Here is a 144,179-nt window from a genome sequence, read left to right as displayed (position 1 = left end):
AAAAACACAATTTTAGACAAACGTTGAAGATTTTACGAGAAGGAGGTTCTGAAGCTCTTCCCTGGTAAAATTTTTAAAATTATGGTACTAAAAGCTAAAGCGATTTTATATTCTGGGGCTATCATTTAAAATTTTTGTAAGTGTAGTTTAAAAAACTTAGTTACCTCTGATATTGGAGAAAGACGGTATAGGGACCCTTGTCCGAATATTTTCTTAACTTCAAGTCTTAAAACGCAGTTGTAAGACCATATTTTGTAATATTAGGGCCAGTAATTTTTCGAAATTAAAACTCCAAAAACGTAATTTTAAGCGATTTTCGATGTTGTTTGGTAATTGGGGGCTTTCCCCTGGAAAATTTGCGAAATTGAAAGCTGAAAATGAAATGTCAAATGCGCCATAATGCTTCCGGTGTATATGTGTGTGGGGGGGGGGGGGGGCTCTTCGGAGGAGCAGCATTTTGATAACTTTCTTATTTTTAGACGAACTAGGAAAAAAAAAGAGAAAAAATAGGACGGAGTGGTGGGGGCGGGAGTGATTGCTGATCAATAAGCTGTTATTTTTGAATATTTTTTATTCAAAGATTTATTTTTAAAAGAAATTAAGATTTTCCCGTAATATTACTATTAATTTCTAAAAATTACTTTGTTTTCGAAAGACGTCTTCTTATCAATAATAAAGAATAGTTTTAAAAAACATTCAACTCAAACATTCTATGGGGGTCGGGCTTTAAGCTTCTTTTCGGGTTGTACCACTGTTCTATTTTGACCCGTAAATTACATGGTTGGTTCTTCATTCATGTGAGCTCCAATTAAAGGATTAAAAGTAAATTTCGCTTTAAGAAAAACTTCAGAATTTTGCAGCAACATTTCCGCTTTTTCCCGAAAACACTCATTTTTTTTGGTCATGTAATCCTAGTTTACTACCTGAATTTAGTAAACTTAGAATTACATGCCTATGTGTATTGTGAGGGGGGGGGGGAGATGTTCATCATCACTTCGGGATTAGGCGATCAGGTACACGGGCCTCTTCTGGGCTTCAGTTACACCGCCTTGGTGCAGTTTAAAAACAGATTAAATATATGTTGAAATTGCTAATTGGTGGTTGAAGACAAGGATAAATCTTTTGCATATAATTCATGACAATTGCATTGATAATATGCGAATTACATTTTATTATCATTTGAAAATAATATATAGATCATTTGACAAAAAATTAAAAAAAAATCCTTTGCTTAAGAACTAGGGGGGCAAAATAATACTTTGCCCATAGCTCAAAAAAAGTAGGGGGGCACTTGCCCCCCCCTAGTTTACGCCAATGTTTGTACCCATGGTTACTTATATGAATCCTGTTCCTTTAAGACAACTTTGATTCAACTAAGCAAAATTGTGTGTGCACGTTTTCTTTTTTTAAACGTGGAATTCACCATACAATTTCAGAGAAGTTCATTAAATTTTTGGTCAAACATGATATCATAAGAAGTATACCGCCTGTTTGGTACTTCCTCCAGAAAATGTTACCTCGTGAAAAGTTTAATTTTTTAATTGTTTTCTATGGCAACAGTTTTGATAATTGTTGTGTTTTTTCTTCTTTCTTATTGCAAAAGTGTTGTTGCATCTAATGAAGTAGTGACTTCATGCGTTGTTTATTTTGAAGTAGTGGCTTCATATGTATAATTAGAAGTTAATTAGGAGTAGTGGCTCCGACTAATAAAGTGTGTTGGTTTAACTTTATACAGTCCACATTGTGTTTTGTAAGTTTGTTCATTTCGAACCAGAACGTAACATAGAAATGGTCCGTCGAGCCGGAGCTTTGAGTAATTAGCCGGTGAGTCATTTAGAATTATTGTTCACTTTATTTCGTCAAACTATGAATGAATTGAAAATAAAATTATTTGTCGCCAAGGCGGCATTAAATCGCCATAATGAAAAAGTAGAGAATTCTGTTGAAAAAGCCGATTTGGTGGAACTCAAGTTATTTGAAACCAAGACAAATCAATTATCGGTAGAGATTAATTCCATTTTTGATGCAATTTATGGAATGTGTAAGGAAACTGAAATCGAGGAATTTATGAATGAAAATTATTTACTGCAAGATATAATTGACGACCTTGCTTTAAAAATTAATCGCGCAAAAGATAGTGTGAGTGTGAAAACCGAAAAACTTGTTCTACAAGAAAATGGCGACAATTTCGCACAAGTTAAATTACCTGTTCTTTCTCTTCCCATTTTTTCGGGGAAAATTGAAGAGTGGCTAACTTTTAAGGATTTATTCACGACTAGTGTTCATGAAAATAAAAGCATTTCAGATGCAATGAAATTGCAATATTTGAAGGCTAGTTGTAAAGATGAAGCGTTAAGAATTATAAATTCTATGCCGATTTCAAATGCAAACTATTCGGTTGCTTGGCAACTACTTGAAGATAGGTTTTCTGATAAGCGAGAACTAGTAAATGCACTTATTAGAAAATTGTTTAATTTACAAAGAATTAATGAATCGCCTCAGGCAATTCTTAATTTAATTGATTCAGCTAATGAATTTGTGAGCTCTTTGGCTGTTATAGGTCATAAAATTGAAGAATTTGCTGAAGTTATGGTTGTTTACGCATTAGTTGAAAAATTGGACAAAAATACGAGAAGTTGGTGGGAACGGGAATTAAAAAAAGATGAATTAGGTACCTTGGAGCAATTATTCTCATTTCTTCGTGTACAAGCTCGTACTTTACAGAACAGTAAAAATTCTTTTAACGAAAAGAAAAATTCTAATTGCAAGGTCACATCTTTGTTGACTGAAGCAAAAGTAGATTGTACATTTTGTAAAGGTAATCATGCATTGGTGAAATGTTTTAAATTTAAAAATGTGCCTGTTCAGAAAAGAATTAATTTTGTCAAGTTTAATAATCTGTGTTTTTGTTGTCTTTCTTCCTCTCACCTGTTAAAATTCTGTAAATGTCCTCAAAAATGCAAAGAGTGCGGCAAACCGCATAATTCTATACTGCATATTGATAGGGGTGATAAAGGTATGAGTGCAGTGAATTCGGACAATAAACAAATCTCTAGTACACTCTCTATTGAAGCTGAACCTTTTACTCCAGGAAAAATGTGCAATTCTGATGAAAGTAAAAATAACGCTAGGCTTTCCGGTGACCTTCCTAGCATCTACACAGGTACTACTTCTCTTCAAGTGGAAGAAAGAGTATCTAGAGGTGAAAATAAAGAAGTATTGCTATGTACAGTTCTTATCAAGGCTTTAGATTCTTCTGGGAGGTTTCAGTTATGTCGTGCCTTATTAGACCCTGGTAGTCAAGCTAATTTTATTACTGAAGATTGTGTTAATCGACTTGGATTAGGTAGAAAAAAGGCAAACATAGCGGTGTCATGCCTTGGCGCTACTGCCGCTCGTACTAATGGTCTTGTAGACTTGGAGTTTTCTCCGCATTTCGATTCTAAGCCAAAGCTTAAAAGTTCAGCATTTGTAATGAATAAAATTGTGGGAAATCTACCGCACACATCAATTGATGTTAGAATTCAAGAAGCCTTCAAGGATCTAGTACTCGCAGACCCCTCTTTTCATAAGTCAGCTCGAATTGACATTTTGCTTGGTATAGATATTTTCCTTCAAGTGTTAAAAGGTGAAATTAGCAACGGAGGTGATGGTTATCCCTCAGCAGTTCGTTCTTCTTTTGGCTGGATCATTTCAGGATCTGTCAATTTATTTAGGGATAATGTTCCACTTGTGTTAAATAATATAGATATTGATACTAATGAACTTATTTCTAAGTTTTGGGAGTTGGACTCGGTGCCATCTGTTAGTTTTCTATCAAGTGCTGAGAAGGCTTGTGAGGAACATTTCAAAAATACTCATTCTAGGGCTGAAGATGGAAAATACATAGTAAAATTGCCTTTCCACACCTCTCCAACAGAATTAGGTGAATCTAGACAGCATGCTTTACGCAGGTTGAGTGCAGTTGAACGTTCCTTAAGCTCAAACCCGGCAAAATATAAACAGTACCAGGATTTTATGAAGGAATATCTTGAACTGAAACACATGGAACCAGTTCCCGAAACTGATTATGCAAAGAGTGAAGCATATTACATTCCTCATTTTCCAGTTTTGAGAGAGTCTAGTACAACAACGAAATTGAGGGTGGTGTTTGATGCATCGTCCAAATCATCATCAGGATACTCCCTAAATGATCTATTGATGGTGGGCCCACGCTTGCAGTTGGAATTGTATCCCATTCTACTTCGATTCAGAACATTTCCAGTTGCAGTCTGTGCCGATGTGGAGAAAATGTTTCGACAAATAAGGGTACATCCTGAAGACGTAGATTGGCAGAGAATTTTGTGGAGAAGTAATTTAGAAGAACCGGTAAAAGAATACAGATTGCTCACGGTAACGTATGGAACTGCAAGTGCGCCATTTCTCTCCACGAGAACAATACATCAGCTTGCCTTAGACGAGAAGGATAGCTATCCCCTTGCTTCAAACGCTACATTGAATCATTTTTACGTTGATGACCTTTTAAGTGGTGCGTCATCGGAAGAAGAAGCATCTGAGCTTGTGAAGCAGTTAAAGACTATGATGGCAAAGGGAGGATTTAATCTTCGTAAGTGGAAATCTAATAACACCAACGTGATTAAAGAATTCCTAGATGAAGAAGAGGCTGCAAACTTAGAAACTGAAGTTAAGGTTCTTGGTATCCAGTGGTGTCCAAAAGCTGATTATTTTAGTTTTAGCATTGAGTCTGTGAAACAAAAGCTAGAATACTCCAAGAGGGAAATACTGTCTGAGATTTCCCGTGTATTTGATCCTTTGGGATTGCTTTCCCCTTGTGTAGTGTTTATGAAAGTGTTACTTCAAGAATTGTGGAAGTATAAGCTTTCTTGGGATCAAATCATTCCCGAAGAATTAAATAGGAACTGGATATCATTTTGTGAAGAACTGCATCTCCTTGAACAAATGAAAATTCCAAGATTAGTTCTAACTTCTTCGCATGCAGATATAGAGTTGCACGCATTTTGTGATGCTTCAGAAAAAGCGTACTGTGCAGCAATTTATGTGAGATGTTTATTACCGAACTCGGATTTTCGTGTGTCTTTGCTTACTGCGAAAACAAGGGTAGCACCGTTGAAAACTCAGTCTCTGCCTCGTTTGGAACTGTGCTCAGCATTGTTGCTAGCTGATTTGTTAGCTGCTGTTTTGAAAAATATTCAAGTTCCAGTTCAGAATACTGTAGCATGGACTGATTCCAAAATAACTCTCGCATGGCTTGCAACTGAACCATATAAATGGCAAGCATTTGTTGCAAACAGAGTGTCTAAAATTCAGACAACCATCCCATCAGTCAAGTGGTTTCACGTCCGTGGAACTGAAAATCCATCGGATCTAGGAACCAGAGGTTTACTTCCGTCTCAATTAATCAGCAATGACATGTGGTTACGAGGTCCAAACTGGTTAAGTCAACCTATGAGTAGTTTCATACCATTAGACGTTACAGAGACATATTCTCTTCCTGAATGTGCTGTAGAAGAGAAGCAAAAAATCATTACGTGCGCATCTAAATTAAAATTTGTTCCTGAATTCGTGGCAAAAATATCTTCGTTTACAAAACTGATACGTGTTTGTGCATGGGTTTTGAGATATTTGAACAATAGCTGTTCCAGTCGTACCAAAATCTCTGGTTGTTTGACATCCAAAGAACTTCATAACTCAGTGCTTTATGTGGTGCGAACAATTCAAGAAAATGAGTTCACGTCCGAGAGAAAATTGCTAACTAAAGGAATGCCATTACCGCGTAATAGTAAATTGCTTCCTCTAAATGTGTTTCTTGACTCTGACGGCATTCTTCGTGTAGGAGGCAGACTTTCCAAACATCAATCCTTATCGTACGATCAAAAGCATCCCATGCTGTTACCGAAAAATCACAGCTTTACAGAGAAGGTCATAGATTACTATCACACAACTTATATCCATGCTGGACCGCAGCAAACGTTGTCTTTAATAAGACAAAAATTCTGGTTTGTTGATGGTAGATCAGTTGTTAGAAAACAACTTAAGAAATGCTTGAAGTGCTTCAAGTTGAGTTTGAAATCGGCTCCTCAAGTGATGGGAGATCTTCCGGCGTCAAGGATTGAGCAAACTCGTCCTTTTGAAATTGTTGGAATTGATTTTGCTGGACCCTTTTACACAAAATGTGCTCATAAAAGATCAGTTACCAAGTTTAAGTCTTACATTTGTCTTTTCATTTGTTCAGCAACCAAGGCAGTACACCTAGAACTTGTCTCAGAATTATCGACTGCTGCATTTCTAGCAACATTGCGCAGATTTATATCCAGAAGAGGATGTCCAAGTAAAATATTATCAGATAATGGATCAAATTTCAAGGGAACTTCAAGAGTTCTTAAAAGGTTATACCAATTGTGCCGTGAAGCAGAAGTGCAAGATTTCAGTTCAATGAAAGGAATAGAATGGTCCTTCATTCCTCCATATGCACCTCATTTCGGAGGACTGTGGGAAGCTGCTATTAAAAGTACTAAACAATTGCTAGTGAAAGTGTCCGGTTCTGCACTTCTCAACTTTGAGGAGTTTTACACGCTCCTTCTTCAAATAGAGGCCTGCCTCAACTCCAGACCTCTTACCGCATTATCATCCGACCCATCTGACCTCAGTGCCCTGACTCCAGCTCATTTTCTTGTTGGGGGTCCCATTCACCAATTTCCTGAACCAAGTACTTCATCTAGAGCTTCTTCTCTCTCTGAGAGATGGAAGCTCATTCAGAGACTTCGCCTGGATTTCTGGAACCGCTGGTCAAGAGATTATCTTCATACTCTTCAACCTCGCTCCAAGTGGTGGAAGGAGCAGCCAAATTTGAAGGTTGGGGACATTGTGCTAGTTCACAGAGAAAATGCCGCGCCACTAGAGTGGACTCTTGGTCGGATTGTTGAACTTTTTCCCGGAACTGATGGAAGCGTCCGAGTAGTGACTGTGTATACTAAATACGGACATTTTAAAAGAGGCATAAATAAGGTTTATTTACTTCCAATTTCAACTTAACTATTTATTTAATTAAATTCTTTGTTGTAGTTTGTAATTTAGTTGTTGCCATTTATTATTTCTAAAAAAAAATTATTCCATAAAAAAATATATGTTGAAACCTAATGAGATTTCAAGGGGAGCGGTATGTTTGGTACTTCCTCCAGAAAATGTTACCTCGTGAAAAGTTTAATTTTTTAATTGTTTTCTATGGCAACAGTTTTGATAATTGTTGTGTTTTTTCTTCTTTCTTATTGCAAAAGTGTTGTTGCATCTAATGAAGTAGTGACTTCATGCGCTGTTTATTTTGAAGTAGTGGCTTCATATGTATAATTAGAAGTTAATTAGGAGTAGTGGCTCCGACTAATAAAGTGTGTTGGTTTAACTTTATACAGTCCACATTGTGTTTTGTAAGTTTGTTCATTTCGAACCAGAACGTAACACCGCCAAATTATTCATTCTCTGATTATTTAAAGAATTTTTTCCCAAAACAGCATGAAAAAGCAATTATAAAATCCAGATTTTAGTTTACGTACTTCAGAAAATACATCTCTTATTGATTGCTAAAACTAGGTAATAATTAATTTGGACATTCTTTTTTCAATGTCTTAAATCTACCCATAGTTTTCAATATTGGTACGTCATTGCTTCATTGCTAACACTAACGATGAAAAGTCCATTCAACTCCATGTTTCTCTCGTCTTACTGGTTTTGTTGGACATATCAAGAGAAAATCGTTACAAAAAGTGTGCAACACTCTGCCTCCCCATCGTTTCACTATTTACAGAAAAAGAAACTAATTTTTTTAAACGAAGGCAAAGAAAAAAAAGACTGCGCTAATGCATCACATTTTTGGGAAATGGTCAGCCTCATAGGCTTGATTCATTTAAGCGGCAAGTTTCATTCAAATATTCTACAATTTTTTAATGTTAAAACTGGATTTCATTTCACTTTTGAGGAATTGATTCATTTAAGTGACTGATTCAATTACCTGGCGCTCACTGTAGCAGCATTATCTATAACTTACAGTTAATATGTGTATTTATATGCACACACATGAATAAAGGGTGAATTTTACCTAGTCTGCCAAACGAAAGGGGGTGTTAGAGAGCCTAAGTGAAGCATAGATCCATCTATTATCCTTTCCAATTTGTAACTGTAACGTAGTAGATAGAAAAAAATGAGTCAAAAAAAAAATTCTGTAAAGAACGAATTTTGAAATCTTCAGAAAATCTACATAGAAAATAAGTACAAATTTGAATAAAGCAGACAAAATCCTATAAAATGACTTTTTTCACTGAGATAGTAAGAAAAGGACTTAATTGAAAACAAGTTTAAAGTTGAAAGTAAATCTAACTTCCTTGGTAAAACCATCTATTTTGCATATTTCATAAAAATAATCAAACAGAAGTTTCGTACAAATGCCAACATTAAAGATGTAAGAATGCACAGTGCAGGGGAGAAAGGAAAATTGATCAAAAGTTTTTTTCATTTTTGGGTAGAATTTAACATTTAATGAAGAAAATATAGGAAATATAGGAGAATATCTGACAAATTTGAAAATATAGGAGATATAGGAGGACTATGACCCCTGTATATCTAATTTCAAAACTTTTCCCCTAAATTTAGAGGGAAATTTTTTTTAAGTTGCAAATATTGCACATTTAAGAGGGGCGTGGAAGCGTCCTACTTGATATTGGTTTAAAATCGTAAATGAGACAAATTTTCCAAGTATATTACTTTCTTTTGTCCCATGATTCCAAAAATCCCCCCCCCCCCGCTATATTTACAAGGAAAATTCATTAGTTGCGGATACTGCGCCCCTAAGGAGGGACGTGCCCCACTCCCCACACATTGAGAAGTGGTGAATGAACCAAATACATTTTCCAAATGTCTTTCTTTTGTATCCAATTCCAAAATTTTCCTACCAAATTCAGAAAGAAAGCTCAAAACTTGCGAATATTGCGCCCCCTGGAGGGGCACGTAAGCGCCCCACTTCACACAGGTTGAGAACTGGTGAATGAGACAAATAAATTTTTCATCTTTCGTTCTTTCTTTTTGGTACTTAAATATTCGTCCAGGGACGCTTTCGGCTACCCCTTAATACTGGCGCCCCTGATTTTCCCAGGGAGGGGCAATTTGCCCCCATTGCCCCCCCTTTAGATCCGCGCCTGGTGTTTGTTTTTTACTTGCTCCCAAGCACATACAGGTACCAACTTGCTAGATCTACAGAGACTGGATCAAGTGAATGGAAGGAAAATTTATTTTTTAAATAATTTGTGCTTATCAAATTATTTAGCCTACAACAATATTTATTGTAAATTAACCAACTTTTCCTGACAGCATAAATTGATATAATTTTATTTAAAATTTTGGTGCTTTATTTGTCTTAATTTTTACTAATTTTATTTATAGGAAGAATTTAAAGTACAATGTATTCATATTTTTCATGAAAGCATTTACTACAATACATTTTACTACCAGGGCCGATCCTAGCAGGCGTGCAGAGTGTACGCTGCACAAGGGCGGCCAAAGCAAGGGGTGGCCGCAGGCCGCATCATATAGTTCTTATAGTCAAGCAAAATTCCTCAAGAATTTCTCAGAATATAACTTATAATAAGTAGAATATATACGCTGATTTTTAAAAGTTCAACTGTCAAAGTATGTGTCGATTTCCCGACAGCATAGCATAGTTTAAGAAAATTAGAATGTTAGGGAACACTGTTGGTTCATTGTCCATTAATATCTTCTCTTAACACACATGCTTCATTTGGTTTCACCGGTAATCAGGCATGGATACAGGGGAGGGGAAAGACCCGTTCTGAAGCATGATATGGTGCCGTCTAAAAGGAGCACCGAGGGCGGCCACTAATGTTTATCCCCCAAGCTTTTATAGACCTAAACAATGAAGACATATTTTATTTATTAAAAAAAAAAAGCTATACTGATTAGATACTCTCGCAAGCATTTGAAACAACAAACTATGTAAAACTCTGTGTTTAACAATCGTGGATGCGTGGAGAGAAAGTGGAAAATTGCGACTCCCTTGAGAGTAACATATATGAATGACAAACTAAAATGCTGTACTTTACCCCCTTTACGACAATTTTTCTGATTAAAATCATGAATGAACTGCCCGGTTTCAGATCAGGTAGGAGGACAGGGTTCTTGCCCCAGGAAGCAAATTTAAATGTTGCTCCAAAACGAAAATCCAAAAGAAAGCCATGACCTCCTTGACGAAACTAAAGAAGGCTTAAAATTGCGTTTCTAGAACTTTACTTTAGGAAAACTTCGCTGGTTGAACCATCGATCTTAAGGACCCAATTAAGTCTCTTTATCACCTCTTCCACCTTTACTTAATCAAACATAGCCTAAAAATGTTGGCTCCAAAATCCAAAACATGTTTTCAGACGACAGCCCTTCCTATCATCAAACGACATATAAAATTGCTTTTGCATTTTTCGAAATTTTTGCAGTGGAGGACCCCGAAATCCATTCGCAAACATTACTACCAAAGACAGTCTCAATTAGCGTCTTTAGAGAAGCCCTAATTCCACCCCCTCTCACTTAATGTATTGAAAAACAAACTAAAATTGCGTTTTTCAAACATCAGTTTCAAGAACTTTTGGAAAAAGATCCCGGATTTTCCTTCTCTCCAACGCAATCACTATGCCTGAAAATTTCATTTTTAGACGGTTCCGTGAAGTCACAGCTTCCTGCCTAAACTAGCCTGAAATCTACTTTCAAAACACAGTTCGTGAGGGCACACTGAACCCCCACCCGCTCTTATTCCCATTGTTATCAAACAATGCTTAAAATATGATTTTGGGACTTATATTTCTAAAGAATTCCGGAAGAAAACTGCCACGCTTATGTAACTTTTCACGCGCTAGGGCATATCCTTCAGTCGTCGATGTGAGGTGGACAAAAGTCTATAGTTATATTTTCAGATATTAATGTTGAAAAATATCCGAAAGATCCGTAGAAGCTTCCCAGTTTGTTAACGTCACCAAAGATAATATAAAATTGAGATTTTAGAAATATCCGCTTAAGAGCGCCAAATTCCTTCCTTCCCAAAAATAGCCTATAATGGATTTCAGTTCCGAAAAATATTTTGGTTCAGGATAGTTTCACAGTTTCCCTATTCTTTTCAAATCTTCATAAAAACGGGTTTTTGAAAAAATAGTGCCAAGAAATTACTGGGGGATAGCCGCCAGATCCCCTAGCGTCACCAAAGACGACTTAAATTTGCGTTTTAAACTTCAATTTTGAAAACTTTAGATGGGAGATGATTGAATGTTCCTCCCTCTAGTAACGTCAACAAAGGTAACCCAAAATTGGGAGCTTAAACCTTCAGTTTCGGAAAATTTTCGGGAAGAGCGCCGATCCTTCCTAAGCTACGCTGACCAAAAATTGCTTCAAATTGATTTCAATTTAGCAAGAATTTTAGGAAAGAATTCTAACATTACTTTCCCTCGAAGTCTCGAAAAACTTCCTAAAATTGCAATGTTTGACGTCAATTTTGAAAATTTCTCCATACACCTTGAACATACCCGATTATTTTGTGCTTGCAACCGAACACAACCAAAGATGAACTAAAACTATTTTTCATACTCCAATTTCAATAATCTTCTCGGAGCAATCTCGGTTGAGTCAGTTGCCCCTTCCTGCCCACTCTTGCTACAATCACTTAGAATTGGTTTCTGACGATTTCTTTTAAAATGTTTAAAAAGAAATATATTATCAAATTTAAGAAAAAGAATGTTTTCAGTTTGTAAGCTTCCCGCGGACTGTAAAATACCTGCTTGTGAGCCAGGTTTGGCCTCATGCCGTAGGTTGAAGAGCCATGACTTGGAGTATACCTTAAGCTTCAAATCAATTCCTTTCCATTTTAGTAGCAGTTACAAATACCAGATTTTCAACATATAATCTTAAGGGAGGGGAGAGCAAGATGATTGCTTTGTATTAGATTTTATAAATATAAAATTGAAGCAAGTTAAAACAAAACAATTAGAAAAGAACTTGCAATACAAGAAATATTAGACAAAACACTACTTTTTTCAACTTTTAACAAACTATGTATCATGCAATACAACATAAAGTACTTATTTACTTGTTGAACACTTAAAATAAAACTTGACACAATTTATACACATTAACAGATAAGGAAAATTTTAGAAAAATAAGCAGTCAAGTTAGATACAAAAAGAATCAATTCAGTTTCTTTGGAAATTCAAGTAGTAAGTTTAAAACTGAACATAGTTCAATCAATATATTAACACTTGATGACAAGGTATGAACACTTCATCAATATTAATTATCAACACAAGCATAAAAAATACCTAAAAAATCAGAAAATGAAAGTAGCAATTTATTTTTTATTTAATTTAGATTCATTAAAATCGAATATATGCTTTCAATATAGAAACTATCAGCTGTTGCTTCGTTGACAGAAACGTCAAAGAACATAAGATGAAAAAAAGCTTTTTAAACTAGATTAATTAGCAGATTGCTTGCAAAAAAAATATATAAAGATTACTTCTTTTATTTTTCGAAACTTCATAGGTGCTAAAACGAAGCTTGTAAAGTCCGATCTTGTGCCCCAATGCTAACAAACTCTCAAGTTCCAGATATTTTGCAGCCTTGTGCAAAAAATACGTCTGTCTACCCACAGGAATCACCAGGAAAATGGACAGGGAGAAAGCAAAATTATGACGTATTTCCCAAACATTATAATGAACATCCTTTTAAAATAATTTAAAGTTTGTATGCCAAGGTTCAGTTTGTTCAAGGAAAAGAGAAACTTTACGAGATGACATGACGGAAACTTATCGAAAAATATCAGATGATTATGAAATTAATAGTTGCGCAAGGAATTTACCCCACACAATCTCTCGTGCAAATTTATTAAATTAACTCATGAAAATAAACTCACATAATAAAGGTTTATTGAATTAGTTCTGTGAATTTCACATTATAATTAAATATTGCGGCTGGGTGCGGTGCAACCAGCCAAACACATACTACGTATCCATTCTCAATCATCCTCAATCCTCAAATATTGGTGCATCACGCAGTTGCCAGACCGGCACAAATGCGGAAAACTATTTTATTATAATGGAGCTGTGGCGTTCGTAGACTCAAATCGTGATGATGACACAGATGACGCTGCTTTCGAATGCGACTTGCAGCCATGCTTGCAGCACATTCACGATTCTTTTTTTTTTTTGTTTAATCATATATGATACACTTTTCCTTTCCTTACTGTCTTGTGAATCAACGATAAAAAGAAAAAAAAAAAAAACAATGGAAGGAGATGGCGTTTATTACAGGTAGAATCCCTATATGAAAACGTAGTTTTCATTCCAGGGACTCAGTTGCATGCCCAGTTGTGTGTACTTTAAAAACTTAAGGGTGCATTTAGTATTATTTATAATGAAAGATACTATTTCAACTAAGCTCTTTCCGGTCCTATCTGAATTATAAACAAAATTACTGAAAAGTTTACGCGAAAAACTTTCAAAGCTTGCGTTCGACGGTAACCGGTTTCTAACCGCAGGGTTCTTGACAGCTACCGGTTAACTGGTTGCTTCCTATGTCGTTAGTTTTATGAGAGCCTTACCGGTTGATATACCGGTAAACCGCAACTCTAGCTGTTTGATTGGTTGATGGAAACACGTGACATGTTGACCACTTATATGTATTTTTCACCTGCGTGTTATTCGTCTGCGTCATGTCAGCGCAAGTAACCGGTGATCAACCGAAAGCGTTCGATGAAGCATTGGTTCGTGAACTACCGGTTAGTAACCGCTGACATCATTGTTGTCACGTGATTAACCAACCGGTCACTACCGGTGTTTCTCGTCGAACGTAAGCAAATCTGTTTCCAATCTTCTAGCAACTAATCTGGCAATCTAAATTGTGATTAAGATTTCTCTCGCTGTTGGCAATGCAGTTACTTATTTTTGTTTTTAGTTTATCGTCATAAGGAGTATTCCTTAATATTGAAATTCAATGTTAGTTCATTTATCTTTGTTAAATTTCCTTGTGTAATTATTTTACACTCTCTTTAAACGTCTAAATTCTACGTCACTGGTATAATTTTGGTACATTCTTTAAAGTGCCGTGTACATCTTAATTTTTATGAGCTGTGTGTGTTGGCATTTAACACATCACTCTCACACATTTTTGTATCTTTCTATATTTTTATACGTATTATGATTATTTTCCATGTCTCAATGAAATTTGTATCTTTGTGTTGGGGTTTGGTTTTATGTTTGGCATTTGAGTTACCTACCATGTTGTATGTATAACTTTTCATTTTGCAATAAGTTACCGAAGCATTGTATTCCTACAATACATTTTATGTTTTTCAATGTACTGGCTGAAGTTAAAGTGTTTGGTGAACTTCGAAGAGGATTATTAATTTCTCGAGGAAAAGTATAATTACAAGGGACGTAATATTTTATTTTCATTTACTTAGTCGGCATAAAGAAAATAGCAGGTAGCTGCCATATTTGGCCACGACTTTTTGAGTTGCTGAAATAAGGATAAAGATCTCAGGGGTCTGTCCAGGATTTTTCACAGGGTCCGTTTTTTGTGAAAAATAAAATAATTTTGTGAAAAGTGAATTATTTTTGTGAAAAATAAAATAATTTCGCAAAAAAAAAAAAAAAAAAAATTTGTTAAATCGAAATTTTAGAATTTAGAGCAGGCACAAACTACATCATTTAAACTTAAAGTAGAGAGTTTTCCTCTTCTATGTTGAGAATATCATTCTGGGGTGTTTTTCTAGTATTTAGCGGGGGGGGGGGGGCATCGCTAACTCAAGTAGCAATATATATCTACCATTCTACATTATGTTAAATTATACTAGAAATATTTCTGTACAGCATTTAAAATAATTGTAACAAAAAAAAATAATAATAAATAAAATTCAGACGAGGGGGTTCAGCATTTAACTTTTTGACCCAGGACACTCTTAAAATTGCACAGAATTTCGTTTAAAACTTATAAATTCCGTAATTTTAACAAAAATAAAAATAGATTTTATTTGTTTACTTCTTAACAAAGCGTACTAAACATCAAAAATTCAAAATATCGGAATCCCATAGCGGATGCAAAGAGATCGCAATTCTCAAAGTGAAGGCATCAAAGGTATAAAAACGGCTTGTAAAAGAAATATTTTTGATAAAATTATTTTTAAATTGCATTTTAGAGTCCTATGATAAACAAAACATATCATTAATATCCGTGGACACAGCTAAAGCAAAAATAAAATTAAACCATTGATTCAGCATTTTAATTTTTGAGTCATAAAAGAAAATGGAATTTTGCTTTAAAAACTTGAAGTGCGTGTTCTAACAAAAATAGACTTTTCATTTATTTGCATCCTAATAAAACGAAGTTAGCTTGAAAAATGAACAAAATATGATTCTTATATCGGATGTTAAAAGATTGTATTTTTAAAAATGTAGACATCTAAAGAAAAAAAAAGGCAAGTAAAACAGTTTATTTAAAGTTAATCATCCTTGTTAGCATCGAAAAATCAAACCCATATAATTTTCTCCCAAAATAACAGTTGAACATCGCACCGCACCATAGAAACGCAAATGTTGACAAGCTGGTAAAATGATGAGAATATTTTCTAATCAAGTCATTATAAAGGTTTAACGCCAGACGCTAAATGGCGATAATTTTAAAGTTAGTAACCCTATCTGAAGCGATTTTTTTCCCCACCCTTACTATCCCTTTGCAGTTCTAAGTTCATTTCGCTGATATATATTATTATTGTTTATTAAATCATCAGTGGGGGAGAAAAGTGCTTACCAAACGCCTTTTCAGAAAAGTTTACAACAACACCGCTGCTAATTAGCTGTGATAAAACAAAATTATTTGAAACCAAACTTATTTCCAGCTGTTAATTTCTTTCCAAGAAGCGAAAAACAAGCATTATATTTATTTGGCAGTAGCACTTTATCGCTTGCAGGAGCATCACAAGAGTGCCGATTTTTTTTTCTTTGCAAAATTAGCAGATTTTGTATAAGCTGATCCCTCTAATTTGACTTTAAGAAAGGTTCCAAAAATTATCGGTTTAATATGCGTTACTTTGCTTTCAGATTTGCTCCTTCAAAAAACAATTTGTGAAAGATCCGATCTTGTTTATCAGAATTTTGTGAAGGGTCCGTTTTGGTTGATCGGGATTTTGTGAAAGGTCCGTTTTGTTTGATAGGGATTTTGTGAAAGGTCCGTTTTGGTTGATCGGATTTTTGTGAAGGGTCCGTTAACGGACCCAAATATCCTCTGGCCAGACCCCTGGATCTACTCCCGTTTTTCCCACTCTCCAGTTCAGAAGTGCAAACTTGTGTTTAACAGTCATTAAAATAGAAGTTAAAGTTTATGTAACATGGAATAGTTTCGTACTTTTGCAGAAATTGACTACTTAAAACCTTAGTTGTTCAGTCTTTTAGATGTTTCAGTATAATTCGTTAATCGTCGTTATAACGTTTTTTACACTTACTGGAGAATTTAACTAAAGCCCTTTCAGGGTGGAATATTTTTTATTTGGAGTAACATGAATTATTATATTTCCATTTAAATCAGCTTAAAATAATTGAGGGTGCAACTTTCCCTTATAAATCTTCATATTTATATTCTAACAGTTGACACCAGCAAGACACAAGCTTGAGTACAGCTTGAGGACTTTGTATTTTCCAGGGATGAAGTTTTACTTCGTTTGAAAAATATTAAAAGACTAAGGCTCCGGGACCAGATAATATTTATCCAAAAATTTTAGTTGAACGTGCAGAGGAACTAGCAGATGTAATTGTAAATATTTTCAATGCTTCTTATAACTCAGGGACAGTGCCAGAGGATTGGAAGCTGGCTAACATTTCACTGCTCTTAACATTACTCCAGCTCATCTGATTCCTATTCCGGGCTGATGAGTGCTAAAAAGCATGAAACTGCAGTCCTCAGATGGAATAACTGAGCTGGCAGTGTATTTTAAGTATTTCTGCCTCAGCCCTGGCTTTAGGGCGGTAACTTACTGCAAAATAATAATCTATTGTCTAGTTTTCAGTACGGTTTCGGAAAAGGTATAAATCTTGTGCAAATGTAGTAATTTATTACATTTCTGTGACAAAGTTACCATGGCTTTAGACAATAAGTATCCTGTAGATTTTGATTACATTGATTTTCAAAAAGCTTTCAGTAAGGTACTGCATGTTGCTCTACTTAGCAAATTAGCTGATATAGGAATATGAGGGAAAACTTTCATTTGAGTAAAAAACTGGCTGACCGGAACAAAACAAAGGGTAGTTGTAAGGGGAAATTATTCTAAATGGAGTGAGGTTTTAAGCGGGGGTCCCTCAGGGATCAGTGTTAGGGCCTGTTTTATTCATTGTTTTTATGAACGATGTTCATAAAAATATTTCTGGGAACATGAATTATTTTGCTGATGATGTCAAAGTTATGAGGATTGAAGAAAAAGCAAATCAGCTGCAAGAAGATCTAGATCATTTTACGGAGTGGGCTGATAAATGGGGCATGTTGGAAAATGGGAAGTGCTACATTTAGGGCATGGAAATGTGTACAAGTTATTATTTGCAAGGTTCAGTCATTAATCAGGCAGAAAAAGGTACTAATCTGGGCATCTTAATAAGTCAGGATTTAAAGTGTAGCCAACAGTGCAGCATAACTAGTTACAAAGCCAATAAGATGCTTGGGTTTATCAATAGATCTATTTCAAACAAATCTAAAGAAGTTCTTCTGTCCTTATATAGAAGTTTGGTAAGACCTCATTTGGAGTATGCTGTTCATTTTTGGTCTCCTTATCTAAAGAAGGAGACCAAAAGAAAGATATTAATGTATTGGAAAGGGTTCAAAGGTGAGCTACAAGGCTAATAAATGGACTTTCTCATTTAGACTACGATTCCAGGCTTAGAATGCTAAAAATATACAGTCTGGAGCAAAGAAGAGACCGAGGGGACATGATTTAGTTGTTTAAGTTTATTAAATTGAAATATGTTACGGGGCTAAAGTTTAGCTCTGAAAACAGCACAAGGGGCCATTGTTTTAAGCTATTTAAATCTCAGGCTAACATGGATATTAGGAAACCTTGGAACAGCTTACTAGAAGAGGTGGTAATGAGCAAGGGAGTAGATAATTTTAAGAGGGCCATTGATCTTCACTGGGGATTGTAAATTGACAAGGAACCAGCCTAGCCGGGCCCAGAGCCTGTTGCTGGTCTTCACTTTTGTATTTGTATATTGGCAATTTTTTACAATAGATCATCAGATGATTGAAAATATTGTGCAGAGTTTATGCTTGTTCGCGAAACATAGTGTAAAGCACATACAGTGAAACCTGCGTAAGTTGACCACTTACGGTGCATTACTTTAGTGGTAAACTCATAGAGGTTGATTTATATGATATAAGACTAATTATGAAACTGAAAAGATGATCAACTTACAAGGGGGGTCAACTTTACAGGTTGTACTGTACTGAAAATTTCAAAATAGTCTGCTAATAATCTATTACAATTCTTTAAATTTATGAGGTGCTTATAATTAGAGACGTACTGAGAACTCGGTAACTACTCGGTACTCTGACAAATTTTGATCCAATACTCAGCCAATACTGAGCAGTTGTAAAAAATTTAACATTGTTCAAAACTGATTTTACAATTTAAAAAAAAGTGCAAGCATATTATGTACTGCAATCATTTACAAGTCAAATTTAAATTTTAAGAATAATGAAGTTTGTTATGCTTCAACAAAGTAAATTTTTATTTTTTAATTCCCCCAAAGTTAATAAAACATTTATTAAAAATGGGGCAAAACAAGTAAGTATAGCAAGTATGAAATTTTTATATTATTAATTGGATTTTTGTTACAAACAGAAATTATTTATAAGAAATATAAAAATACCTTTGCTTAAAAAATAAGAGCAAATAAAACTACGTTAAAAGCATAGATGTGCAGAAACCCTGCAGACACTTGTTTTGACGACGTTACAAGGGATGCCTTTTTCAATGCACAAAATGTGAGCTTATAGATTTAAAAACATCGGAAAAAAGTTGGATTTTTTTGTTGGATGCCTTTAGATTCATAAGCTAACATTTTATGCACTGGAAAAGAAGTTCCTTGTAATGCAGAAACACGTGTCTGCAGTGTTCCTGCACATTTGTGCTTTTTATGTTTTATTTGCTTTTAAAAATTATTTATGTTTGGCAGCCCAGAACTATAATGGATTGATGTAATTTCTTTTAATTCCAACTTGATTAATCGTACCTTTTATTTGTTTATTTTTAATTTTAAAAATATACCTTTTATTTATTTGTTAATTTTTAATTTTAAAAATAATGTTTTTTTTTTTTAAATTTTTGATGCATAAAATTTCTTTAGTATTTCCTAATTGAATTTCAGCTGAAATTTTGTTTTAATTGATACTTGGTATTCGGCCGAGTACTCGGCTACTTGGCCAAAGTGCTACTCGGTACGTCTCTACTTATTATGCAGGTTATCTAGTAGACTTTTTAGAGGTGAAGTTACTGAAAACATAGATTAATCAAGATTATTGGTTGAAGCTGGCCTATCCTTTAGGGAATCAGCACTTTAATTAAAAGTCAATGTCTCACATTTCTTTGATGGCTCATTTCATTGGTATTTTTCTGTGATCATGAAGCAAGCAATGTTTTAGCATCCACTTTTGGTTTATGATACTTTTTTTTCATTTTCTTATTAGTATACAATATGCAGCATATTGAACAAAAATACTTTGCTGTTTTCAATGCAGTGACAGTCCCTTATGTGAATCACGTTTGTTCTAAACAGTTTTGATTTCATAAAATGCTGGATTTTGTCCTGTTTTTTGAGTTTGATTAATTAAAGTGGTTGTTTCAATCAATCTGCATTCGCTGTAGTATAAATATTTATGTATAGTATTGACTACCAAGTTGCAAAAAGAAAAAAAAAAAAAGCAACATCCATTGATCAAACATTGTGCTGACTGCAAACATTGCAACACAATCATTTTGGCTTTTAAAGCCGAGATATAAAATCTGTAAAATTTTGAAATCTGGAAACATTTCGGTTCTGATCTTTCCAGATTTCAGGGACCTATGAACACACGGTGCGGCAACAATATGGGTCATATTGTATTTGTTTTTATGAAAAAAAGATGAATTCTCGAATTTAGGAGATACGTTTATCTAAAAACAAATTGTTTAGGATGGTGATAGATTTCTGAAATCAAGGAACTTTTATCTCTAGTTTTTTATAGAAAAGGATTGTCAAAGGAAGACTGGGGTGGGGTCTGGGTCCAGGAGACCCCATATCACCTACAGCCTTGGAAATTTTATACAAAATTACTTTGAGCCCCGAGCGGTGTGGAGTTATTTTTTGAATTTCCAATTAGTTTTTTCCTAATTAATGTTTTAAGCTAAAATTTCATATAAATTAACTATTGAAGGAATGAAAAATTTCCCACACCCCTTAACATTCTATGTCATTCAAAAGATTTTTTTTTTCTGCATCATAATAAGCTTGTTCCAACTGTCTCATTTAATTGAAACAGCAGACATAAATGTTTCTATTTTAGCCAAAGTTCTAGGCAAAACTTAATTCAAGCCCTAAGCTATAGAGAAAAATGTTACTAGAGATTACTAATGTACAACTTTTCAAGAATAAAAAGCAGCCGTTCTGCTATGCTCTGAAATCCCCTTGCACATTTAGCTGTAAAATTTTGTATAAGTTAGTTTGTATACCTCGGAGGAAATTTGCTATTTCAAGTGATTCTCCCCCCTCCCCCTGCATTCTTTTACAGCTGTGCTCTCATCTAGATCAGGGTTGTCCAACTAGCGGCAGCCAACTTCTGATTCAGTATATATCTTTTTTCAACATTTTATAGTATCAAGAAGCGTCCGAGACTACCATTCTTGGTCAAGTCAGAGTCCCCGAAATTTCCTCTTGTTCGCAAATGTAGCTCTGTGATCTCCAGACTTACCCGTTCTTTCAAACAAGAAAGAACAAAGAGGGGGCCTGAGTTCTTTAAGTTAATCCCAACAGAAGGGTTTCCAAATCTGTGTGACTTTTAGTGTTCACTCTAGGAAAAAAAAGGGCAGGGTGCTGGCCTTTGAAAGGGCACTATTTCAACACAGTGTCCCCCTCCCACCCAAGACCAATGATGCACCACTCAAAAAGTACTGAGCGCCCCCTCCCCCAAAAAAAATTAAGAGGAGAAATAACACTTAAAACACCTTGCAAATATTCAAACAGTCTAGTCTGCACCATGATCACCCCCCCCCCCCCTCGATCGCCGTCACCACTGACTTTAGTATTAAATATGATTTCATCCAAAAAACGTACTTGTCTTCAGAATAGGGTAGCTCACCCCCCCCCCCCCACACACACAAATGCCAACTAAGCTAAGCACATTTTCCATACTCCTAGGAACATTTGGCAAAAACTGAAACTTGGCTTTGGGTGTTTTTCAACATTTTTTCAGGCCATAATTTTAACTACCTATAAGAGTAAAAAAAAAAATTCTAGGCATTTCAAAACCCTTTGAATTTCAATTTAAGAAGAACAGTGTTTAATTACTGATCTCCCCTTTCTACCAAAGAAACTGCCTAGTAATGTGCATTGTGCCATTGAGTATTTTAGTGGACATCAAAATCGTGATGAGTGTAAATTCTCCTTTTTTAAATATACTACACTTCAAATGGAATAATTAACTTAAAATACTGTGTGCAGTGCTTCAAAATGCAGTGGTAGCAAGTTGCAAAACTAAAAAGACTTTATTTGAGCTCTATTTCCTTGTAATGGAGTTGTTCAAATTCATAACACAAATGTGTTGGCAGATGTATGCGCTCCTAAATGCAATACATAAGCAGCTTGGGCCAAGCTAAGATTTTTATCTCAGACAATTTGTGAAAATTTAATATATCGGCATTTTAATTTTGTGATTTTTTTTTAAAAATCAGTTGCATAATATTTTAATTTATAAAGGAAAAAAAAAACAGTGCAAGATCATTTTAGTTAGAAAAAAGCACAAGTATGTCAAAAGTATGGTTTTTATTGTGTCAATAAGTGTTTTAAATAATTGTTATATGAATCATATAAAAAGATAATAAAAATTCTTAGCAAAAAGGAAAGAATTGAACGCCCAGTCAATGCGATGTTTTTCCATTCCAAACGGTTTTTAGGGGGGGGGGGGGCTGAGGATGGGGGGTTAAAAATATACCCTTGCATTTTAGCATAAGATATTAAAAAAATACCCTTGCATTTTAGCCCAGTAAGCTTTGTACTATGTTCTTCTTAGGAAACAATCAGAAAGTTAACTTTCCAGAAACAGATGTGAAAAGATTGCTACAAAATCACTAGCAATGCACTAAAATTAGCTAGGCCTAATTTCCACGTGCAAACAAAAAACGGACACAAAGGGCTGAAATTGTTTGGAAAATGTCCTATTCCCTCTCATTGTTGATTCTCAGACGATCAAGGATGGGAAGGAATGAAACAAAGATCTCTCCCTTCCAGAGGAACCTACTCCTTCCCACAACCTTTCAAATACCCACCCTCAGTAGAAAGAAGAACATGCCTTTGTTTCCTACTGATAAACCTGTTTGAATTCTGAGAATCTCATCCCCTCTTTGCCTATTTATTTGCTTCCCCTTTTGTTTATGGGGCCGTTTTTCAGGGTGAAATTCTGGGAACAAGGATAAGACATGAGCGTTTTTGCAGATGATCGCTGGACAAATAAAATTGCCCCGATATCGCGGCAGATCGAAACGACGGTTGAGGCTTCTTTTTCAAAACACAGGGTGAAATTTCTTTTTTTTTTTTTTTTTGAAAAGGGCGGGGCGCATTTCGCGATCTAAAAGAAGGGCAGGGTGCATTCTGCTGATATGGAAAAGGGCAGGGCGCTGCGCCCTTCAAAAACGGCCTAGCGTGAACACTAGTGAATTTGGTCCTGAAAATAACCTCCATGTTTGGGAGCACATATTTATACAAAAGTACTTTTTCGGCGATTGAACTTTATCAAGAAGCTCTCACAGGAGCTCTCTCTCCGACAGTTCATTGTTAGACCTTTGGCTGGCAACAACAAACATCGATGTTGACATTTCTGTCCTTGTAAAAAGGGCGATTGGCCCCAATTTTCCCATTAAAATGCAAGCAAATTGTTTTATAATCCTTCTATTTCATTGTTTTATAATTCCTAATTTAACCATTAATTTTTACTGTATAAAAGGTAAGAGGTTATTGTTCAATTTTTAAAGATAAGAGGTTATTTTCCAACTGCGGCCCGCCAGGTTATCAGTGACCGGAATTCTGGCTCGTTGCAGTTAAGACAGTCCTGATCTAGATCAAGGCTAAAATAGATCACCACTTATACTGACCTTTTGCTACATTCAAATGATATAGCTTTGTTTATTTGGCAGATTTTTTTTTTTTCATAAATATGTTACTTTTAGTCTTATTTGCTTTGTTCAAAAATTAAACATTAAGATTTAAACTTGATCAATATTGCTTTTGGTAACGGTTGACAACCAAATGAGCACTATATTTTGACAAATGTGCTGAATATTTTTGAAAAGGATCCAATTTTTCTGATTATTCCCCTAAATATAAGGCATACTCTGATTTAGACTGGAATCACAGGACACCATAAAAAGGACAATATGAATAGAAAAAATGACACGTTTAAGATTTATGCCAAGATAACTTGTTTGGGCCCATGTTGTGGTTTATCAGAATTTTCACCCTAATATGTACTTTTGCAGGCATTTCATGTTCATAAAAGGGTATAAATTATCTTTAACTAAAATTTATCCTTTCACTTCAATACAATTAAGTTTGTAAAACCAAAACTGCGACAAGATTTATGTGATACGATTTGGGTTTTAAGTTTTTTAAATAACTTATTAGTAATTTTGTTTTTATGTGTTTTCATCAAGTTCCTTTTTGTTCAGGTGGGAACGGAATGTTTACATTTTTCTAACTATAATAAGCCCATAAGCTTAAGTTCTATTTTTAATGGGAGGGAGAAAAAGGTTTTCTTTTCATTCAAATCGTAATACATATTTTAATCTGACTCTTCTAAATGACGATATAAACACCCGCAAACCAAATGAAATTGAGCAGCAATCTCTGGTGGTTGGTGTGTGTCAGCAAGCAGGGCGAAAAGTCACATAGTTCTGGAGAAAAAAAATGAATTAAAAGGTGGGGAGAATTTGTCAGTTTACCCAAATACAAAGGAGTATTTTCAGCCTTTTTCAAAGTTTTGATGATCATGGCGGTTCATGCAACTCGCCCGTGTTGGATGGATGTACACCTCCTTTTGTGGTGTACTTCAGGGTGTCGGCCCCCTTCATGCAGCCTGCAGCAGTACATTAATTAGTAACCAGTTTATTAATTTTTAACCAGACGGATCACTGGAGTCATTTTATACCGATTCCTACTTTGCTGTTAAATTGAATTAGTTAATTAATAGTAAATTAATCTTCAGCGTGGCACACCTCTAAAACCATTACATTACCAGTCCGCTGCGTCTCTTAACCATAGACATGAGAAACTCGGTTCCCATGTTTATGCTCTCAATCAGAAGATCGAAACACTTCCGCGTAAAGCATAAAAAATAATCACAGGAAAAAGTGTCTATAATTTGCCGAGGCAAAAGGTGGCATTGGGAAAGAAGGATTGAGTAGGAAAAAACGGGTAGGCTGCCAAAAAAGCACTTTCGCTTTGATTGGTAAAAGCGGAATTGTCCATAGGAGAAGCTATCTAAAAGTGATTCTGAAAGAAGAAACAAGGAGAATAGTTTTGTTTTTAATTAATGTATTTGTAAATTAAAGTTGCGCAATAATAACAACTAGCTAAACTGTAGCCAGGAGGCAAATTACAAAAATTTTGATACCTGGTTCGATGCTCAGTCGCCTGGCGTTCACCAGGAGTTGCGATGACATAGATACATACAAACTTACATTACAGTAAGCCCTCAGTATATTGCGCCTCGTTATATTGCCCATGCGAATATATCGTGCTTTTCATCTGTCTCCCAAAAAAATAAATGAAATAAAACTTAGCTTAAATAGAGATCACTTAAGTTATAAAATCATTGTATTTCCTAGGAATATTAGTTTCTTCTCTTTTCAGCCAATAATGAAACAAGAGTGCTTTTCCTTTTGAGCTCGCTACATTTCAAGAAATGTTAATTCAAATTCTTATTTTACCAGAAAAAAAAAACGATTAAAGAATGTTAATATTTTAATTTTGTTTTCTAGATATTTGGTAAGACAACTACCTTTTACTTCTTTTGCTCAAAAATTCAGCTTAATATAAGAATAGGCTAGATAAATTTAGATGCACGTCATTTACTTGAAGGTTAAAAGGATTGCTGTTTTTAATGACTTCGGTTATATGGCGCTTTTGGCTATATAGTGCTTTTTTATTGTCTCCCGACAAGAGTGATATAACCAGGGGCTACTGTATTAATTTTATATGAAATGTTGTTTTGTTTATAATAGTTTTAAAAATATTTTCTAAAGAAAATCTTTTTGGGACGATGTTTCTTTTGGTAGTTGTAAAAAATAGCTATGATATAAAATAAATAAAGCTACGAAAAGAGTTTTTTTCTGAAAATTTAACTTTCAAGTATGTTACATGCAACATGCCATTAGTAGAATTATAAGACTTAAATTTGATATTTATTATCTATACAGCATGCTTATTTAACACATTGAGATTATCCTAAGTTGGCAACTGCACCATTGCTCAGTGCTGCAATCTTGTGCTCTTCCTTTTTATTCATAATTAGTGATACCTGAATGGCTTTGCCAGTAGTAGAAAATTAAAAGGTCTTTTGGTTCGCCAGTATATTTACAAATAATGTATGATGAATTTCTCGCGAATTGACTTGCCCATGTTATGGTTCCACGTTGTGATAACTTTGTAATTTACTTGTCCATTTTATAATTTTGCTCGGGAAAATGTTATTAAAATTGGAATAGATAAAGAACAAAATCGAATTTTCGAAAGATCGCTTCGAGGTGCACACACCCATGCTACAAACCAACTTTGTGCCAAATTTCATAAAAATCGGCCAAACGGTCTAGGCACTGTGCATGTCACAGAGATCCAGACAGAAAAACATTCAGACTTCTATTATTAGTAAAGATGAATATGGTCTGCAAAGTGATATTCTACTTCTTTTTTAACTTGATTTTTTGTCATTCATAAAAAAAAATATTAGTCAATTTAATGTTATTTTTCTTTTTTAGTGCTTTGTCAAAATTCTAAAATATTAAAAGAGAACCGGCATCATGGGAAACGTATTTGCCAATCTGTTTAAAGGCCTTTTCGGTAAGAAGGAGATGAGAATTTTGATGGTCGGCCTCGACGCTGCCGGGAAAACTACCATACTCTATAAATTAAAGCTAGGAGAAATTGTTACTACTATTCCAACTATAGGTAAGAATTTAAAAATTGCTATCTTTATTGGGGGTTTGTTACTGCTATTCCGATAATGATATGGCTTCATTTTAAAAAATAAGAAACAGAGTTTGCTAGTGCAAAAAAATACTTTGGTAACAAATCAAGGTTCATAAAGTAAGCATTTTTAAGGCATTGTCATATTACATTCTGCAATGCAGAAAATGTGACAAGATCATCAATGGGATTATAAAATAACTAAAAGAACTCTGAAAAATACAAGTCCCATAATTTAAAAAACCTAAAAAATTATTTTCTTGGAAATTAAAAATGGAAAAACATAGTCGGCTGCTGTGGAAGTTTTTTGCATCACAACTGTTTCAAATTAGATCACCATGTCGTGGCACAATTAGTTTTGACTACTATAAACAACCTGCTATAGTTGTTCATATTTTTATCTTGGGAAAGCATAATATTTAAAATATGCTTGAATGGTGAAACCTGATAACTAAGTGCTCAGTCTTATAAATTACCCGTACAACATTGATCTTTGGAATGGTTTCAACATTGATCTTGAGTGTCTGATGGGTCAGTTGTTTCTACATAGGCGGATTTAGACTGAATTCTGGGGGTGCAACACTATGGAAGGGGGGGGGGGGGGTACAGTGTTGCCAATGGCAATTAGAGCTTCTATTTTGATGGTAAAGGCTATTAGGGCGACTATTCTAGTTAAAATATGGGCATAAACGGCTATTTTGCAATCAATTGTAAAAAACGACGATGATTTTAGTAAATATAACTTTCTTTTTCTTTTTCCTCCAAGGAGAAGAAAAATTATTGGAAAAAAAAAGAAAAGCTGCTTATAAGTTTACCCCCTAGTTACCAGGGGGAAGGGGAAAGGATAAGTTTTACAGCGTTTAATTTTTGAAAACAATCGGTTTCAAAAGAGGGAAAATGAAATGTAATAAACATTTACGACCGGAAATGTCATGTTCATATTTCTGTACAAAAATGGTCCCTTTTGCGATCGCAATTAAAAAAAAGTATCGTATTTACGAGTGCAATTTTTGTAAAAGGTTAGTTTTTGCAAGCGCAATTTCTGAAAAAATCGCGTTTGCTGAAGTTTTCTTCTTTCCGTACAAGCAAAACAATATTGTCACCATACAACAATAGTATAACACACAAATTATAAATATAAATACAATTACATTCTTCAAATTTTTGAAAGCCAATTTTCAATAAAACATTATTTATCTCAAAAAAAAAACATACAGCCACTCTGGTGCAAACCATAAATTGCTCTATTAAGCTTACAAACTAGATTTTCTTTCCCGTCTATTGCAAAACCCGGTGGTTGCTTCATATAGATGCATTCCTCTAGAGGTGCACATAATTAATAATTTTTTTAAGCAAAAGGTACAATCGTGAAATTTTGCATTTCAGAAGAGTGAAATCTGATATGCAGATAATCCAAGTTTGGTGTCAATGCGCATGACCGTTTACCATACAGTATCGGGGAAATCAGGAAAAAGGTGCTAATATACCAGTGCATAATTTAAGATTTATAAATGTTACGATTACATCCGGATTGTTGGAGAACCTTAATGAGTGAAGGATTTCAGGTAGCCAAGTTAGAAAGCGTTTGTCACAGCTGAGCAAGTTTGAGAGACGTTTGATCATCGGCATGAAAAGTGTGAACTGGTCAACGAGCCGTGTTGTTGCCCAGGTGTATCATTCACAGTGTTTCGTTAGAGACTGTTGGAGGCAATGGACACGAGATGATACCCACGTGCAAAAAAACGGGTCTGGAGTGACCAGGTAGACCAGGAGGAGAGAGGTTGGAAGGATCGTGCGGCAAGCGCTTGCGGATCCCACAGTTATTCATTTCACCATACAAGCAGACGTAGGGGTAGCAGTTGTTCCTCGAATCGTTTCTAAACGTCTTGCGGAAGTAAATCTGCAGTCCATGCGCCCTTTTCGTGTACTCCCTTTTACACCAAAACATGGCTTCTCCGTTTTGCAATGGTGCGAAGCCACAGTGACGTGGGAGGTCATTGATTGGCAAAAAGTGATGCTCAGTGATGTATCCCGATTCAATTTGGGGTCAGATTGTATCCTCGCACGGATGTGGAGGCACCCTGGAGAAAGGTACCATTCCACCCATTCTATCGCTCTACACACTGACTGCACAGCGGGCATAGTAATCTGGGAGGATATAACCTATGATAGCCGGTCCACTCTAATTATGGTACGTGGAACCTTAACGGGTCAGGACCGTTTCCACATCTAGGACCGTTTCTAAATGGCCTCCCAGGAGCAATTTTCTAGCAAGATAATGCTCGTCCCCACACAGCTAGAGCTGCTCAAGACTTCTTACGTCTTTTTGAAACTCTTCTATAGCCAGCCCGCTCTGCCGACTTGTCCCCTATAGAGCATATATGGGATCAGCTGAATGCCAGATGTCACCATGCTACTCTGTGCAAGATTTAGAAGTGGTTATTCAAAATTTGCGTGTTTATCTGCCTCAGGACAACATCAGACGCTTAATTAGTTACAGTCGGACAATACAGTCAATACAGTCAGTACAATACAGTACAATACAGTCAGACTGTATTGCGGCATGTATTGTAGCAAAAGGGGGTCCAACGCGCTATTGAAGTACTAGTGTATTTATCTCATTTCTTAGCCTGTATTTGTTCAATTGTCTAGATTTTGGGATCAAGTGTATCTCTCATCTGTATTATTCTGTGCATTAAATTTCACTTCAATCCAATGCTTCCTTCTTGGGGGGCTATATTCATTGTTCCTGAGTGTAATTTTTATATTGAAAACACTGGTTGAAAAAATAAATATTGGAAATATCAAAATATCATTATATTTTCAAAATAAATATGGGATATTTATTGCGATATGTATAATGATATATATCGGCGAACCCTGGTAAGAACTAGACATGAAACGGTTTGTATCGTTTATGAGGAAGTGTATTACAATAGTCGTATTTTTTGAATTTATTAGCCATGATTTCAAAAAAAAAAGAAAAAGAAATGAATGATTTACCAATAAATACCCAATTAGAGTGTATACATACAACAATTCCATAATACAGCACTGAATAGCAAATTATTTAAGAAATGTGCTAATTTGATGTATGTAATTATTTATTTTCTTTCTTTTCTGAATGGATAAAAATACTTCTTAATATGTAGCACGATTTCTCTCACACTGGCTTTGTGTAGTGACTGGGTCACATAATGAATTGAATATTATTGTATTTTTGGATTTGCTTTCAAGTGAATTTTCTTGCATTGTAGCTGTAGATAAAGGTCAAGATTCAGAATATTTCTAAGTGGCCAGTGGCCACTAGACCCAAAAAACTTTGTGGCCACCACTGTCACCAAGTTTTCAAGTACAAAATGGGAGAGGTGTTTTCACTATTGCATGAAAAAAAAATAAATAGAACTTTACAGAATTACATTTTAAAAGCTAAACATTTTAACATGCATTTTGTGTTCTTTTTTTTTCTCCAAAACAAATAAATCCAGGCCTGGATCTGCATACTCGCAGACCCAGCAATGCAAGAGGGCCCAACGGCTGAAAAAATTGAAGAAAAGTGGAAACAAACTAGAACTAAGATTTATTAACGTTACAAATATAGACTGCTGGCCTCTGTGGAGGGGCCCTACAGATTTTGTTTCAAGGGTGTTCAAAGTTTATAGATTCGGGCCTGAATAAATAAATGAAAAGTCGGCAGGAAACTGCATTTTAGATGAAATTTACAAAAAGTACAATTTTGCTGATAAAATTTCACTTTTCCAGAAAATAACACATTTAAAAAAAAAAATCTGGCTTTTTTGTGTTATTTTCAGTATTTTTCACTGAGATAGGCATCCAATTCTGTTTTTGGAAATTTGGCCAATTAATTAGTCTTGTCTGCTTCCATCTTGCGAATGACCAAACATGGTGACACACAAAAGATTTAACAAATGAAAGTAATTTTGATAATGAAAAGCCCTCAAAAAACAATAATTTAGATGAAAGAGTCAGTTTTCAGCACAATAGCATCTAAGCAATAAGGATAAAATAATAATCTGAAGATAAAATTTGAAGAAAAAAATTTTGCATTTTTCAAGAAAATTAATAATTATCCAGGGGAAAAAATACAGCACATTTTGCGGAGTCTTTCATAGTTTGCATTGTTTTGCAATAGACATCCAGTTCTATTTTCGGAAACTTAGGCATTTAAAGAACATTGTCTACTTCCATCTTGGAAGTGACCAAATATGGCAACTGCCCTAAAAATTAAGATTTAAGTTTTTAAATTTATAGCTTAAAAATAATTATAAAATGTTAAATCCTCATTAAACATCAATTTAATTGAACTGTTATAGCTTTTAGCACATTAGTGTCCAATACAATAAGAATAAGATGAAATTTTAAATACAAAATTTTTCATTTCTTAAGAACGCTTTTAAATAATAAAAAATAAATAAATAGATAAATAAAATGCTTTACAGCACATTGTGCATTATTTTTAATAGTTTGCATTTGAATAAACATCAAATTCTGTTTTGTTTTTGTAAACTTAAGCACTTAAGTTCTTTGCCTACTTCCATCTTGTGAGTGACCAAATATGGCTTCTATGTTTCACACGTAACTGTCTTGCCGTTCTGGTCAAAAAATGATCTTTCTTGATGTGTTTATCCTCAGGCATAAATTCCAAAGCGATTATTTTCTTACACCATCTTGAGTTTGTGCATAATTCCTGTTAATCGCAAGATTTTTTTTTTAGGAACAACAGGGGGGGGGGGGGATGGCGACTGAGGACGGATTTTTAAGTTTGCCACTTTTTCAAACTAGGTCGTCACGTGGCGAGTGGCGCCCGTTAATCTTGACCTTTAGCTGTAGAAAAATATAAATTGTTTTACAAACTTCCTGATGAATATATATATATATATATATATATATATATATATATATATATATATATATATATATATATATATATATATATATATATATATATATTCCTGATAAAATATATTTATTTATTTTGAAAATCCGATCAAAAATGTTGATGTACAGATATCTCACATCTGTACCAGACAAATTTCAAACAGTATTTCTTTTAACTGGTTAACTTAAAGATTTACACTTACTTGAATCATATGTTCTTGGAAAGGACAGCTCGATGCATTCTTAGAAATATTTGCTTATTTCCAGCAGAATTTTTAAAATTTATTTTAAAGGTTGAATTTGTCCCAAATTTTAAAATAAGAACAAAATTTATTATTGGTATCCTCTTGCTGTGAAATTAAAGTAATTTTTGCTGTCTAATTTTAACAAAAATTTTTTAAATAATATTGTACAAGTATTTCAAGTGTACAAGTAATTTTGTGCACTTTGAAAGAAAAAAAAATAACTGGTAGGATTAAAGTTACTTATTTTGTGTACTTGAGTGATTAAAAGAATTACTCGTACGGTTATTGATCTGTTTTCATGTTTCATAGGTTTTAATGTTGAAACTGTAGAGTACAAGAATATCAGCTTCACTGTGTGGGATGTTGGAGGCCAGGACAAAATTAGGCCATTATGGAGACATTATTTTCAGAATACCCAAGGTAAGTGCATCCAAGAGTGCACAGAGTTAGCAAACTCTAATCTGGTACTTTTCTGTTGAAGGTACACACACGTTTTTTTTTTGGCGATTTTTAATCTATTTATTGTTATTTCAAACTAAAAGTTTCGTAGTTGACGACATTAAAAAATTCTAAATTCTAGGGTTGCCATATCTTTTAGATATTGCCAGTCGCTTTAAGCAATCTTTCTATTATCTCTAAGGTTGAAAGTAAACAAGTTGCCAAGCAAAGTGACCTTTAACGGAAAATTATACTTTTATAGTTCTAATTTCTTTTTCTGAATGTGTTTGTTGTTCTAAGCAATCTAAAAAATATGAAATTGATGTATTGAATGCTTTGAATGAAAATGCCTTAAACTTTTTTTTTCATTCATTAGTTTTTTATCATAAAACCTCCTTTTAGCCTAAATGCAGCATAAATCTAACCTGCATTAATTTGTCATTTTACACTCTAGGTCTCATTTTTGTGGTTGATAGCAATGACCGTGAAAGAGTCGGGGAAGCTAGAGAGGAACTTATGCGAATGCTTGCAGAAGATGAACTTAGAGATGCCGTTTTACTTATTTTTGCCAACAAACAGGTAATATTCTTTTCGTATGTTTTTAGTGTAGAAATATTGTAAAGTTCCGAACCTAATTTATGTAGCCTAGGTTGTTGATTTTTCTTTAAATTTAGAATCAGTAAGTTGCTGACAAAAAGAGTATTTATTTTTTGTACATTGAAGATAAGGGTGTATGTGTGTGTGTGGTAAGGAGTAAAATTAGCAGAAACCATGTGGTGACTTAAAAAAAAAAAAAAAAAAAGGGGACTAAAAAATTATTGAATGATTGCCTCCTGAAAAAAATAAATTATGACTTTAAAGTGTACAAAAAGCATTTTGTTATCAATAAATGCAATCTTCTCCACTAAAATCAAAAGGCGTTTTTTATGAAGCAATTTATAAAAATACATTAAATTACTCTGTTTAGAATTATTAATTTCAATAAATAAAAATATATACATTCAGGGGTCTGGCCAGAGGATATTTGGGTCCGTTAACGGACCCTTCACAAAAATCCGGTCAACCAAAACGGACCTTTCACAAAATCCCGATCAAACAAAACGGACCTTTCACAAAATCCCAATCAACCAAAACGGACCCTTCACAAAACTCTGATAAACAAGAATGGATCTTTCACAAATTGTTTTTGAAAGAGCAAATCTGAAAGCAAAATAACGCATATTAAACCCATAGTTTTTAGAACCTTTTTTAAAGTCAAATTAGAGGGATCAGCTTATACGAAATCTGCTAATTTTGCAAAGAAAAAAAAATCGGCACTCTTGTGATAGTCCTGTAAGTGATAAATTGCTACTGCCAAATAAATATAATGCTTGTTGTTTGCTTCTTGGAAAGAAATTAACAGCTGGAAATAAGTTTGGTTTCAAATAATTTTGTTTGTTTTATCACAGCTAATTAGCAGTGGTGTTGTTGTAAACTTTTCTGAAAAGGCGTTTGGTAAGCACTTTTCTCCCCCCCCCCCCCCCCCCCCCCCGCTGATGATTTAATAAACAATAATAATATATATCAGCAAAATGAACTTAGAACTGCAAAGGGATAGTAAGGGTGGGGAAAAATGTGATCGCTTCAGATAGGGTTACCAACTTTAAAATTATCGCCATTTAGCATCTGGCGTTAAACCTTTATAATGACTTGATTAGAAAATATTCTCATCATTTTACCAGCTTGTCAGTATTTGCGTTTTTATGGTGCGGTGCGATGTTCAACTGTTATTTTGGGAGAAAATTATATGGGTTTGATTTTTTAATGCTAAAAGGATGATTAACTTTAAATAAACTGTTTTACTTGCCTTTTGTTTTTTTCTTTAGATGTCTACATTTTGAAAAATACAACCTTTTAACATCCGATATAAGAATCATATTTTGTTCTATTTTCAAACTAACTTCGTTTTATTAGGATGCAAATAAATGAAAAGTCTTTTTTTGTTAGAACACGCACTTCAAGTTTTTAAAGCAAAATTCCATTTTCATTTATGAACCAAAAATCAAAATGCTGAATCAATGGTTTAATTTTATTTTTGCTTTAGCTGTGTCCACAGATATTAATGATATGTTCATCATAGGACTCTAAAATGCAATTTAAAAATGATTTTATCAAAAATATTTCTTTTACAAGCCGTTTTTATACCTTTGATGCCTTCACTTTGAGAATTGCGATCTCTTTGCATCCGCTTCGGGATTCCGATTTTTTGAATTTTTGATGTTTAGTACGCTTTGTACTAAACATCAAATCTCTTTTTATTTTTGTTAAAATCACAGAATTTATAAGTCTTAAACGAAATTCTGTGCTTTTTTAAGAGTGTCTTGGGTCAAAAAGTTAAATGCTGAACCCCCTCGTCTAAATTTTATTTATTTTTTTGTTACAATTATTTTAAATGCTGTACAGAAATATTTCCAGTATAATTTAACATAATGTAGAATGGTAGATAAATATTGCTACTTGAGGGAGCGATGCCGCCCCCCCCCCCCCGCTAAATACTAGAAAAACACCCCAGAATGATATTCTCAACATAGAAGAGGAAAACACTCTACTTTAAGTTTAAATGATTTAGTTTGTGCCTGCTCTAAATTCTAAAATTTCGATTTAATAAAACAATTTTTTTTTTTTTTTTTTGAAATTATTTTCTTTTTCACACAATTAATACACTTTTCACAAAATTATTTTATTTTTCACAAAAAACGGACCCTGTGAAAAATCCTGGACAGACCCCTGACATTGTTTGAGCGAAATAAACGGCCGCTATTTCAAAAAAAAAAAAAGACTAATATAATGAACTGGTCACTGGTGACCAAATAATTACCCCAGTTCTGCCCTAAATATTTGGTAACAACCACATGTCTTCATTTTCCTTAGAGACAAATGTTGCTTCTCTATAAAAGTTATTGAAAATTTAATGGCATTGAAGCTATAAATAAAAATGCCTTTCATTGGTAATCTTTGTTGATTACCATTGTAATGAAATGATTTAGCTTCACAGATAGTGAAAAATGCTCATAGTTATTCAGTCCAAATATTAACTTTTCTTTTCTTTTCTAGGATCTTCCAAATGCAATGAATGCAGCCGAGATCACGGATAAGCTGGGCCTTCACTCTCTTCGAAATCGCAATTGGTACATCCAGGCTACATGTGCCACTTCTGGTGATGGACTTTATGAAGGCCTGGACTGGCTCTCCAATCAGCTGCGAAATCAGAAGTAATTTGGGCAGCCATCAATCATGGTACATCAGGCATGAAGTCTGTTCATTCTGTGGAACTAAAAAATATGCAAAACCCTCATTTTGTGTATTTTTTGGGAGGGTCGGGGGTTTCATTTTCCAACTGTTCCTTTTGATATTTTTTTAAAAATATTTTTGGCAAAGCAATGGAGCCAATAAATTTAAGTAAATAAGTTAGATCTGTATTGGACTCAATAAAATTGCCAGAAGTTGTAAACAGTCTCTATACACAGAAGTAAATTGTATCGGCTTTTTTAGTTTTAATTATCATTTGGGTTATAAATTTCTATTAAAAAAATGGTTATGTATAAAGAATTTTAAGATGGTTTGTATTTGGATATGTATATATTTGGATGTTCTACAAAGAGAAGGATGAAATTGTTCACTTTTACCCCTGAATTTCATAGCACAGAACTTTCTTTATTTAAATTCAGATGTTTTGTTATTTTTTGCTAAATAAATTTAATGCAAATTTTATTTATGATTTTATACCTGCCTCTTGTCTTTATTTAATAACATTATTTATTATTATTGAAAGTTTCATCTTCCGGAATGGTTTCAGAAAGCATGCCAATATGCAGTGGGTTCACATGTGTGTGTTTTTTCTTTTTTTTTTCTTCTTGAATAACTTGTTAAGTGAAAAATATTTTAAAAGTTACTAGCCTTTTTTTAAAACTTTATTAGTGCCTGAAAACGGAAGTTTTCACTTCTTGTGTCATCTATCAGTACAACAGACTCATGACAGGGTTCGTACAGGTCATGGAAATCCTGGAAAGTCATGGAAAAAATTTAACATATTTCAGACCTGGAAAAGTCATGGAAAAAGAATATTTTCGTTAAAAGTCATGGAAATTTATTTAAAGTCATGGAAAAATGTCCTGGCCAAACAAAGTAACAGTAGCTAAAGGAACATTAGAAATCTTCAGTAGTTTAACAGTGTTGAATATTAAAACTGGAAAAATGAACGATCTCAAAATCAAGTCTGAGTTTTAAAATCCTATTGCATCCACTTCTGTAGCAGCTGCCAGCCTACTTTTGCAATGAGATTTTACTGCTTCGACATTGCGAAATTTGATCTTACCATTAATTTCATTTCTTCTTATATTTTATATTCTGTCGTAGCAGACTTGCACGTTCTTGATATTCCCACGCCCACTCAAAAATCGCAATTCAATTGCATCAGACTTAGTTTTAACTAATATCTAAAAATTTGATTATGAAATTTTTAGAGTTTATCTTAATTTGCTGAAGGTTTTAGTAAATGAAGATAATCAGGCGATAGAATACAGAAAAAGGGGAATTCGTGTACTTTAAAACAGTAGTGCCTAACATAGGGCCCAAGAAACTGATCCATGTGGCCTTCTGCTATGTTTAATGTCAAGAATCAAACACTGTTCATGATTTTCCAAAACCTATTCATTTGTACATGCATTTGAAAATAAGTAAACAAGTACATTTGATTCAAAAGATATATTCATTACTGGTTTTTCATTATTATCTGGTTTAGAACAAAGAAACAATTGAAGACTGGCTTTACTTTTAAGAACCAAAATGCAGCCAAGTTAGATGAATGATTAAGTGCACTGTGCACTGTTGACACCACAAAGCAATGTTTTTTTTGAAGGAAATTCATTGGAACTTACTAATGACTCATTCAACTTTTGTCCCCTTCATTATCATTTTATTTTATTTATTAAACATTATTAGAAGTTCCATCTGTGTATTGCATTCCCTGTATTTTTACTTTATTAAAATTGTATGATGAAGAAAAATAATAATAGTTTAATTTTTGCAGGCTACATCACAAGTAAGTGCTTTGATGAGGTAGTAGCATTCGCGTACAAGTTTTGCGAATGCTAATTTCCAAGAATGATTGAGTTTGATACTAAATACATAGTACTCTTCATACTTTCATAGTACTCTCATACATAGTTACTCTTCGTGTAACAGGGTCATAAAATTTTTTATGAAGTCATGAAAAAGTCATGGAAAATTTTCATCTAAATAGAGTATGAACCCTGTCATGATTATCTATGCTAATTTAAGTTTGGAGACAAAGAAAATTGGGAAGCAAATCAAGCAATACTGCCCTGAACCAAAAAGAAGCTTAAATGAACAATAACAGAAATAAATAAATAAATAAAAGTATATGGATCAAATTTTTTCCTTTGCATTACAAGTTTAAAATATTTGATAAAAAATATTGCAATTGCATGAGACTTTTAACTTTTGTGTTTTACATTTAAAAACATCAGTTGTATTAAGTTTATCTCTTAGTTACTTGAAAAGGAGCTGATCACTTTTAAGTGTAATATTTTTGTTTTTGAACTTATTGGAATAGTAGTTTAGACCTCCTGGTCCATATAATAGTTTTTAAAACTAAATTCCTGCTGAAATTTAATTACGCATTACATAAACCATTTAGTTTGTGTCAAAAATTTTACAAAAAAAATTATTTTTAAAATTAAAAATAAATAAATAAAAGGTATGATTAATCAAGTTGGAATTAAAACAAATAACAGTAAAGTCCCTCTAATGCGGACACTAACAGGACAATTTTTTTTGTCCGCAATAGAGAGGTGTCCGCAGGACAGGGGTTTAATAATGTTATTTGCATTTGAACTGGGGAATTAAAAATTGTCCGCATAAGAGGGGTGTCTGCCTTTGAGGGGTGTCTGTTAGGAGGGGTTTCACTGTATACCAATAATAGTTTTAGTCCGCCAAACATAAATAATTTTTAAAAGCAGATAAAACAAATGTGCAGGAACACTGCAGACACGTATTTCTGCCCCCCTCCCCTCCCGCTACAAGGAAAGTTTTTTCAATGCATAACATGTGAGTTAAAGAATGTAAAGACATTTGACAAAAAAATCCGACTTTTGTCGGATGCCTTTAAATCCACGAGCTCCCATTTTGTGCATTGAAAAAGGAATTCCTTGTAATGCCAAAACACGTGTCTGCAGTGTTCCTGCATTGTGCTTTTAACGTTGTTTTGTTTCCTTTTATTTTTTAAGCAAAGGTATTTTTATATTTTTTATAACTAATTTTTGTTTGTAGCAAAAATCCATTTTTAATATAAGAATTCCATATTTTCTATACTTACCTTTTTTGCATAATTTCTAATAATATGTTTTATTTACTTTGGGGACATTAAAATAAAGATTTATTCTATCGAAGCATTACAAACTGCATTAGTCTCTCAAAATTTAAATTTGACTTATAAATTTTAATTGTAAATGAATGCAGAATATAATGCTTGCTCTTTTTTTAGACATTTTAGTATTTGTCTTGGACAATATTGAATTTTTTGCTACTACTCGGTATTGGCCGAGTATCTGATCAGAATTTGGCCGATTACCGAGTACTCGGCAAATTGGCCGAGTATAGAGTAGTTACCGAGTGCTCGGTATGTTTCTAGTGTGTATGTATGTCACATAACTCGAGAACGGTATGTCCTAGAAAGTTGAAATCTGGTACGTAGAAGAAATATAGGAATAGTAAAAGCTATTCGTACAAATTTGTATACCGCCGCATTTTGTGTAAAATTAGCTCCTGATGTATATGTGCCCTATTTTCATTGAAATTTTATTTATGAAATATAATCTTACTAATATTATATATGCAAAAGTTTGTCTGTATGGATGTATGGATGTTTGTTGCTCTTTCACGCAAAAATTACTGAACGGATTTCGATGAAACTTTACAATAATATAGCTTATGCATCAGAATAACACATAGGGTAGTTTTCGTCTCGTTATGGGGGGCAAAACCCCCTTAGGGGGCAATAAAACACAATTTTTGTATAAATTCCCTAATATTGGGATGAAAAAATACTTGCACATATTTACATTATATGTCCATCGAAAGCTCTGATTTTTCTGCTGAAGATGGCACCTGTTCGAAATTTCTAAGTAGAATAAAAAACGAGTTATGAGCTTTTTAGATCCATGTTTGAAGGCTTTCCTCAACTCAATACAGTATTTAGTGTATCATCTCAACTCCCTGTCGATAGCGACAATTGTTGTATTGTTGACTTTCTTTGCTTTTCGTGATTGTTCAAGGCTTTTCTCAAGTCAAATCTTGAAGTAAGATTTTTGCACAAGATTGGCAAATAATACATGATTTGGCTGATGATTTTCCATCTAAACGGAACTTTAATGTAATTAATGGTTTTTATTATTATTTATGCTGATTGAACACTTACTCATTATCCAAACAACCAGCAGATCGCCAAAATTTTTGCAGAAAAATTTCCGTAGCTGATGCATTTGGCAGTTTTTTCAACGTTGCTGTTTTTGAAGCCGAAGACTACGTCATAATGTTTCTCAGCTTTCACCATGTAAACAAAATATCGCCAATCAAAGAATTTTCAAAAAACTTTTTTTATTGTGTTAAATAATCCAGCAACTAAATTAGGCAAATCCATAAACAGCACAAAAACTTCCATTAATTTTCCTTTTTGCACGATTTCAAACAATCACCAAATTTTATTACTTATTTTGGTAACATTTCGGATGAAACTGTTTAGTGCCATTTTATGGTGACCAAAAATATCTCAGCATCTGGCGACGATATGTCTGTAACGAAAATTAATATATCGTTTTACAAAGTAAGGAAAGAATGGGGGAGCATCATTGAAGGTACCCCGAAACAACTTTCGCAAATTCGATAAAATCGCACCAAGAGCCACAATGATTGAAATTTCCCGAAATAAGTAAAGCAAGTATAGGGGATTACGAGCGCAGCTACTTTTTTTTAATCACTTCGTACTTCATTAGCCATACAGAGAAGGTTTTAGATTCCATGTTAAAAAAAAAGTATCAACAGATTAATCTTTTTAAACATGAGAAGATTAATTTCATGTTTTTAAAATTTGTATATGCTTAAATATAGTGCTTTCGTTTCTAAATCAATACTACTTTGTTCTTTATGCTTATTGCTATTTTAGTTTTATGGGTAAGGAAGAAACTCGATTTTTAATCACGTCAAAAAGATGTTTTAAATTCTTTCACTTAAAACAGAAAACAAAAGCAAGTAACAATTTTTTCTAATAATTATTACTGACCCAGGCAACGCCGGGTGTTTTTGCTAGTTTAAAATATATTCGCAAAAATTTTCAGAAGTTAAGTATTTATATTTTTTATAAACTCTGAAATTAACTTTGGGTGTCATCTACCAGATGGGTGTCAATCGGCGTAAACCACCCCCTCTCAAGATCTTGGATTTAGAAAAAGAGCTCTCAAGTTACAGCTTTCAAAAATTGAAAGCACACCATTTGATCAATATCAATTTGTTAAACATTAAAAGGGGGCAAATTACAGATAATCCTTTACAAAATTTTTAAAAAGAGATTTTTAAGACATCTCACTTTTCAACTTGTAACTATTGGAAAATTTGATTTTTAAATTGAATTTCTAACGTTGCATGCGTCTTAGGGTTACAATAAAAAACAAAATGCGAAATTTTCATAAAAAGGAATTAATACTTCAATCTCTAGTTAGAGGTTTCCCCCATTCCCCTGAAGGGAGAGAGGGAGTTGAAAAAATACAATTAAAATTTTTTTTAAAAATCCGGAGTCGGAGTCTCGCGTTTCAAAATTTAGGGGTCGGAGTCGACCATTTCCTTCTGACTCCGCAGCCCTGCTTAAAACAATCTACTCCCTTGCTCATTCCCACCTCTTCCAGTAAGCTGTTCCAAGGTTCCACTACCCTGCTAAAATAGTAATTTTTCCTAATATCCATGTTAGCCTGAGATTTAAATAGCTTAAAACAATGACCCCTTGTCCTATTTTCAGTGCTAAACTTTAGCCCTGTAACATCTCTCATTTTAATAAATTTAAACAATTGAATATGTCCCCTCGGTCTCTTCTTTGCTCAAGACTACATTTTTAGTATTCTAAGCTTGGAATCGTACCAGGAATCGTTGAACATTCCTTTTCAAAAACTTTCAAATGATGCAGTCTTCATTTCAAACAATTTTCGTCACAATTGTTTAAATAATTTATAAAATATTCAAGTTCAAATGCATTCTAGTTAGCTCTTGGGAAGAGAATAAAGCACAATTTTTCTTTTCACAGTGCTACAAAAAGGTTGGAAGCGAAAATAAAACGTTTTGTGATGAACATAACAAGTTGTTTAACACAGAATTCAAATTAGGCTCAATGAGAAAAAAATCAATGTAAGAAATTAAAGATATTGAAAGTTCAAAATGTACTCAACATTTGATTTTTTAAAAATTTACATTAAATGTATGCTTAAAAAAATACATTACGTGTTTTTTGAATGATTCATAGGCTATGTTTTGATGTTGTTCTTGAAAAGGTTATGACCCGACTCAAAAATTCAGAATGTTATTTTTAAAATTATGTATAACACATTAATATTGATTGGGTTTAAAATTTTGGCCTACAAGTTGACATTTTCGTGGAACAACTCTGGTTCTGAAGAACCTGGGTCTATAAAAATTTATATTTGTAATTGAATTATGGTTATGGATTTTATCTTTTGTTTTGGTATTAACTTCAAAAGTTATGTTTAAAAGTAATATCGACACTGTTCAAAGAATGAAAGGATTTTTTACCTTTTTGAGCAATTTTCAACAGCAGTTTTGAAATCAAATAAGAACAATGGTCAAGCAAAGGTGAGGAACCTAAATTAGACCATCATGTATCCATTAAAAAATGAATTGTCAAAAGCAATTCACTAGTTGAGACACTATGAGCTAACAAGCAAACAAAAGTGAAACAAACATACATCATGAACTGATAGCCTCCTCCTTTTAGAAGTCGGATAAAAATGACTATCTAATGAGTTTAAGAAATGCTGTTAAAAAAAAGTACATTTGCATGATTTCAATATTGTTCATTGGTTTCAGAGAAGTAGATGTGTGACTATCTATAGTGTGACAACAAAAATGTGACATCTGTCAACGATCTGACATAGGCAAAAATGAGTGCATTATCAAAACTGGTAAAATAGGAAGATAGGGCATTTTCCATATTAATAAGTTTAGTGGATATTTTGGAGATATAAATGTTTTTTTTTTTTCGACATGTCTTTTTATACGCTGTTAATGCAGGGGTGCCAACCACCTCTAAGAGCATGCCCCCTCCCCAAAGAAAAATATGCCCCTCAAAACAGCCCATTAAAATTTTAATGGCGCAGTCTTTTAATGGCGGCACCATGACCGCCGCCCCCCCCCCCTAAATGGGCATCTCTGGTTAATGATTTGACTTTAATGAGACCAGAAAAGAGGCAACAATGTTGGGCACCATTCAAAATTTACCACCTGCAACATTAATTTTACTGCATTGTTATTTCAATTAAGGTTGCAGTAAATACATTGAGTACGAGAAATTTTAATTCTTTGTTTGCTGATTGATCTTTATTATTACTGTGAAGAATAACAGGAGTAATTTTGATGATTAAAACTGGGGAATTAAAAAAAAAGGTCAATAAAAAAGTATAGATATAGAGTATATTTTATTTACTCTAACAAGCTTTTGTTATTTAATTCCTTACTTTTAAATCTTTAAAGGCCCAGCAGTAACTGCTTTTAGTTGCAGAGTTCATAGTTGACCTGATATTCCTGATAAAAAATATTTTCTCCTGATTTTTAGCTTTTTGCCCTGATATTCCTGGTAAAAAAAATAGATAAATTTGTTTTATTTCTTTCTTAACTAGAACGTATTAGAGTCAATTATGCATCAAAAATAACTTCTTTCCCCAAAATGAAATTAATTCTCTCAGAGAACTTGTTCCATATAAGCATTAATTTTCGATTCTGCCCAAGTACATTCATTTGGTTCAGATGATTAATTAAAATTTTCTGTGTTACAATTAATTGTTTACTTTGTAAAATAACTTGCTGCATTTGACTAGCATTATCACCCCTCCATGCTGGCTATTTTCTCTCCACATTGGGGATGTCAAATACTTATGTGGGAGTGAGTTTAGATTTTCGGGAGCAGAAATCCAAACTGTTCATGTAAGTTTGCAGTTGGGAGCCATCTTTTCATTTCCATTATTTTTTAAATCATTCACTATCGGAATGAAAGTAGAGATGTCCTATATGCAACTCCAGAGCTCGAATACGCTACCTTGCGGTGATTAATAATACGAAAGAAAAAGGTAAAACATTCCATTCCACATGTTTTCTTTGGGGTAAATTTACAGGCTTCAGAGTTTGTGGTGTAATATAATTTCAGAAGAATAGAAAAGAAAGCTTCCCACAAACATGATGAAAAACTACTGTCATTCACTAAGCGTCAAAGCAAGTTATAAGTTACGGCATTTGTTTGTTTTACCTTTTTCATCTACCATTAGACTGGCTGTAGCGCCCCCTATAGTTTATTGGAGTTGCGAATTAATATATTAGAAATCACTTTTCAATCAAATAAATATGTTCTTCACTCAGCGCCGTGTCCAAGGGGAGGGTTTTAGGGGTTAAACCCCTCCCTTGGGGAAAAAATAAGCAAAATGAAGAAAATGTATATTTGACTTAAATTTACTTTAATGAGAAAGTTTGCGTTCAGCGTTTTTATTTTATTTTAATTTTCTCTCTGAAGTTTTTTGCGATTTACAACTGCTAAAGCCTTACAAACTGATGTAATATTTCGGAAAAAGTACGGCGGACGAACCGCTGAATGATCTACCAATGCAAAGAAAGAATATTGCTTATTCTAAGGAGCTTATGGTGAATTTGGCATATGTTACATCTATAAAGATGCATTAGTGATTGTGCTTGGCTATGTAATTTGCATCTGCAAAGAGCTCCTTCTTGTTTAGTTTATTAAGCATTATTTCAGAACATAACAACCTGATATACATTCTACATTATAAAAGAATTTGTGAAGAGTTTTTAATACTCATTGCAATATGCTACATAGTAAACAGATTTAATTAAAAAGAAGCAAGCAAAGTTTGATTAAAGCGAATCTGTGAAACGAAGGAATACTTGGGTAACTTGTACAGCTAGAGGTATCCTTCAAGAATACAGCAGTCCTTACATGTGAATAAACGCCATACTGGGATCGGCAATTTGTCGTAAAACTAAAAGCTGTAAGGGGGTTGAATTCTCCCCCCCCCCCTACTGGTAAGATTAAAACTCCTCCCTTTATGAAAATCTGGACACGGGCCTGTCTTCACTTGTAATTACTTTCTCAATAATGTCATTCTCAGTCATTTTGCCAAATTTTAAATTTATAAATTAGAACAATTTTTAAGGATTTGTAAACTAAATCTCTAATAATTGAACTGAATTTTGATAATGCCTATTTCCTTATATGTAGAAATTCGTTTTTCAGGGAAGGGGGATTCCGAGGGTGAACACATGCTTCGCTTTAAATCAGATGCTATGTTAGAGACTTCAATCCTTTTCATTATTTTAAAAGTTAGATGCTATATTTTAATATATGCTACTTTATATCTATTTTAGTTTTTATTTGAGAAATTAAATAATTTTTGATCCCAAATTTAAACTGATATCAAATTATGGGTAGTTAAAAGTTTTGAACGAAATTAGCTAAACTTCAAAGGAACAAGCTTTTTTTTTTATATTAAATGTTACTACCAAATATTTTCCCTTTTTGTATATTAATTTGATTTTATGAGTTGGTAAAATGTATTACTGCAGTATGCTGAAGGTCATATTGCAGTAATACAGTTTACAAAACTGAATTACTTTTACTTACCTTTATACACTATACATAGAATAGTACTTCATACACTTAAATTCCAAAAGGAATGCTTGGAATGGAAACTTTCATCTCAAATAAATGAATAATTTTGTCACAGTTGCACATCCCAAATTCTTGCAGGGTAATTGTATCAGTAATTTATAAGGTGACTTTGAGTATACGTTCCATTGTGGATGGGACAGTCCCGTTCTTAGGAAGTCTGGCTTGGTGTCCAGCATAATTAAGGGACGCTAAGATGTCCGAAGTGACAGAATGGAACTCCAAGAATGTTTTAACTGAAAATCGTTTTCAAACATTTCATACCAATAATTTGTATAATGCAAATTTTTGCAACACTATTATTGGTGTTTGCTTGGTTCTAATGCACTGTTGCAAAGAGAATTTTTGCTTGCGGATGATTTGTAGACTTGCAAACCATCTCAAATTGCTATTTTTAAGGCAATCTGTTGTGTTGTTACTTATGCCCCTCAGAAACCGAGCCCAAGTAGCAATGCTACTCGATTTTAAGGCAGAGGGGTACAGCTTCGTTTAATCGAGCGCCTATTTGTAGGTGGGCCTAGCAGCTCCAAGAGGTATTGTTTCACTTGGAGGACTTGGTAACTACGAGTATATTTAACGTCCCCTCAGTCACCCTTAATAAAGACAGTGGATCTTTGACCGACTAGGATTGAACCAGGGACTCTCCGGTCACAAGTCCGATGCCTTACCAATCCGGCCCATTAAAGCAATGTTGATTGTAAACGTATTAAAAGTAAGAATGGAATTTTTAGCAGGACTTCATGCAATTTATGTTGATTGTAAAAGTAAATTGCAAGAAGTCCTGCTAAGAATTTCATTCTTATCTTTAAATAAGTAGCACCAAATGTATTCAACCAAATCTATTCATTAAAAAATATAATGCTTATCATTTTTTTAAAAACCCTAAAGTAATCGTAGTCTGCAACCAGCATTAGATTAGTTGTAGAACTTACTATGAATCAGCAAAAGGGAATGCTTAAAAATAAAATAAAATAAAAAACTACGAGTAAAGGGAAGGCTAAAAATATACTATAAGGTAAAAGGCGATATCTGAAAATTTTCATTTATTCCCATCTATTGTACTTTAGCTTTATTGTACAAGCTTGCACGTCAGATTTCAGCTGAAAAAAAAGCTTGAAAAAAATTCCAATGCCAACATTTCCCTACAACTAGAGTATGGAATTCAAAATGCATTTCTTCAAATGTCTCAAAAACTAATTTCTGCAGATACTGCCTTTTACCCTTTGGCATCCCCTATGATACATGGTCAACCCTAATATTGATCTATAAGAACTTGACAGCCCAGTGGTATGTTCATGAGAAGCTTCAGTACCATATGTTGGTCCTCATGGCTGCTCCCAGGACAACAGGATTCTGCTTGGTCACACACAGCAAAGGTGTCACAGGCCTTCCTCCACTACTTTATAATGTTTTCTGTCTCCTTGATCCCCTAATTCACCATAGGTCCAGCATATCTGTGATCACTTGGGATGCTAAATTGGACTGCCTACAAGTTCAAGTAGTGACACTTTTAGAGTAACTGTAAAATGTGATGGCCCCAAAGCTGAATACTATTTGATGTTCTGCAACGTAAAGTCATTTCACCAAACTTGCTCTGCAAGATAAATTCCTACGTTATAAATTTACCTTCAGAACATTATCAAACACACCAATTAATGAATAATGTAATTGTGCTGCACTTTTCATAAAAAATGAGTTTCGATCACCAGGTGGTTCTTTGTCATACATTTCGCCTAAATACAACGTCTTATGGTCAATTGTGAATGGTAAATATGTTTTAAAAATTCTGCAAAAGTTGCATGCAATACATAGAGGCACAAAACTTTAAATGATTATTTCTCATTTTGAACTATGCTGCAGATATGACTTTTGTGCTTAGTACGTTGGTGTACTATGTCTCCACTGCACATTGGAGAGTTTCGAGTGCTTTGGCACACCAATCCAAGTATCTCATTGCATTAGAAGTTTTCCCTCAGAATAATAGCACATGGCCAATAGTGCATGACTACACAAAGATGTTGAACAAAAACATTTTGCCTTATCTAGCCAATTATTTACGAATCGGTCTTAGGGCACTTAACAGGGACAACAAAGTTTTGAGAGGGTAGGCTCAGATATTTTCCCCATGGAAACCGATTTATTGTTAACCGATGCATTGTTACCATGGCCACTTCGCCCCCCTTTGCCTGTTACTGGAGCACCCAGTTTGAGAACACTTGCAATGCAATTGAAATGGTTTATCCAAATCTGTGTATGGGCGCTCACGTACAAAATTTTAAGGGGGAGGGCTGAGATATTTTCCCAATGGACACTGATTTCAGTACAGATTCGAGTTATTAAAATTTGACATTTTAAACTTGTTCATTAATAGCTGGAGAAGAAATGTTTTTCCATTTTTTCAAAGAAAAGAATACTAAAAGCAAGGAAATTCTAATTCCTAAGGGTGAGGGGGGGCTTGAGCATCCCATATGGGCGCCCATGAACGGGGAAAAAGCAGGTGCAGGAAGTCAAGATGATTTTCTGCAGATATATTCTAACTATATGAATACAGAAATTTTTTAAAATCAAAGTATATCTAAATTTCCTGTAATTGATGCATACAACTCAACATTTTACACAAAATTTCTACCAATAAAGCGCAATTTGTACGAATTTCAGATTTACTTTTAATTTGAAGAAATCTGCAAAGATTGTGTAGAATTTTTATAAAATTACATTTTTAGTAGAAGATAATTTCAGAAAATCTGTAGAACTTTTGCGGAAATTTGCCCGAGTTTCCTGCTCACATTTGAACAGAATTGTTCTGCAGTCCTGGACACGTATGAACTTGGCTCATGAACTTAGTTTTCTTTTTCCTATAATAGTCAAAATTCTGACTGATATAGTAATTGCAAATGAATACATGCATAGCAAGATAATCAGGGTTGCCACTCCATTCTGGGAAAAAAAAAATCCTTGCCTTTTCCCTGTGTGAATATGCAGAATTATAAACGAGTGAACATCAATATCCTGATAGGTTCATCACTGGGGGAGGGATTAAAATAACAGGAAATCAAGACACAAATACGAATTGGACGACCAGCAACAGGCTCTTGGCCCAGCTAGGCTGTGCCTAGTCAATTTATTTTAGTCCCCTATGAAGATCAATGGCCCTCTTAAAGCTATCCACGATGTTGTTATAACTAAAATAATAGCATGGCAATTGAATTATTAAACTTTTTGTTAAAAAAAAAGAAAGACTTCTTTTTACCATTCATTATTTGGACCTTATAAGATAATAAATGCAGAATATATAAAATATTGATCACTAATTTCATGCTCGTTAAATTAAATTAGCATAAAATTCAAGATTCATGTCAAATAAACAATTTTTTGCTTTCAAGATAGACAATTTAATATTTACTAAACAAACAAAAAAAAAAGTAGAATTATCATTTTTTTAAATTTATGATTTTTAAAAAAATAGTATTTGATAGTTGATAAAAAAAATATTATAATTTGGGCACTGATGTTTGCAACTTTAATTTAAAAAATGATAAAATACCCTGCATTTTATAGCTTTATGATAAAAATTTCAAAATTCCCTGTTTTTGTTGATTTTTGAATTTCCTGTTTCTTAAGGTGTCCCTGTGGCATGGCAACCCTGATAATATCACCCACTTTGTGCAGATATGCATCGTTCAATAATCGTTGATTAATATTAGAATTAAGAGTTTGACTATCTTTAAATTTTGCAGATAATTTCACAAAAAAAATTTTCTACTAATAGTGTATGTCATTTTTCATACCTGCAGATACTTATTGAGCAATTGCTAATTGCTTATTGTTTCAACTTGACTGTTGAATGACGTCTGCGTCGTTTGACATTTGGACTGGGGCATTGTCCACCAGAATTCGCTCCTCCTGCATGGTTGCATTCATATTGCACACACATACTCATGATTGCCAAAAGCATAATTTGTATTCATTTTTTTTTTCTCAGTTAATATATGTTTTGAAGAAAATAGGACTCCTGCACTTCATTTGTCGGAAATGAAGGTGTGGTCATAGTAAATGCTTTATGTGTGAAAAAAACTACAGTAAAATACATTGCTATGTCCCTTGTTATTGCCAATACAAAAAATGTTTGTAGAGGAATGATACGTGTATGAAAGAAAATGCATTATTTCAAAAGACAAGGTCCCCCCCACCCCAAAACAAAGAAAAAAAAATACCCGTCAAAATACCCACTGTGAGGGAAAAAAGAGTGGAGAAAATAAATCGACAAAATTATAATAAAGTATTTTATAGCTGCTATTTAACAAAGTAAATATATATACTTTGTAATGGTATCGATTATTTGCGGTAAATAAATCGAGTTCTTTAAAATAAACTTAAAATTGCTACCTTTTGAAAAGATAAGAATTTTTGGTTCTTATGCAAGATGAAACATAATGAAAATAATTTTTTTAGAACCCCAGTGGCAGAAAGTGTTGTAGCTGTCTGCGACAAGCTTTTAGAACTTCATAATCTGTCTGCAAAATTTCGTGCGTGATTTCAATAAAAATAATAAGTAAACTATTTCTTTTTTTAAAAAAAATAAATTTGAAACATGGCAGGAGGTGACTCTCCTCCCCTTAAGATGATGAAGCACTCTCCTCTCAAGAACGAGATCCTAACCCCAAACTGAGACCAAAATCTTTCTCAAATTACCCCCCCCCCCTCCACCTAAAGGTTTCAGCGGTGCAATCTGATGACTTTGCGCCCCTTCTGTCCTTGGTGGGCACCTGATATTTGCAAACATGCGCTGACTGCTGAACAGGGGTCTGTCCAGTATTTTTTTGTTAAATCAATTAATGTTATAAAAAATCAAATACATTTGTGTGTTGGGGGGAGGGGGGAGAAATTGTAAAACGAAATTTTAAAGTTTATTTTTGTGGTATTTTTTTTCTTTTTTCTGTTGATGATATCATTCTTGTAGTTTTCAGAGGGGGGGGGGGGGAGGCTCAGTGGCATCACAATCTGGGAGATGGGAAACCCTTAAGTATATTAATACCTATACACCATTCTTCATTTTTTAAATTATGCTACAAATAATACCAATTAGAAATTTTTAAGTAGATATTTAAAATAATTGAAACAAAAAAATAAAATTCAAGCAGTGGTTGACCACATTTCGCTCTTCGAAACTCTTAAAAATCTTGGAAATTCGTTACAAACTTCTAAATTTTATGATTTCAATGAAAATAAAAGGAGAATTTGTTTGTTTACCTCTTAACAAAGCTTACTAAACATTAAAAATTCGAAAAATCTGCTTCTCAAAGCGGATGCAAAGAGATTGCAATTCTCATAGTGACAGCTCCAAAAAGTGTAAAAACGGATCATAAAAGAATTATTTCTTTTAAATTTCAGAATTGCATTTTAGGGGCTGATGATAAACATATCATTTTTATCTATTGACACAGTTGCAGCAGCAAAAACTAAAATTAAACCATCTATTCAGCATCTAAATTTCCAACTTGAACAAAAACGGAATTTTGTTTAAAATCTTAACAAAATGATGGTTTTGATAGACTTTTCATTTATTTGCCTATGTATAAAGCAAAGTTAGCTTGAAAAAAAAAAAAAGTGTAAAAATGTGATTCTCATATCGGATGCAAACATATTGCATTTTTCAAAATGAAGGCATAGAAGCAAAAAAACGGTAAATAAAACTGTTTAATGAAGTAAAATAATTTTAGAATCACCATTTAACAGGTCTGCATGATGAATATTATTAATATCACTGACATATTCGCCGAAAATTTGAAGTCGGGGGAGGGGGGATGGGATGAGTAAAGGTTTAACACCAGACTCTAAATGGCCCCAATTTTAAAGCTTCTAACCCTATTTGAAGCGATCACATTTCAATTTGCTGATAAATGCTTTTTTTTTTAAAGCCGTTAGCAGGAAGAAAACATCCTTACTATGCATTTTCAGAGAACTTAATAACAACACCACTGCTAACGATATGATAAAAACGAACCAGCAAATTTTTTCCCTGTGTTATGTTAGTTATTTATTGCTTGCACCACAGAAGTGTGCTTTTTTTTTATACACAGAAATATGCGTTATTTTGATTTCCAATTTGCTTTTTCACTAAATAATTTTCGTTTTGTTTTGGTTTATACGTCAGGGCCCAATCAAGTTATAAAATCAGCAGCTTCACAAAACTAACTTTAAAAATCAGCACATTCTAGAAACAATATTAAAAAATCGAAAGTTTTACAAAAATCTGTATTTTAAAATAGAAAACTTGTTTTTCTGTTTAAAACACAGTTTATATACTCATAAAAGGAAATTCTAAGATGATTTATATGAACAATCGCTTAGGAAACAACTTTTTCATAGTATCAAACTCATTTTTAGCTGTTTTTCGCCAAATTGCATTTATGCAATCTTTTAGCATCAGTTTTGGGGGAAGATAATTTCCTGAATTCTATGCAGTACAAAGACTATTGAGCCAAGATTAGCCCCCCCCCCCCCCCCCCTAAAAAAGTTAGAAATAATAGTAAATGACATTTGAACCTTTCTAACTACCATTTAAATTGCTCTAATTTTTTTTCACAAAACTTAGAATGTGCCTTTAAAAGATCACAAACTTAATGTTAGTAAAGAAAAAACTTTCACAAAAATAGAATATTGATACAATACTTTCACAAAAATAGGTAGTGAGAAAAAAATCCTGAATTTGCCTCTGTACGTGCAACGGGCGAAGGATCACGTGTGCATCATGGCATAACTTGAATCATTCCCTCCTCGTAGCAGCAGTTCATGCAAATAAATGTCCCTTGAGTTGCGGACAGCTTTTTCTTCTCTGCGGACCTTTTTTTTCGCCGCGATAGGGCTTCGTTGTCCTCGATGATGTCGCAACGTTTCTGTCATTGGGTTTAAAACTTACTATATTTGAAAAAAGAAGAAAAAAAAAAAAAAGCAGCAGAATCCCATTGAATTGTTCTTAATAGAAAGCGTGCAATTAAACTAGTGAAAACCCTCTTAATGGACATCCCTCAAATGCGGACAATTTTTAATTCCCTGATTCCAAGGCAAATAACATTGTTAAACCCGTTCTCCGGACACCCCTCTATTGCAGACAAAAAAAATTTGTGCAGTTAGTGTCCACATTAGAGAGGTTTCACTGTATTTTGAGATAAAGAAAAACCCCTTTATGTATAAATTCTTTATTTATTAACAAGTTTTTTTTTCAAAAGTAATAAAACCCTATTGTATTAAACTTGTCTACACCACTGAAAATTAATTTAACATTCTAATACCTTTAAATTGAAAGAAATTGTAATACAAAAATTTGCAACTCTAAAACAGGTAAAAATATTTATTTTAGGCAACTGACAGCAAATCTCTTTTTAATTCTTCTGTAAACCACTCACATAATGATGCATGAACCTTTGTATTGCTGAAATTTAATTTTCGGGCACTTTCTCCAAAAGGAATAGGCTTTCTTGATTCTTCCAAGTCAAAGAGCCTTCTTAATACATCATAGGCAGCCATTTCTTGAGCAAAGGTTAGAGTCTCTCCAGTTCCTCTGCCTAAAAACACCTGATCACAATACAGGCCCACATGATAAATCGCCTCTAAAGTGTTCCGACCAGCTTCAAAGATCAGCCTCGGTTCACACAGCTTATGACCATGCCTGGTAAGTATGGAGTTCAAGACCATAACTGGGTCCTCTATGTCCCATATTTCAAAAATGTCTTTGCCTACGAGCTGTGGGCATACGAAATCCAAGACAAAATTTTCTGCACGAGGAACAGAATCATCCGTAGCAATAGCACCAATGATAGCTTTCAATGTAGAAACAAGAGTTTTCTTTTCAGGGGGGTACTCCGCGCAGAAAATGAGCTCAGAAGTTCCCAAGTTGTACGACACATGAGAGAGAACTTCTTCTGACATCAAGTATTCATGCAACGCTTCTATTCCCTCCTCTGGAACTTTCTCGAAACAGCGCCTCAAATACCTGAAGATGAAGTTTCTCATCGTGTCGTGCCCGAGAGAAACAAGACCAGAATTAGATTTCAGGTCTAATGAGACATCCTGAAGTCCGAGTTCTGTTCTTTTCTGCTTTTCTGATTCCAGATAGGAATCATGGACAAAAGCCTGCTTTAACGTATCTTCTGACATATTTTCGTGCAAACGTTTATTGAATGCATATATTTCAGCATGGTAATTCCAGTTGTACCACTCGCTTCGTCTCCGGATTCGTTCTGGACCAGCCACTTTACGTCGAGCCTTCATAACTCTTAAGATCCTGCCATATGATTTTCTGAAAGTTCTTTCTTGATTTGCTAATTTAGTTTGAACCAAACTGCATACAATTTTGTTAGTCTTAAAGGTTCGACTCAAAGGAGTTACGGCATGAGAAACAAAACACGACAACCTGCAAAGCGCCATGTCGTTTTTTTCTTTCCGATCTCGATCAAAGAAGTAGTAGTAGTAATTTCTTAATGGTTGCGTTCGACGAAACTCACCGGTCGACCGGTTAGTAACTGGTAACTAACCGAAGCGTTCTATGATCAACCGGTTACCACAGCGGTTACCATTCTAAGCAGTTGATTAGTTGATTGAAGCACGTGATCATTAGCTGTCACGTAATTAACTAACCGGTCGCTCTCGGTCGAGCTCGTCGAACGCAACCAATGATTGCGTTCAACGAACCTCACCGGTCGACCGGTAAGTAACCGGTTACAAACTGCAGCGTTCTATCATCTATCGGTTATGGTAGGCATTAAAGTTCACTAGGCACTTTTCGATGGTTGCCACCATTTCCTTCAGAACGCCAAATGTATTGGCGATAACTAAGTTCGCCAGTTGCCAGGCAAAGCACGCCAGGTCTCCTGCACTGGACATTTTTGCGCGGGAAATGAAAGGCGGTCGGTGGTCCGTTGGCTTGGCGTTGAATACATGAAAAATTTTTCAGGTATGTTAACAAATTTCTTTTTGCATGTCGAAACTATAATAACTATTGATTTTGCTGTAAACAACAGGTTTGTAATTTAATGTTGTCTCATTTTTACCCTAGGCACATTTTCGCTCGAAAGGTACGTTAACAATTATTTCACAGCGGTTCTTTCTCACACTTGTACGATATAGGTTTTATGTTTCGCTACTAAAGTGGTAATAATTTCATAGTCAATTTTACTCAGGATCATTTTTCTTTCTTTTCAGATGGGGTTCTTTCCGTTTCCTGCTGGGAAAACCGTTAGATGCCATCGTGGATTGATGAATACCGTTGTACTTGAATAAACAGGTAAGAATTTCATTGTCAAATGTGCATTAATGTTTCCAAATCAGTTTTTTTTTTTCGAGACCCCTTGAGTCGGTACCATCAATCATAATGTGCCATTTCCAGGTGTTTAACATTTTGTACAATACAAATTTAATTATTAGCCATGAAACAATCATTTTTAGCTTAATCTATAGTAGCGTTCCACTTTTTTTTTCAGAGAAATTCATTTTGCTTTGTGCTGGAACTGTTAATCATAGGAAGCAATATTCAAACTATTGGTCCAATTTGTAAGTTTAGTGCTAAAAATACAGTTAATGGAAAATGTATTAACACTTAAAGATAGAGGTGGACCAGAAACAAATTAATTGAACCTGCGCAAAGTATGGTGAGGAAGTACAGAGGTGTGAAATTATTAGACTCAAGGAGCGAAGAACCGGAAAATCGAAGATTCCAGTTTAAAAATGATTTCTAGATCCTTTCTAAAAGCCTAATTATGTTTTTCCGAATAGAAAGTACTATACATTATTTCCCTGCAAAATTTCAAAGTTTTACTTGCTTTTCCCATCCCTGGAAACACTGATTCTTATCTGATAACACCCACCATTGTTTTCTTGTTGTTTCCAAAAGTGTTTTTGCAGATGTGAGTGGTGTGAAATTTTTTTTTTTTTTTGCATGCTTTTGCACCAAAATAACAAGTTTTAAGCTGTCTGATCTTCCAACATATTAGAAAGCATGGGTTATGTATATGTTAAGACCAAAATACCTTTTCACAAAGAAATGCCAAAAAGACTTAATATTTCCCAAAAAACTGTCAGCAGAATCAATGTTTCTGTCAAAGAAAACATACCAGTTGTCCCAAAGAGGTTGGGAAAATGTGACAGAAAGCACTAAATGTCTCCAAGGACACATATTGTGGAGGTGGACCCATCATAGGTCCGACGACGACTCATCTCCAATGGGATGTTTGCTCGAAGGCCCCGCAGAAAAGCGAAAATTACCCCAGCCATGCCAAGGATAAGGATTCAGTGGTCTCTTGAACACTTTTGAGCCACTGAATCCTTTTCTTTGCCATAGCAGGGGTGATTCTCTCCTTCCAGTGTGGACTTTGAGCAGGTATCATATTAGCGATGAGTCGTTGCCAGACCAATGAGGGGTCTACCTAAAAACAATAATGCCTAAGACTATTAGAAATTTCTTTACTAGTTGCTTATCTATTGGCCTTGACCATACGAATAAGTTTTCTTTCCATCCTTGGAGAAACTTCATTTTCTGTCACATTTTCCTACCCTTTTTGGGACGATTAGTATGTTTTCTTTGACCAAAATATTGATCCCGCTCACAGTTGTTTTGGGAAATATTCATTTTTTTCGACGTTTCTCGTTGTGAAAAAGTATTTTGGCCTAACATATTAACCAGTGTTTTCTTATGTTGTGAGAGTTCGCGCAGCTTACCCTTTTCATAAAATTCACGTGCGAAGGGGAAAAACTACAACCGAACAATAAAACAGTTCCCTGAAACTGAACTGTGACACAAAATCATTTATAAACTTATTATTTTGGTGATCCTAGTGTAAAAACACATGCTGCAGAAAACAGCTTTGGAAACAACAGAACATAATTGCAGGTGTTATATGAGATAAGACTCAGTGTTGCCAGGCAGAGGAAACTCAAGTAAAATGATGAATTTGGCTTGGAAATAATTTAAAGTACTTTTACTATTCTGGTGAAACAGAATTAGGCTGTTAGAAAGAATATGAGGTTATATTTATAACGGAATCTTCGATTTTCCTGTTTTTTGCTCCTTGAGTCTAATAAGTTTCACACCTTTGTATAATATTTCAAAAGAACATTACTATTGTCAATATTGTTACTGTATGTCAATGTATAAAATTTAAACTGTGATGATTCAGAAATCAATATTGATTGTGGTATGGAAAGTAAATGAGCTTAATCTAAATTTTCTAAGCAACAGTTTAAACATTAAATACTATGTCAGATTATCCTGTTTTGTACTCACAACAGGATACCAAACAAAATTTTCCTTATGGCACCTAGAAGTTATTATTTTAAGATCTCATGTTTAATGTGCATAAGCAGGGGCCAATCCAGGATATTTTTCTCGCTACCTATTTTTGTGAAAGTATTGCATCATTCTATTTTTGTGAAAGTTTTTATTTTTATCAGCATTGTTTTTGTAAACTTTTAGAGGCGTCCTAATTTTTGTAAAAGAGAAGTAGAACAAGTGAAATTTTAGTTTGAAAAGTGTAACTGTCATCTAGTATTATTTTTAACAGGTTTTGTTTTTCGGGGAGAGGGGGGGAGCTAAAAACCTAAGAAGTACCAAAAATAAAATCATAATTTCAGCTTAATGGGCTATGTATGTACTGCGTACAATATTGGAAATTATGAGAAAAACGGTTCCCCAAAACATGTTAAAAGATTGCGATAATATTGCATAAATACACTTTGGCGAGAAACAGCTAAAAATTAGTTAAAATACCACAAAAAGGTTGCTATTTAAGCGATTGTTCATATAAACCTGCTTAGAATTTTGTTATAAGTGAATTTTGTTTTAAACAGAGAAACAAATTTTATATTTTAAAATGTGAATTTTTGTGAAATTTTTGTTCTTGTGAAGCTGCCTGATTTCATTACTTGATTTTTGTGACAGTACCTATTTCAAAACAAGATTTTTGTGAAGATACCGAAAGACAGTAGCAAAATCAGCCTATATTGGGCCCTGATAAGTATACTTTATTCATATGTAATTTCCAATTTATACTTAGAATGTTTACCAGTACATATTTCCCATGTGTTGCAAGTTGCAAAACTCTCAATGTTTTACTGATCAAAGTCTTCAGAAAATGTACGCTGCTTTGAATACAATATCTTTTCAAACATTGAATGCAGTAAAACCCTTTTGAGTGGCCACCCTTCTTATCAACCAATTTTTTTGCTACAGTTTTTTTTAGCTCATATGACATTATGTTGAAACGATTCCTTTCAAGCCCCCCCCCCCCTCCCAAACCTTTTGAACGGCTGCTGAGTGGGTGCATCCATCCCATTTTTCAGAAAAATTTATTCATTTCCTGTTTCTAATCTACAGCCTAAACAAGTTACACCAAATATGACAAATCGACACATCAAAAAAACGCAAATGACCTACAATAGTTAAAGAAAAATAATGAATGTAGCTGAAAGTAAAAATTTTTTGAAATGATTATACTGCATCAAGAGAGAAATTAATTAATTGAGAGTTAAAAAATTGTTGATGGTTGTTAATAGTAATTTAAAATAAAAAAGATTTTATCACAAGTGCATCAATACGATTTTCAAAAAAATGGTCATTAATTTTTTAGGAGATCATTCTGACTTTCATTTTTAGGATTCGTTCTTTTCAGGGTTTCCTATGCGGTCACATTTTTTGCACGAACGTACGTAACACATAAATGTGAAAACACTAACTCAATCGCGGAAATACAACTATGTATTTTCGCTCTTTTTCTGAACGAAAATATTACTTAATTTTTTTAAAAAAGAGAAAAAATGTATGACAGCTGCTGTACTTACTTCAAAGATGTCACAGGTAAAATATGTAATTTATTTTCAAAACTGTAGATGAAACACACTGAGGCATATGTAAATATATGAGAATAATATTTCAGCATTTTCACTCAGTTTTAGCTTTTATGCTAAAGTACCCAGCTTAAACCCCGGTTCTTTAAGACCTGTTCGTTCATAAACACATCCCTAATGTTTTAAAATAAAAATTAGTTAATTTAGAATATACTAAATTAGATTTTATAAGATTTCACAAGTTTTAAAATATAATTATTTTCTTCTTCCAGGAACTCTTAACAGAAGCTTCTTTGTCAGCAGCATCAGTTTGGGTGCCCGGTGAAGTAGCTTCAAAGATTGCCCGTTTTTTTAAAAGTTGGCTCTCTTTTGAAGTGCTTTTCCAGGTGAAGCCCAATTTTTAATATCGCCGTTTGCCTGTTGCAGACATACCAGCTCCCTAGCTTTTGATCTCTGCCCTTCTGCGATGAAAGAAATTTCTCCTGATTTTAATGGAATAAAAAAGTCTTGTTTGCTGTCACCTATAGGTAAGCATATAAATGTATAAAATGCTCCAGTTCACTATACTCTCAGGCATTTTTGCACTGGAATGATATGTTGAGAATGTATTTTTGTGCGGGAAAGGGTCATATGGTAAGGTACATATTTGTATATGATTTATTTTCCATATGTTAACCTTAAGATAAGCATTATAATGGTAACTTTGCATTAAGTGGTCCAACTATTCCTGGTGTGCTTGTATATAAACATTGATCGTGATCTCGTAAAAAGGTAGGCATTCAAGTTCACTAGGCACTTTTCGATGGTTGCCGCCAAGTGCCAAGCAAAGCTGGCCAGGTCTCCTCACTGGGAATTTTTACGCAGGAAAGTGAAAGGTGGTTGGTGGTCTGTCAGCTTGGCGTTGAAAACACGAAATATTTTTCAGGTATGTTAACGAATTTTTTTTTTGCATGTTGAATCTTAATCCACTATTGAGATTGCTGTAAGCAACAGGTTTGCATTTTAATGCTGATTTGTGTAATATGATCTAATTCACTCACTTATGCACTAGGCATTTTTACGTTGGAAAGGTACATTAACAATTTCTCAGACTGTGTATGATATAGACTTTATGATTCTTTAAAAAAACAGGTAAAAATTTCATATTCAATTTTACTCAGGATCTTATTCTTTCTTTTCATGGATGGAAATGTGGAGCTATGGCCACGAGCGAAAACAGTATGGCGCCATCGTGGATTGATGAATACCAATATATACTTAATCATCAAGTAAGAATTTCAGTGTTAAATGTGCATTTCTTTTGAGATCAATTCACTTTGAGCTGGAACTGTAAATCATAATGTGCCATGGTCTGGTGTAGTCTAGCTTTTTGTACTATACAAATTTAATTATTAGCTATGAAACAATCATTTTTAGTTCAATCAATATAAGCATTGCGTTTTTTCATTTTTTTTCCATACAAATTCATTTTGCTTTGTCATACATAGCAAATAACAAAGCAGTATTCAACATTTTGCTGAATTTGTAATTTCAATGCTAGTAATTCTGTTAATGAAAAATGTATTAATACATAAAGATAGATGTGGCCAAGAAACAAATTAAATAATCCTTTGCTGAGATTTCGGATATTTAACATAATTGTGCAGAGTATGGTGTGGAAGTAAGATGTTTCAAGCAAACATTGTCATTGTCAATTTTGTTCCTATATAAAATTTAAGCTATGATGATTGAAAAATCAATATTGATTGTGTTATAGAAAGTTGATTGTGGTATGAAAGCTTAATCTGTAAATTTTCTAAGAAACAGACTAAATATAAAATACTATGTACGATATTCTTGTTCCGTACCCATAACAGTATGAATGATTTTTCTTTCATGAGAAGTTAATGTTTTAAGATCTCATGTTTCATGTGTATAAGTACTTTATTCACTTTATTCATATGTAACTTCAATTTGTGTTTACCTGTACACATTTCTATGTGACTCTCAATGTTTTATTGATTAAAGGCTTTAGAAAATTTATGCTGCTTTCAATGCAATATTTTGCCAAATAATGGATACAGTAAAACCTCTTTGAGTGGCCATCCCTCTTAAGAGCCTTTTTTGCTGCAGTTTTTTTAATCCATAGACATGTTAAAACAGTTCCAAGGCCACCCAACCTTTCTGAACGGCTGGCCAAGTGGGTGCATCCACCCCATTGTTCAGAAAAGTCTATACATTTCCTGTTTCTAATCTACAGCCTAAACAAGTTACACCAAATATGATTAATAACACATTGAAAAAAATGCAAATGAATTTCAATGGTTAAAGAAAAATAATGAATAAAGCCAGTGGCGCACATAAGAGAGGGGTCCCGGTGGTCTGAACCCTTCCCATAGGTCTTGCTTTTTCTCTTGATTGATTATGATTCTATGTACCTTGTACGTAGAATAATTTCAAACAAAGGTAACAATAATTTCAGTTCTAGTAAGTGAAGAAATGAAATTCTTATGTTAGATGATTTTTTTTTAATATTTGCACTTTTCCTATAAAGAGTTGCCTATAAGAAGCACAATGACGATTATCACACTTTGTCAACTTTGCCGGGTGACCCTTTCTTACCTTATTTTCGGCCCAATTTTTTTCTTTAAAGCATTTTATCAAGTACTTTACTATAGAATGGAATAAATTAACTAATTTAGATACATTTCAAACCAATTTACAGTTACTGTGAGGAGAAAATTCAAATTTCGAATGGTGTTTTGTTTTTTACGAATACCAGCCATTGTAAAGTAATAAGCACAATATTAAGGAATAAATATTTTTAAAAAATGAAAGCCAAATGACTTTTACGGATCAACACATTGCAAAAATAATTTTAAAAAACCGACATATGCTTATTTTAATCATGAATTTGTTCGAAAATATTTGAGTGTACAATGATTTTTGTGGCTTGTTATTTCTCTGTATCTTCGTTTTTTGCACCATTTTAAAAAGAAGATTTATCAATATTTTGAAAAAAACTACTGGGTGGCATTTAGAATGACGTAGGAATGATGTGAAAAATTTTTGGACTTATATTCGAATACAAATTTGTGTTATTTTGGTTTTACTAAAAAATTTCAAAGTGTATGAACACTTTTGGGAGCCACTGTTGTTAACAAGAGAAAGTGTTCAACATATTATTTTACACTAAAAACGTACATGATGGTGGAAACCTTGCCTTTTAGCAAATCATAAAACCAAGTCACATCTTATCTATGCATTATAACGCACGTATACATTTTTTCTAAATGTATGGGATATTTATTATGGGCAATTCCATGAAACTAGGGACATCACAGTAAAAAAAAAACTTCCTTACATCAGTAATTTTTTTCTTTCATATGAGGTAAAAAAAGACTATTTTCATAAAACTATGCGAAAAAAGTTATCAGCACATTTTTATCAGTTTTATAGGTAAATTTTGACAACACTTCTCAGTGCCCATGTGTCGTTGCATTAACGATTCTAAAAATTTCTCTTTTTTTTTTCACTTGGGAAATTAATTGCTATGTCTACAATCTTATTTTTTCTTGAAATGTGGTTTATCTAGGAAGAGATTAGACCAACAAAGAAACTTATAACTGTTATAATTGTCTTGTAGCAAACGTTTTTAAACTAGGGCTTATACTCTAATGTAACATCAGTCACAAAATTGTATAAAAGTTTGCATTGCTTAAACAGAAACAAAACCAAGTTTTTAAAATGTCATATTCTCTTCATTTATGATGATATCTTTAATATTAAACCCTTAAATATTTAGAAATAGTTGAATTTAATTATTTAAAATTTATTTCAAGTATGTAACATCAGTCACATTTCTGTTTTCGTTAATAAACCTCAACTAAATTGCACAAATAGCATTGACTGCTGCAGAAAAGCAAAAAAAGAGGCGGTATAAATTAAGAAATAAAGGAAAACAAGAAAATCACAAAAAGTAAAACAAAGTAGAAACTAAAAAGAGTGGATGATAAAAAATAAATAAAATAATTTTTTAAAAATCTAGCGTAATTACCATAGTTGGTTTAGAATAAAATTAAAAAGAGAAACTAGGTGAAGAAATAGAACAAGTATAGAACAAATTTAAAGTATTGAAGTCCCAGGTTTAAATTAGCAGCTGCATTGCTCCACTTTAAAATAATGAAACCTTGGTGAAATATGTCATTCAAAGCGCTCTTTGTTATATCTTCACAAAAAACAGCTGGTGTAAAAAAATTTCTGGCATGAAATTTGATAAACAGATACTCCTAGTTCTTCATGCAGTACGTTTGAATAAAAGTGCTATATTATCGATACAAAAATATTTCTAAGTGTCACAGCTTTATGCAAATTTCAGAGCTATCACCATCTGACTTGCAATCATGTTATAAAGAGTTATATTTGAGTGATACTTTTTTTTTTTTAAATTCAAAATCTGTATTATGTGTTTATCAACGACCCTTTTTTTTACAGTAAAGGAGGGAATCACTTCCAGCAGAACATGTTCCAAAATTTTTGACTGCAAATGAAGAACGGATTCTTGAAGAATATGAGAAACAATTGTAACACGAGAAGTCAGATGTATTGAAACTGAAATCTAGGAGTATTTAGTAACTGTCAAGATTCAAGCAGTAAAACATTGGTAATAGACTGTCAATGTGGATGAAATTTGTTATTCAAATGAGAAAGAACTTTATAAATGAACTTTTCTAGTATTTTAAATACAATTTTAAATGCTAATTTTATTTTCAAGGAGAAATAATTTATAATTACAGCAATTTATTGTAAACTAGTGTTCGCCCAGTGGTCGAAATTCGACCATATTCTAAATGAATATTTGAGAAACCTTGTATGAATTTAACAATTCCCAACATTTTTATTTCTACTTTTACTCTTGCTTACTGCATATCTGGAAACATACAATTTTTATACGTACACACAATAACAAAAGGTAATAATTTATTCCAATTTTGCTTTTTGTCTGTTAATCTCAAAATATATGGATGAAATAGATATTTCGGTTATAGAGTCGTTTCCGAAATTTTTAAAGTTTTTTCTGAAAGAGCAAGCTTAAAAACATGGGTTTTAACCATTTTTTAAATAACTTTTAAAATTTTAATATTTTTTAACAACTATTTTAATCGGTGCGCAGATTGAAATTCAGTTTTTACACTTCGGCACATGGCATCAAAAGGGATGAAATGCCATTCACTGATGCCATTAGTGCACAGCGCAAATTATCATAGTGTGGAAAGGCTGTTGACAGCAAGGCGTAAACATTTAGCACGGCAATGGAGTAGCGCGCCAAAACTGGCATTGTTAAAATCTGCAACATTTATACATACAAATTTTTCCTTAAGCCCGCATGCGGGCGGGGGGGGGGGGGGCTGAAAATATTTTCCGTCTTGAACACATCACCAAACTTGCACCCATGATTTATGTGTTACACAGTTTATAATATTTTTTATTGAAAGACTTGATGAAATTATGAAAGAAACATATCGTGAACCGAAGAATCTTTCTTTTCAATGTCATAATTGGAGAAGATGTTTGCTTTTTTTTTTTTTTTTGTGACCAGTTAAGTTTTTTACTTTTTGTAGAATGGCTTTTTATATCTGAAATTTCGATATCCACATTGATTAGGCATATCCAACTCATTTAATGTAAATATCATATTAGATTGATAAGTTGTTTTACACAATAATTCTTTAAATATGTGATCAAATATATATATATGATGATATAATAATAAAGAATATTTTTTCTTGTTGAAATTGAACTCTTTATTAGTATTACTCTTTAAACTACATTCTCACCACAGAATAGATATCAGTCTCAGACAAGTGTTAGATGAATTTGTCGCCCTACACTTCAGAAAAGAAAAAAAGTAATTGTTTGGTATAAATTTTTTTTTTTTCGGTTAAATTCCTGTTTAATGTTATTTCATTGAATAAAAAGTAGATCTTGCTTCTTTGAAAATAATGTGTATTCTTTTTTTCACTTTTTACAAAATGCATTATACACCCTATAACAAAAAAGTTGGAGCTCCAAAACAAAATTAGAAGGATGAAAGGGAATTTTGTATAGGTCAGGACAACATTCATGTGAGAGAGTTATTATAAAAATATAAGCAAAATAATCATTTATTGCTGAAAAATCACATCTGAATGGAGGCTTTACTTCACTGTTGTGCCACCCCTAGCTTGAATATTGAAGCATAACAGTCTCCTATGATGTCCAACGTTATCGCGTACCACAACTGCTGTAAAAGCCCCACCAATTCGATCTTTCTTGCAGGCTGTGTGTGACTGCGCATTGTCCTGTTAAAAAAATGGGAGCAGTGAGCTCCGCCATGAGTATCAACACATGCATTGATGCATTTCACAGATGTACCGATAGGCTGTCATAGTGTTGTGAATGAATATTGGGTTACCATGTTTCTTATGCAACAGCATCACCTCAGTTGCGGGTGCGATGTGTCGCTGAAAAGAAAGGCACTATTAGAGTGAATGAGACTCAAAGCTATCAGTCTAATTTCTTTCCTCTTCAAAACCCTGGAGAAAAAAACGATAAGTACATCAGGGACTCAGGGAGGGTGTTCTAAAAGCCAACCCTCTTTCTAAATGCCTGCATGCTTATCAACCTGGTAAGTGTACAGAGGCTGCACTCTTTGAACTGACAACAGCTCTGGAAAGTCCCCACTGAGACTATATAACTCCTTTGTACGCAGGGGAATTAATCCCATGTACATACCTGGGTTAAGAGTCTGCTAACTACCCGTCTGGTAAAAGCTAGCGTGTTGGATAAAACCTTGGTCTTGGTGGTGGGTAATTGCTGCGGCAGCCCACAGAGGGAGTTCTTTCTCTTCTCATTGGAGCTTGGGTTTGGATAAACTTCTGGAAAGAATTTGTAGCAAATATCTGCACTATATTAGCTATGCTAGGGTGCCCATCGGAGGGGCGGAGGTGTTTTTCTCATTTTGGGGGAGGGGGGGTCCGCCCTGGCTATGCAGATGACGTAACTTTTAAGAGACAAGTTCCGTGACAATGTTACAAATCTCTTGAGGACTGCCCTTAGGGTAAGTGAAAATTGGTGTAAAGAAGTGCGTCTTACAGCCAATCCGAATATGTGACTCGTTTGGTTCTCTTCTCTCTCTCACTCGGAAACGACTCAAAGACTTGCAGAAAATTGAGTTATTTCATTTTCCTCTTGCCTTGAGGTCAAGTTCCTATTTAGGTGTATCTTTTAACAGAACTTATTAGCCATGAATTAGCCCACCTACAAAAGGCCGCTTTTTTGGTCTTGTAGGAGTTCCAAATTTGGTGTTTATCGCCTAAAATCGCACATTAGGTTTACACTAGAGTATTTATTAAGGTAATTGGCTGGGGGCGTAAAACCTGTAATGGAACTGCTAACAGTAATCTCACCAGAATACTAAGGATACATGGCCATTGTAAGGAGCCACTCATTAATTACATAAGGATTTTGCCAATTTTTGACATCCACCCTTCTCCCATGTAAGGGTACGTAAGATTTTTCCCCTCCCCCCCTATTCGTACGAACCTTACATCACTGGAATCGAAATTAAAGTCACTATTACTAAATTAAAACGTTTCGTGCAAAGAAATATTTACTAAAAAGTTAGAATCTTGATCGATGTTTTTTCGAATTTTTTTGTACATGATGCGATACTAATTAAAATTAAACATGCCATACATAGTGCGATTCTTTTATTATATTTTTCATTACTCATTGTTTGTAAGACAAATAAAAAAAAAACACCTCATTCTAATACGTTTTTTACCTTCCAGAGGCAAATGAAAAATCATCCCTGTCAAACCACAAGACCTCGCAATTTTTTCCAACTCCACCTCGGACCCTTACGTAATTAATGAATGGCCCCTAATCACTAGTGTCATGAGAACAACTGAACAACTCCTTCACACACACACACACACACACATATATATATATATATATATATATATATATATATATATATATATATATATATATATATATATACACTGCTCGACATTCAAAATGCAAAACCAAGAAGGAGCGGTCAGAAAGTGAGGAAATTTGGAAAAAAGACAGAGACAGCAAGGAATAATAAATGATCTTATTTTTGAAAGATAGACAAAATACAGAGCGAGAGCGGCATCTGCTCAGTAAGATGTAGGACCACCGCAGAAAGCGATACACGAAGAAACACGTCTAGGCATAGAGTCAATAAGGGTGCGGATGGTATCCAGAGGGATGGCTCTCCATTCCCTTTCAACCATTTGCCACAGTTCGTCTTCTGAACGAGGCAGGGACAGAGTCTGCAAACGGCGTCCAATCACATCCCACACATGCTCGATTGGTGACAGGTCAGGAGAGTATGGTGGACCGGAAAGCATATGTGTGCCTCGGAGAGCATGTTGGCAGATGCGAGCACTGTGCAGTCGGGCGTTATCCTGCTGAGAAAGTGCATTAGGTAGCCCTTGAAGGTAAGGGATTGTCATCGGTCGCAGCACATTGTCCAAGTATCGTTGGGCTGTCATAGTGCCCTGAATACGAACTAGAGGTGATATGGAATTGTACGCAATTGCGCCCCAAACCATTATGACACGTTGTAGTGCGGTGGGACGTTCCACAGTTACTGCCAGATTATGCAACATTCACAATGCGTCCGCACATCCGTCACCGACGTATACTTTTCTCCCTAAAACCAGTTTTCGGCCGGCGTTGCTATGACAGCAAGCCGTATTGTGCGGGACCCGTCAACGTGCCTAGAAGCCAGATATGTGACGGCTCTGACGTCCGTCGAGTTGGGCGTCGCATTTCATTGGTCTCCACGAGATGAGCGCGCTCTCTCTATTGGGTGAGAGACTGACATGTGCCTTTTTCGCTTTCCGCAAAGTATGAATGCTTCTCTCTTTTCGGAAAACGTAAGTGTGTCCGCTTGACGTGGCGAACGTGATGTGCGGACGCTGTTTGAATGTTGCATGAGGGAGAAGCATTCATGCTTTGCGAACGCGAAAAAAGCACATGTCAGTCTCTCACCCAATAGAGAGAGCGTGCTAATCTCGTGGAGACCAATGAAATGTGACGCCCCTCTACGGACGTCAGAGCCGTCAGATATCTGGCTTCTGGTCCCGTCGACGGGTCCCGTACAATACGAATTGCTGTCATGGCAACGCCGCCCGAAAACTGGTTTTAGGGAGAAAAGCATACGTCCGTGACGGATGTGCGGACGCAGTGTGAATGTTGCATATGTTGTGGGGTCAATGGCAGTCTTCTTAGCGGACGCTGTGATTGCAGACCACGTGCGACAAAACGACGGGAAATGGTTCTGGTTGACACGGGAACATTCCTTGTAAACGCACCTGCTGCAGAATCGAGGAACAAGTTACTTGTGGGTCTGCTACAGCTTCTCAGTGGATGCGTCGATCCACGCGTTCTGACGTCACTCTGGCTGCCCCTGCACCCCTTAATCTTGCGACATTTCGTTGTTCCAACCATCTTCGGCACAGCCGATGCACCGTGCTCGCATCCATGTGGGTATCAGCTGCGATTTGACGTACGGACCAACCTTTCCTTCTCAGTCCGATCACCATACCCCTCGTAAAATCGTCTATCTACTGGAACTGCCTTCGTTGACGGTGGCCTTGCATTTTCTCGTGTTGCACGTATCCTCCAAGATAAAAATAAAATTTCTTCGATAATTCTCCAGTCAGAAATAACGACACGAACACGGACATACATACATATATACACACAGAAGTAGCCATTTATGTATAAAGACGTCCTGCTACACACACACACGCACAAAGCCCAAATGCGTTAAAAACCACTTGCAAGAAATTTTACTTCTTGATACTCAAGCAAGAAATGGCAACAAATTATATTGTTCAGTTTTTCCAGTTACATTTACTATAGTCGCTGCTTTTTACAATTGGAAGCATAATAGTCATTTTCTTCCATATTTTGACGAAAATAGTCACCCTAGTCGTCTTTGCCGTCAAAATAGTAGCCTTAGCGCAATTGGCATCTCTGCCCCCCCCCCATCTCTGATATTGCTGCACCCCCAGAATTTACAGCCTAAAACTGCCATTATCTTTTCTTTACCAGTAATAAAGCTGAAAGTCTCTCTGTCCGGATCTCTATCTGTCAAAATCTCTGTGACCGAGACCCACGTGATAACAGGCCAGACAACTCCTCTCCCCCCCGCTTCGTTACGCCACCAGTCGTCGATCTTTGAACTTGGCGCGAAACTTTGAAAGCAGTGCAGTTTGCAGGCACACAGTAGTGCTGCTTTCTCTGGTTGAAATAGATGAAATAGGAAATATGTAACTTCGGAATATATATATATATATATATATAAGTCTTGTAAGTGTCTGAGTGTCTGCTGAGTGAAAGGGAGTCAGCGATTTGCGCTACCGAACAACCTGCATGAGAAGAAAAAAATCGGGCGCCTCATGGAATAAATTTTAAAGTTCGGAGGTAAGTACTTTTCTCAGATAAATAAATTAACATTTTATGCTTCATGCAGTTAAGGTTACTTAACTTTTCCTCCATTACACAAACAATTGTCAGTTTCCTTTCTGATATCTTTGTCTGTAATTTGTAATTTCAGCATACTGCTTTAATATTTGAAACGGTTAACTTGCAACTTTTTATTTCTTTATTTTTTCAACCTTGTACACGCATTTATTCGAAATGGATTTTCCAAGCTGACAATATACATGTGTCAAAATTTTCCGCGAATATACTTGTTGCTATCAGAAGCAACGTAACTTGGTGTTGATATTCAGTTAATATGTAAACAAGTTTATTGAAACAGGCTTTTAACTGAACTAATCTTATATTTTCGGTTTCGATTAAATTGTTTCATACGCTAACATGTGTTATTTTGATCAAAAAACATTCCTTGATGAGCTTCCGTAGTTCTGAGGTAAGAAGATTAGCTTTGAACGCTGGAGGTGGTGGGTTCGATACTCAAACATTTTCCCCCAACTACGTCCCTGCAATGTTATTCAAACAAGCTGGTTCTGTGCGCAAATTTAAAAAAATGTTTTTTTTTTGCACTCCCCAACAACACAATGACATCCTTAGGGACTCCTGCGGATATCATCTTCAGGATAATCTGACATCCGCTGGCAGTCCAATAATGCTCCTACACCTGTCTTAACTTTGTCAAAAAGTACACTCCTGATGTCATCCACAAGACATCCTGCATCTGACACTTGTTGGATAATATTAAGACAATTCTAGGATGCACGGAAACACATCTTGGTCCGAAAACTAGCCTTAGGACGTCTTTCGGACAACTGTCATCCAAAATAGATCCTAAAGGTATCCAATAGTACAGTTTCTGGATGACAATTGATCCGAAAACTCTCCTACCAATACCTTAATACAGCTTCTGGATGATCCGGAAATGATCCTATTAGTATCTTATAATACGTTTTCTGGATGATCGATTTCATCCTTATCCAGAAACGATCTTAATGGTATCCTATAACACACTTTCTAGACGGCTCTTGATCCAGAAACGCTCCTACTGATATCTTTACAATAAAGCTTTCTGGATAGATAATCCAGAAACTTAACCTATACATGTCTTATAAGTCTCTGGATAATAGTTTTCATCCGAAAACTATCCTAGTTATCTTTTGATGGAGCCTCTTCATCTTTCTCATAATTTAAAAAAAAAATGCACAACCGCATACATAACACTTCAATGAATAAAACCAAACCATTTTTTTTTAAAGTTCTTGGCAAAATAGGGTTGAATTTGGATTAACTATATTTTTCATTTTACTAATTTTTATGTGTAGAAACACACTGAATTTTTACTTCCGGTGGAGAATCATCAGCGTAAAACCATGTAGATAACATAATCGATTTTTCTATTCAAATATAGCTTTTTAACATTTCAAAATTACTAGTGCACACGAGTAAAAAAAATAGAACTTGTTCAGTTAAAATCAATCGAAGACGAGTTTTAAACGGACTTCAGATCGAGTAAAGTTAAATAGCCTCCAACTTTCTTTCTCACTCACTATATTTCAACTGCACAATTTTGCCTTAGCAATACAAATAAAGAAAATTTGTACTCAAAACAAAACAGATTATATATATATTGAAAAAAAAATGAGTAGATTAGTATAAAAAAAATATCTTCCACATGTCTGAAATTTTTTTTTATCACTATGCCTGCCCACCATTCTAAAGATTTAAAATTTAAAAAAAAATGATTTTTTTTAAAAATAAATTTGCTGCTATTATAGCGAATGCATTTTTGAAATTTAAGAGTTATTTTCCCTCATTGCAACAAAGTTTCAGAAGATGAAATTCACTTAATGAAAAAGTATTTAAAAGTGCTCACTTTAAGTTGGGTGTAATCTTTAAATAGTGTGTAAACATTTACTTAAAAATGCTGATTCTTTTAATCATGAACCTTGTTTGAAAGAAAAGATAGAACGCAACAAGTACAGAAAATATTTTTTATTAAAACAATAGGTAACCAATCTAAAACAACAAGAGGGAGGGGCATCTTGCATTGGGGGGAGTAAATTAACAAGAGGGAGGGGCATCTTGCATTGGGGGGAGTTTTTTTTTGTACTGTCCGAACTTTCTGTAGTCGGCACGATCCTTTGCATGGCGTAGCCAATTTTTCATAACATTTTCCACATCTGCTCTTGTAGTTTGGCCACTTTCTTTAAGAACAGCTTCTAAAAAAAGAAATTGTACATTTATAATTCTAATAAATATGTTCTAAGTAAATCAGATAATAAACCAGGGGTTGGAGTGGCGATAAAATTTTAGGACAAATAACTTATAAGTCTTTTTTAAACTTAAACGTAACTTACAAGTTTGATTTTTGTATAGGATGATAAAACTTTTCAAATTTATTCTTGAAATCTACAATGAAATGCATTCAATTTTTTATTCTTCAACACAGTGACGCATTATGAAGTAGTAGTATTACAACATATCAATAGGATAAATGTATGTCCAATTGCTTCTTTGCTTGCCTTGTTTCATCAAAGCGAATAACAAAGAACGAAAAAATATCCTTAGTAAGGAGGGATTTAAAGTAAGGTGCAAGAGTCCAAAACTTATTATGCACTTAACTTTTATCAGATAATTTAATACTTTTTGCTGTCTCAGAATCAAAAATATCACTGTAAATTACAGATAAATCATGTAAAGATTAAAATGAATATATATGTATTCAAAAGTAAAACTAAGAAACCCTCCGCTTTTGACATTTTATTTTTGAGTAAATTTGGAATAAAAGCTTTGGATTGCTTCATCATAATAAATTTGTTTCCAGTAGAAGACCAAGAACAAGGAATTAAAAACGCAGCTTGATTTTTCAAGCTACTTGTCAACCTCTTATGTCTCACAACATCAGCATGGGACAATACCTGTGAAAACCCTTAATTATCAATATTAGAAAGATAATGTACAAACAGAACAAAAGGCTTTGAATTTATCTTTTTCTGCACGCCCCATATGCTGATCTTGCATCCATTTCTGACTGCTTCTTCAAACCACAAGGAAGAGAATTTCGTTTTCCCCCATGCCATTTTAATAAAACATTCCTATTTACATTTTTAAAGCTAAACGTTAGTGCCTATGTACAAGAAATATTCCAACTTCACTGAACAGAAACACAAAGCAAACTGACTCTTTGTAGCGTAAGAACAAACTAATGCTCAAACTGCACATAAGATAAGCACTATAAAAAAAAATTCCTTCCCACCTGGGGACAAATAATTTAAATTTGGTGAAAATAAATTTTTTGAACAAGTATCTATATTTGGGTTCTAACTCAACACATTGTATTTCAATTAGCTATGATACCTTTCACCCCCCCCCCCTCCTGCCCCTGGTTCACATATTTTTAAAAGGGGAAAAATCAAAAACATCACAACATAATGCTTAACCTTAAAACTCCTTCTCTGCAAAAGCACAACTTTTTAATTTCTTTATTATTTTATTTGCAAAATTTTGTTGCAGAAGAGAATGAATAAAACAAACAGCTTTTTATTGAGAATGTGTTTTGGTTAACTGCATGCTCCCCCCCCCCCGACCCCCCAGAAAAAAAGCAGCAGCAAACTTATTTCTTTTTTTAGAGAAAATTTCTTATAGTCTACAAAGTTTATTTTATTGTAAAATATAGGCATATTATGAAAAGTTCCATTTTTAGGTTAAATATTATTTTCCTGCGTAAATAGCAAATAAATAATGAAAACTTTAGGAATTTTTAGGACAACTCCTACCCCTCTAAATAAACAATTATACAGGATGCATGTCAGCGTAGGCGTAATAGAAACAGGGAGTTGAATGCCTAGTCTTCTGTGCATTATCACTTATATTTTTAATGCCTTCCAATAAGGAATAATAAATTCAAAATTAAAGGAATTTGAGCTAACTTTGTGTTTGTGTGAAAGAAAATTAGCAAATTCAGGAGTTGAAATATTATTCGCCCCCCCCCCAGCACTATTATTAACATTATTCAACACAAAGAAAAATGCAGCAGTAACGATCCCTCAAAACTATTGAAGTAATAAAGAACACAATACGCAATATAAAGGCACTTGTCACTTAAGACAATCATTCAAATTAAAACTGTACTATATTAAAAAAAAATCTACATTTATGGAGAAAATGCAGGCTAAAATGCTAATTAATTGAAAAAGTAATGCAGAGAGTTTTTATCATGCTTTTTTTTTTACAGGTAATTATAAAAAAAAAAAGAAAAAAGATGTCTCTGGAGTTAGTCTTGTAGTTTAAAACTCTGGAAGACCAGAAACATATCCATAAACTAACTGAAGTACTTGGGCCTGAGTAATTTTACAATACACAACTGAAATTTTGAATGATCCAGAGTTTAAGCCGTCTCAGTCTAACAGTAAGAAGCGCATGGAAAAAACAGACGCTCAAATTTGGAAGAGGGGCAATATTTTTTTATACACTAAATCTGTAAAATAAATTTGAGGAAAGTGATAGGGTAGCTTAATACACTTTAACACCTCACCGAATTGTTTTAATTTCAATCAAAGTGATAATGCTGGATCAGATAACAATTTATAGACAGAATTTATAGCAATGTTATGAAAATAAATCAACTATAAACTGAAAAACTACTAACCAATAACAAGGTCAGCGATTTTCAGACTCATAAATTTTCTTTTTCCTCCTTTGCTGCCAGTCCACGAAAACAGTTCTGCAGTTTCATCTGTGAATAAATGTTTCAGAATCCTCCTGGTATGATCCTGGAAGCAACTGCCCCCAAAATTCTTGCACTTGTTAAGCTGTAAAAAAGAGTACTTATATAAAAATGGCTTGTTTTAAGTAATGTGCAGAAATTAGAATTTCACAAATGCTGAGCAAACAGCTTTTTGTACTTGACACTTTAAACCAGAATTAATTCAACAATTAATAAAATGCTTATTAACAATATATTCTATCGGAAGTTACATTAGGTTACAAAAACTTGTTTTAAAATAACCTATATAAATATACTGCATTAAACATTCTTCAAATATGTCTAGCCTTGAAACATTTTGATTTTGAATTATATTTTATTTAATAGTTATAGGTACAATATTTCAGTTTTTTAAATAGATACATTAATCTGTCAACACATTTAACCTATTTTGTATTCATTGATCAAGATCAACAATAAACCAGACCTGTAAAACAAGCAGGTAATAATTGTCAACACATAAATTGAAGCTATATTTCAATGAATTTTTTTGTGAGTAAATCAAAACATGGGGAAGGCGTCCAGTCCATTAAGAGCACATCCACCCTATATTTACATTATAAATAATTAAAATAAAAAAATTTGTACCAGATTAGTGGATTAAAGTAAAACACTTTCTGGATTAATACTTGAAATGCATGTAGAGAATTACGACATGTTATATGCATTTAATGCTGAAACTCAACATACAGAGCAGATGAAGCTCCGGCTATTAGTTGACTGAAGCTTTTAACCATCTCTGGAAAAAATGACTCATTTTTTGAGCAGAATTCATATCAGAACTTCATATTTTACAAGAGATACTATGGAAATATTAAAAAAAAATATGCTTGATGATTCAAGATTTTACTATGAATATTCAAATTTAGAGGCTCTTAACAATCAATTATCTTCTAAAATTGAATACTAAATTTGAAACACAGTAAAACCAAAAGTGTGGATTTCCCCCCCCCCTCCCCCCGAAAAGCCCAGGCTTCCTTAATTCTGCTGCCCTTGTTCAAGACTATACATGTAAAGCTCAAAATAGCCTCTAACACTGCTCTTGCCTATGTATAACATTAGAAACACTTACTCGCAAAAATCGTTTTGAGTTTTGGATCTTTATGGAAGCCCCAAACAATCAATAATATTCCAAACACTTTCACAAGTAGAGTCAAATACATGTCATAATTGCAAGAAATAAAATAATCATGTTTAGTGGTATACAATAAAGTTTTACTTAATTTTTAGCTCAGATTTTGCTAACAAGTCTCCCAATAGCCAATTCCTTATCATGACCTATTTTTCCATGGTAGTGTATTGACAAATCATTATACTTTTGTCGAAAAATTAAGCTTACCAAGTAGTTTTTGTTGCTCTCTTCTTCTAGCAACCTCTCTAGATTTTGAACACCTTCAAAATCTTCCAGAGGAAGTTTAACATCTATGTTTGTCACAGCTACAGAAGATTGATCTGAAATACAAGATCATATAAAATTTACAAACAACCTAACTCATATGTGTGTGTGTGCATACACAGGGGTAGAAGTGACCGACTTGTCACATATAGGACATTTTCCGCAAAAAATATAGGACAAATATAGGACACATTATATGAATATTTTTGCTATGAAAAAAGAAATAATACATATCCTATATTATTTATTTATTCTTATCAATGATTTTGTTTTAAAAAAAAACCTCAAATAAAATTATTCCTTACATCTGAAATGACTTTCCTGTAGTTGAAAGAATAATTTTTGAAAAAAACAGTGTACTTTATAAACGAAATAATTAAATAAAATTTGAACAAAGAAAATTTTTATTTTTTCTTCCTCACTCATGATTCAAGTACTAATTCCACTGTTATTTGATTTTATATCTAAACTGAACCCTTTAACACTTGTGCTAAGAACAAACAGAGCTTGAGAAGGATCCTCTTGACGTTTTTCAGAGTCTTCTTTATGCTTGAATGTTTTAGCATGCTGCCTCAATTGCGAAAATCCACTATTGCTTATGGGCACTGAACAGTTGCAAAAATGGCAAAAAGCGGTAAAATTATCTTTTCCTTTAATTTACCATGCATCAAAATTTGTAGAATTAATGTGCTCCTGGTTCAACAACAAAAAACGGAAATATAGGAAATATACGACATTTTTCAAAAATATAGGAAATATAGGACGATTTTGATGCTTTTCTTGAAAATATAGGATATATAGGACTACTTCGACCCCTGCATACATTTAACTAGTAAAGCCAGAATTTATAAACACAAATGTGACGATCAGAAGCAAGCTCTGGGCCCAGGTAGGCCTGTTCTCATTAATTTATTAGTCACTAATGAAAATCAATGGCCCTTCTTTAAGCTATCTACCCCCTTGCTCATTACAGCCTCTTCCAATAAGCTGTTCCAATGCTACCCCACTAAAGGAACAATTTTTTTCTAATTTTAAGATGAGCCCAAAATTTTGATGGCTAAAACAATGACCTCGTCTAGCTTTCCGTTCAAAATTTAACCAATTAACATCTTTCATTTTGATAAATTTAAACAACTGAATCATGTCCCCTTTGACCCTCCTTTGTTCCAGGCTATACATGCTGCGCCTTTAAAGTTTAGAATCAATCTATGTTTAAAAGTCTTTTTACTAGCCTAGTAGAGAGCCTTTGAACATTTTCTTGAAAAGAAATTTCTTGAGGTATGGAAATTGAGCAGCATACTCCAAATGAACTCTGATTAAACCTCTATATAAAGACAGAAGAACCCTCATATGTTTGAAATAAATCTATTGATAAACACTAACATTCTATTAGCTTTGTTACTTGCCATATTGCAATCCTGCCCTAAACTTGAAGTAATGATCTACAACACCCAGATCAATAACATTTTCTGCCTGATTAATGACTGATACGCTTATTTTAATGACCTAAATGTAGCTGTTGGCATTTCTCCATTAACTGCCACCACTTATCTGCCCATGGGCGCCCATACACAAAATTTTAAGGGGGGGGGGGGGCTCAAACTTTCCCCATGGTTTAGCAGAACATTTTCCCCATGGAAACTGATTTCAGTACAGATTAGATATTAAAATTTGACATTTTTAATAACTTATTCATTAATAGCTGGAAAATATTTTTTTTTTTACATTTTTGCAAAGAAAAAAAGCACTAAAAGCAAGGAAGTTCATATTTCTAAGGGGGGAGGGCTTGAGCCCCCACTTGCCCCTCTATATGGGTGCCCTTGTATTTGCCTACTTATATGATCTAAATCCTCTTGCAGTTCTATTTGTTCATTTTTAACAAGCCCCATTACTTGACCTCCATTACATCAATAACAAAACATGTTTTCAGAAATATTTTCATGAATATCATTAATAAAAATACCTTCTGTATATATATATATATATATATATATATAACATGCAATTAATTGATCTGGATATCCACAGTTGGAACAAACATAACTAGTCAGGATTGTGAAGGCTACCTATATCTTAATTGCAGCATTATGACACCCCCAATCATAGTTCATTTCAAAAGTAAATGTTTAGCAGTTTTGTATTATATAAATAAATAATAAAGTACTACTTCTCTCAAATTAATTTATAGCATTATGATAGCACAAAATGGTAAAAATCTTAATGAAACTTACTCCTACTGTTGTTTGACTGCTCAACGAGCAAGTCCAATGTCGCTTTAATCTCTTTTACTTCCATCCTTAGCAGATGGAAACTCCTCAGCAGCTTCTGGAAAAGATCTGAAATAAATATTAATTATGAAAATAAATACTTAAATCAACAAAGTTTACTACGCAATCCAAATCAAATTTGAAAGGGATAAGACCATTTTGTATTGTTAAAATAAATTTTTCATACTTTGTTCACTGCTGGAGATCTGCATAGCAGGCGACTGATGAAGCGCATTCTGGCTTGTAGTTGGCGTTGCAGGAGCCATAACAAGTGGCGAACTTTGGCTTGAAGTCCGTGGCAGATGTACCGGTGCACCTGGTTGCACCGGTGCCTCGGGCAACATATTTACAATGTTTGAGGAGGGTCTTTTGGTGAGCAACTCATCATCCGATTCAGAGGACGAGTCGTGAGTTCTGGCCCACCTTTTCCTCTTTCCCCTGCCACACTGCTCTGAATCTGTAGTGGAGAAGTGACCTTCTCCACATCACTAGCGCCCTCAGCCTTTTTTATCTTTTTTCTGGCATGTTCAAAACTTTCTGAAAAAATAAAAATAAAATATGCTTACCCACAATGAGAAGTTTTTGATTCTTTGCACATAATTCAGAAACACTTTTGAGAAACTCAGAACTTTCTATTGGGATATTTTAAAATTTCAAGCTAATTTTCAAGGTTCACAGTGTGCTTTTGATTGATGGAAATGACCCCATTACTAGTTCACCGCTTTCTGATTTTGAAGTTATTTCATTCACTGAAAACTAACCCTATCAAAAATATTTGCATCAATGTGATAGTAGACAGTCAACTATCATTATTTTGATGCTTTGTACATTTAACTGCCCAATATAAAAAGCATTCTCTGTTGACTACTCATTTCATTATGCTTTGTTTTATTTTGAAAAGTTGACATGTAATATTTTCAGTAGTACCAAGACTTAGCTCGATAAACATAGTAGTTAAAATTCAAGGGATCAAAATATATAAAATTTTAGGAGTTTGAATTTTGCAACTAAGCATTAATCTGTCAGGTCGGCGAGAGCTAAGACCCAGCACATTTTCCCTAAAAGATGACACTTTCCCTAATAGATTCCAAGCACGCCCCCCCCCCCCCCCAAGTTTCCGACTAGGCAGTCCAGGGCTCTTGTGGGCCCTGCAGTTACCCAGGGTGGCGACAGGAACTGTGAAGAAAAGTTCCCTGACTTTTCCCTGATTAAGTTCACCAAATTTCCCTGATTTACGTTACCAACGATAATGGTTTTCTTTCTTGGTTCTACTTGAAATCCATTGTATGTTTGCATCAAATGCAGTATTTTAAGCGTTTTAAGTTGTGTAAAGTTGTTGAACTAAAAATATATTTTGAAAAGATGCTACTTTTTTAATAAAATGGTTAAAAAAAACCATACCAAGTCAATTTTTTTGGAAAAAAAAACCCCCTACAAAACAGTATATTAAATTTTTCTACATGGAAAGATAATAGAAAATTTATAAAAAAAATTTTACTTCCAGAAAACACTTAGCATAAGAATTTTAAGAAACCATTAAAATCACTCTTAAAAACATATGTGTATTTACGATAAAACTCAAAAGTAATTGAAATTATTTTGAACAAAATTTTCAAACAGTATAATAATTGTTGCAAGAATAACAAGTAATAGTGAACAAATAGAAGTAATGTAGTTATTCTTATATAACTAATTGACATATTTATGTAAAACAGATGAAACCATTTGACATCCATTCATAGGAAGCTTTTCTCTAATCAAAAACATATGTTTTAATGAATGAATACAGCATTTTAACAATAAAAAAAATAAAGATATTTACTTAAGTACACAAGTTAACTCTATTTCAAATGATTTAAGTATGTAACGAAAAAAAAACTTAGATTATTTTTGTAACAAACAACTTTGAAATGCAAGAAAAGAAACAGAAAAAAAAAATCAATTAGTTAATTTAAAAATATATAAAAGAAGAATACAACTAGATTATGAAACAAAAGAATCATTTAAGCCTGAAGAAAAGAAAACCTTTATAATCTGAGGCGATAACAAATAGTATAACGGCAAAAAACTAAGTTTTTTTATTGAAAGTTCAATTTTAGCAATTGAATTAAAAACGCGAAGAAGTAATAACTTTTAAGCTTTTATAAGTATTAATTCAAAAACCAAAGATTTCTTCTTCAAATTGTGATTACAGTATGCTAATTATTTCGAGATAATGGAATAAAGGAAAAGGAGCTAAGGCATTAATGAAGGCTTCCTCTTTGCCTGTATGGTTATTTATTTTACGTAGCATTGAAAGCGTGGAAGGAAATTTCAAGCTAGGTAAAATAAACACAGAAGCAATCTTAGGAAGTTCATCCTGTGGTTAATACGTAAGATTCAATACTTTGACATTGAGGAAAAAAGATGCACAAATATGCGGCAGTGTATAATCGCATTTCATTAATTTTACTTTTTTTTTCAACAGAATTGGCGGAAAATGCGTAGGGAATTAGAGTACTTAATTTTATAAAGCAAAAAAAAAATTTTTTTTACTTCATAAAATCAATTTTCCCTGATTTTTTGTTATTTTTTCGAAATTCCCTGATATTTCCCTGATTAAAAAAGTTCCCTGACTTTTCCCTGATCTCCCTGATCTGTCGCCACCCTGTTACCAAGAGAGAAAAGTCTCTCAGTTACTGAATCCCAATATCGTCATAAATTGTGACCTGCCCCATCACTACCCTTGCAATAAAGGGAAACTCTATCATCGATAGGCAACCGAAACGAAACACTGATCTACTTTCCAAGTTGCATGAAAACTAAGATCAATCTTGGGGGGGGGGGGGGGGGGGGGGGGGGGTTGACCCTCCCCCACTTTGCACGATGGGTCCTGTTAAATGCCGAAAAAAAAAATGTTATCTTCTTCAAAATTTTAAAAAGTTGCACCAAGTTTTCTCTGTAAATCCATGGTAATTTTTGTGGACCTTTGTCAAGAACAAAAGGCAAAATTCCTCAAAAATTTAAAAAATGTGACCTTTCAGAGACAATCTTTTTTTTTTTTTTAAACTGTCCAAGTCTGATTTAACAAACTTTTCGGGCTTTTCTATTATTATTTAGCGATTTCTATAAATGCAGCATAAAGAAAACAAAGCTTTTAAAGATTAATATTTCAAAAAAAAAAAAAAAAAAAAAAAAAACTGCATTATATTGACAACTTTTGAACGTAGATTCAATAGCCAAAAAGAAGACATTTCTAAATTATGTTGCGATAAATTTACTGAAGTTTCCGCAGTTAAAAAGGTGTACCCTTGTTATAACGAAATCATTTCAGATCAAAACTTGAAATTGAAGCAAAAATGCCCTCATCTCATTTCTCTACAATGGTTTTGTTTGCTTTTCTGATTCCTTTGTGTTGTCAATGCCTGAAGGCACTTGAGGGGTGTATTTCGAACAATGAAAGACATTCCTCACTGACTCCTCTGATGAATACTATCTTCCCCCTTCCACACAAACTTCTGGTTCAGCGGTCCCCTATTCTGGATGTCACATAAATCCTGTCAGTTGTAAATCTAGTTTGTGGCTAAAACGTACAACTGAGCAGGATGCTTTCGTCACAACCAGGGTGCAACATTTTGTGCTATCTATTGGGTAAAGGGAGTTTTTTTCCTACACAGAAACACCCTTAAATATACAGAGATATAGATATGTATGCACATACAATATATCGAAAATTATATAATTAAAAAATTAGCTTACTGAAACAGGGTTGGCAAAAACCCGGGTTTTTTTAAAAAAGCCCATAGACCCAGGGTTTTTTGGATTTTTTTTAAAAAAACCCAAACTAAAGCTGGGTTTTTTAAAAAGAAATGTGGGTTTTTTGTCTTTTTTTAAGGGAAAATGTGGGGTACTTGTAGCATATTGTAGTGTAAGTATATGGACAAAGCAAAAAAATCGTCTTGGAGTAAAAAAAGCTGGGAAATTCAGCGTTTTCTGAAGAAAAGTAAAAAAGACGATAAAACCCAAGAATGGTGAAGTTTCAGATTTTTTAGTTTCCATGATTGCCAACAGTTAAGAAAAAGTTACTTCTCGAGTTATAAAATCTATTGTTCGTTTGTAATTACTACATTTTTTTTTTGCATTTTACTTTATTGTATTTCATTTTGTTACGCAAGACTACTGTAGAACCTCAAATAGTTTAAATCCCTTTTTACTAAATTTCAGCTTAATCAAAACATTTCTTTGAATTTTATGTTACCTGTTTTTCTATTTCTGTGTACAGAGTAAGAAATATTGAACTTTTTCGTAAGATAATGAAAATACTGTACATCCTATTCTGTTTCCTGTCCGACCGTTTGTGAAACCTGTTAATTTCTAAAAAATATACCTTGTTTATTTGAGATTTGTGACTTGTTGGTTGGCAGAAAATTAGTTTGCTTTAATTCACATGAAAGCCTTTTAGCTAGAGTAGTTTCCTCTGTACAATCTACAAATATTGAGAAAATCAGACATGACAGGACTTAGTCAAGATAATTTGAGTTATTTATTGACCAGTTAAAGAAAAAAGTTAAAAATATTTATTTAAAATCTTTGAAGTATTTTTTAATGCTGTTAAGAGTTAAAAAATACTATTAAAGTTCAAAATTCATTTTTTATGTCCATTGGCTGTGGTGAAGAACAAATAAAAAAGAAGTTTAAATTGTTAAAGTATTTAAATTAATTAATTTTTTTAAAAACTTCTCGGAAAATTTTAAAAAACCCAAAAGTGGGCTCAATAATGGTTTTTTTTAAATGGGTTTTTTTCAAAAAAACCCATTGGGTCCAATCCGGCCAACCCTGTACTGAAACATTATTTATGAATGACTAAAACTAAGGGTTTTTTCAAACTTACCTTTGCTGAAAATAAAGCGCAGAGTTTCATTCCTTCTAGTTTTCTCTGTTCTCTGTTAAGCTTAGGAATAAGATAGAAAACAATGAACATCATGGTTATTTTTCTAACTTAATAAAATTCATAAAATTATAAAAATAATAATTCTAATGGCTAACACACAGAATTAATATCTAAATTCTAGAATAAATATAAGAAAGAAAGTGATTTTAGGATGAGATTGTTAAAGATTATTAGTTACCATCGTGATGACCGCGTGGGATTATCAAGTTCCAACAAATTTTTTGTATCAAATCGTTTTGGTACCAAACCATCTAACTGCCGGCATCCACCCCAGTCGAATATTGAGGGTCGGTCAAGCAAACTGAGAGATAGAACACTAGCGCCACCAGTGGCGCTGGAATAATCCGGTCACTTTTTCGCTCCGCTGCCAAAGGAGACGAGGCTCCTTCCTTTTTGCCACCCTGCTCATGGTTTAGTTTAATGACATGAAGCAAAAATCTTCTGGAAGCAAAATAGTTTACAAAAAATAAATTTAACAATAAAAAATAGACTTCATTTAAAAATATTTATATTTTAACTAATTATTATAAGTGAACTTTTTATTTTACTTCATAGCTTTATACAACAAAACAAATGCCAACATGTTTTTTGAAAATATGCAAGATGAGCGGACAGAGGATCCACAGAGGAAGGATGTCAAAATATCCGCTCCAACTAATTACGACAACGCCGTTTGCACGGCTGGAAAAAATGAGTCTATTTCCCAGTCAACGAATCTCCCGCCGAGCGTTCCAATTTTGGGGCCGTGTACGGAGGTGAGTTCTGGTTCCTTTAATGATTCTTGTCTCATTAAAGATTATTTATCTAAGATTAATTTAATTAAGTTTGAATTATATGATAATCCTGAAAATGCTAATTATGAGGAAATAATTAGTTTTACCAATGATTCAATTAATGCATATTTTGACATTACTTCCTTTAATAAACTTAATGATACTGATAAAGAAATTCTATATGATTTACAAACAATCAGATATGATGCATCTCTGATTAGGTACAACAAACTAAATGCTATTATGTTTAAATTACAAAGTAACCTTGACGAACAGCTTTTACTTAACGGTAAACTGCAAAATAAGTTAATTGTCGCTGAAAGAAGACATAAAGATGAATATGATTTCCTCATGGAAAAAATCAATGAAAGTAAATTTGCAGAAGTTGAAAAACTCAAAAATAATATTGATTTGCTCAAAAACAAATAGGAAATCCCCCTGAAGAAAAACGGATAAAATCCATAAATACTAACTGTAAACCGCAGGACAATTCCGAAGCTAAAAATTCTGCCAACAGCAGTAAAAAAAGAAAAATAAAAAACAAAAAGCCCAAAAGGCAAAAGAAACAGTTCTGAATACCGAAATTAACACAATTGAAGAAACTATGACTCCAAATATCAAAAATGAAAGTAAAGCTCAGAACACTACTTTAACTGAGCAAAAAAAACCAAATGATACAAATGACACAAACTCCCAAATTAATGACATCCCTGGGACTCAAAACCTTTTGAAAGGGGAAAATGAAAAATTAAACACTGATTCAGATGATAATGAATCATGCATAACATCTCATGACAAGGATGAACCTGATCCAAACACTTCAGAAAATTTAACTCCTGATAACGAAATAAGCTCATTTCAGGATTCTGAAAAACTAAAAAGAACTCAAATCCCACCCATTTGGGTAGATAACATAAAAAACACAGAAGAAAAACTAAAAATTTTCTCAAACATTGCAAATGAAATCATAACTGGAAAAATTAAGAATGATAAACTATTATGCTATGCACCTAATATTGAAGCATACCATAAACTCAAAGATTTTCTCACAGAAAATAAAATGTCACACCACACTATAAGACTCAAAACTGAAAAAATCATGAAAGTTATCCTATGAGGCCTCCCAATTAGTGCCAACCTAGATTGGATAAAAGGAAAACTTGAAGAAAATAATCTTTCAATCATACACCTATCACAACTACACAAAGGACCAGAAAAAAGAAAACTTCCATTGTTCCTAATTCACTTAAATGAAAATAGCTCAAATAAAAATATTTGAGAAATAAAAAAATTTGGGAGATTTTCCAATCTCCACAGAAAAATTGAAAACATTAAACAATATCAAACAATGCTGGAACTGTCAGCAATACAATCACTTCTCATTGGGATGTAATCGTCCCCCAGTTTGCTTAGTATACGCTGGGGAACACAAAACATCACATTGCAGCAAAAACAATACAAAAATAACCCCCAAATGCATTAACTGTGGTGCTCAACACACTGCAAATTATTCAAACTGTCCAGCTAGACTGGCAATCATTGAAAAAATTAGATTTAAGAAAAATCTAAAAAATAATAAAACAATTTTGAAAAAAAAAATAGAACCGACTTCAAAATTGCTCTAAAAAGTGAAAAATAATTTTATTCTTTAAACACCATCGATAATGCTTTTAAACATAATTTTTGAAGTTGGCGCAAAAACAAAACGTAAAATCCATTGTAACCACGCTTCGTTCATATTTTTTTTCAGAAAAGCATCCAAAGTTACGAACGAAACATTTATATCGCTATTCAAATATGTTGTCATCAATGCATAATGTATGTGATAGTGAAGAAACTGGTCCTGGTTAAATTTATAGTTGTATTTGAGTTATGGCTGTGAATGATTTTATCTATCGTTTTTGCGCCAACTTCAAAAATTATGTTTAAAAGCATTATCGATGGTGTTTAAAGAATAAAATTATTTTTCACTTTTTAGAGCAATTTTGAAGTCGGTTCTATTTTTTTTTTCAAAATTGTTTTATTTCATTCCTTTTAGTGTAAATGTAGGTATTTCAGAAATAATAAGAAGTCACCATCACGAAACTTCACATTTTTTTCTTAAAAATGCTCTATACTAAAAAAAAACTATTGACACGCGTCAAACTTTAAGCGATTGGCACTAAAAACTTATCTTTGTTCCTCTCTGGAAATCATGCATACTTAATTTAATTATAACCATTTAAGTATTACGTTTTTCCTAACTAATTTACATTCCACAGCATCTAAGTTGATCATGATGCAATCCTGTATTTTCTTATTTAGCCCCGATCATCTGTTATCGGCATAGATGATAACGATAAAAATACTACAGAGTAGTTGAGTCAAACCTAATGGTAGCATTGTGAAGGCTAAGCAGATCCTAATCACTGCATCACCTCGCTTCCAGGTTAGGTTTACCCCTACTATGGAGCAATAGCACTGAAGAAAGGAAGATTTTGATAATTCACATAAGGTTACTATAAATCAGCAGGGTTACTAAAATAAAATTATTTACGCCAAAAATGAGACGACAGCGCCAGATTCCCCATTATCGAAATATCCCTTGAAGAAATTTGATGCTTGCTTCAGAGAAGCCTTCATTCAAAATTATCATTACAATTACTATTAATGTTACTGTTATATGGCACCAAACTTTTATAACAATGAGTTTCATATTGTCGCATAGATGAAGATAGCGAAGACAATGTGAAAGCCAAATGAAGCGAATACTCGTTAGTCTCAACTCGAGATCTTTATTCAGAGCCACGAATGAACGTTACATCTCCTTATATACAACTTGAGAAAGTGCTGGAACTTTCCAGACTTGGAAAGATACAGAAATTAATAGAAAATTCGAGAAAATACGGGAAACAGTAGAAACGAAATTTTAGTAAAATTCACTTTGTTCTAATCGGGATTTGAACCCAGGTCGCTCGTGTGGGAGGCGAGAATTCTACCACTGAGCCACCGTTATCCACGGATGAAAAGTGCGAACTTCGCTACAATATCATTTTTATCATTTAATAGGGAAAGTGCATAAAATTTACTGTTTTTTGCCCATAACTTTTTTTCTAAAGAATTAATATGGTCAAACAAAATAATGGGACCTAAGTTGAGCCATCCCCTATCCATTAAAAAAAGAATCATCAAAATCGGTACACTAGGTGAGACGCTATGAGTGGACAAACAAAAAAAAAAAAACATACATACGGTATGAATTGATAACCGCCTCCTTTTTGAAGTCGGTTAAAAATGAAAACACTATTCCCAGGACTTTAAAAATTCCTCAAACTGAAAATACTAATGAAGTCCTAAACATTCCAGAAAATCCCCTTCTACAAACTCTATCAACCACTATCAAAACAATAATACAAGAACTTGGAAAAATGAATATCACTCCAAGTTCTAATATCACAGCAACACCACCATATACTAAATGTTGCTACGGTGACTCGACCTTTCTCTATAATTACCATTAGTAATAAATAACTCATTAATTATCGATTTTTTCAATCTAAAAAAATAAAATTAAAAAGTTAATAATAATTCCCTGAAAAGAGGCCAACCGGCTTTGCAGTCAGTCAATGAGAGCGCTCCCCGGTTTCATTGCATTCTCCCAATCAGAGAACTTGAATTTTGTACTAAATGAGATGCATCATAATTCGAAATTATTTAAATTTTAAATTTAAATACTAAATTATCCTAATAGTTAAACACTTAATAACAAATAAAACTTTTCTGAAGCAGTTCACTAGATGGCGCAAGCTTAACTTGTGACCGTGATGATACAATTTAAAAGTTTCTCAACTTTAAATTGACTTAACTGTAATGTTAAAAATGAGACAAGATAAAGGGACCTGAAATCCCATGATCTATCCCCCATTCGACGAATATATGCAAGATGCTTACAACAGATCTGAAAAATTTGCAAATGGAAGTAGAGTATACAACTTGGATGAAACTGGAACATCAACAGTACAGCAACCAAAGAAAGTTATAGCTTGAAAGGGAGCAAACAAGTTAACCAATGTACTAGTGGTGATAGATGTCAACTAGTTACAACTTGTTGTAAGTAATAAGTGCATTTGGAAACACAATACCACCAGCTACGGTATTTCCTCAAAAGAAATTTAAGGAACACATGATAAACTGGGCTCCTTCAGGAACTCTTGGTTTTGTTATAGGTTTAGGATGGATGACTAGTGATGTTTTTCCTCGTATCATGAAGCATTTCATACACCACAGTGAAACTTCTATTGACAATCCAACACTTTTGAACTTCAACAATCAAAAGAGTCATGTAACCACTCAACATGGCACAAGAAAATGGGGTTAGTACTATAGTTACCATACCGCCTCACCAGGCACGTAGCAAGGATTTTGTTAAGGGGGGGTCCAAGGTTGTATGAACTTTAAAAATGGAAGCATGCTAAATCAGAAGCATTAACTGTTAATTGTATAAATTGATACTATTCCAATCAAAACTACAATTAATAAGTATGATAATTAGATTAATTTAGTAATGATGTAATATAAATATGATAATTAAAGCTTTGCAATATATTTGCTTTCAAAAAAAAAACGCTCATATTTATTTTAACTACATTATCAACTGTCTAACTCAATAAATGCTCCATAATTCTCCACTCCTGACTGTTTCGAATTGGATTTTGGACTGCATTTAATGGTTCTATGGATGAAAATATCGCCAAGGCTCATTTAAGAAAAGCTCGAAATATTTCTTAATTCAATTAAATTTTTAGAATTCATTCAACGATAAGAAATGGAATGATACTTCGAATCTTCATCTTTTTTTATAGTATTTTCATATAAAAGCCTAGGAAAACATTATTAAAGCTGTTCAAACAACTAAAATACATAGAAAGTGTCGTTGCTCGTTAATAAGTATTTTCTTGTGATGTATTGCTAAAATAGATATCTAAGGATCAGTTATGGTATTTACGATGAATTAAGTTAAACAATAAAACTTCTTTGTCAAAATTTTGAAGAAAATTTGAATGATAATTTGTTTATAAATACTATTTTTTAGGCCATCAAAGATATTAAACATTTTTCTTGGACATTTTCTATTTTAGGAGTTTCGCATGCAGAGTCATTTAAGCGTGATAAGAGGAAGTATTGCTTTTAGAACTTAGGAAAATGAATAAATACACTTACGAACACATTGTATATACATAGTATTTTTATGTATTGTCTTTACCCCTCTTCAGGAAAACAAATGAACAGAACTATGGATTTGATTTAGTTTATTAAGCTGATTCAAAACAACTTCTGTGCAAAATGTTCCATTCTAAATTTAAAATTTCAATTTAAACAACAACTGTAAGGAAATGACCGATAGTAACAGTAATGAATCATCACAACAAAATTTGACACTCTCAACCTAGTTATTTTACTAACAATATGGAAATATAAAAATTTTAAATTTCTACATTTGGCGGTAGTCCTCCGATTTCGAACCTTTAGGAGGTAATGTTTGCCCTATTTGTGATAATACGGCAGCACTAAAATTAGATATACTGTAAAAAGCTAATCATATTTCGGTGACAAATATAAAAGGTTTATAGGTAGTTTGAAGACTCAATTAGTAAACATTTTGCTCTAAGTTTTCAAATGTTATAGTCTAAATGTTTAAAAGAAGACAAATCTCTTGTAAAAACTCTATGAAAAGTTGTAAATTAAAAATCTAGATATGATTTAAATTGATATTTTGAAATTATATAACAACTAGAAAATCGCCCGTCAAGATATGATGAATGAAAATTGATTCCACATTTGAACGAAGAAATTGCCTGTTTCGTGACATTTTGGTAGTTGATATTTTAAACCCCAACTCCAGTGGATTAACCCTAAGCTTCAGTAGATAACGTTCATTGTTGACCACTTTTTCGTTTCTTTAGTGCCCTGAAATGACAGTCTCACCAGTAAAACAGCTAAGTTACTGGATCCAGTTCAGCCTTGTTACAATAAAGCCTTTCTCTGCATTTTAGACATTACCAAAACATGTGATCAAATTATCATGGCGTGGAGCGAGTTTCATTGTTGATGAGGTCAAGAGCGTTACTCGATCATTGGCTGTTATATATATGAGGATAAGAACAACAACTATTATTCTTGCATTTGGAGTCTACTGTGCTTTTTAACCATGAATGTAGAGATACTTATTAAATAATTCTTAAATACAAAGAAGTCAGTAAATAACTATCAAAAAATTTGCTAAATGAAGCATATGCACGAATATTATAAAGTATTTTATTCGAAAAATGGAACTAGAAGATAGAAGAAAATATATATTTTCAGTTAAACTAATTAATAACTTTTCCTTTTGACCTCGTGAACACAATTCAGTTAGTATTTTAAAATAATGATTTAAAATTATTTCATTGTGAAATATATATGTATCTTTAAAATTATACATCTTTACACATGTGCTAATCATTCAAAACTTAAAACTAAAAAAATCAAACACATCCAAACCTTTTTTTTAAATCCAATTTCTTTGTTTTTTTAAACTTTGATATCACTGAAATCAATTTTGTTATATTTTAGTATTAACCTTTATTTATTCATCTTTTTTTTTACTACCTCCAAATACATAATTTATTTTTTTCCTTTTTTATAAATCATATATAAAAACGCAAGAGATAAAACATTCGCAAAAATTCTAGTTCTTTTCGGTACATTTGTGCTCAGAAAGAGTGAAAGAAAAAAAAATCTGTTACCTTGTGATGAAAATGAACTAATATTCAGAACGAATTTCCTGACATTAGTTTCATGGTTGTAGAAAGGCAATCTACAACCATGCTGTAGAAAGGCATTTACAACTTTTCTTAGAGTTTTTACAAGAGATTTGTCTTCTTTTAAACCTTTAGATTATAACATCTGATGACTTAGAGCAAAATGTTTGCTAATTGAGGCTTCAAACTACCTCTAAACCTTTTATATTTGTCACCGAAAGATGATTAGCTTTTTACAGTATATCTAATTTGGGATCTAATTTTAGTGCTGCCGTATTATCACAAATAGGGCAAATATTACCTCCAAAGAAAAAGGGTAGAAATTTAAAATTTTTATATTTCCGTATTGTTAGTAAAATAACTAGGTTTAGAGTATTAGATGAATGCTAAAAGTTGCGAGCTTCCGGGACACAATGATATAAGTAATTCATCATTGTTACGAATAAAAATTATTAATGAAATAAATTGAATTGATTGGTTAAAAAATGAAATGATATTCGATGCTATTTTTGTCTGAATAAATTTTTAAATAAATGAGAAACGCATAAATGAGAATGCATAAAATTGCTCCTATTGTTAAAAAAAAGAAAAAAACACATTAAAAAATGCAATACAACTTACTCAGTGGGGGTTGACTAATTTTTTCTTATGTGTTTATTATTTTGCTCCTGATTTTTCTTTTTAACTTCGGAGGAAAACATTTGTGCAACCGACCCATACCAATGGCAGCGATAGAGAAAGTGAATGTGCGACCTAACCGAGTTCTGCACTATCCACGACTCTAGGAGCCTTAGGCACCTTCTTAAAAGACAGTGCTATATTACAAGGGCGTCTGACCCCACTGTCGCTTTCCTCTTTGTATGACCTTCCCGCAGAAACATTCCTACAAATTTCCTGTCTCCGACATTTTCATCATTGATGACTCTCATCAAGCTTTCGTTAACAATAAATGTTTGCTTACGAGCTGCCGGCGATTTCCTTGCGAGGAGGGGCACTACGATAATGTCTCCTTTTTCGGATAGCTGCTGACGATTTTCTTGCGAGACAGGAAGCATTTAAACTAGCAGGGGACTAAGATAAAATGTCTCCTTTGGACAGATCTGCGACGCGTACCACGGGTTGAAGACTTCTGTCGCTCCTCCCCTCCCCCCCACTCCCAGAGGTTCTGTTGTTCTAAACTAAACCGAACGTTAGAAAGTTGTCGCTTAATGAAAATATTTAGGACAAAAGATTTTTTATTTATTTATTTATTTATTTTTGAAAATTCTGTTCATGTTAGTGCAGGGGGACAGTGACCTATCAGGAAGGGGGGGGGTCCGGACCCCCTGGACCCCCCCCCTTGGCTACGTCCCTGGCCTCACACAAGTGACAAATTTCAGTTACTAAAAAAGTGGGCATTTATTCCTCATTCAAATCAAACTACAATGATACTTTCGATTCATGGTTGGTTCATGATCCTGCCATTCCATTGAAGGCGGATACAGACTACCATTCCCCACCCCGGAATAAACTTGCGGTTTTGGCACTAAAAATTTCTAAAACTGCTTGGGGATCAATAAAAAGCACTGAATCGACCAGGAATAAGATACTTAGTAGAGCATAAACGTTACTAATTAATTTCATAAGGATTGGAATGAAACAATATTTCAAATATTTACATTTAAAAAAATTAAAGAATTGATAAGATTACTGAAACCGGTTACACTTTATTTATCAAGCGCTTGAACACAATGTGGACGAATAACATGGTCGACGGTTTGGGGGGGAGGGTCATGACCCCTATAACCCTCCCCTTGTATCTGCCACTGTCCAGGGGTCTGTCCAGGGTTTTTCACAACGTCCATTTTTTGTGAAAAATGAAATAATTTTGTGAAAAATTAATTAATTTTGTAAAAATCATCTAATTTTGCAAAAAAAAAAAATTGTAAAACCAAAACTTTCAGAATTTTGCTGGCGCAAATACTGCATCATTGGAACTTAAAGTTGAGTATTTAACTCTATTCTGTTGAGAATATCATTATTGAATGTTTTTCTAGTATTTGGGGGGGGGGGGATGCGGCATTGCTTTCTTGGAGATGGCCAACCCTCAAGTATCAATATTTATTTACCATTCTACATTTTGTTCAATTGTACTAGAAGTGTTTTTTGTATAGTATTAAAAATAATAAAAGGGATTTCATTTGTTTACTTCTTAACAAAGCGTATTAAACATCAAAAATTCGAGAAATCTGATTTCCATAGTGGATGCAGAGAAATCGCAATCCTCAAAGTGAAGGCATCAAAAGTACAAAAACAGCTTGTAAAAGAAATATTTTTGATAAAATTATTTCAGAATTGTCAAATTTGAATCAAAACACTTCCTAAACTTTAGTTTAGTTACTGGTCTCAACACAAAAAATGCCCTATTTGTGGTTCTACGCTCACTACAAGCTATATCTTATCAAACTTTATAAGATTGAACTTCTCACTTTAAACTTCTATGATAAATATGATAAACCACACATGAAACAATTATATGATTACATAATAAAAGAAAATATTAAAGTTAGGTCAAATTGAACACAGATTTGCATTCTTTTCTACAGCAAGGCAATGTACCATAACAGAAAAATTTCTACAAGATACAGAAATTTAACACTTAATTGTTTATAACAAGAAAAAATATTTTTGCACTTTTTATATGAAACTTTTTTAACTGACACACTGAAATCAGAGCTCGACCAAAGTCAGTGTTTGACACTTAAATTGTTTTGGTTCAATTTGAAGTAGTAAGGTCTCTGAAAAGATGTGATACACTCATGTATCGCAAACGTCACAAGATTTTAAAAATTTCTTTAAAAAAAAAAGTCCTACAGTTTTGCTTCAATTAAATTATTCAAGCAAATCATAGTTAAATATGATTGAAATACTTTGTTAGTATTTGTCAACGATTTAGTGCTCAAAATGTTGGTTAACCAGCAAAAATAGTGTCTGAATGTCACACCCGTCACAATGGAATAGCCGCAAAGCATTTTCTCTATTTCAAACCTCCTGTTAGCAGCGAGTTTTTAAATAATGAATACAATAAGAATTGCAGCTGCAATGAGTTCAAAACTTATTAAAAGATCCTAAAATACTTCACTAAAACTTACGAATTCGGAGCAGGAACACTGATTTCCAGCCTTGTTTATATCTCCTATCCATGGCTACGGCTGGCTCCGTGAACGCCGATCTGTCCGATGCTTAGTGAAGGAATCGTTATTTTTTTTTTACAAGCACTAAGCACTCAAGACAAGTAATTTTTTTTCTGGCGATAAAAGTTCAAACTAAGGAACCCTACACAACGAGAAGACCACGTGATATGACGTCAGAAAACTATCACGTGACATCACGTGATCATGAACTAGCCAATCAGATTTGCGTATTTCCGAGTTCCTAGTGAACTCTAATGACATGTAAAAACGCAAACTTGAGTCTGTCCTCACTTCACTTCGGATCACTCGGTGCATGGAGGAAAGAAAAAGAGGAGAACCTTACGTTAGTTGTAGCTAGAGTCCCTATTTAAATTTCTGTCTGCAAGTAAAGTCAGTATTAAAAAGAATAATAATAATTTGAATTTTGACATTTTGAATTCAAATTATGTTTTTCGCAATCACGAGTGTGTGTATGTAGGCGTGTGTGTTTGTGTGTGGGGGGGGGTATGTGTATGTGTGTGTATGCATGTGTGTTTGTGTCTGTGTGCTGGCATAAGTGTGTGGATAGTTGTGTGTATGAATGTGAGTGTGGGGAGGGGGTATGTGTATGTAGGCGTGTGTGTTTTTGTGTGGGGGGGGGTATGTGTATGTGTGTGTATGCATGTGTGTTTGTGTCTGTGTGCTGGCATAAGTGTGTGGATAGTTGTCTGTATGAATGTGTGTGTGGGGAGGGAGTATGTGTGTGTAGGCATATGTGTTTGTGTCTGTGTGGAGGCATGAATGTGTGGGTAGTTGTGTGTATGTTTTTTTGTGTGTGTAAGGTGTCTATGTATGCGTGTGTGTGTGTTTGTGTGTATGTGTGTGTAGTTGTGTATGTATGCGCGTGTGTGTAAGACATGGATGCAACCTGGGGACGGCTTTCGCTAGAGGAGCAGCATCGTGAGGACCCGGTCGACGGTGATGCTGCAGAGGGTGGCGGTGGGAAAATAAAATCAAAGGACGACAAAAACAGTCAAATGAAAGCAATAAGCAATCGTGATTGCTCAATAAATAAAAACTTAATTTAAATTCTGAAATGAGGGCCGTGGTAGCCCGATCGGTAGAGTGTCGGATTCGGGGCCGGAGGGTCCTGAGTTCGAACCTCGATGGTCGAAGATCCACCGTCGTCATTAAAGGGGACTGGGCGACGTTAAATAGGCTCGTGGTCTCAATGTCCTCCAAGTGGAAAGATACCTCTGGGGGTGCTAGCACCAGGTAGCTATTAGCTCCTGGACTAGTTCTAAATTCTCATTAACTGTACGATCTGGTGATGGGGCTGCAATCTATCGGTATATAAAATAATGGAGGCAAGGCACTTAGTATGCAGTCCTCGACATAAATACAGTTGTAGTCAGTTGTGACTCGGAATCGGAAAAATAAAGTTAGAGTTTTCATATAGGGACTCTAAGTAAAGTCAGTATTCAGTACCAGCAGCGCTAAAAAAACAGTTTTAATTAATACAGTCGAGACGGAAGCTTTTCGAAATTGAAGTTTCACAACGGTAGTTTTAGACAATCTTTGTGATTTTAGGAGGGGGGGGGTTGGAGGTCTTCATCCGGGCATTTTTTTTTTAAATTTAAGTCTTGAAGAGGGGCCTCATCAGTGGCGTGAGGCGGTGGGTTCGACTCTCACACCCAACTCCGGATGTATTTTCCTCTCTTTCTGATGTAAATTCTTTCATGTGTTGTTTATATGTATTCTGTACTGTAATAAAAAAACACATCATGCATAAGGAAGGCAAGACACTCAGATTGCAGTCCTCATCAAAATAAGCATGTGAGATAGGCACCAAAAGAAAGAAAGCCTTGACGCGATTGTAGACTCGGGTAATGTTGAAAAGCAAAAGGTTCAGTGACTTTCCTCCTGCAATTTTTCAAAAATGAAATTTAAAAAAGCGCAATTTTAGACGCCCTTCGATCCAATGGTGCTACAGGTACTTAGTTTTTTGAAACATTCCCTTGAAATTATTTAGAAATTGAATTTTTAAAACGCAATTTTAGAATACTTCTATCAACAAAAAAGGAAACGAATAGGTTCGGGGACCTCCGTGGCTAAATCTCTATATCATAAAAAATTGAAATAAGAATTATAAGCTCCCCCCCCCCCTCCAAGTAGGAGTAAATAATATAAGAGGTTAGGTAAAATAAAAAAAAAAAAGCTACTGCTTCCATTCCCCTCCAACAGTTCCTGGATCCTCCCCTTGGTCCCCAAACGCCTTGCCTCCTGACACACACACAGGAAAGATTTAAAACACAAAAGACGGAAATAGTACCCAGGACACCGGCGGGAATCAAACCCACACCCTCCGGTTTAAAAGACGAAGCTTCTATAACAGTGCCCCCAAAACTGAAGTTTGAAAGATGGATTTTTTGGGGCCTCAGTGGCCGAGTGGTCAAAGCGATTTTTTGACACACTTCAGACGGTGGGTTTGACTCCCACCCTAGCTCCGGATAAACTTTCCCCTCTTTGTAAACTCTTTCATGTGTTGTTTATATGTATACTGTACTGCATAGACTAAAAATATATCTTGCGTTAAGGAGGCAAGACACTCAGACTGTAGTCCCCATTAAAACAAACCTGTGCAATACGCACCCCAAAAAAAAAAAAAAAAAAAAGAAACGATAAATTATTTTCAAATAAAAAAAGAACCGACTTCAAAAAACAAAGATGAACTAAAAAGTAAAAAATAATTGGTCATATTTACATACGATTGCCTACCCAAACCTATAAATCAAATTTATTTCACAGTTACAGTACAAAAATCAACTAAACTAAACACCCAAATTAAATAAACACTGATTTTAATACCTAACTAATTATATACGATCTCTTAATTTTTAATAACCATTTGAAGTCGGGGCCTCCTATAAACTACTACCTAACGTAACTGACAAATCACCAAATCTGGAGTTAAATACTAATTTAACAAAACGCGAAAGTCTTTAAAACTAAACCAACTCAGTTACTCTCTTTCTTTTCTTTCTATTCCTTTTTGACATCTACTATCTAAAACCCTAATTGTAAGAGCATTGTTGATGCAACTAAAAACGCATTCTAAAATTATATTAAAAGACATATTGAGACACGTCACACGCGATGAGTGAGGTTCCACACAAGATGATTTTAAATTGACATCCCATAAACGCCATATATTGGGCTGCATTCGTCAAATGCCAAATTTGGCATGCAGCCCCATTGTGCTGCATTTGCATGTTTTGCGTATAAGTGGCTCCTCTTCGAAAATATTTTGAAACAGAAGTCTTAAAAATGCAATTTCAAGTCTTATATGGACATTTCCGGCCGGGACAGAGTTAGAGTATTGATCTTCATTCCTGCTCCTAAAGTGAAGAAATATTTCAGGGGTTTTATCAGGGGTGGATTTAGAAGGGGGCATGGGAGTCATGCCAACCTCCCTCCAAACCTGTGTTGGGCATTAATCAATTATTTTTTCAATTGCCTTGCTGATTGATTAAAAAAGTAATTGCAATTAAATTAATTGCAATTAAATCAATTGCGATTAAACTATTAATTGTACTTTGCAATTAAATTGGAGTAATGTACGTTAATCGCTTTTCATAATTAAAATAATTGCAATTATTTTTTTAATTGTTTTACGAAACAATTAAAACTAACAATTAACTTACTGTATGTATCAATAGGTACAGCGCAGCGTACAGAGTTCAAAGTAATATTCGAATTCGTATTTTCGTTCAGTGTTGATTGCTCGCTCGCCGCGTGAACTATTCTCGTCTTGGCAAGATTTTTCCACACGTAAATGTTTGTGTTTTAATTAAGTGTTTTAAAATTGTGCAAATCGTTGTTTTATAGTTTAACCTGTAACACAGGGGAAATCAGAAAGAAGGACATAACAGGGGACGTAGGATCTCAAAGACCGCTCTGTTTAATTTTTTTTTTAATCGTGTAATTAAGATGCATTTCTGTAATTTCCCTCAGATGTTCTTCGGACTTTTACTAGTACGGATTTTTTTTTTTTTTTTAAATTGAAATATACCTTTTTTGAGGATACGATTTTTTGAGAAAAGTCATATGCAGCAGTAAATAATTTATTACTCGTAATAAAGTTACTGATACATGAAATACACCGCCAGCTCAGTCATTTCCAGCCGAGGACTGCCGTTTCGTGCTTATTAGCACTCACCAGCCCGGCATAGGAAAGTGACTGAGCTGGAGATGGAAAACCTCTTAAGGAAGCCAAGAGTGCCAAACAAACTGGTAGCTAATATAGAATTAGCGCAGACCAGACGAGTGACCGAAGCAATTGAAATTTCAACTTTCTAAGACATACTGTTCTTCGAGTTATGCGACATACATACGCACATACAGACGTCACGAGAAAACATGTTGTAATTGACTCGGGAATCGTCAAAATGGATATTTCGGGCGTCTATACTTTCTTGGGTATATATGTACGTGTGGTCGAGTTGAAAAAAAAACTCAACATTCATTCGGGGGTGAGTAAAATGGAAATTAAGGTCGATTTTTGAGGGAAATCTTTTCGCGAATACAATACTTCCTTTTTTGTAAAAATAAGTAAAAACGGTCCAAAATTTTACTATATTTGGTGAATGCTAAGGGAGATTTCAGGGGTTCCTCTTGGAGATAACATTGTTCAACTTCCATTGTGGATTACAACATATTTCGCAATTGTCGATTATTATCTTTTTTTTTCTATATTTTTCAAAAACATTCATTTATAAGAAATAGATTTTTTTTTCTGAATATACTAATAGTTAGGTTACAATGTGTGTATTGGTCGTACTATTTTTTAAATATAGGTAAGAATTCTTTCGTTTTTTCACAATATCGCTTGTTCATGGTTGTTACGAATAACGGTTAATACGAAAAAAAAAAAAAATCGTGAACTTTTGATATTTCGTATTAACCGAGTTCAACTGTAGATAGATAGAAAGATATTGTACTTTTAACAGTTCATCGTCAAAAGATTTTTTCTCAATGTCTTCAACAAAAACCTATTTCAAATAAGAGTTATTCAGCTGATATTTTTATATTTGTTAATTCTTGTATCCTCTACAATTTTAGTGATATTGTCTCTATATAGAGCAGAACTTCACAAAGACTTCGCCGTGAGACATTTCAGAACAGGGGTGCCCATCCCCCCCCAAGTTCAATGGCACAACTCCCCCCCTTTTTTGTTTTTTACTCTTTTTTTATTTTGTTTATTTACTTTTTTAAATAATTTTTATTTATTTATGTATTTAATTATTTTTAATTATTATTATTATTTTATTAGACAATTTCTGTTTTACGCCAATGACACACACACACAAACTAAATAAATGAAATAAAGAATAAACAGAAAAAAAAAAAAAATAAATAAATATTAATTTTAAAATATTGTCTACTTTTTTTAAGTAAAAAATTTTTAGAAAAATTTCCTTTTTTTTTAAAATTTCTAAGGCTTTTTTGTTTTTAAACTAATATTAAAAAAAAACTTTTTGCTAAACGATCACAATCATCATTTCTAAAAATCTGTGCATTCATTTGCTTTTGTGTTTATTAGAAAATTTTCGGTGATTAATTATGTAAAAAATCGCAATTAAAAAAAAATGGTTCTTAAAGGTTTAACATGCTTTAAACATTTGAGTCATTTATATAATGCTTATCCAATGCACATTTTTGTCGAATATGTTATCCCAATTGCAAAAAGTATTACTTTAAAGCTGTATCGTTAATAGAAAAAAAGCCTTAGGGATTCTTATGACACGAAAACACGAAAAAACGATCGAGAAAAAGCAATTTAAAGTTTTTCTTTCGCATAAGAATGCATAGCGAGCATGACCTAAAACCACTCATAACTTTTAAAATATTTGAACTAAAGCAATGAAACTTTTTCCCTGTGTTTAGACTGGTTTTTAGTTTTGAAATAAGCAATAAAATTTTTTTTCATCGTTTAGTCATTTTTGAGGTACTGTAACCATTTAAATCCAAAAATTGTTTTGGGGAGGGGAGGGTAACAGAACCCCCTATGACTAAAAAAGCAGGCAATATCTTCTACATTTGAGAAATATTGACCTCTCGTTGTAGCGAACAATTTTGTCTGGATGAGAAAGGTCGTTAAAACAAACGTCGAAAGTAGAGCAAAAGTTCTTGCATGTAATGTAAATTATCTCAATAAAAAACTTAGAATTTAACCGATAAATGTGTTTAGCTTCCGAGTTTTGTGTAGGGGAGAGTGTTGTACCTTGGGACACTTTTCATACTTTAATTTTTAACGTCAACTATTTGAAACAAATTTAAAATCTAAAAGTCACATTAAACTACCACTACCCCAACATACTTCAACGCAGTGGCGGACGGGTTGACTTTTTCCCAGTTGGCAAAAGAGTTATTTTGGCCCACCTCTGTAAATTAAAAAAGTTGAATTAACCAGTACCGGATCTCGATTCTTCCGAGCCGAGCAAAGACATTAAACTACCGCTATAGTTCCTATTTTATTAAAAACATGGAGAATAGCGATTTTCCTTCACTAAACTTCTTATTCCGCATTTATTATTATTACCCGATTATAAAAAAAAAAAAAATTACTATCTCTCTTAGAAGGCGTATCAGAGGGTTTTAATGGGGTAGTTTCCAAAATTTTGAAAGTATTTTTTTTCTGAAAGAGCATGCTTAAAAACATAGGATCTGGCCATTTTTCAAATAATTTGCTTAAGTTTAATATTTTTTAAAAATTATCTAAATCGGTGCGCTTTCATTGTTTAACGCTTCGCCGATGACATCACAAATGATGAAATGCCATTCAGAAGAGCACAATATTTAATTCGCATCTTTACTCGCGTGTACTGGCAACGATAGAGTTGATAGCAAGCGTAGACGCAATTTTTAAGTCGCTGCTTGATGATCATAACGCGGAAACACAGTGAAAAATGCGCCAAGATGCGTCATTTGTGACGTCATGAAGAACACGCCTTGTTTTCAAAATCGGACATTTAAAAAAATGAATTAAAAAATAACTGCTGGGAAAATGAAAGTATTTTCTGGGTCCATGTTATTTTTTTTTACTCATTCTATCCATTTCAGTGACTGAAAGTAGTACTTTTGACTGAAGGAAATGAGCAATGAAAGGAAACACACACACACACATTTGAAACAATTTTATTGGCCGGCAGCCTCCGGCCCCTCCCCTCGGGGCGGGGCCTCACGATAACATGGCTAAACTATATACAATGCTAGCAAATCTCTAGAGATTGCTTGTCAACAGCTATGGATACTTAAATGCACAACTACGCTCGGTGGGGGGGCGGCTAGCCCCCCCCCCCGGGCCCCCCATGCTCCGGTAGCGGACGGCGGAGGCACGGGGCGGCCCCTCCCCCGAGTCGTGTCTACGTTTCTCCAGTTCCTAGGTGCTAGACATCGAGCTACGTCTCTGCCTACGACTCGTCCGTTATTGTTCTAAGCCCCGCCCCCCGCCACGCCCCTTTTGGCACCCCGAGACACGGAAACAGGTCCGTGGACGTCCCCTCACTCACAGGGTTGCCAGGTTCGATTAGTGTCAGCCATTTTGGATCCCGCCCGGTCAGAAAAAAAATGATTTAGAAGTCATCGCCAAACCGATATAAATCTTACTTAGTATTTTATCATATTGACACTTAAGTTTATGATTCAGAAAATTTGAAGAGAATTTTAATGCAGTTATTTAAACAATATTCTTAGAAAAATACTGAAGCATTTAAATATGGAATCAATAAACATTGCACACAAAATGTTTTATAAGTATTTTAGCAATTATGCTTGCAAATAAAGATTTACGATGTAGTTGTAAGGGATAATGGTTTTACTGCAGGTTGGTTATTTTTCGTTCATTTCACGAGGCAGATTGACTAATTTCCTAAAATTTTACCCGGCAACCTTGATTCGGTCACGAATCAAACCTCACTGCAATCGACACTTCTACCAATATTGTGCAATGTCCGGTCGACGTTTGGCACGTTCCCTTCGTAACGACGATGTGGAACGATATTCCTCTGCGCGGCCAAGGTAGAAGTGAACAAGCCCCGAGCACCTTCAACATAGTGCGATTAAATCCGATGTGGTTCAGAAACAGATCCATTACCATTAAACCGAAAGAATATTCGCCATATTAGCGCCTTAAGAAACGTTGGCGGTCGTTTTTAATCATATTTCATAAAGCGGAATTATTAATTTAAAGATCGTCTGCAATATTTGTTATCGTTTGATATTTTATAAACTATAGGGCCTCTGGCTCATGGCAGCTGAAAAGGCCTTTCCAATGTTTTGTGGATGTTTATTATTATGAGATTTTTTTGGTGATGGATATTTAGGATTTTTAGCATTGAGGGTATTCATAAACATTTTCGCCATGTGATTACTTATTATTAAATTGCTATAAAGAGATTTTTTATCCTATTTATTTGTTTGAAGTGGTCTAGCAAGTGCAGTCATTGACAGAGTGTGTCAAACATTAACAGTGAATAACAATTGCGCTTAAACAAGTCTGGCCAATTTTGGAACTCGATGTTATTTCATTGGTGCTCGGGGGGCTGTATGGGGGGGGGGGGGACAGTCCACGGTGGGCGGCGGGGGGAGGGTATCACAGCAACTCTACACAACGAATGATTCGATGAGGAAGGTGAAGCATCAGGTACCGAAGATGCCGGAAACAAACAAAAACCTGAGAACCTAACTCTGCCTTCGCGAGGAAGGTCTAATTTTGTACTCTTGCAGGAACTACGAGTCTAGACGAACACCGAAAGTGCCGCAGTGCTCCACAGTCGTAAAACAGACACTCGAAGATCCTGACCAACTGTTGCAGATTTCAAGGGTGATCAATAGAAAAGTTTCAGAAGTATTTGTAAAGGTTATAATTTTAAAAACTTGAACATAAATGGCAAAAAAATTACTTTCTGCTTAAGTGTACATCGCTCTTCGCATTTTTCACTTTCGATGATTTCAGTTTATTTATCGCTATTGCAAACCAAAAATTTTGCAGTTGGCAACCATTTAACCATTCCAATTTCTAAATTCTAGGATTGCCAATACTGGAAGATATCGCCGATCGCTTTGAGCAATGTTTCTATCGCCGCCAAGGTAGAAAGCAAACGAGTTGCCGAAGGAAGCGATGCATTGCTGATGGAAAAGAACAACATTTTATAATTGAGGGAAATTATATTCCAAAACATAAAACCATACTTGCCAACCTTCGAAGGGAAAAAAACAGGAAATTTTACTAGAGGTATATAGGTGATTCACCATCGACATATCCTCACTACAGAAATTTTAAATTATGCTTCTAAATGACATAAATACTAAATTTAAAGTGAAATGGGGATTTTTCGCAGATGTAAGGCAAATTGGTAGCAGCAAGAAAAATATACTGCAAAGGAAAAACTAAATAATAAGGAGTGAATTTGCACAGTGTTTCGTACATTCTACCAGAAAAGTAGTTACAAAAATTTAATTATTAAAATCCAAAAAAAAAAAAAAGGAAATCAATATATAATGAAAATACAATGTAAAATAAGTGCGTATAGGGTAGCATATGCTAAAATAACATCAAACATTCAAAATAATTGAAATAATTTCAAGATGCAAAAGGATTGAAATCTGCTGCAATTTTTGGCAAAGCAGGTGCTTTGTTGAACATGCAATGTGGAAAGCTTCTAAAAAGTTAATTTTTAGTAAATGAGTTATTAATTGGAAAAATTCTTATTCCCTGACATTGGTAGACTAGAAAGGGGCGCCATCTATTGAGAAGAAAGAGAAAATATTTGATGATTGAAAGAAAAATCTGCAAAAACGGGAGAAAATCGTAAAAAAACGGGAAATCGGGAGATGGAAGCAAAAAACGGGAGTCTCCCGTTAAAAACAGTAGAGTTGGCAAGTATGTAAAACTATTACAAACTGAGATAAAGTTAAGAGACATTATAAATGAAGAAATCAGTTTAGAAATGTTCTCTAACGAAGGGCGTCCGTAACATCCGGAATACAGAAATCTTCGGAAAACGGAGCAAAAACAACGGAGCGTCGATCTCGTGGAGCACTGCCGCACGGCGAAAAGAAAAAACCCCGAGTGACCCGCGAACGACCGACACAGTTCCCACACCCGAGCGGGAAAGAAAGGAAATGTTCCTCCGTACTAAAATAGCGGTTAAAAATCAGACTATATACATACTTCAGCAAAAAGGCCCCGAGAATTTTGTGCAGCTCACTAAAAACAGCCTCAACGGATCGTTAAAATTTGAACACGGGTCCACCGACACTCAAAAATAGAGAATTTCTCAAACGTAATATCCCGTACACTCCGCGGGGATTATTGCTCAGGCGAGGCGAGCCCGTCCGCTCGAGACGCGCGGTCCGACCGGAAACGGCGGCAGTCCGAGTCCGTGACACAAAAGTCCATACAGAGTCCATGGTACACTCTTCTGCGACATCACCGAAGCAGTCCGTTCACGGTTCGTTTCGTCTCGCGAAATGGCAGTCCGACCAGTCCGGTCGCCTCGAGAAATGGCGGTCTCGTCTCGGACGTCCTCTCGGGAAACGTTGGCCCGCCGCAGACATCTCGAGAAATGGCGACGCGGAGGGACGTCATCATCATGCAAAATGGCGGTCCGATCCGTCCAGTCGTCTCGAGAAATGGCGGTCCCGTCTCGGACGTCCCTCTCGGGAAACGACGGCACGCCATTGACATCTTGCGAAATGGCGACGCAGAAGGACGTCATCATCACATGAAATGGTAGTCCGATCAGTCCGGTCGTCTCGAGAAATGGCGGTCTCGTCTCGGACGTCCTCTCCGGAAAACAACGGCCCGCCGTAGACATCTTGGGAAATGGTGGCACAGACAGCCGTCATCAACACGCAAAATGGCGGTCCGATCAGTCCGGTCGTCTCGAGAAATGGCGGTCCCGTCTCAGACGTCCTCTCGAAACGACGGCCCGCTGCAGACGTCATCTCGGGAAATGGCGGGCTCGTAGCGAATGTCTCGGGAAATGGCGGCTCGGGCGGACGCCGCCGCCTCGCGAAATGGCGGACCGTCCGTCTCGGGAAACGGCGGTCCCGGCTGATTGCTTGAACGTTATCACAGGAATGGCGGTCTGGGGGGCGGGGCCATCACCAGACGGGGCTGCTGGACTCGAGCATCTCCACGAAGAGCTTGTTCATGGCCACCTTGCCCTCCTTGCGCACCCCGCTCCAGAAGCGCCGCACCTCCCCGTCCAGCTGCCGCACCAGGGGCAGGCACAGCAGCAGGGGGCCCAGGGGGCACGGGGCCCCGCCCCGGAACAGCTGCACGCACTCGCCCAGGCCGGCCAGCACCGACTCCCGCAGCCGCTGCACGGACGACGCGTTCTCCAGCTGGATGTCTGGAAGAGAGAGACATCGGTAAATAAATAATAACAAAAATATTTAATTATCTATTTAAAAGAAATATAAAATTAAAGAATTTCTTGATTTAAAATTATTGATTCAGTATCTTAACTGTAGCCAACAAGTGATTGGTCGAGAGCTAGGAGCTCATTTAAATAGGATCATGTCGATGGACCCATCCGTTTGTCGGTTGTAAACGTCACTGCAACAACAACTGTTGGTTTTTCAGCCACATGTTTTTTGCCCACTACTATGTGTTTAGTGCTGTATGTTGCAAGAAGCATGTTGTGTTTTGTGTTGAATAAAAAGGTTTTTACAGAAAGTTCGTCAGTAACACGCTTTAAAACAGATAAGTCACTTTCTTTTTATATCATGTTACACACGAGCATGCAGCATAACAGACCAACGGGACAGAATTCATTAGAATTCCTTTCAAGATTTTGAATGCAATTATATACAACACTGAAAGTAATTAAGGGACATATTCCACGGAAAATTCAACCTATTGTCCCGCACGTGACGGCCCATAGGTTTAATTAAAAAGTAGCCATTTTAAAGGGTAATGACAAAATATTTTGCTTAAGAAAACACATAAGTTTGTCATTTGTTAAGCAGAAAAAGTTTGTTCATGAAAATTTTAAAGTATTTTTTAAAATGAAATATGGGAGGTTTTTCCGTGTAATTGGATATTCCGTGGAATGAACCAAATCTGTTTTTTTTTTTTTTAAATATGAGATTCAGGAGCAACAACATTTTTGTACTCATGACAAGTTCAACAAATTTGAAGAAATTTCTGATCTGATTATGGCTGTAGCAGTGGGAAATGCTAATAGTAAAGATTTGGGAAGAAAAACTGAAATTTGCAGTAAAAATTAATTGGAAAAGGTTAACGAATGTATCATACGATCCAAACGTGAAAAGATATTCAATCTCTCATGCACATTTAGATTAAGCAGGCGCTCAATTTGTTGGAAGTAAATGACAAATATGCATGCTATGTATAAAACTATTTCATACATAAAGAAAGAAGGAACCGTTTTAAGTTCGAGGATGTGGAAGATGAACAAATGGAAAATAGGATCAATGTAAATGTTGATATTGTTAAATCAACGGACTTTTCTAATATTTGGCATTGGAGATTTTGTCATATAAATTTTGATTTGGTTCAGGATACCAGTAGAAGTCAGAGCGTAAGAAATCTTCAAAAGAAAAAAAAAATCTATTTTTAAAATGTCTGCTTCATGTTCTCTTATTTTACATTTTAATGCAACTTTAAATGTTTATTGATAAGTTAATTTGGTTATTTCCTGGGTTTTTCAACATTTTGCTCGAGTTTTTAATCTTGTTTTTATTAGTTTCCAAGATATTTCATTCAAACTTTTCACATTATTTGATGCCAAGATTTTTTATGCAGTTGACTAGTTTACCTTTTAAAGGTGTCATTCAAAAATAAATCATTTTAATGTAACTTTCAGTCTTGTTCTATTCTGTTTGAAAATTCATTTAAAGACGAGGTTTTGCCACACAAGTTGTTTTACGTGGACAATGATTAAAATGAAAAAATAACAGCTAAAATTTTATAAAGTGGCAAGTTCTTTCATGAAAAGTAATTTATCATTTTATAATCCATGAAGCAATAAATGTAGAGATTACTCAATATGTGTTATCTGAAAGTTAATTAGATCAAATTTTTAGAGTTAAAAGCAGCGTTCACTATAGTCAACTACCGATTGGCCGAGAGCGAGGCACTCATTCGCATGAAATGATTGCAATGGACCCATCACATGTTGCAATCAGTGATGTTGCAAGATACAACATGTTTTCCTGTCAAATAAAGATGCTCCTTTCATACGGCGTTCTTCTCATTTCAACAGATACCAGTAACTTAATTTTTCTTTAAAGAAGTCCGATCAGTAAAAATAGTCCCATTTTCGCCGAGAGACGTGCCCACAACAGGAAGGAATCCCGGGAAGACAAGAAGTCGGAGGGGGCGAGGTCGGGTGCGCCTATCCTCATTATATCAATATATCCATTTTAAAGGTAGTTCTCATTTCAAAGGATACAGGATAAGGGACTTAATTCTTTTTAAAGAAGCCCTATCTGTAAAAATTCACTTCCTCTAGCACCTGCAACAGAAAGGGATCCCGAAAAAACAAGAAGTCGGAGGGGGCGAGGTCGGGTGCGCCTATCCTCATTATATCAATATATCCATTTTAAAGGTAGTTCTCATTTCAAAGGATACCAGATAAGTAACTTAATTTTTTTTAAAGAAGTCCCATCTATAAAAATTCACTTCCACGAGCACCTGCAACAGAAGGGGATCCCGGAAAGACAAGAAGTCGGAAGGGGGCGAGGTCGGGTGCGCCTATCCTCATTATATCAATATATCCATTTTAAAGGTAGTTCTCATTTCAAAGGATACCAGATAAGTGACTTAATTATTTTTTAGAAGTCCTATCTGTAAAAATTCACTTCCACTAGCACCCGCAACAGAAGGGGATCCTGGAAAGACAAGAAGTCGGAAGGGGCGAGGTCGGGTGCGCCTATCCTCATTATATCAATATATCCATTTTAAAGGTAGTTCTCATTTCAAAGGATACCAGATAAGTGACTTAATTATTTTTTTAAAGAAGACCTCTCTGTAAAAATTCACTTCCATTAGCACCTGCAACAGGAAGGGATCCCGGGAAGAGAAGAAGTCGGAGGGGGCGAGGTCGGGTGCGCCTATCCTCATTATATCAATATATCCATTTTAAAGGTAGTTCTCATTTCAATGGATACCAGATAAGCGACTTAATTATTTTTTGGAAGTCCTATCTGTAGAAATTCTCTTCCATTAGCACCTTCAACAGAAAGGAATCCCGGAAAAACAAGAAGTCGGAAGGGGCGAGGTCGGGTGCGCCTACCTGCGTTGGTGAGCAGGAGCGCCTTGAGCGCCAGGTACTCCTCCCGGCGCATGGAGATGGCCTCGAGGCGTCGCACCAGGCGCAGGCAGCGCCTGAACAGCTCCACCGCCTGGCACTCCTCCGCCTGCCGCTCGTCCATCCAGAACTCCTGCGTGAACATCAGGCGGGGGGGAGACAGGCCCCCCTGGTACGTCCTGGGGGGGAGAAGAAACACGTTAGCAACGAAACACATCACATGAAACGCCTTTAGCATAAAACCTCAATATAACATAAAAATGTAAAAGAAAAAAATATACGGGGCAGGTTTCGGGGCACCCTTGATAAGTGCCCTAAAAAGCATTCTGTTTACGAACGCTTTCTACTTAAGGATGATTTTTTGTGACCCCTTGAAAGTCGTTAAACAGAGAGCCAACTGTAAAATAAATATCAAAATCGTTTATTTTTTTTTATGCATCTAAATTTTTAGATGAGTAAGGAATATTTTATTCCTAGAAATCATCTTAAAATATTGAAAAAAAAAAATGTTTGAAACAATTTGCGATTTTAGATACTTTTAAGAATATTGATCAGGAACTAGAAAGTAGTATGGGTACATGGGAAAGTAGGCTCGTTTAGTTCTAGTCGGAACTTCTTGTCTTTGTCTATCTTGAGGCAAATTACTTCCTGTTTGACTTTTTTTATTCGTCTTATATTCAAAATTTAAATTTAACCCTGAAAAAATACACAGTACACGTGGAACGTACATATACGTATCAGCGATGTGCCGGATCATTAGTGTCAAGATCCGCGGATCCGGATCTGGATCATTAGTATCAAGATCCGCAGATCCGGATCATTAGTGTCAAGATCCGGGGATCCGGATCCATATCATTAGTGTCAAGATCCGCGGATCCGGATCCATATCATTAGTGTCAAGATCCGTGGATACGGATCCGGATCATTAGTGTCAAGATCCGCGGATCCGGATCCATATCATTAGTGTCAAGATCCGTGGATATGGATCCGGATCATTAGTGTCAAGATCTGCGGATCCAGATCATTAGTGTCAAGATCCACGGATCCGGATCATTAGTGTCAAGATCCGCGGATCCGGATCATTAGTGTGAAGATCCACGGATCCGGATCATTAGTGTCAATATCCGCGGATCCAGATCCGGATCATTAGTGTCAAGATCCGCGGGTACGGATCATTTGTGTCAAGATCCGTGGATACGGATCCGGATCATTAGTGTCAAGATCCGTGGATACGGATCATTAGTGTCAAGATCCGCGGATACGGATCATTAGTGTCAAGATCCGCAGATACGGATCTCAAAATATTTTTGCCTAATTCAACTATCCAAGTGTAAAATTTATTACGGAAGGTATTCCCGTCACTATAATAACACTGTTTCTTCAAAAAATGTCATCTACGGCGAAAATATAATAAAGACTATGATTGACTCTCTGAAGAAATCTCCGTTAAAATGGATGGAGAGTTGGAAGGAACGGGTTAGCGCAGCATTAATGCTTAAATAAAACGAAAAATTATTTTTAGCTTGCTCGGTAGATGTAGGATACAGAAGCAAAAATATAAAGCTGCTATTGGATAGGCTAGAAATAATTTTTCGCATTTTATTTCAGCATAAACGCAGCGCTAACCCATTAAACCCAAATTACTCCGACCAACGGAATAACCAAACAGTAAATAAAGACTTTTGTCTCACTTTGTTTTGAGGATGCCGGGAAAAACCAGATTATTAACCAGAAATTAAGAAAAACAGAAACCCCATACCAATAACAAAAACTAATATTAAGCTAAAAATTAAAAAAAAAAACATGTCTCAGAGGGCCGTTGGCTTCTGAAATGATACCTTATAATTTAAATAGGGAATAAAACATAATTTAAACGAATTTTAAGTCTTTTATTCAAATATTTAAAATATTTCAGAACAGAAAAGATCCGTCAAAAAAGTAACGGATACGGATACAGATCTTTATTTTTCCTCGGATATCCGCGGATACGGATACAGATATCCGGAACATCACTAATATGTATGTGGCTTGATGGCTAACACAATACAATGATGACTTGCATTGATTCGTATATTACTAAAATACGAAAAATTTAAAAAATCAATATATAATGAAAATAAAATATAAAATAAGTAGGCATCAGGTAGCACATGTTAAAATATCTGCAAGATATCAAATTAATCGAAATATTTTCAAGATGCAAAAGGATTGAAATCTGCTGCCATACGTGCTTCGTTGAAAATACAATGAAGAAAGCTTCCAAAAAAATTAATTTTTACTAAATGAGCTATAAATTGGAAAAAACTAAATAATAAGGAGTGAATTTGCTTAAAGTTTCGTACATTCTCCAGTCTCTACTAGAAAAGTAGATACAAAAATTTAATTACTAAAATCCGAAAAAAAAGGGAGATCAATATATAATGAAAATACAATATAAAATATTTAGGTATAGGGCAGCCCATGTTAAAATAACTTCAAACATTAAAAATAATTGAAATAATTTCAAGATGCAAAAGGATTGAAATCTGCTGCCATTTTCGGCAGAGCACGTGCTTTGTTGAACATGCAATGTGGAAAGCTTCCAAAAAATTAATTTTTACTAAATGAGCCATAAATTGGAAAAAACTAAATAATAAGGAGTGAATTTGCTTAAAGTTTCGTACATTCTCCAGTCTCTACCAGAAAAGTAGATACAAAAATGTAATTACTAAAATCCGAAAAAAAAAGGGAGATCAATATATAATGAAAATACAATATAAAATATTTAGGTATAGGGTAGCACATGTTAAAATAACTTCAAACATTAAAAATAATTGAAATAATTTCAAGATGCAAAAGGATTGAAATCGGCTGCCATGTTCGGCAAAGCACGTGCTTTGTTGAACATGCAATGTGGAAAGCTTCCAAAAAATTATTTTTTACTAAATGAATTATTAATTTGAAAAATTATTTTTCTCTATTATTGGTAGACTAGAGAAGAGCGCCATCTATTGAGAAGAAAGTGAAACTTTTTAATGATTGACTGAAAAATCTTCAAAAACGGGAGAAAATTGTAAACAACGGGAAATCGGGAGATGGAAGCAAAAAACGGGAGTCTCCCGTTAAAAATAGTAGAGTTGGCAAGTATGCTATAACTCCGAAAATAGTTCCGATTTCTGTAAATTCTCTCAGAGGCTTATTTTTAAAGGTTTAATCTTTGAAAATATTAAAAGAAAAATAAATCTACTGCTTTTTGAATTTCTAGACTAGACTATTCCTTAAGAAAAGTTAACTGAAGGATAAGGGAGAGAGAGACCCACCTGTAGGCCAGGGAGAGGGAGAGAATCTCTGCCCAAGTCGTCTGCAGCAGTTTCATCTGGTCATTCAAGGTCAGCTCTGTGAAGCCTGAAACAGCCAATCAACACACTCAACACAAGAAACAAATATGTATGAATCAAAGCAAGGGCGCCCATATGCAAAATTTCAAGAGGGGGGGGGGGGGCTAAAAAAATTTTCTCCACGGTTTAGCAGAATATTTTCTCTGTAGAAACCGATTTCAGCACAGATTAGACATATTAAAATTTAACATTTTGAATAACGTTTTCATTAATGGGTCAAAAATAAATTTTTATACATTTTTGCAGAGAAAAAACCACTAAAAGCAAGGAAGTTCTCATTTAAGGGGGGGGGGCTTGCGCCCCTCCTTGCCCCCCCCCCCCATATGGGCGCCCTTGAATCAAAGTCAGTCGAGGGTTTTCCCGTGATTTTTTAGTCACGGGGCATTTTTTATATCTGCAATTATTTTTCGTTTGCAAATTTTAATCTTTGCAATTATTTTTTCTGTTCGAACAAAGCAAAAATAGATACGATTCATTCAGTGAAACCATTCGTCGGTTTTATCTTCCTGATGGACTTTTAGTCTCGAAACAAGATTCGGAGTCCCCGCAAAATGAAAGATAATCTGCTATATAAATAAATGAGGCCGTTATAAGTGGAATAATTTGCCAAACAAAAAACAGAAGCCCTTTAATACAGTTGAACCTCCATACATCAAACTTCCACATATCGAAGTTTTCATTATATCGAAATCCCAGCAAATTTCTATGCTCATGACATAGAAAAATTGTTTCTATATATCGAAAAAAATCTCCACATATCGAATTTTTTTTCGAGACATTCGTAGATTTCTTTTTTCCACTTTCGACTGTTAGTCTCATGAAAAATGAAGGTTAGGAGAGAAAAATTATATTCACTAAAGGTTGCTACGAAACTCATAAGGAATCTGGGGTTGAGGGGTGTGTGGATAGGTCATTGTTTCGTTCTGGAGTTCCCTCAAGTTTATTTCAAACCTTAGTTGTAACCAGTAACATTGAAAAATCAGTCTCAAGTTCTCCCTTTTGTATGTTGATTATCATTCCCAGTCTTTATAGATGCAGTAAAAATCATTCAAGTTAAGTAGATTAATTTTTTACTTTTCTCTCGATTTGTCAAAACGAAAGTACCCTAATAATGTGGATCCAGTTGAATTGCCAAAGAATGAAGATGTATGAAGGCTCAAAAATGTTTAATTTCTCTTAATTTTTTAATTATTAATTTTCATTTAATCCAATGCTCGTATAAATTAACTCAAATATTAGCTTTAATTTTAATGTTTTAGGAGATTTTTACAATAAAATAAAATAATTTCCATACATCGAAATTTCAATATATCGAAATTTTTTTCCGGCAATTTTCTACTTCGATGTATAGAGGTCCGACTGTACATGGAAAATCAAATTAAAACTGACTTCTGTAGCTAAAAATGCTACATCAACAATCAAAACAATCATTTAAATAATGCCCAATGGAGGCATGGGCTAACTGAGCCTAGATACCCTTTTTCTTTTCAAAATTTTATTAATTGAAAATATTTGCATTTATTAGGCTTTAAATATAAAATTCTTCGTTCATGTGCTTTTGGTTTCTTTTTATTACGCCTTTCCCATTATTTTTTATTTAAATGAAACATTCAGTACATTTGCACACTAAAATTTCAAACAGTATTACATTAAAATTATATTGCAGTTCGTTCTAACAAAGTAAATATCACATGTAAATTAGAAAGAAAAAAAGAGCACGTTTTGTTGTATTTAAAGCACTAGGGTCGGTGTTTTTTTGCCAGGGTTGTAAAAAACCATGAAAAAAAAAGTCTGCGTTTTTTTCAAACCGACAAAAACAGGTTTTTGTAGAAGAGGCAAAAACAGAATTAGCACTAACAACTTAGAAATGCAGTTTTTACAATTTTTTCTCCAGCAAGTAAATGAAGAACATTAAAAAATTAATAAGTTTAGTTATTTTTGCTACCAAGTTTAAAATATTTAATTTGCTTTAAGAGTTATAAATGTTTCAAAAATTTAAATTTTTAATTTTTTGAAACTTGAAAACAAAATTTACAATTTATTAATTGAGGCAGGAAAACAATCAATAATTTATGACATGTTTTGATACCATAGCAATTTCTACAGAGCATTTTGTGTTTTAAGACATGGTACCAGTTTAAGCAACACTGAGCTTTAAATAAAAATTAAAAAAAAAAAAAACCCCTCAATTTCTTTAATCCTGATTTTTGATTTCATGAAAGAAAGTTTGAAAATCATCAGAATCAGCACTGCCTTCAGGACATGCTTGAATATTTGAAAGTAATGTACTCGTCTTTGGATATTGCAGTTTCTTTCGCTCCCATTTCGATGCATTGTTTTTGAAACTTTCTCCGCAAAAACACGAAGGAGGACAGATTGTCCTCGAGCTCAAAATTTAAATTAAATTCAATATATAATTAGGACAAATACAGTCGGACCTCCATATATCGAAGTAGCAAATTTCCGGAAAAAAATCCGATATATATATAGAAACAATCTTATTTTATCGTACAAATCTCCTAAAACCCAAAAACTAAAGCTAATTTTCGTGTATAAAACCCAGTTTCTAATTTATATAGGCATCGGATTAAATGAAAGTTGAAAATAAAAATTAACAGAAATTACATTTTTGCACCGTCATACATCTTCATTCTTCGGCAATTAACTTGATTCGCAACATTACGGGGTTTTTTATTTTAACAATAAGATCAAGAGAAAAGTAATAAATCAATCTACTTAACCTGAATGACTTTTACTGAAGCTAAGAAGACAAGGAATGATGATCAACTGACAAAAGGGATAACTTGAAACTAATTTTACAATGTTACTGGTTATCAGATTTGAAACAAACTTGAGAGAATTTAAGAACTCCAGAACGAAACAACGATCTATCTACACACCCCTCAAACCCAGATTCCTTATGAGTTTCGTAGCAACCTTTAGTCAACATCATTTTCTTTGATAATTTTCAATTTTCATGAGACAAACAGTCTGAAATGGAAAAAAATCTACGAATGTCTCGAAATTTTTTTTCGATATACAGAGATTTTTTCGATATATAGAAACAATTTTTCTATGTAATAAACATAGAAATTTGCTGCGATTTCGTTATATAGAAAATCTTGATATGTTGAAGTTCGATATATGGAGGTTCGACTGTATTTTGCATTCTTTTCCCGATTAAAATGAGAAAGTTTTCCGTTATAATGAGGAGGCAGCAGAACGCAGTCAGATGACAAGGTAAAAATGCATTTTTAAAAAAATTTATAAATTAATATATAATCGAATTTGTAATCGAATCAAGAAGTAAAATATTTATCTGCAGTGTATCATTTACAGGGATGAAAACAGCCCAAAGTGAAAAAAAAAATGCATAACTTAAAATTTGGAATTAAAAAAAATATATATATTTTTAATAATACGCAAAATTATATAGATTGATATTGTATTAAATTTTAAACACTAATGGATTTTTTAAAAACTTTAAGAAATAAAATAAGCTTGCATTTATTTAAGGTCTTAATAGATGTTTAAATTTTATTTATCACTTTCAATTTGCCACAGCCCACAAATCAGTTGAAATTACTTCATTTTTTATTGTGACGTCTGATGTTCCAGCATGAAATCTTTAGCCGCTTTTTTTGCGAGTAACTTTTCTTTTTTAAATGGTGATTCTTCCCTTTTTTCCTTTTTTACAGCCTGATTTTTCTTTTGTTATTTTTTATATAATTTGGCAGAGTTTCTAACATTTTTGCAAAGATCCCTTCGAGAGATCATACTACGATATCGTAAAAAAGGGCCAATATCATATCACGGCATTATGGGATACATACTTGCCAACCTTTGAAGAAACAAAACAGGAGATTCTACTAGAGATATATAGGTGATTCACCATCGACATATCCTCGCTACAGAATTATTAAATTATGCTTTTAAATGACATGAATACTAAATTTAAAGTGAAATGGGGATTTTTCGCAGATGTAAGCAAATGGGTAGCAGCAAGAAAAACATACTGCAAAGAAAAAACCACATAATAAGGAGTGAATTTGCTTAAAGTTTTGTACATTACCCAGTCTCTACCAGAAAAGTGGCTACAAAAATTTAATTACTAATATCCGAAAAAAAAAATCAATATGTGATGAAAATAAAATATAAAATAAGTAGGTATAGGGTAGCACATGTTAAAACAACTTCAAACTTTCAAAATAATTGAAATATTTTCAAGATGCAAAAGGATTGAAATCTGCTGCCATTTTCGGCAAAGCACGTGCTTTGTTGGACATGCAAAGTGGAAAGCTTCCAAAATGTTAATTTTTACTAAATGAGCTATTAATTGGGAAAATTCTTATTCCCTGACATTGGTATACAAGAAAAAGGCGCCATCTATTGATAAAAAAATGAAACTTTTTGATGATTGACTGAAAAAACTGCAAAAACGGGAGAAAATCCTAAAAAACGGGAAATCGGGAGATGGAAGAAAAAAACGGGAGTCTCCCGTTAAAAACAGTAGAGCTGGCAAGTATGGGATCACCAGATTCAATGATGTCCAAGCTGGAACCGGGTGCCATATTGATACGAAATATCATAAACAACATTGTGAAGACGACGTATACATATATTGGAAGATATTGGCAAAACAATAACGATATTATGTCGTTATTGTTTTGCCAATATCTTCCAATATCGTTGACGCGGAGTTGTTACAATATGGTAAACGACATCGTGTGTGTCGTCATCATTTAGCCGACAGTTCTGATATCTCCACATATCACTTCACGTTGTCTTGCCAATGGCATGACCGATATATGCCGTCTTTAAAAATCAATTTTCAAATCGCTTTCAAAACCTAAAAAATTTCGGAAATCAAGAAAAAACACAAAAAGAGGCCAATAGCAGATACACAGAAGATTTTCATCCCTGCATTTATATCATTGCTTTTCCCAAATTACCAAATTTCAATGCAATTCTTTTATTTGTCATTAGGTTCTTTTTCCATGGCTGGCCATGATTTCTTGTAGTGTTAAAGGGGAGTCAGTACCCTAAGTAATTTCAAAAATTCAATTTCTTGATTTTTATATATTTTGAAACTCCGTTTCAATACCCTTGTAATGATACAAATTTCTCGATCGTGCTCATATTAGGAGTAAGTTAAAAAAATGTAAACCTATTTTGATGAGGTATGATTCTCCCCTTTAAATTGCAATATCTCGAAATGGTATTTTTGAAACTAAATGTTCCTTTTTGTCAGAAACTATATTCTGTTAGGCTTTGAAATTTTTACCACCTATTCCATACATCTAATTGTATACACTAAAGTAAAATTTTTCTCATATTCGAAAAATATTTTTTATAGAGCTGATTTTGTGTTGCAAAATGGCATTTTTTGAAACAAATCCAGTGACTTACACATTAGAATTGAAATAATAAATAAACTAAGCTTTCTTTCTGTAAAATTTTACTTCAGTATTGAGAAAAGAGTATTTAAGGTATAGAAAAAATTTCATAATTGTATCTTTAATGGATTTTCAGAAAAAGGTACATGAATCTGTACATATTAACACTGACTCCCTTTAAGGCAAAAATACCGACCCTACAAAGCACTCGTACTTACAACAAATTTCCTGTCCTCACTGAAAATGGAAGCCGTCGAAATCAGAAATACATAAAAGTATCAGCAAAGCGAGTAAGGGTCTCACCTGGTATCTGCTTGGCAGATTGCCAAATTACATACAATTCGCGGTCAAACAGCACAAAGCACTCGTACTTACAACAAATCATACTTGCCAACCTTCGAAGGAAAAAAAACAGGAGATTTTACTAGAGATATATGTGATTCACCATCGACATGTCCTCGCTAAGAAATTATTTAATTATACTTTTAAATAACATGAATACTAAATTTAAAGTGAAATGGGGATTTTTTGTAGATGTAAGCAAATTGGTAGCAGCAAGAAAAATAGACTGCAAAGGAAAAACTAAATAATAAGGAGTGAATTTGCTTAAAGTTTTGTACATTCCCCAGTCTCTACCAGAAATGTAGCTACAAAAATTTAACTACTAAAATCCAAAAAAAAAAAAGGAAATCAATATATAACGAAAATACAATGTAAAATAAGTAGGTATAGGGTAGCACATGCTAAAAGAACTTCAAACATTCAAAATAATTGAAATAATTTCAAGATGCAAAAGGATTGAAATCTGCTGCCATTTTCGGCAAAGCACGTGCTTCGTTGAACATGCAATGTGGAAAGCTTCTAAAAAATTAATTTTTACCAAATGAATTATTAATTGGAAAAACTCTTATTCCCTGACATCGGTAGACTAGAAAAGGGCGCCATCTATTGAGAAGAAAGTGAAACTTTTTGATGATTGACTGAAAAAACTGCAAAAACGGGAGAAAATAGTAAAAAACGGGAAATCGGGAGATGGAAGCAAAAAACGGGAGTCTCCCGTTAAAAACAGTAGAGTTGGCAAGTATGACAAATGTATCCTCACTGAATTTCCTGTTCAACATTGAGAGAGGAAGCCGCTGAAATCAGAAACACATAAAAGTATCAGCAGAGAGAGTAAGGGCCTCACCTGGTATCTGCTTGGCCCACCCGATGGTGGCCACCAGCTCCCTGTCCACCAGGTCGGAGAGGGCGGCCACCACCCTCAGGGAGCCCCCCTCCTCCCCTCCCGCGGCCTGCAGCTGGAGGGGCTCCGGCTCGCACCCCACCAGGGCGGAGATCATCTTGTTGTCTGGGGGGGAAGGAAATTCATGAAATCATCACAACGCAAAGATCGTTGATGAGCGCCAAACCCACGTCGTAGTATAAATATTATGAAATCAAAGTAACTTGTCTGTTTCAGAGCGGCAGAGTGAAAAGCTTACTGTAAAAACCTTTTATTCAACGCCAGTGGTACCCGCACGGCTTTGCCCGTGATAGAAAAATTAAAAGGTCTTTTGGTTCGCCTGTACATTTACAGATAATGTGTGGTGAATTTTCTCGCCAATTGGCTTGTGCCCATGTTACGGTTTACCACATTACGGTTCCACGTTATGATAATTTCACAATTTACTGGTCCATCTTATGATATTTTTGTTCTTAAAATGGGAATAGAAAAGGAACCGCATCGAATTTTCAAAACAGTGCTTCGAGGTGCACACCAGGGTTGCCAGACGTCCCAGATTTCAAGGGACAGTCCTGTAATTTGAAAAATTGTCCTGTGTCCCGGGGAACTTCCATACGGGACGGCTATTGTCCCGTATTCTGGCTAATAACAATATTTTACAAAACAAGACATTTTAAGGGGAAAAAATAAAGTAAAAAAAAAAAGTGAAATAAAGAGCAATAAAGAAAATCTTGTGGCAGCAAACACAAAAATTATTTTCGTTTTAAATTGGTTTTTGTTTTGCCAGCAGATCATGAGGAGCCGAATGATTGCTTCCTCTTTGCTCATTGACTAATGTTGGAAATATATCCATTCGCATGCGTCGTCAATCACAATGAAAACGATTTTTATACTTTGATCAGCGACATTTTGTAAGGTTTAATGCTTTGTTACGATTGAATTTTATAGATTCATCATGAAGAGACGTCCTACGTCAGAAATCACCCCTTAAGAATATCCAGTTTTTGCCTGCAACATCAAAAATATCCCCCCCCCCTTTCGCTTCTAGAAGCCTGTCCCGTATTTACTGTTTTTAAATCTGGCAACCCTGGTGCACACCCCCATGCTACATACTAACTCTGTGCCAAATTTCATGAAAATCGGTCGAACGGTCTAGGCGCTATGCACGTCACAGACATCCTACAGACATCCAGACATCCTCCGGACAGAGAGACTTTCAGCTTTATTATTAGTGAAGATAGAACAAGGCTTGCTTCTTGCAAGACACAGCACTGAGCACATGGTAGCGAGAAAACAGAACATGTGGCCGAAAGGCCAACCGTCGTCGTTGCAGTGATGTGTACAACCGACAGACGGACGGGTCCATGAACATCATCCTATTTAAATGAACTTCTTGCCTTTGACCAATCACGTGCTGGCTACTGTTAAGATACACTCATTTGAAATCCAGAAATAATTACAGTAATTTAATATTTCTTTTAATAAATAATTATATTTATTATTTATTAACATGAAAGAATACTCTACAATAAATTTGTCTGCGTAAGGACATCACGGCAGGTGAGAGAGTTTGGCTATTCTGCCATGCGCAGGTAAATGGCAGTACCTGCAGCAATGAGTTTTCGAGATAGTTCAAGAAATGCGTGGCGGATTCAATATTAACCATAGGAAAATGTTGGAATTAGCCGCTTTTTTACAGTAGAAACCAAATAGGTGAGCTTGTACGATGAAGATAACCTACAATAGACTACAAAAATGTAAAAAAATGAAAAATTTGCAGTGACTGCCGTTTACCTGCACACAGCAGCATTATGTGCGCTGGCTTCCACAAGAAACAGGTGGCAAAGTTGCATCAAAAACTGAAGGTCGGTGAGTCATTCCATGTCGAGTGACCCTCATCTTCTCTATCTGACCACCTCCGATTTGAACTATATTTTATTGAGGAGCAGGCAAGCCTTTGAAACCAACCTACACACATTTTCAGCTGCCGAGACCCAAATCCTGAGGATCTAGGATCAATAGAAAAAAGGGCTCCAAAATGGCCAAGGGCGCCCATATAGAGGGCAAAGGGGGGGGGGGGGGCCCTTTGAGATCAGAACTTTCTTGTTTTTAGTACTTTTTTTCTTTTCAAAAATGAAAAAAAATTTCTTCTCCAGCCATTAAATAAATAAGTAATTTAAAATGTCCAATTTTAATGACTCCAATCTGTCCTGAAATTGGATTTCATGGGAAAAATATCATGCTAAACCATGGTTAAAATATCTGAGCCCCCCCCCCCTTACAGTTTTGGATATGGGCGCCCATGAAAATGGCGGATCGGCTTTCTGGAAACAAATAGTTATGTTTAGCACAGTTATCTACTGGAGGCTATTTTGGAGCCCCCCTTTTTTTGGGGGGGTCTTAGATTCCTCGTGCATAGTTTTCAAACACGTGTCTGCACCTATGTAGGAGGTTCTCTGAATTGCGAGATGGTTGGACAGGGACCCTAGGGTCACGTGACATGGAATGAACCTATGATGTTTAGCTTTTGCAGCCATTTAACGCACCTTTGCTACCCATTTCCTGCCGAAGTCAGCGCGAATCAGCTTAACTAACAGCAAATCTTTCTTACCTGCTGTGATCTGCTTACACAGGAAAGCTTCGAGCATTTTTGTAGAGTATTCTTTCATGTTAATAAATAACAAATATATTTAACTATCTATTAAAATAAATATAAAATTAGAGTAAGTATTTCTTTATATAAAATGAGTGATTCAGTATCTTAACTGTAGCCAGCACGTGATTGGTCAAAGACCAGAATCTCATTTAAATAGGATGATGTCCATGGACCCATCCGTTTGTCAGCTGTACACGTCACTGCAACGACGACGGATGGTTTTGCTTTTTCACTATGTGTTCAGTTACTGTATCTTACAAGAAGCAAGTTGCATTCTATGTTGAATAAAAGGTTTTTACTAAAGGTTCTTCACTCCGCTGCTTTAAAACAGATAAGTTACTTTGAATTTATAATAATTTTTACTGTGACATAGGTCTGGAACTCTAGCATTCACAAGTAAGAATCTCAGAGCAGGAAAGAGAGAGAGAGAAGACTCACCTTCTAGGGAGGGTTTCTTGCAGATGGGTATCTGGTAGGGGCTCTCCTGGCAGCGTCTGTACTTCTGTCTGCCACCCCTCACCCTATCTAGCCTCACACCTAAGGAGAGACGAGAGGTCAATCATCGGTGCGGTACATAGACTAATAATGAGAATAGACCGAGCTATGGCAACCCTTTTGCTGCTCATAAACCAAACCATGTGACTGGTGGATATCCTAGCAACAGCGGGCGTTGATCGTAGCAGACGATCAACAATAAATAAACTAAATAGAATGGATGGAACACGGAAGAATGATATTTTCTGGAGTCCGATTTGTAAGTTTGTTATTCTAACTTGTAAATATTTTGTTAATGTTGTGAGTTTTTCGTTTAGATAGTATTGTGCATTTTCTTTAGTCAATATCAATAACTCTCTAAGCCCAAAAAGAATCGGCAAACGGTGAGATTTTTTCCTACTATTTCAATTTCAGATACGGATGAGTACATTTTTGCGTTAACACAAAACGTTTATGCCAACGCTTGCGTAGCAGTTCCAAATGAAATAAAAGTGACTGTAAACTGTGATCAAAAACTAATGACTAATGTCAAAATAATCCATAACTAAAAGAAAAACAGTTCAATCTCTGCACCCGGAAAAAAAATTATCATGAAAACACATTACGTCTTAAGATACATGTCGAGTGCCAAACTATAGATAATGTTGCCGTCTAGCAACCCTGCTGCCAAAGTTCCCACCAGTCACATGATGTATCCATGAACCCATTTTTTCATCAGCAAGTCTGGGAAAGCTCGCTCTACTCTTATTATTAGTCTATGGTACGGTATTTAAATGTTCAAGTAGATAGTTATTAATCAAGCATGGTTGCCACCCAATTCTGGAGAAAAAAATTCCCCGTGCTTTCCCTGTATGTAGTGTATGCAGCATTACAGACGAGCAAACACTGATATTTGAAAAAGAATATCAATTATCCAAATAGGTTCATCACAAGGAGGAAAACAAACTAAAAGTAATAGGTAACAAAGAAGGATTCGTTGTGACAAAAATGATAGCATGGTGACTGAATTTATTTAACTTTTTATTTAAGAAAAAAAAAAAAGACTTCTCTTCACCATTCAGTACTTGGACCTTAAACAACAAAAAATGCAAAATTTAAGCAGACAGTAAATATTGATCGCTCATTTCATGCTATCTAAATTAATTTCGCAATAAAATTTAAGATACATGTCGAATAAAACTATATATATTTTTTTCTATTGTGACAAAAGTTTTAATATTTACTTAGACAAAAAAAAAAAAGTTTTAAAAGTAAAATTACCATTCTTTTATTTTATATTATTCATGACTTTAAAAAAAAAACATTATCGATACTTTTTTTTCAGTTGAGCATTGGTTTTACAACTTCAATTAAAAAAAATAGAACTCCCTGCACATTCTAGGTTTTTATAGAAAATTTCAAAATTCCCTGTATTTTCCGTTTTTTAGCTGATTTTTGAATTTCCTGTACAGGGTTGGCAAGTTTTTGCCGGAGGGGGGGGGGGGAAACCACGGTTTTCGCCAGTTTTTGCCAAAGTGGCAAAAGTAGACTTTGTGTTAACAACTTAGGGGCAGTTTTTTTTCCTTTTACATAAAAGTAAAAGCATGAAAAGATTTTGATAAAAGGCTTTGCCATTTTCTGTAGAGTGAGCTAGTATCACTAAAAAGTAGGGTTCAGTTTCTCACAGAAACATTCAGTCAGCAGAAAAAAATCACAGATAATCCGCGGCTGCGTATAATCCGCGGATTATACGCAGGAAAATACAGCATTAATTTTAATGAAATATAGGAGCAGTCACGTGCAGGACAAAATGACTGTTTTATGTGGCATGGGCCCATAACGAAAACAGGTACCACTCCTATCATTAAAGTTAAAGTATTAAAATTTTGTGTGAAACAAGTTGTAGACATTTAAAGAAACTTGTGTTCATTTTGAACTTTATCTTCCAAGTCAAAAAATATTGCATTAAGGGTACCTTTCAAAAATTTTTTTAAATTTAAGTAAATTCTAATTTTTGTTGCAACCATAACAAGCTTACTTATTTTGTAATCAATAATTTATTTTAAAAATTTCAAAACATTGGCTCCTTTTTTTTAAAAACCCTAAAAATTCAGGAAAATTTCAATTATTTTAAATCCTTAAGGCTTTTTGTTTTTAAACTAATTTAAAGAAAGCTTTTTGCTAAACGATCACAATCATCATCTCTAAAAATCTGTGCATTCACTTGCTTTTGCGTTTAGTTGAAAATTTTCTGTGATTAATTACGTAAAAAAAATCGTAATTTTTTTCAAACAAAATTGGTTTTTAAAGGTATTACATGCTCTAAACATTTGAGTCATTTATAAAATGCTTATCCAATGTACAGTTTTGTCAAATATAATATCCTAATCTCAAAAAATATTACTTTAAAGCTGTATCTTTAATAGAAAAAAATCCGTAGGGATTCTAATGACATGAAAACACAAAGAAACCCATCATCGAGAAAAAGCAATTTGAAGTTTTTCTTTTGCATAAGAGCGAGCATGGCCTAAAACCACTCATAACTTTTTAAATATTTGAACTAAAGCACTGAAACTTTTCCCCTTTGCTTGGACTAATGTTTAGTTTTGAAATAAGCAATAAAAATTTTTTTTGATCGTTTGATCACTTTTGAGGTACTGTAACATTAAACAAAAACAGAGTTTTTATTGAAGACAAACCACTCCTATAATATGTATCATCAGGGGCCAATCCAGGATATTTTTCTCGCTACCTATTTTTGTGAAAGTATTGCATCATTCTATTTTTGGGAAAGTTTTTTTTTTTTTTTTTAATCAGCATTGTTTTGGTGAAATTTTACAGGCATCCTAATTTTTGTAAAAGAGAAGTAGAACAAGTGAAATTTTAGTCCAAAAAGTGTAAATGTCATCTAGTATTATTTTTATGACAAGTTTTGTTTTTTGGGGAGGGGGGGGGGGAGCTGAAAACCTAAGAAGTACCAAAAATACCATCGTAGTTTCAGCTTAATGGGCTATGTACTGTGTACAGTATCGGAAATGATGAGAAAAATGGTTTCCCGAAACAGATGTTTAAAGATTGCGATACTATTGCATAAATACACTTTGGCGAGAAACGGCTAAAAATGAGTTAAAATACCACAAGAAGGTTTCTATTTAAGCGATTGTTCATATAAACCTGCTTAGAATTTTATTTTATGAGTAAATTTTGTTTTAAACAGAGAAACAAATTTTATATTTTAAGATGCGAATTTTTGTGACATTTTCGATGTTTTTGTGAAGCTACTGATTTTATTACTTGATTTTTGTGAAAGTACCCATTTCAAAACAAGATTTTTGTGAAGGTACCGAAAAACGGTAGCAAAATCAGCCTCTATTGGGCCCTGATCATGCAAACTCTACTGATGGAGAAGAAGAAAAAATTCAATATCCAAAAGGTTCCCGCCAAAATTAAGTTCTACTTGCCTTCCTTGAGCATTCCCATCTTTAGGCATTTCTGGAAGCGGCAAGCCTGGCACGCTTTCCTGCGGCGCTTGTTGATCTCGCAGTCATTAGACGCAGGACACGTGTATTCGATGTTACCTGAAACAGTACGGTTCAACAGTCAAAATCCGAGATCCGTAGCTCGTTTCGGATCCACTCTTGGTCCGAAAATGACTTTACGTTCAGTCCATCACATCGAGGAATTAACCATCAAATGCAGATTTTCAAAAATATGTTCTTTGCAATAAGTAACGCTATGATAATAGTCGTTTGGAAGCCGCTAAAATTACTTTAAAACAATAAAATAATTACAGAAGGTGCTGTTTAATGTGATCACGGTTAATGTTATCATTCGCTTAATGTTATCAGAATCGCGAAGTCCCGGAACACTGGTATGTCAACACACGTTAAAAGAGTTAACCTAACTCTAACCGTTTTTTAACCTAATTAATCACAAACATACAGATTTCGCCGATATATATCATGATATAGATCCAATATCTATTTTGAAAATATTTTGATATTTTCAATTTTTCAACTATGGTATTTCCAATACAAAAATTATATTAACACAGTAATATTGTTCATTTATTATTAAAATTAACCAAAAAGTTATGTACTATATTTTTATAATGTATTAGTACATCATTAACATAAAGAGTAATACAGTAGGCGCCGCTTAATGTTATCATTCGCTTAATGTTATCAGAATCGGATATTGTAATTGGCGTCTTCGATTATTGTTATCACTTTTTCATAAACTTTCAATTTTTTTCACATTTTTGTTCCTCCATTAACAGAAATACATAGGCAAACCCTGACCAGACTCACTTTCTTTGTAGCATTTTGTGGTTTTCGATAGCAGTTCAAAATGTTTCTAGGAATGAAGCTACAGAAAGTCCCCCCCCCCCCAGTGACCAGACTCCCCCTGAGAAAACTTTCTTTTGCACCTAAAAAAATTCAGTCGCTGGACATGGCATTGATGAAGGACCTCCATCGTTGCCATTACTTTGTAAACTATTAAAGAATCGTGTCGAGATTGAAAACAAGCGACGTTAAATTAAAATTTAAACAACGAGCAAAACCATGCCGGAAAAGATAGAAAAGCAGAATGTGCTCTGAAACTGGTTTACGAATGTCAGGGAAAGTGGTCATGTTTTACTTCACCTATTACTATATGATTAAAAATTGCATCATTGAGCTTTAACTTTTTATAATTCAGATACTTCCATTCTGTTAATTTAATAATTTATAATTCAAAACTGCGTTCAGTTGAGTCATTGTGATTTTAATTTGAGGTTGCCAAAATAAATGCACCTTAATTGGAAAAAAATCATTATTTCGTGTCTCCTGGATTCTTTTCGGTTATTGTTATCAAATTGTATCTGTCCCAAAGTGATCACATTAAGCGGCGCCTACTGTATAAAAATGAAACATAAAATAAGAAAATTTCAACTAGCATAGGTTGAAACAACTTCCATTTTTCAAAATGATTGAAACGTGAGCGGGATGGAAAAGGATTGAAACTTTGAGCACGGCACACCATTTTCGGCGTCTTTCCGAAACATGGAGTTTTATATATAGAAACTTCATTTTACAGATCTTTATTCAAAGTTCATGAACATTATTTTACTCTTCAATGCAGATGATCATTTTGTGGACAGCAAAATGAAAGAACTTCTAGAAAAATATACGTTTTAATTCACTGAAATTCTCTTTCCAATGCATTTACTCCAGAACTGGAAGGTCTTTACTTACCTTTGATTTCGATTTTTATTTTTAGTTAGCTCATTGCAGGGTTGTAAGAGTTTCGGCCAGTGGTGGTTTTAACCATGGATAAAACCGGTTTAAACCGGCCGGGATAAAATCAGTTTTATCCAGTTTTGGCCACTTAGATAATTATCAAATTAAAAAAAAAAATCAAATAATAATTTATTAAAAAGAAATGCAAAACAAACCATAATCAATCATCTTTCATCATTTTTATCTAAATAGTATGTTTTACAGTTTGTAGAAATTACAGTATGTTTAGAAGATAAGGTTTACATGAAAAATATGCAGTAACATTAAAAAAAATAATAGAGTGAAACATTGTAAGTTGAAGAGATCGATTTTAATTCTCACACACAAATGTACAAAGCATTTCAAGTAATTTTGAAGAATTAATGAGAGAAAAAAAAAAAACTTTTATAGAAACATATATAGGCATTTTTTTTAGACAAAACTAAAGGTACAGGGGGGAAACACTTTTGAAAATTATGAAGCAACACTACTGAAAAGTTACTATATTTATGTTACAGGCAATTCCTTATGTCTTTTGTTTTAGCAGTGAGCAATTTCAGTTATTAATTTTGAAGAAAGTTGAAATTTGTTCACTTTCTATTTTTATAATAATGTAAATTATTTCACTAATATTATATTTAATTAACTAAAATGGCTGTGCTTCATTAAAGAACTTCCAACTAACAGAATTATCAGTTGCAAAACACACATCTCTCACATACATACAAATTAGAAGTGTATTTTCATGTCATTTAGTTTTGGCCAGTTTAAACTGGTTTTAGCCAGTGATCTGGATAAAATCAGTTTTGTCCGGCCAAAACTACAACCCTGTCTCATCGACGTATTTTTGTTGTCTCCGAACAAGCATGACGAGGGGCTATTGTAATAATACACGAGAAAAGCTAGTGATACAAGCATTCACTATTTTAAGAATTTAATTCGGGTGGAATGAAAAAACCATGATATTTTAAATAACGTGGGATATTTTCGATGTTTTTGGAAAACATCATATTTTCAAATTCCTAGTGAGATTAAAATGTTATTCAAATATCAATACACAAGGTTAATCTTATATCTTTAAACGAGCAATTGTGGGTATGTATATACATTTATATTTCGTATCTTGGAAACAGCTCTAACGATTTGGATGAAATTTTGGATTTAATTGTAGTTTAGCATTCTACGTTCGTCTACATCAGCGCTTTTTCTGTAAAAACGCGATTTTTTTACAAAAAAGAGTTTTTTAATATAAAGTCTAATTGAGTTCAGCCCTGAAAAAAAATCTTGAATTGACACATTAAGCAGACGATTTGCAACCATGACAATGAAAATTTGTCTGTTCTCGCTTTAAAATTTTAAACTTGCTTAGGGTTGCCAGGCTTGGCTGATATGGGCCACTTTGGCTCATTTCAATCGCACTTGGCTAAAAACAAATTCAAAAGCACTATGTAAGTCGATATAAGGCTTTTTTTTAAGCAAAACTATTGCTTGACCATCTTATTTTATTTTATTTACTTATTTTCTTTTTTACATTTCAAATAGTTTTATATGTTTTTTTAAATCACGCATCTAAATTTCATTTCGAAAAAACATATGTCTTGAGACTGTTTACATTTTGTTGTTATAATTTGTTGGTGTGGCTTGTGGATCATCAGTTTTGATGGATATCTTGCTCTATGTAGCATTTTCTGGCGTAAAGTGACCAACGACACTAAAATTACTTATTCTAAATGAAAATCTCGATTGGGATAAAATCATGAATTGCAACATAGTATGGAAGGAAGTTTTGGGTTTAAAACCGATTTTTTTACCAAAATTGGCTCCGAGTTCAAAATCTGAAATAATAACGTTGCTGATGAAGTGTTTACATGTATATATCTCGTTTCTCGGAAGCATCGAGAACCTTAATATTCCGTCAACGTGATACTTTTCAAGTATATTTGAAAAAGTATCGAACCTTAGAAAAAATGCCATCTTCTAAATAAGTATCACCCATAAATAAATGTGTTATTTCCAACCTTTGCTCTTTCAATTTAGTACGCAAAACATGAGCTAAATAAGAAGTTTTTGTTCTTGTTAGAGCTTCCACAATTCTTAAAAACAGTTTGTCGTGTCAAAATACGTTCTAAAATGTCATTCAAACATTAAAACCAGCATTAGTGATTTCTTTTCAAAAATAAAAAAGTCTGATTTTTTTAAAATTTAAAACAGAATTTTTTGCATTTTTAAAAACCGTCAAAAATTTGAAAATAATAATTATTTTACATTTATAAATTTAGTATATTTAATACACTAGAATCCGTTCAGCTTACTCTTTAAATTAAGATAAGTTCTCTAACTATTCAATACATTTTAAAGATTTATAAATGGGTTATAATGTTTAGACAAGACGCTTAAAGACAAGGTTTCCATTATCATGGAAGTTTGTAGTGTACGATAATAGGCTGAACAATTAATTACTTTACTTAACTATATTAGTCATTTTGTATAAGAAAAACCACATTTTTTTTTCTGAACTAGGAGTCTGAAAATCTGTTTCACACACAGAGGGATCTTTGTAATTTTTCTAGTTGAAGTTAAGATTGAATAATTCAGTATGGATACATTTGGAGCAACTCATTCCAAAAATGCAAAATTAAGGGGCATAGTACCTTTCAAACATTTTTCTTAAATTTAAGTAAATTTTATGTTACTTCGAAACCATAGCATGCACTTATTTCGTTATCAATAATTTATTTCAAAAATTAAAAAATACTGCCTATTTTTTTTAAAAATTTGAAAAATTGAGGAAAATTTCAATTTTTTAAAAACCTTAAGGTTTTTTTTAAATTTTTTCACTCATTAAAAAAAAAAATTTTTTGCTAAACAATCGCTATATTTATCTCTAAAAATCTGTGCATTCATTTGCTTATGAGTTCATTTGAAAATTTTCTCTGATTAATTATGTAAAAAATCAAAGTTTTTTTTTTTTTTAAATTTGATTTTCAAAGGTTTCACATGCTCTAAACATTTGAGTCATTTATAAAATGCTTATGGGGCATTCCACGGTATTTTTGACATTATGTAGAGTCCGTAACGTGACCTTTTTTTGCCATAACTTTTTAATTTACTGTTTGATTTGCAAATTATTTTAATTTGAGCTGGTGTGTTGGTAGGAAAAGATCAAAATAAAATAATAAGCTAATCAAACAGTAAATTAAAAAGTTATGGCAAAAAAAGGTCACGTTATGGACTCTACATAAATGTCAAAAATACCTTGGAATGCCCCTTATCCAATGCACAGTTTTGTTAAATATGTTATCCCAATTGCAAAAAGTATGACTTTAAAGCTGTATCTTTAATAGAAAAAAAAATCCTTAGGGATTCTAATGACATGAAAACACAAAAACACGATCACCGAGAAAAAGCAGTTTGAAGTTTTTCTTTTGCGTAAGAACACATAGCGAGCACGGCATAAAGGCCTAAAACCGCGCATAACTTTTTAAATATTTGAACTAAAGCGATGAATCTTTTCCCCCGTGTTCAGAATAGTTTTTAGTTTTGAAATAAGCAATAAAAATTTTTTTGATCGTTTCATCACTTTTGAGGTACTGTAACCCCTTAAGTTATAAAAATGAAATCAACAGGTTTCAATTAACGACTTCGTTAAAAAAATTAATTGAATGAAACCACTGGTTTTTTCTTAAATCACAAAAAACTGCACTCACCCTGGATGGTCCTCTTGAAGAATGCCTTGCAAGCCTCGCAGCTGGCCACCCCGTAGTGGTACCCCGAGGCCACGTCCCCGCACACCAGGCACAGCCGCTTGGGGGAGTTCTTTCCGTCGGGGGCACCCTCCCCTCCCACGCCCCCGGCCAGCTCCCCGCCCCCCACCGTGCTCGAGCAGAAGGCGTCCTGGGCCAGCACCGGGCTGCCCGGGCTCGAGTCGCCCAGCTCGCTCGCGTACAGCTCCTGGAAAAGAAAGAGGCGTCAGGGAGCGAGCTCCGGAGAACATCGTCGAGAGACGACATGGGACAATATTGATATGAGATGATGGAGGGCATGACATTACCAGGGTCGGGTTTTTTGCCGGCAAAAAGGTATTTTTGCCGGGACAGTGGAAAAAACCATGGCAAAAGTGGAAAAAAACGGCAAAAATGGAAAAAACGGCAAAAACCTAATTGCAAATAAAGTAGCATCATATTGTTAATCAAGAAATAGTGACAATATGACATAAATAATGCACTTTGATATTTTAGTCACGTCTCTCCATGTTACTTCTCATTTATAAGGTGAAAAATAAATAAAAAAACAAATGTTGGGATTGCAAAACTTGAGATTTTAAATGTTTGCTAAAACAATTTTTTCAGAATGAGCCAATTCCTTCAATGCTAAAACAAAGAATGTTTACTTAAGCTTAGTAAATTAATAATTAAAAAAAAATGAATTCTAATTATATATATTTAATTAATCACTTTTTTTTGATCCCAGTAAGATTTTTAAGTTATTTAATGAATAACAGAATATTTACTTGAATATAGAAAAATATTAACTTTTCCTCACTAAAGAAATGATGCATTTTTTCTCACTGACTGGGAAAATGAATAATTTAAAAAGAAGAAAGAAAAGCTGATCGATATGTGCATTCTATATTCACTCTACTTTTTAGTGATACTAGCTCACTCTACGGAAAATGGCAAAGCCTTTTATCAAAATCTTTTCATGCTTTTACTTTTATATAAAAGGAAAAAAAACTGTCCGTAAGTTGTTAACAAAAAATCTATTTTTGCCACTGTGGCAAAAACCGCGGTTTTTTCCGCCTCCGGCAAAAACCTGCCAACCCTGGTCCAGAGAACATCATCAAAATACTGAGAAACGATATGTGACAATATTGGTACAAGAGGATAGAGGGCATGACATTACTGTCCACCTCTCATACTTGCCAACCTTCGAAGAAAAAAAACCAGGAGATTTTACTAGAGGTATATAGGTGATTCACCATCGACATATCCTCGCTACAGAATTATTAAATTATGCTTTTAAATGACATGAATACTAAATTTAAAGTGAAATGGGGAGTTTTTGTAGATGTAAGCAAATGGGTAGCAGCAAGAAAAATATACTGCAAAGGAAAGACTAAATAATAAGGAGTGAATTTGTTTAAAATTTCGTACATTCTCCAGTCTCTACCAGAAAAGTAGCTACCAAAATTTAATTACTAAAATCCGAAAAAAAAGGGAGATCAATATATAATGAAAATACAATATAACATAAGTAGGTATAGGGTAGCACATATTAAAATAACTTCAAACATTAAAAATAATTGAAACAATTTCAAGATGCAAAAGGATTGAAATCGGCTGCCATTTTCGGCAAAGCACGTGCTTCGTTGAACATGCAATGTGGAAAGCTTCCAAAAAATTATTTTTTACTAAATGAGTTATTAATTGGGAAAATTCTTATTCTCTGATATTGGTAGACTAGAACAGGGCGCCATCTATTGAGAGGAAAGTGAAACTTTTTGATGATTGACTGAAAAAAGGGGAGAAAATCGTAAAAAACGGGAAATCGGGAGATGGAAGCAAAAAACGGGAGTCTCCGGTTAAAAACAGTCGAGTTGGCAAGTATGACTGAAAGTTGAGCTATAGCTTGAGCAAGTCCATTCCTGTACCACTTGCTACTTCTTACCTGAATTATATTGTTTGCCAAAGGGGCAACAACACTAAATCCGCAAGTTCTTGAGCCGTTTTTCCTCACCCCTATTTCAACAAATGGAATCATTTAATCGGTCGGGCAGCGGAGCTCAACTTGCCAGAGGTGGACAGTACACAACATGTGACAAATTCATATTGTTAAAAGAGACTAGAACACGTTATTACACGACATCGAACGGACATGTGAAAATAGTGTTAAAAGAGGAGAGAGTGAAGTTACTGCAAGACTTTGGCGCAACATGCAACAATATTGTTAATAGAAGATAGTAAGACATTATTATACGATATAGTGGCGAAGTGTGACAATATCATAGGCATAGGTAAAAATCTTAATGTGCAAAAAACGTATGCTGCTCTGGTAATAAATGCTTAAATCAAAAATCAAGACTTTAAATTCCACGGGCTATATGTTCAGTTTTCAAAACTTTTAATTTTAAAGTTTTATTTCACTATTTGATTATTACTGGAATAATTACTGCAAAAACATCGTCCTTTGCCTGCACGCAAAAAGGGGTTGTCTCCCCTCCCCCCAAGGTAAAACATTTTCAGAGCTACTATTATGAAGATACGTTTTATAGTTACAATGCCTGACATGATTATCAAAGCCTTCAAATAGGCTGAAAGTAATCCTTGCATTCGGGTCACTCATAAAATTTCAAGACTTCTTTTTTTTTATTTTTTGGAATCCATTCTCTTAACTTTGGACAGCTATCTGCAACCTCAACGTTAACAATTAGATAAAGTAATTTTAATTAAAATTTTCATAAACTATATCTTAGGTAAGACAAGTTTTACGGCTCGTGAATGCTTCAATAAACTCGGAAGCAACTGGACACATTTTCAAATGGGCGAGCCAAAAAGAAGAGAGGCATGTCCTTAATCACACACAAAAAAAAAAAGATACAGGGTCGAAAATAATAATCAACATAAAGTCATTAATGACTAAGAGGCAGAACAGCATAGTAAATAATAATGAACGAGTGTTACGGGAGCGGATGCAATCAGATTTCGAAATGCGAAAAAAATCGGAAACGGAGACTAAAAACGCAATCTACACCATTAAAATCCGATTGTATCGTTTTATTTGTCTCCAGCTAAAATGCTGCTTCTGATTGGCTGTCGGGAGTCACGAGACCTCGATGATGGGACAGTGATGACCAAATATCGCCAAACTCGGGGCGGCGTTTGGAGATTTCTCACCAAAAAAGTCGTCAACTCGGCGATACAGAGTTCGTACTCAATTGCAGAAATAAAATGAAGGAGTTTTGGAGGAGTTTTGAAGGAATAAAAGGAGATTCTGAAGGAGTACTAATGGAGTGTCACACTTTTTTTTTCAATATATTTGACCATCTGCACCCTTTATTACAAAGTGTCACACTTCACCCCAAACTCCTCCTCTTGTCACGTCATATTTTTTACAAACATATTGTTACAATAGCTGTGTGATGTCACTTTTTGTCACCTCTCTCTTCCCCTTGTCACAATTTCATGAGCCCGTCTCATCCTCAAAGCATGACATTCCTTGGGGATGACCTTTTTTTTTACAACATCATAACTGCAATTAACTAAACAATTGTTTTTTAATACATCCACTTAATGTAGTACATCTACTTATGTATTTTTAAATATTTAAATAATAATTAGACAACCTGATTTTTGCCTTTGAGAGTGTGGTGGAGGGAAAAACAGTAATCATAAAACTTGAAAAAATAGCCAAGTACCATTTAAGCATGTGTTACTTCACTTATGAAATGTCTTAGTCTTCTACTAAAATTCTCACCTTCAACTTTTATGAATTAAGTATGATCAATTTGTAAATCGAAAAAAATACATGCACGAAATTACTACAATAAAATCGCCTTAGTGACGAAGTTAGTTGCCAATTGAAGTTTTTCAAGTTTCTGTTACAGAGGAAGATTATGTAGTCTTGAACTCTAAAAAAGAAGGAGTTTTGAAGGAGTTAAAACCAAAATAAAGGAGTTTGAAGAGCCCTTCAAAAAAATTTTTGTAAATGAAGGAGTATTGGAGGAGTTTTGAAGGAGCGTACGAATCCTGGCGATGCCTCTTCAATTTCTCGTCAAGCTCATAGACTCCATAAAGGTAGTCATACTTGTCAACCTTCGAAGGAAAAAAAAAAAGAGATTTTACTAGAGGTATCGCCAGCGGCATACCTTCACAACATAATTATTAATTGTGCTTTTAAATAACATGAACACTAAATTTAAAGTGAAATGCGGATTTTTCTCAGTTGTAAGCTAATGGGTAGCAGCAAGAAAAACATACTGCAAAGGAAAAACCTAATAATAAGTAGTGAACTTGCTTAAAGTTCTGTACATTCCCCAGTCTCTTCCAGAAAAGTAGCTACCAAAATTTAATTCCTAAAATCCGAAAGAAAAAAAAAATCAATATATGATGAAAATAATATACATAATAAGTAGGTATAGGGTAGCACATGTCAAAATAACTTCAAACTTTCAAAATAATTGAAATATTTTCAAGATGCAAAAAGATTGAAATTTGCTGCCATTTTCGGCAGAGCACGTGCTTCGTTGAACATGCAGTGGAAAGCTTCCAAAAAAATTAATTTTTGCTAACGGAGTTATTAATTGGAAAATTTCTTATTCCCTGACATTGGTAGACTAGAAAGTATGTATATGAACCTTTCTGATGATTGACTGAAAAAACGGGAGAAAATCGTAAAAAACGGGAGTTGGCAAGTATGGGTAGTAACAATTAAAGGCATTGAATACAGCAGCATGCAACAAATAGAGAGAGAGTTAAACTCACGAGCGCCATCTCTCGGGGCGAGGATGAGGAGGCCACCATCCGGAAGTCGGTGTGCCTGGAGGAGGGGGAGTACATAGAGTGGTGGGGGGATGGGGGGCACAGGGACCCCCCGCTGCTCACATCGCTGGGCTCCTCGCTCTTGATCTGCGACACGATTACGCTGCTGCTCTGGCCGGACATCACTCCGGGCTGGAAGAGAGGAGAATCGATATGAAACTTACCTTTTCGAAAATATCCAACAAGTTGGAAATGCGTTTTGAAAATGACAGGACATAAAGAACCACTTGTACCAAAAGACCATTTTTACTTCCTTTTACAAAAAAGGAAGTACAGTAGAAGACCGTTATAACGCACACCTTGGGACCAAAGCTTTTGCATTATACAGGTTTTGGCGTTATATAGATCATTTCCCAAATTTTGAAACTAATATTCAGAATATATCTATATATTAGCACTTCAGAATGAGTTTTATCTGCAATGAGTATTAAAGCACCAATATTACAATGAGTCATTCACAAATAAATATGTTTACAATCAAAATTCCGCACTTCTGCTAGCTTCATGGTTTGCATAACAGCTGCATTTTAAAGAGCCATCCGGTATTTTCTGTTTACTATGAGAACTAATTTTCAATTCAAAAGCTTTGAAATAAGATGGAAAGATGAGAAACTATCTCAAAATTTGATTTGCCTTTCAATTTTAGTGCTTGCAAAGCAAAACAGAGGGAGTTATTTAACTTCAAAACCTATTGTTTACCTCTGAAAATTGTGCGTTTTATAGAGAATGGCGTTATATAGGTCGGCGTTATAACGGTCTTCTACTGTAGTGTATATACAGTAAATTACCACCCATTAGCCAAGGCTAAAACAGAAATACGTGAAATACACCGCCAGCTCAGTCATTTCCAGCCGAGGACTGCCGTTTCGTGCTTATTGGCACTCATCAGCCCGGCATAGGAAAGTGACTGAGCTGCAGATGGAAAAGCTCTTAAGGAAGCCAAGAGTGCGGAACAAACTGGTAGCTAATACAGAATTAGCAGACCAGACGAGTGACCGAAGCAATGGTTCGGTTCAACTCGAAGATTGAACGCGAGGCAAGGTATATTCAGTAAATTACACCGAGTTGAACGATGATGGGTTCAATACAAGTCATGTAGGCTTAGATCTATTTTGTTTAGGAACAAGAAGGGGGCTATGAAAGACACAGCTTCAAAACATTAAATTTTAAATTGCGCTGAAGAGCAACTACAAATGTAAAACAATGCTTAAATTATAGCTATAAAACTTGGAGGGAAAAAAAAAAATCCTAGAGAAATGTTTTTATTTATTTTTATTTTTTTAAATGCACCAACATTTTCTAAATCATATTCTTGAATTATCAGCGATTTTATACTAGGGTGAAGTGAATATCAGGAAAAATGCTAATATATTTCCAAGATTCAATCCATGACAAAATGTTCAGGTTTTACTTTAATCTAGGACACTGAAACTCTTTTAAATGCTTCAAAATCACGTCGGCAATGAGTCTCACGTTCTTCAAAAAAAAAAAAAAAAAAAAAAATCTAGTGGCGTACCTCGGGGTTGGCAGGAGCCGCTTTTGCCAGGGGCGCAACAACTAGAGAGGCGGCAATTCAACAAGATTACCCCCCCCCCCCCCGCCCTCCCCAAAAATTTTTTTATGATTCCTCAAAAAACACTACTTATCATCGAAGGTAGGTTGAAATTACGTTTTTAGAGCTTCAATTTCGATAAGTTTTCGGTGAGGGCCTCGAATCTCTCCTAGGCTAAGCTAAAATAGCCTGTACTGCGTTTTTTGAACTATGATTTCAAACATTTCCGGGATGAACCTCCCGTAGCCTAATCTCCCTCAAAAGGGTCAAAGGTCATCTGCGATTGTATTTGCTTCGATTTCGAAAAATATTCGGGGGAGGGCTCTCAAAGCTCTTCTTCCCCAATCCCTTACATTACCAAAGAACGTCTAAAAATGCGTTTTTAAAGCTAGAATTTCCAACACTTTCATTCAGGGGGACCGATCCCCGCTCAGTGAATACCACAAAGCTCATATTGATAATACTATATCTAGTAACGACTCCATTTTCATTCTAAACCAGAAGCTGAAAAATTTTCTATCTTTCTGTATTTATCTATGCGTTTGAAAAAATGAAGGGGCCACCGAAAGTACCCCCTTAGTTTTTGTCGATGTGATTACTCTGCCTAAAATAAGGTCCCAAGTAAAGTTTTGTACTCGTTTTTAAAACATTAATTGAATCTTTGTAATGTTGTAATTTTTTGTAATACATTTTCTTAGAAAGTTATTTTTCTATCTTTTAGTGCCCTTTTGATGATTAAACATTTTTTGTTTTTTAATTTATGCCAATTTGAAAAGTAGGAAAAAAAAATGTATTGATACAGATAGAACTGAAAAATGTACCCCTGTCTTTGGTTCAAGAACGAACGATACTAATGTAGAATTTATTACTATTCAATTTCTATGAAATGGATCGTCCTCCTTAAAGTTCGTCAGGGGCGCAACACCCTATAGGTACGTTACAGAACAAATCCTGTACATTGTCCTGTACATGGCAAAAAAAAAAAAAAAAAAAAAAATGGAAGGAAATGTGTTGTTCCATCTATGTTTATCTGAAAATTGACTCTTTCGCTCAAAAAACACTACGCCAGAAAATTAGGTTCCGCAAAACGTAATCGCGTATTGCAATAATATTTCACTAATGTTGTGTTTTAAATACCTATTTTTCTGCCCGTTTGAACGATTTGTTCAAAATGTAGAAAAAGTGACAATACTCGATTGCAATAAGAACAAAGACGTTTTAGTGCATAAAAACTACGTACTTCCTATAAAACATAGTTTTCTTTTACTTGCTAAACACCATAATAACAAATTATAACACCGAGACAGCAATTACAGGGTGGAGGCAGAAACTGTGAAAAAAAGTTCCCTGACTTTTCCCTGACTAAGTTCACCAAATTTCCCTGATTTACGTTACCAATGATAATAGTTTCCTTACTTTGCCCTACTTGAAAACCTTTGCATAGTAAATAAAATGCAGTGTTGAAAACGTTTTAAGCTGCTAATTAAAAATATATTTTGAAAGGATGCTCTTTTTTTTTTTTAGTAAAAATAGTACATTAAATTATCTATAAGGAAATGTTATAGGAAATCTAAAACAATTATATTTTACTTCCAGTAACCAGTTAATATAAGAATTCTAAAAAAATATTACAAACACTCTTAAAGAAATATCTAATCATGATAAAACTAAAAAGTTTATGTAAAAATAATTTTGAACAAAATTTTCAATCGGTATAATTATTGCTGCAAGAATAACAAAAAAAAAAAAAAAAAAAAAAAATACTTATGTACACAAGGTAACTCAATAAGCTTTTATCTGCATTAATTTAAAAAACAAAGATTTTTTCTTGAGATCGTGATTACAGTATGCTAATTACTTCAAAACAATGAGTAACGGCAAGGGAGCTAAGGAATTAATGACGGCTTCCTCTTTGCCTGTAGGATTGTGTATGTTACGTAGCATGGAACTCGTGAAAGGTAAAAATTCGAGCTACGAAAAATAACTCTACAGACACAGAAGCAATTATAGGAAGTTCATCCTGTGTTTAATAAATTAAGATTCAATACTTTAACGTTGAGAAAAAAAGATGCACAAATATGCGGCAGTGTATAATCGCAACTCATTAATTTTACTTTTTTCTCAACAGATAATTGGCAGAAGACTCGGAGGAAACTAGGGTACTTAATTTTGCAAAGCAAAAAAAAAAAAAAAAATTCTTCATTTAATCAATTTTCCCGGAATTTTTGTTATTTTTTCGAAATTCCCTGATATTTCCCTGATTAATAAAGTTCCCTGACTTTTCCCTGATCTGTCGCCACCCTTAATTACAAAGTTAAGTTTTTACACAAATTGAGGAACACAATAATTTCTGCATAAAAAGTTTGGGAACCACTGAATTAAGACACCCGATCGATCAAGTTGCAATTAAAAATTGAAACTTTTTCAGACACTTAGGCTTCGAACAATAAAGCCTCGGAAGATAAGTATGCAAGCAACCCATCAGTGAATAAAGGTTGGATACTAGATGGACGTAAAAAAGTTGGAGTTAAAGTGCATACTGACAGACGATTAAGGAAGGATGTTCCAAAATGAGAAGTGATATTCCGATTCGGCGATCGATCGGGGAAAATCCTGTATTTCCCGTCCACAATTTGGCGAAGCTTGCACCCTCGTTATAGCGCGCTTGTCAGGTAGTGCGATCTATCCGAAAACGCGATATAACCGAGGTCATTAAAATTAAAAATTTCACTAATGAATACTGTCGTGGGCAGGCAGTATCTGCACAAATGAGTTTTAGAGATTTCGAAGAAGCACGTTTTGTGTTCAAAACTAACATTAGGGAAATGTTGGAATTAGATGGTTTTTTTTTTCGCTCTATTTTTTTCCGCGGAAACTAAATAAACAAGCTTGTACGGTGAAGCTAGTGTACAGCACATGTCAAAAATGCAAATAATAATAATAATAAATCTTTACTAATGATAAAGCTGAAAATCTCTGTCAGTCAGAATTTTTGTGACGCGCATAAATTTGGCACAAAGTTAGTTTGTAGCATGGGGGTGTGCACCTCGAAGCGATGTTTCGAAAATTCGATGTGGTTCTTTTTCTATTCCAATTTTAAGAACAAAATTATCATAAGATGGACAAGTGAATTATGAAATTATCATAACGTGGAACAGTAACATGGGTGCAAGCCAATTGGCGAAAAAATTCACCATACATTCTTTGTAAATATACAGGCGAACCAAAAGACCTTTTAATTTTTCTATTACGGGCAAAGCCGTGCGGGTACCACTAGTAATAAATAAATAAATAAAATAAAAGGAAAAAGAAAAATTTGCTGTTATTGCCCTTCACCTGCCCTCGGGAGAATAAGTTTGGCGAAAATTTTTTTTTTACATCACTAAGCAATTGGTTTTTATTTGAGCCCCCCCCCCCCCCCCGTGGCGACGGCTCTGGAGCCACTAGAAACTGTTCCTATATTCAAAAAGTGGAAACGTTCACTCAACTCTTGCACGCTTTTCGAACCAAATCTCTATCTAGAAGGGCCAGCTCCTCTCTCATTGTCACAGAATGAAGGCGAAATGTCTCAAAGGCCAGAAAAAGTATTTTCTACCTTAACTTCAAAATGAAAACTGAATATAAATGACAGTAGAATACTATTAATATTAAGAATAATAAAACCAAGTTAAGGGGGGTTGCAGAACCAAAAAAGCATTGTGAGTGAAATTCCGCTTGACAAGTTACTAGTCTTGATTTCGTCATACTATTTTCTTTGTAGGACAGATTTCTCTAATTAAAAAAAAAAAATAATTGTAAATAATTTTAAAATTAAGCCAAAAAAAAAGTGGTTAGGGGGGGGGGGGGGCTCATGGGCACTACCATGAGCCGCCACTAATTTTTGTATTAGGACTCATTTCTAAGTGAGACAAGGAAATGAAAAAATTATCCTAACTGCTGTTTTTTCAAACATAAAAAACAAATTTAAAGTATTTCTTTTTGGTAGTGTACGAATGTAAACAACTATTATTACACAAAACGTAAACTTCACCCTTTTTCGAAGAATGGAACACTGGCTAAAAAAGGAACAAAAAGTTAAGTGATGCTCAAGCGGTCTCACATGGAATGCAAAGTTTTAATACCTTTTCATCTGACGGAAGACAGTTGAGCGATATATCCAAATGAAAGATACAACGAGGGCTGTTGTTGTTGTAGCAACAACAACAGAAAATCAACGACACGAGGAGTTGCTGTATTATCCGTAGTTATGTGTCCATCCGTATCCGTGGACGGACGGTTCACGACGAAAACAAAACCAATTCGGGAGAAATCCGTCCGAACATTTTCCAAAGACGGGCCATTGCATCATAATGACAATTTTTATGAAAAGTACTGTCTTTGCTCATTTTCTTTGAATGCTTTTATAAATTATTTCACATATTACACATTATTCATTCACTTTGTATGATCCAAGTGCAACACATTATTTTGTTTCATTCGAACTTTCATCCTAATGATGGACCAGGATAATGTCGGTCCGGACACATCAACGACCTCAATCCAATGCTCGAAAACTAATCCAAATGAACAGTTTCTTATCGCTACTTCCGACACCCCCTTCAAACATTCACCAACATTTCATAACAACAACCAGTGGCGCACACAAGGGGTCCGGACCCCTCCCATAGCACTTGCATTTTTCTTATTTCAACTGATTATGATTCTATGTACTTTATACACAAAATATTTCCAAACAAAGAAAACAAGAATTTCAGTTCTAATAATAGAGAAAAAAATCCTCTTGTTAAAAACTTTTTTAGAAAATGTGTACATTTCTTGTAAGGAATTGCACAAGCGAGAGATCTTTCTCGACTTTGAGAAGGCTAAAAACATACTTAAATAGTACTATGTATAATGAACGTTTAATGTGTTCTTGTTCAAGCAATGTCACCATCATACACTGAGGAAGTTATGAATAAAATCGAAAAATGAACTAGAAAACTAAATTTTATTCTACGATGTTTTGTAAACCTATAGAGGCAGACTATGGGCGACTGTAAATGAAAACAGAGTAATAATAATGTTTTTAGTTTTGTAATTACAGGTTAAAATGAGACTTTTCTTGACTTGATACTTGAATTTGGGCATCTCTTTTCATTTATGAACAATGATAAAAGTAAATACATTGCATAAATTCATTTGCTTTCTGGTAATTTAAGTATCTGTTATTAATATTTTTTTTATTAATGAGTGCTAATTATTTATTCAATAACTTATTTTTTACTGTTTTTGTTCTCAAGAATCGATAAAATCAAGTCAATATGTTTGACGGCATATTGGGGTATGATATGAAAATGGGACTTTTAACTATGGACCCTCCCCTTGCAAAATTCCTGTGTGCGCCACTGACAACAACAAATACAATAACATTGAAAAACAAAACAATAAAAGTTATTTATTTTCCGCGTCGTCTCACACATCTCAACCGTTAATGATGAGATGCCAGGGGGCGCGTCAGTTTTAATGTAAACAATCGGACTCTCGTCCGTGTTTTGTTTATCGTGGAAGAAAGAACTACTAGAGCTAAGAGAACTCACCCTTCGCATAGCATCCATCGGCATCCCATGGACGAGGGAAAGTGAATCTCTCTCCCACGGCTGGTGTGGGAACTGGCCCACTTCCCCGCCAAGGACAGGTGCGGAACACACAAAGACACTTTCGCTGCCCCCCGACCCCGTTTTTTTTTTCCTCTCCTTCTTTACTCCTTATAGAACTCCGGAGACCTCAAAATTTAGAAAAGTTTAGAAACACACTTTTCATAGTTCGGTATAGCAGATTCTTAACAAGGTCCGGGACACGTTTTGAAATTTTTTTTTATTATATACTTTAGAGTTTTGAAATTTTTTGCACTGATTCACCATTTATTTAATAAGCAAAATCATAACAAATATGAAAAAAAAAATTTATTTAAATTTAATTAGTTTAAAAAAATGGGGTTGCTTTAAATTGCTATAACTCAAAATATTCTTGATCAATTTTCAATTTTTTTTAAATGAATTACGCACAAATATCTAAGCTTTAATATTTATTCGGCGATTTTAAAAATATTGATTCAATAAAAAATAAAAAATATTTGAAGAAAAATTCGAAGATATTTCTTTTTTAAATCATAATTTTTGCAGTAAACGTTTTTTTAAAATTCGCCGAATAAAATTTAAAGTAAACTGTTTGAAAAAGCTATGCTCCGAGTTTCATTACTTTATCTGTATCGGTTCCTGACTTATAAGAGTTTGAATGCAAGAAATCGGGAAAAATGGCATCATGGAGAAAAACGCGTTTAAAGTTTTAAAGTTAAGTACACATTAGTTTGGTGCATGAAACAAAAATAATTATATCTTTCGTTCTATTTAAGATAGAAACAAGATTCAAACGTCCTCTTAAGCAGAAAAACAAGGAGTAATTTTTCACATAATAATAAAAAAAATTGCAAAATTTGACGATTTTTGTGTCTCGGAGACCCTTAAATCGTTAGGATCTTTTCTTAACGAAAACATTATAAACAAGAGCTATACGAATGACTGCCGAGAGAAATGGATTTAAAAGTTCCCTTGGAGTTTGTTTTAACGAGGTTCGACTGCAATAATTAAAAATTTAAAGAACAATCGAGCCTGACATGGCTGACGTCATGTTAAGATGTCGGGCAGGGTTCGCTGATATATATCAGTCAATACATATTATGATATATATATCACGGTATATATTTGATATTCATTTTGAAAATATCGTGAGATTTTGATATTTTCGATATTTATTTTTTCAACTACGGTATTTTCAACGTAAAAATTATGTTAATCATCGTAATATTGCTCATTTATTATTAAAAATAACCAAAAAGTTACGTGCTATACTTTCATGATGTATTATTACATCATTAATATAAGAAAGTAAGTATCTGGACGACCAAGGCTCGCTCGGCTTTAAAAGTGTTTTTTTTTTTTTTTTGTCAACGCGTGTTTTTTTTAAGGTTCGATGCTTTTTCAAATATACTTGAAAAGCATCACGTTAACAAAATATTAAGGTTCTCGCGAGTCGTTGGATATGCTTCCGAAAAACGAGAAATATACATATAATCACTTCATCAGCATTATAATCATTTCAGCTATATGAAGTCTACTACTGAATATAGGTCTCCTCTCCCACACAGTCATGCACATAGGGAAGCTCTGAACTGGTTTCGTATACATATTTAACGCACGGTATTGCCAAAACCGAGACCAAACATTGAGATAATAAATATGACAAAAATTGCTAGAATTGAAAATGCGCCGCGACCATCTTATAACACTAAGGTACCAAACAAAGATTCTGAATGCAATTAAATAAACATTTTGCTTTAAACTATTTGTTACGTTTGTTTCCACTATACAATTTTCCTGTCATTAATTAGAAGATTTTGAACTAGGAGCCAATTTTACTGTGGTGAAATCGGTTTTAACCCAATACTTCCTTTCATACTATGTTGCGATTCACGATTTTATCCCAATTGAGATTTTCACTTGGAATAAGTACTTTTAGTTTTCACGTTAGAAAATGCTACATACAGCATGATATCCATCAAAACTGATGATCCACAAACCACACCAACAAATTATACCAACAACAGTCTTAAAAAAATATAAACATTCTAAGACATTTATTTTTTTCGAAATAAAATTTAGATCCGTGATTTAAAAAACATACAAAATTATTTGAAATGTTAAAAAGAAGATAAATAAATAAAATAAAATAAGACGGTCAAGCAATAGTTTTGCTTAAAAAAAAAAAAGACGGTCAAGCAATAGTTTTTTTACTTTTGTTTTTAGCCAAGTGCGATTGAAATAAGTCAAAGTGGCTAATATCAGCCAAACCTGGCAACACTAACCAACTTTAAAATTTTAAAGCGAGAAGGGACAAATTTTCATTGTTGTGGTTGCAAATCGTCTGCCTTATGTGTCAATTCACCATTTTTTTCAAGGCTGAACTCAATTAGACTTCATATTAAAAAAACTCTCTTTTGGAAAAAATCGCGTTTTTACAGAAAAAACGCTGATGTGGATGAACTTAAAATGCTAAACTACAATTAAATCCAAAATTTCATCAATCATTAGAGCTGTTTTCGAGATACGAAATATATACATACCCACAAGAATTGCTCGTTTAAAGATATAAGATATAATATTCCTTTTTTATTTTATATTTCAAAAAAAAGTAATGTAGCAATTTTAACTCATATTAAAATTAAATACTAAACATTGGTCAGAAAAAAAGAAAATGTCTTTTATGACTGTGCAACGATTAATGCATATTTTTTATTCCTGGATCATATAATTGTGCAAAAGTAGCTAACAAAAGAAAAAGGAGTAAAACAGCTAATGCTAAACGAACTCCATTAAAATTTATAAAAATTTAAAATGAAATATTAGATGAATGAAAAAAAAACATATTGTAATAATAATATATGAAAACAGTGTTTTGAGGAAGCATTTACCATTACAAGACTTGAATTTGTGCTGATTGAAAATATCGGAAACATATCAAAATGTCCGATACCTATGAAAATATCGGATATTTTCGAAAATATGCATGATATTTTCAAACCCTGATGTCGGGTCAGAACACATATAAAAATTTGAAAAAAAAAAAAAAAAAAAAAATATTAATTTGAATTTTTGGCATCTTGAATTCAAATTATGTTTCTCGCAATCACGAGCGTGTGTGTGTGTTTGTATAGGTGCATGTGTGTGGGTGCGTGTGTGTATGTATGCATGCGTGTGTACGTGTTGTGTATGCAGTGCTGTGTGTGTAGGCGTTCGTGTGTGTGTGTGT

At 34.2% G+C, this 144,179-nt stretch overlaps 5 protein-coding genes and 2 long non-coding RNA genes across 7 annotated transcripts; 3 read left to right on the top strand and 4 right to left on the bottom strand.

The window, feature by feature from the left end:
- The first annotated feature begins 3,018 nt into the window (after nucleotides 1–3,018).
- LOC129220596 (uncharacterized) lies at nucleotides 3,019–7,053 on the top strand. The gene is made up of 2 exons (XM_054855026.1): nucleotides 3,019–4,696; nucleotides 6,434–7,053. The coding sequence occupies exons 1-2, from the start codon at nucleotides 3,019–3,021 to the stop codon at nucleotides 7,051–7,053; spliced, it is 2,298 nt and encodes a 765-aa protein (XP_054711001.1).
- Nucleotides 7,054–13,947: 6,894 nt separating this feature from the next.
- Nucleotides 13,948–35,493, top strand: LOC129221319 (ADP-ribosylation factor 1). Its single transcript, XM_054855786.1, has 5 exons — nucleotides 13,948–14,048; nucleotides 26,315–26,504; nucleotides 31,976–32,086; nucleotides 32,559–32,683; nucleotides 35,198–35,493. The coding sequence occupies exons 2-5, from the start codon at nucleotides 26,357–26,359 to the stop codon at nucleotides 35,357–35,359; spliced, it is 546 nt and encodes a 181-aa protein (XP_054711761.1). The 5' UTR covers nucleotides 13,948–14,048; nucleotides 26,315–26,356; the 3' UTR covers nucleotides 35,360–35,493.
- Nucleotides 35,494–52,383: 16,890 nt separating this feature from the next.
- On the bottom strand, nucleotides 52,384–53,554 carry LOC129220219 (39S ribosomal protein L44, mitochondrial-like). Its single transcript, XM_054854585.1, has one exon. It carries the CDS (start codon nucleotides 53,538–53,540, stop codon nucleotides 52,470–52,472), a length of 1,071 nt encoding a protein of 356 aa, XP_054710560.1. The 5' UTR covers nucleotides 53,541–53,554; the 3' UTR covers nucleotides 52,384–52,469.
- A 412-nt stretch (nucleotides 53,555–53,966) lies between these two features.
- On the top strand, nucleotides 53,967–58,417 carry LOC129221194 (uncharacterized). The gene is made up of 3 exons (XR_008580483.1): nucleotides 53,967–54,066; nucleotides 54,315–54,396; nucleotides 58,223–58,417. It is a non-coding gene; the product is annotated as an uncharacterized LOC129221194 (long non-coding RNA).
- Nucleotides 58,418–70,430: 12,013 nt separating this feature from the next.
- On the bottom strand, nucleotides 70,431–77,313 carry LOC129220549 (uncharacterized). The gene is made up of 5 exons (XM_054854979.1): nucleotides 77,069–77,313; nucleotides 76,846–76,950; nucleotides 74,558–74,670; nucleotides 73,102–73,264; nucleotides 70,431–70,672 (listed from the first exon to the last, which is right to left on the bottom strand). Exons 1-5 carry the CDS (start codon nucleotides 77,223–77,225, stop codon nucleotides 70,515–70,517), a joined length of 696 nt encoding a protein of 231 aa, XP_054710954.1. The 5' UTR covers nucleotides 77,226–77,313; the 3' UTR covers nucleotides 70,431–70,514.
- A 4,479-nt stretch (nucleotides 77,314–81,792) lies between these two features.
- Nucleotides 81,793–92,580, bottom strand: LOC129221312 (uncharacterized). The gene is made up of 3 exons (XR_008580494.1): nucleotides 92,495–92,580; nucleotides 81,990–82,252; nucleotides 81,793–81,811 (listed from the first exon to the last, which is right to left on the bottom strand). It is a non-coding gene; the product is annotated as an uncharacterized LOC129221312 (long non-coding RNA).
- Nucleotides 92,581–103,576: 10,996 nt separating this feature from the next.
- Nucleotides 103,577–140,929, bottom strand: LOC129220595 (steroid hormone receptor ERR1-like). The gene is made up of 9 exons (XM_054855025.1): nucleotides 140,912–140,929; nucleotides 133,727–133,915; nucleotides 128,954–129,197; nucleotides 123,447–123,563; nucleotides 119,950–120,048; nucleotides 116,820–116,981; nucleotides 110,160–110,244; nucleotides 106,846–107,039; nucleotides 103,577–103,935 (listed from the first exon to the last, which is right to left on the bottom strand). Exons 1-9 carry the CDS (start codon nucleotides 140,927–140,929, stop codon nucleotides 103,685–103,687), a joined length of 1,359 nt encoding a protein of 452 aa, XP_054711000.1. The 3' UTR covers nucleotides 103,577–103,684.
- Between the last annotated feature and the right edge of the window lie 3,250 nt (nucleotides 140,930–144,179).

Source organism: Uloborus diversus, chromosome 4, assembly GCF_026930045.1.
Source record: "Uloborus diversus isolate 005 chromosome 4, Udiv.v.3.1, whole genome shotgun sequence".
Classification (NCBI taxonomy): Eukaryota; Metazoa; Arthropoda; class Arachnida; order Araneae; family Uloboridae; genus Uloborus; species Uloborus diversus.
This window is presented reverse-complemented; position numbering and strand designations above follow the sequence as displayed.

What these genes read in the sequence shown, in the direction of transcription:
- LOC129220595 (XM_054855025.1), bottom strand. An exon ending in CGCCCCGAGAGATGGCGCTC is followed by an intron (nt 129,198 to 133,726) that starts GTGAGTTTAACT and finishes TTTCTTTTCCAG; the next exon opens with GAGCTGTACGCGAGCGAGCT. An exon ending in CAAGAAACCCTCCCTAGAAG is followed by an intron (nt 116,982 to 119,949) that starts GTGAGTCTTCTC and finishes CTTCCCCCCCAG; the next exon opens with ACAACAAGATGATCTCCGCC.
- LOC129221319 (XM_054855786.1), top strand. Translation starts at nt 26,357, where the DNA reads ATGGGAAACGTATTTGCCAATCTGTTTAAAGGCCTTTTCGGTAAGAAG. An exon ending in TACTACTATTCCAACTATAG is followed by an intron (nt 26,505 to 31,975) that starts GTAAGAATTTAA and finishes CATGTTTCATAG; the next exon opens with GTTTTAATGTTGAAACTGTA. An exon ending in TTATTTTTGCCAACAAACAG is followed by an intron (nt 32,684 to 35,197) that starts GTAATATTCTTT and finishes TTTCTTTTCTAG; the next exon opens with GATCTTCCAAATGCAATGAA.
- LOC129220549 (XM_054854979.1), bottom strand. Translation starts at nt 77,225, where the DNA reads ATGTTGCCCGAGGCACCGGTGCAACCAGGTGCACCGGTACATCTGCCA. An exon ending in GATCTCCAGCAGTGAACAAA is followed by an intron (nt 76,951 to 77,068) that starts GTATGAAAAATT and finishes TATTTATTTCAG; the next exon opens with ATCTTTTCCAGAAGCTGCTG. An exon ending in AATCGCTGACCTTGTTATTG is followed by an intron (nt 70,673 to 73,101) that starts GTTAGTAGTTTT and finishes TTCTTTTTTTAG; the next exon opens with AAGCTGTTCTTAAAGAAAGT.
- LOC129220219 (XM_054854585.1), bottom strand. Translation starts at nt 53,540, where the DNA reads ATGGCGCTTTGCAGGTTGTCGTGTTTTGTTTCTCATGCCGTAACTCCT.
- LOC129220596 (XM_054855026.1), top strand. Translation starts at nt 3,019, where the DNA reads ATGAGTGCAGTGAATTCGGACAATAAACAAATCTCTAGTACACTCTCT. An exon ending in AACTGAAGTTAAGGTTCTTG is followed by an intron (nt 4,697 to 6,433) that starts GTATCCAGTGGT and finishes GCCGTGAAGCAG; the next exon opens with AAGTGCAAGATTTCAGTTCA.